The following is a 142806-nucleotide window of genomic DNA, read 5'->3' as shown; positions in this document are numbered from 1 at the left end:
GTCTTTACATTACATTACATTTCATTTAGCTGACGCTTTTATCCAAAGCGACTTACAATAAGTGCATTCAACCCAGAGGGCACAAACCCAGAACAACAAGAATCAAGAAAGTCCTCAGGAAGATGTTGATCAGCATCAACTGTGACTTCATGAAAATCAGTAAACCTGCAGCTGTAAAATCCGCTGTGTCTGGAAGCCGTGAAACCGCTGTTCAAGGTGACAGAACGGAAATGGACCAATAAGGCTGAAGAACACAAACAGCTGGAGGAGGAGCCACAGGTGGAAGTTCGACATAAAACATTAATTTCTGTTCTGTATTTGTACTTGATAGAAAGAAAGACATGTGACACTGTGGAGCTGCTGATCAGTCAGAAATGAGGGTGACATGTTGTCTCTGCTTTTTATCAGGATGGTCCACTGGTTGAGTTGATGGTTCTTCTCTGTCCTTGGTCGACCCTGAGTTCTTGGAGGTTCTGGATCCCATGATCCTCTCTGGCTCGTCCTGCTGTGGATCCTCTCAGGCTGAAGGCTTCAGACTACCTGCACATTAAGGCTGTGGAGAAACTTCCCTCCAAACCTGGGAACCCTCAAACATATCATATTACCCGACTTGTGTTTTAGGTCTCAAAGCTTCATACTAAATTAATTAATTATTGCTTCTACTGACAACTACAACCCTGTGTAATTCTTCTTTGATGAGTCTGTGACTTGTGAAGTAAACATTTCAAATTTCTGACAGCACGACAGACGGCTGCTATGGAAACGTGCTCAGCGTCACCAATGTTATATAGAAAATTCTGTTGGCAAAAGTGCAACACAAAGAATGTGTTGGAAGAGCTCAGAGCACGTTCATGATGTGTCACATGAGAAATATAAGGACTGACAATGATCGGAGAGATAAAACCTCAGTTTGACACCTTCAGGCTTCAGCTCAAGACAAGTATGTTGCCGTAGTAACAGACTCAGAGGTAAACTGAACTGAAGACCGAGTTTCCTTTAACTCTGAGTCAACTGACTTTGAGTCAGGGCGCAGCTCTACTTGCTGTTAAATGAAGTGTTTGCAGTTCTATAATCATCATGAAGAAAACATGGATTGAAGAGTTTCTGCAGCTTCCAGCAAGATACAATAGAATTCAGACTTTTTAAAAAGATAAAAGGATTAAAGAAGAAAGTCAGCGATACAGTTAAATAAACCTGGAAACAACAGGTTCTTTCTCAGACAACAGACCAGCTGAGTGTCTGTAGTTTTATTACAGAACATTGAACAACAAATACCAGACTAAACATTTCTCTTCAACAACAGAATATTTAATTGTAATTATTACAACAACATCAATAAAAATGATAATATTATAGTAAAATAAAATGCAGAAAAACATAATAATTATAATAATAATGATACAAATTAAAATACCTATAATGACACCAATGATAATAATAATAATGATTGTTATTATTCATAATCTAAATAACAACAACAATAATAATAATAATTATAATAATAAGTAAATTTGTTTTCTTCTAAATATTATTATTTATATCATTAGCCTTATCTTTATCATTCTTATTGTTATTGTTATCATTCTTATTATCATAATTTGTTGCATTATTATTATTATCATAATTATAATGTAGTTTTGCTGCAATTTATTTAGCCTGTACTTATTGTTTTGCTACACCTATAAAATGAAATAAATGAAACCTATATTCATCTGTGACTTTTCATAAGTGACAAGTACAGTCTATGTGTGGATCTATGCTTAACAACATACATCAAACAAGCTGAGGGCTTTAATGACTCCACTGGAGGGCAGTAACAATCGAAGAAGTAATGGAACCATTTACTTCTAACATGTCCATGTAACAGACCATCGGTTTGATTCAGCCCAGGTTTGTGTCCTCAGTTTGCCTGAAGACGGCTCAGCAGTGAAATACCAATAGAATATATAATACTGAGGACCTCTGGGAGAACATGAACATAAATACTTAAAAAATGCAAGCAAATAAACGTGCCTGGAATTGCTTGAATCTAAATTACGTCTTATTGTTTCAGTTTATTAGCAATTTAAATTTACTTTAACCCATGTCATGAGTTTCCGGCCCTCAGCATAAACAAGAATATGTCATGTCTTGTGTTTTTCTTATCACATTGTAAAAGTGCTTATTTCTAAACCGTCTGAAGAGCCACCAACAAACTATAATTGGTCCATTAATGTTTGAGAGCAGATGCATTTGAAAAGCCGTGATTCAGTTAGATTTTTCTCTTGACTCATTAAAACTGAATATGTTTCTTTTTTCAATTTAGCACAGTTGCATAACCAGGGATGCCTCTGCTTTTAGATTGCTCTAGTTTTACATACTTGTGGGGAGCCACATCAAATCATTTATTCATGGGGCTTTCTCTCCTCGCTTTCGTTAAGTTGGCGGGAAAGGGAACAGCTACAGTATGTAGGCCTTTCACAGCAGGGATTTTCTCTATGTGGGATTCAGAATACTGCGTCAGTTTGCAAAAAAACATAAACAAGTGATACTGACAAAAATAAGCTCTGGAAAAAAGGAATACGTTTGCAGGCTGTTAAAGTTCTTTAGGCATTTATTTACAATAAAACAACACCACAACATTCATTTCACTGTAAATCCTGCTGCCTCTTCACTATCTATACTTACACCACAGGTTCGTGGTGACAAGGCAACTTTAAATGATCAGCAGGATATACAGTGAGATTTTTCCCTTTTACAGAACAGTCTGAAAAGCTTTTAAAATAATTTGATTCTACAAAAAATTCTCAAAAGAATAATCAAATTTAAGTGTATTGTTAACTTGGCAGTTATTTTGAGGTGTTGGACAATCCCATCTGAAATCAATGATCTATACATTATACACTATGTACTCCAACTAAATATTTACAAAATCAGTAGTTGTCTTCTGAGTTATTTTCCCTCAAGCAAATAAATATTCACCATTTCGTTTGAATTGCATTGCAAATGTATCGCGCTGAAACAGATCTGACCCCTGAAATACACAGAACTTTACAGATGACAACATTATATTTTACTCCAGAGCAACACATACAGAATAAATCATATTTCAGGATGCTGCGTGTAGTCGCCATAGAGGTACAGAAGAACAGATGTACGCCACAAGTGCCACTTCAATAGGAACCAAATCAATAAATAAAAACATATTAGAGGAGAAAAAATAGAACGAAATGTAGAGACTGGACTCCACAGCAGCAAACACGACGGACAAAGCAGTTTAATCAGTCATTGATGGATACATCCATATATAAGCAGACTATACACACAGCACTGGTGCATTGCACCATCATTATTTATCTAAAGAAACCAGTGTGCTAAAAAATGACTCTGAACATATGTGTTTTCATCTTAATCGAATACTGCCGTCCCATTATGGCTGTACGGTAGAACGTGAGTCAGAGAAGGGAGGTTAAAATAAATTGAAGGGACACAGACATTGCATGTTGAAGTTTTAAGGCCATTTCATTTAATTCATGATACATTTCTTTCTTTACTGTGACTCGTGGTGTTAAGTTTTGGGGCAGGACAGGAAAGAGAATTTTTACTTTGCTCCAACGATCTGTGTGGATTTTATCTAGAAAATACTCACATTTGACAGCATCCATCAAAAAGATTCTACATCACATGGGATATTTTGTTATAAAACACTCATCTTTGATGCTGAATATTTGGTTTTTATTTATATATTAGAGGTCTTTACTGAGTCTCTGTTGCAGAAGAAGTCCTTTCCATCATGTCAACACAGAGATCAGTGGCACTGTCTTTACCCTGTTTAGCCAGCACATTGAGGCTTTAACAAGACGAACTAAACCCAAGTCATATCTTTTATAAATAAAACAATAACAGGTTAAAAAAAACATACAGCCAGGCAACAGTTGTGTGAACAGGCAAAGAAAAGAGTGGAAGGAAACAACACTGTGCAAAAGCTGGCCCCTCTTTGTGCGTCGTGCTCTCCCAGTGTCCTCCTCCAGGTTCCTGCGCCCTGTCACCCACTGAGAAGAGGGAAAGGCCAGAATCCACCTGCGTCCTCTCCTACGTCTCCTCTTCCTCATCTTCCTCCTTCTCATCTCTGCTCATGGCGAACGCCTGTCTCATCTCCCCGAGGGGCTGTGACTTATGGGAGGGCTTCGGGAAGAAGAGAAAAACATATGTTCATTAGAATAAAAAAATCTCCGGAGAATGTGATATATTCAGTCATCCTGATAAGTCTTATGATTACGACACTTAAATCACCTGCAGTTACAGTTTAAGTCAACAAGCAGCATTTGGTTTGGTATCATTTAACTGTATATCAAGCCTCTGGTCCCTTTGTCCCTTGTTTGACCCATGAGAAGGGTATTTGAGGAAGGTCTAACCTGAAGATGGAGATCCAGGACACAACCGGATGTGTGGAGCTAACAGTTCTGCACACAGAGATGCACAAACAGCGATAAAACACCAACGGAGCAGAGCTACACATTAGCACACTGAAGCATTACAGCACCACAGGGCAGTGAAGCAGAGATACAGAAACACAGCGTCAGTGCAGCTCCTTCACTGTGAGTGTAAAACTGAATTTGTCAGTTCAATCAATGAGTTTAAAACGTTTTATCGCCAGTTTGCATTGAGCATCAACAGAAACAACAAATAGCAAGAGCACCAGAGAGGATTTGGAGGTGAAGCGTGTTATGATTCTGTTTTCTGGAGGATGTGTAGTGACTGACCGATGAGGACTGATGATCGTGCGGTCGCTCCAGTTTGATTCGGATGTCTGTCCCCTTCCCTCGATCAGGTTTACCAGGCCCTGGAGGACAAGTCAAAACTGTGTGTTGTCCAACTCTGCTCCAGTAACTTAACACTATGCTTTAATCAACACAACAAACATTTTTAGTTGTCTTTTTATAATTGGATTTCGGTAAAAAGCACTTTGATGATTTGTATGGATTGTAGTCTATGGGTCAAATGACCGTATATAAGGACGGACACAGGAAACAGCCTCACACACATCCTGATAACATTTAAACACATCTGGTGAGCTGGAGAAGAGTTGTGTGATGTTTGTTTTTTAAATGATTTAAACCTTTTAAACCTTTTAACCTTGGATTGAAGCTCAGACTGATCTGCACCTCGCTGTGTGTGTATTCTAACCTCACAAATAAAGTGAAGCATGTCTTGTAGAGCCTGAATGTTTGGCAGTTGACCAATAGAATTGATCGATATGAGCCTTATCAGTATGGGCATTTATAACATGCGCTGATATGAAAACTTTCACTTTACAAAACAAACAAAGCAGGACAGATGTTAATTTATTTTGAGATATGAGGAAAAAAGTTGATTTTCTAAATCGTAGTTCTACTTATTTTGCTGTGTTTGTGTTTTTTGAAATAATGAATAAGGAATAATGTTGGTAGGAATCCAGTCATACTGATATAATTACATTTCATTTGATTTTTCTATAGAGCACCGAGACATTTTCACTTCTACCACTAATATATATATTACTACTAACTCTACTTACTCTCGTCTACAGCCTGACTAGTATCCTGTGATGGTTTGTGACAACTTGACGGACCTGCCTCTCCAGCTCTCTCACCTGGGGAGCTGGCTCGACTGTTGGCGCTGGTGCTGCTCATGCTGTCCTCCAGCCAGCTGGTGTAGGAGAAGGAGTCTCGCTTGTGCGGCGTCCCCGCAGACGACACACTCTCCTGTGGAGCGGAGAGAGAAACACACACGTGTTGGACTTGAAGACAAACAGCTCGAAAGACAAATGATTGTGTTGTCTCACAGGGGACACGTATCGATCGCTCACCAGGCCTGTGTCGTAGTCCTCCGTGGCCTCGTTCTCCTCCACCACACTGGCAAAGCTGCTAGCGTTGGAGGAGGAGCGGGAGAGGTCGTGACCCTCAGGGATGGATGGGGCCCTGCCACCGAGACAAGAACTACACCCTGGGTTAACCACACTCCGGATCAGCCCAACCTGATTCTATCTCATAAGACATCGTCATTCAACATGCTGATGCAGTGGAGGATAATCCAGCCGTTACACAAACACATGATGGATGTGTCCAACGGGATGTGGGCGTAACCTTTCTATCATACACACCTGTTCTTGGCGGTCGTGAGCGCTTCGGGGGAGCTCTGATCGGAGGAATTGTCCGATCTGGGGTCTTGAGAGACATGGCCGCTGTCGGGGGTCTTCTGGGTGTTTGGGGAGTTTTCTCTACTGAAACCAAAGACGTGTAAATAAGTTTAGAAAACATCAGAAAAGGCCAATAGGATGCAACAAGGAGAAAATCGAGAAAATGTGCAAAATTAAAAGACAATAAAACTATGAACTCTAGTTCCAAGGCTTTAATTATACAGGATATCAGAGGGAGTAATACAACGTGCAGATGACTTCTCTCACCTCTTCTCCTGGACTTCTTGGATGTTTTCAATACCGATGGCGCTGCTTCTCCTGGAGCTGAAAGGACCTGACTTCTTCCTGGTCGGGCTTTTCCCCGGGATTATCAACGACTGCCGAGGAGAGAAGAGAGGCTGTCAGAGTCAAAGATAAAATACAGCTAATACGTTAAACATCTTAGAGCAGCATTGAGCTAATCTCAGGAGTTTATCAATCTATTCCTCTACTAGTGAGTGACACTAATTGTTACTTTGACAGCACCCTTCGAAATGCATTAATGTATTTCTTTCCTTCAAAAACACATGTCAGTCTGATGTATGGAGCTGATCACTAACGCTGCAGCCTTCCAGTTGTTACTATGATGAAAAGAAATGTTAAAGTATGCACTTAGCAGCTTAATGTCAAGGCCTGGTGCCAGTCTTCCAGCCAGAGCCGAGCGCAGTAAAGTGGGAGATGAAAGATGGATTTAAAGGCTCCGGGGCCTACCACTAAATGAGCTTTCTCAGTGACTGCTTTGTTCATTCAATCTCGCTCTTTAAAGCTCTCAAAATAAGAACTTGAAAAAAAGCCTTTTATACGACCTGGCTTCAAAGAACAAGATGGAGGGGTCTCTTTTCTCATGATGTGTCTGTGTGTATTTTTTTTACAAATGCAGAACTAAGCATGGTGGATTAAAATGCAGAGAATAGGCAGAAAAGACAATAGAAGGTTGGCAAATACTGCACTAGGTACAGGAAAGAATAGAAAAAGGGGTGAAGCCTTCAGAAATTACTTTGTGCTCTTAATGATTTACTGCAGATGTTTTCTACACAGTAGTGTATGTAAAACTCTCCAATGTGAAAGTGTGGAGATTAATAATAATAATATATATTTGCTTTTCTTTTATTACAGATTTGCCTGTTACATATCCTATCTGCAGCACAAAATCCATATCATGTCGACCAGCATGATCGAAACATGTGGAGAAAAGTGTTTGACCGTGATGCAGGCAAAAAAAAAAGAAGCAAATAGGACGAGAGAGAGAGAGAGAGAAGTGAGAATTGGACATGAACCTCTTCTACTGTTCCTATCCCTATGGCACTGCCTCGACGTCCATATTTACTGGGACTTTTGCCTGGGACAAGCAACGACTGAGCCACACAGGGGAGATGAGAGAAGGAGAGAGAGAGAGGGAGAGAGATGATGATGATAGACAACAAAAGGGGGAGGGGGAGGGAGAGAAAACGTGAGATACAAATACATATGCAGTTTTATGCAGTTAAGTCATATCACGTTCAAAACCAAGTACAAAGGGCATGTTAATTGGAGAACACGAAGGAGGGAGACATTCTGGCTCCATAGGTAGAAACACAGGCAGCTGAACGGGAGAGAGACACGACGAGCCAGTTATAGCATGTGAGTCATACGCCCGTAAGAGAGAGGGAGGACGAAGAACAGACAAAAACTACAGCAGATGATATACAACATGTTATTCGTCAGGTTTCACATATAGACAGCCGGGTTATGAGCAGAAGCAGGCAACACTCGTATTCATTAAGCTGCTGGGTTAGTAGAAATTATTCGTTATTTTGGAAGGAAATAGACTGAAAATCCGGTTCGGTGCCTAAAAGAGAGAAATGGTATTTTTAATTGTGATTTAAAAATCATTACATATCAGAGAATATCCATAAAATACTGCACCCACAGTCCCTTAGATAAACATTCATATAAAACAAGCAGCCAGATGCTGTTGAGGGAAAACCTTCTAACTGTAAAGGTGAAAAGGTTTTCTGAACAAATTGAATAAAAATGTGGGTTTTCCCCTGATGTGAGAAATATTCATTTATTCATAATACCGATTAAAAACAGTGTGATCACACAGTGGGCTGGCATCACACTACACATGTTTACACACACACACTCACACAGACACACACACAGACACACACACACTTCCAAGATGCTGTCACTTTCCCAATATGTCCTCAATCTGTTTGTATATAAAGTCCTTACAAAGATAATGCAGATAAACACACACACACACACACACACACACACACACACACACACACGCATTTACGCACACTCAGCCTACATTCATTAGAATTCAAGAGCACACTTTAAAAAATGCAGATGCATGGGGAATTTAAATAATGAGAACACAAGTAAAAACAGTAAATATTAGATGCAGCTTCAACCCAGGGTAGAAATTCACCTTCTACTTCTACTAGAGTCACTCGACTCGTTGGTAGCAGAAAACGTTGCAGAGAATCAAGTTTAAGGCCCGAGTGTAATCGCTCCACTGGACCGAGTGTGCGACCTTTCTCTGTGAGACGTTAGTGCAGCAGGCAAGTGAGGCAAGAGAGGGGGGGATGAACTCTGGTAGAGTCGCTGGGGGGGGAAGTAGAGGAAGCGAGACTCGCCTCACTCCAGACCAGCAGGAGTGGGACTGTACTTACTATCCCTGGGAATTTGGGGCTCTCTGCGGGGTTGTGGGTTAAACTGCCGCTCAGGCTAGTGGAGAATGTGTGCGGCTTCTTGAGAGCAAGACCCATGGCGTCCATAGAGTGGCTCCTGCTGCGGATCACCCGCTACAGAGAGAGACGGGGAGGAGGAGATACATTCAGATGGCGCTGACCCCTGTGACCCCTCTGCATGGCGGTACCGAGGTACAGACCCAGACCAGCCCCGGGGTTGTCCCTGAACACTGACCACTGCAGGCAGAGAGCGCTGACCTGATGCTAATCCTGACAGACAAGGAAGCGACAGAGAACACTGCTAAGCTTTAGTGCCCGAGGGGGGGGGGGAATCAGATGAGTCATAATGTTTAGGTGGTAAGAGAAGAGAGCGGAGGCAGAAGGGCCAAGTGGCTCGCAGACGTCTGACCACACCGAGTTTAAACACAGCCAGGAGAGGTTTAGAAGCCCAGGTCACCTCTTTGCAGGCGTGCAGCACAGTGGAGAGTTAGAGGCGTCGGAAGGAGGAAGGAAAACAGCTCTCTTCGATGTGAGGACAGAATTATATTAAAAAATACCCAGTGACTGAACAGAGGAGCATGCACAGAAGCACCAAACGGCTAGAAAGATTGGAAAGCCCATAGAGGTGTGAGCCAGCAGGACAGAGCAGCAGAGCGCCTCTACAGTCTGATTAAAAGATGTTGAGGAGGTAAATCTCTGGGAGCCTGCAGCATAGAGACAAGAACAATCCTGAGAGACTAGCAGTTACATCCACAGAAGAAACATCTGGTTCAAAACATGATCACTTTAATTACTAAAGATGCCAGTTTTTTACTTTTTAACTATCTGTGCAGGTTTGACATTTCTTGGGAAATATACTTGTTTGCTTTCTTGCTGAGAGTTAGATGAGAAGATCGGGTGTGAACGGGTGAATCTGATTTGTAATGTTAAGGTTTTTAGGGCGAGAGGACGTGCTACAATTGTTAGGGGAAGCAGAAGCTTACGCCAGGGTGATGGAAAGGAGGCAATGTGGTGGAACAGTTGACCCTCTTAACTATGGGATTACAGGTGGGGGTCAGGTTTTGTGGATTTGTGAAAAGCATGAAGGAGACTCCATGGAAACCAAGATCATGCTGGAGATGTAATATATCTCATCTGGCCAGGATCTGACCGGGTAGAATGATATCTGTACCTGCTGCCACCGCACCCCATCTCCAGATGCAGTAAAGAATGGATGGATGGATGCTGCACTAAGCAAAGTGGCTGCAGGCTGTAGCTCCATATTTAATAGACAGACATTAAATCAATCTTCTCATGTAACGCTTGGCCCGAAAGGAAAAATTCCTAAATATTGAAGAAGACTGAGATTAACTGAAATGTATAAACAAAACATTGCTCCTGTCTTAGTGCTGAGGTAAATAAAGCTTTCAAATCTATACTGAGGACTATGTTCTACACATACTAGCTTCTCAAGCCTTTTCCATCGAAGCAGAAATCGAAGCCCCGGCCTCTGCTGCCGCGTCTCCAGTTACCTTGAAGGACTCGAAGAACCCCCCTCCTCCTCCACTCCCGTTTTCCAGTTTGTCGTCCTCTCCTCCGAGTCCCATCATGGCCTGGCTGTTCACATGAAGCTCCTCGTACAGCGTCTCTAACAAAGCCGACCGCGTCCGCTCCTTCCACAGAGAGGGACGGGGAACAAAGGGGAATCAAAGGATGCTTCTTGTGGCTCTGGCCTGATATGCAACATCACTGAATTCTTAACAGACATTCTCGACAACTCACCTCTAATTTGGCAAATTTCTCAGCTTTGTAACAGGCGTATTCTGCATTGATGAGCTTAGTAAAAAGGAATTCATGGAATTCAGGGCCCTGGGAGGAGAAGATCAGAGAGAACAGACATCAGGGTGACAACAGAACGATTTTAAAAAGTGCACTGTCGAGAGGATGCAGTGGTTCAGGTCTACAAAATATTCTTTCTCTTACTTTTTTAAAGACAGCAGGGTTTGGGAGGGCCGGACCAAAGAAAGGTACGTCATCCCGTGCTGTCACTGACACCTGGGAATACAGAGAGAGGGATGAAGTGGCATCATAATTTATATCATGAAGAAAAGTAGAGTAGAGGAAGCTGGGAAAACAGGCCACCTTGTAGAGAACATTGTCAGAACACGGGTTGACCACTTGGACCACGACGTAGCCATGGAGGAAGTTGGAGGCGATCATGTCTGGTACGAACGGAGTGTTCTCCTCCTGGAACACGATGGCCACGATATCGTTCCCTATGTGACGCTTTCTCTGTAACTGCAACACAACGGAGACAAAGCAGTTTAAAAGAATAATGACTTCTCTCGAAACAGTGATATTATAATGAAAGACTTTTGACATCAAACATTGGAAGACATGTTTGACTCTTTTTCGAATATATTAAATTCTTCGTGGAACTGAATCTTCTGTTGTGTTTCCTTCCAATTCTTGACAAAGCCATGTTTAATTCCAATAATACTTTTTACTTCTTTAATACCAATGATGTCACAGTCCTTACAAAATGGGTACACTTTCACAAAAGCTAAAAAATCTTGAGTCTGATTCTGAAAGCAGCTTTTGTGTCAGCGTAAGAAAAGATGGTGAGTTTATTTCTGTTTAAGAGGGAAGATGAACTGAAATTGATTATTATAATGTTAACAGATGACACAAATTATAAATATCACTGCTCATTCTTCCGTCACCCTGCCAACAGCTGAGAGCATGTGAAGTTGTGAAGAACCACCAGGGAGCGCTGTTTCCTCTAATGACAGCTTGATGGCCAGTGATCAAAGTCCCAATATAAACATTGCCTCATCTGTGTTTGTGCAAAGCAGGAGAGCAAATGGTGAGCAATCCTGAGCTAATCAATCAGTATTTGCATGAATTGGTGAGGAGGAGGAGGAGGAGGAGGAGGAGGAGGAGGAGGAGGAGGAGGAGGAGGAGGAGGAGGAGGAGTCTCCAGCTGCCTGAGCAGTGCAGTGCTGCAGCTCAGCTTTAAATCACCACGAGGGAGAACGGCTGTTCACATAAGCAGACAATAAGGCAAAACATTTAAAGTGATTAATGTTGGCTCCTGGAGGTTTTGTTTTTTTCTTTTTGCAAATGTGTGCTGCGGCCTGGGGAGGTGCATGCAAATCATGGAGCTATAATCCCCAGAGGGAACCAGTCTGACTGCTCGCTGTGAATCATGCAAGGTGTGTTGGTCTGGTTTTGTGTTACAGTACCTGCTGGGTGTCCCCCTCTGTGTACGGCAGCTTGGTGGACACATGGAACATGACCTCCTTGTTGCGGTAGTTGCAGTAGACAGACTCTGCGCCCGTCTGCCCATGAGTCACGTCCAAGCCTCCACGGAAGCTGCGAGCGCAAAGACACAAGTGTAAACAGGACGTTCCCCCCATCCTCACTGTAAAGCAGAGGTGTCAAGTAACGAAGTACAAATACTTTGTTACCTTACTTAAGTAGACATTTTGGGTATCTATACTTTACTGGAGTATTTATTTTTCAGACGACTTTTTACTTCTACTCCTTACATTTTCACGCAAATATCTGTACTTTCTACTCCTTACATTTTAAAAATAGCCTTGTTACTCCTATTTCATTTTGGCTTGTTTTCATTCCGGTTTGTCATCGTTCAAAAACACACACAATGTGGCGCACGCAGCGGATAAGGCGCACGCCACCGTCCTCGCAGCATCCCACATCTTTCAACATAACATTTTAATATAACATTATAGTCATAATGGCTTTTAGAAAAATGTTTTTTTTTGGAGAAGGTGGTGTAGTGCACTATAGGCCCCTGAGACGCGGCTTAAGAGTGTGTCCTTAATGGGAAAAAAAATTCCCCTTACATTACTTTAACTTTTATACTTTAAGTAGTTTTGAAACCTGTACTTTTACACTTTTACTTAAGTAAAAAGCTTGAGTTGATACTTCAACTTCTACAGAAGTCCTTTTAAACCCTAGTATCTATACTTCTACTTGAGTAATGAATGTGAATACTTTTGACACCTCTGCTGTAGAGGCACGAGCACCACTGCTGTACCCACACTCATGTAATGCAGAATGAAGTTGTTATTGAATGTATATGGTATAAAATATGAAATGCCTTCGAACCACAGCGAGGTCCTCACCCTTTGAAGTTGTGCAGTTCGATTTTTTCTCCTAAAAACGCCAGGAACTCGACGAAGGCCGGACTCTCGTCGCTGTTGCCGAACAGCTCCTCCTCTGAAGTCTGTAACCAGGGAGAAAGCTTCGTGAACATCAAAGCTAAGAGAAGCAAAGTATATTAGCAGTGACACATTGAAAAACACACATGGTTTGTACAGTACGTTCCAATTTCACAGCCACTTATATCTGCCTTCAGGACGATGATTGAGAATAAAAAATGACTGAAAGAGCAAATGTTTGCATGCTTCACCTGCAGCGATGGCACAGTGAGTATTTCGTATAAGGTGTGTTCTTGCTGCAGCAGATCATTAGGGTTAATAACAGGAAGCCGGTTGGTAAAGTGTGTCCCTTGTGTGTTCGACACTCTTGATCAAACACCCCATTTGCATCGGAGACGACGGAGGTGGCTTCGATCAATTTCAGCAGCAGATAACAGGAGCTTTAGAGATAGGCTTCGGGAAGTCTCGTGCAATAATGATCGTCTGTGATGGAGAGTTGATTATCTATTGTCATAATGTGGAGTAGCGATACGGACAACAAAAGCCCGCCTCGGAACACGCACACAGACAATGCCCAGGAACAAGTGGTTGCTTATCAAGTATTCCTGCTTTATTCCCGTCTCTCTCTCTCCTCGGCGTCCCTCCTGAGGTGAAAACGTCCTGCGGGATGAGCCGAGGCCCCTCACAGGCTTCAGGAGACAGCCCCTTGACTCATCCCCAACGTATTAAACAATACAATTAAACTTCTGCAGGCTCTAAGGCATCGCCAGTGCAGATCTCTACACACGGAGGTCTCTCCTTGAGGGTAAAGTGCCCTCAGCGAAGCATTCAACAGCTCTTCTGCCCCACACATTGTAAACAAGAGGGCCGTGATTGCTGCAGAAAATGATAGAATGAGAGAGGAGTGCTGAAGACCTCCACGGAGACTGGGCTCCTCTAAAAGCCATAATTAGGATTGAGGATGACTGAGAGTAATCAGTTTTCTTAGGAGAAAGCAGTAATTACAACATATAGTACACGCTGATCGTTCCTGGGCTGAATACAATGATTATGAAGGATTCGCAAGCTTCTGCAGAACCATCGAAAAACAACATATAATTCCTGTTGGCGTTGGAGCTTACCTGTCCGAACTTCTGATAGACGACACCAAATTTGAAATTGTTGTTTATCACATGTTCATCGAAGGTGACGATTAGTCGTGAAGCCTGTGAATAAATATAGATACAATGAGAACAATGATTTGAGAGTTTATCCAAAGCTAATATGATGCTTCTGTAGTTTGTTGGATAAATTATGACAATAACTTCCATATTTGAGTGTTTTTAATGTGGAATTCCCTTTTTTTCGTTTCCTAAACATTGTTTGTGGGGCTGGAAATTACACAAACCAAACCAGATCTTACTTTTGGATAAAGAGCTGGAAAAAAGCGATCCACGTTGACCTCTTCACAGACAAGCTGGGATTAAAAAACAGAAAACAGGTCAGATTGTTCTTCGACACAAACAGACACATCAGACAATTCTCTGCTTAACAAAAACCCGGGCCTGTGCTCACCTTGGCCATTTGGACCACGTTGGGAAACTCGGTCAGACAGGAAATGGGAATCACATCGTGGTAGGTTTTCAGTTTGGTCCTGTTGATGTCATAAAGCAATCAGAGTGAAATCCATATAATGCGAAGCGACATTTCTCCGAATTTATTGGAGAGAGATGATCCGATGTGGACCATCATCAAACTTCCCCGCCCTCTCCACCCACTCGCTGGCCTACTTAGTCCATCTGTTACTCTGCTGTTGATGACACTCTCTCACTTTATGACTCCTACGATTGCACCCAGTGCCGGGAGAAAGTGTTTATCCAGTCATTTTTAGGACTGCATCTATTTCTCAATGGGCGTGAAAGCCTGGACGTTAATTACCTCAGCTGCAGATGTTCAAATTTCAGGTTTAGAGATTTAGATTTCCATTTTTTTTACATCATACAGCAACTTAATGATCTACTAGTTCCAGAAATCTCTGTCCTTCTCTGTGAGGCTCACAAGCTGTGGCTCAGGGGTTAGAGCGGGTCGTCCTCTAGCCATGAGGGTCGACAGTTTGATCCCAGCCCTCCCCATTAAACATGCTGTAGTTTCCCCAGGGCGATAGACAAAGTGCTGCCTATAGATGTGCAGTCGCAGGGTTCTGCAGCCGCGGCTCAATTACTGCAGGTCACTTTCACAGTGTCAGCGAGAAACCAGGATCACCACAGAGCAGCAAGCAGCCCAAACAGGGAGGCCGAGAACGGGCACTGGGCTGCAGAGCGAGCGTTACCTGAGCATGAGCCGGAGATGTTCCTGGTCCCCGATCACATCGTACTTCAGGGAGAACACCAGATGTCCGAGGGCACCGTCCACTGAATAGTAATCAAAGTGTTCCTGAGGACACAGGGGACGGACACGGGACATTAGTATCTGTCACCAGCAGACACAGGACACATGTGCAAGCGCTCTGTTCATTACACGTTTCCAATCTCTGCTCCTCTTCTTCTGCTCCTGCTCCTCTACTACAGGCAGATCAAACTTGTGCATGTTGTATTTGTGTGTGTGTGTGTGTGTGTGTGAGAGAACAGGTGGCACAGCCTAATGTATCTTCATTAGCAGCAGTGTATGAGGTGCCAAACAGGGAGGCTGGTTCCTGTTCGAGGTTTTCTCTGCTGGGATTAGCTTATTGCTTATTCGTTTCATTACTGTAATGAGCAAGAAGTGAAATTGATTGTCAAATATGCTACGACAGTAATTAGGCTCATTTGAGGAGGAAGGGAGTTGTTGTACTGGGGATGTTCATTCAGTTTAACTGCAGTAAAATCACTTAGCAAGCACCTTACAAAACAGAGAGATGTGAATTTAAAAACAAATAAACATAATAATTTTATCGCATGAATTTATTAAGTGTCACGGTGTACATGGAAAAAACTATGGGATGTTGAAAATGCAAAAATGTAAAAAGGGAAGCTATGGTTGAAGATGGATGAAGATCTATAAAGAGGAAGCTTGTGGAACATCCAATTATTTTAACACAGCAATAAAACAAGTTGAATATACTTCAGCAGTGTTGTTTAAACAGTTAATTGTTTGCTCCTTCAAGTATTTAATCTACATTAGGGCCAAACTCTGCACAAAGTCTCTCACCTTTCCCAGGAAGTGTTTCCGGTAGAGCATGGCCATGGTGTTACATTCCAGCTTGGTGCGGGTGCTTGGGGACAGCGGCTGCGCCTGCACCACGTCCACTCGGTCACTCAGCTCATGGTTGTTCCCCTCGATCCAAAATCCCCCGAACTGAGGCAGGAGGATGAGGGGAAACGGGCTTCTTCTGCCCAACACCTGCGGCAAAATGCAAAAAAACAGTGAGTTCCACAGAGAACGATGTGATTGTGAAGGTAATGTGAGGACAGCGAGAGAGAAAGTGATTCATCTGATGATGAAAAGTGTTTCTATACCTCATGGACACTTGGATACGGAATGTAGTCCTCCTCAGTCTGGAAAGATATCAAGAAATAAAAAAGATTTGTTTGTTCTTCATCAAAGACTGAAAATAACCACATGGTCCAACTCTCTAATCCCCAAGGACAGAGTTCCAGAATAAATTTACTGTTATGCAATGCAAGTCAGTTTAGCAGCTAGTTATTGATGCATTATTGTCCATAGAAACACACAGTAAATCCATATTAACCATTAATAGTCAATTAATAGTTTTATATCCTGCACGAACATCATCCTGTCCTGTGCTTTTGAATCCTCTCTACCTCTGACTAACTGACTTGAGAGCATCTCACTGCATTATGAATAATGCTGCTCTTAAGTCCTCGGCCTGTCTGGTAGAGCGAGATACGGCGGAGCAGCGGTGACACGACACCTGCACGCTGTGAACGCTGCTCGGTCTCGGCGTGAAGAGTCGTACCTTGAGCGGGGGAGGGAAGCTGCATCTCTGCTCATCCATCCTGTTACCCTGTAAGAGAGGGAGAGGGAGGGGTCAGAGGCTGAAAAGGTGGCCGTGCATTCAACACACAAAAAAACATTAAGAAATATAAACATAAAACTACACACACAGCAGAGCGGTAATCATGTTCTGAGCGGACTGGCAGAAAATGATCAACCTTGTTATTTAACGACACAGTTTTCCTACGAGTTGTGCAGCAGGCAAAGTCGTAGAGGGACAGATGGAAAGATAAGGACGGAGATACACTACACACACACACACACACACACACACAGGCATCAGGGCCACTGACGGACCATTAGAGGATAATAAAGAGCAGGCATTTGGGAGTGACTGGAAAATCTGTTAGCTCACAGAGGATGTGTGGGAATAAAAAACCCCGGGGATTATAAAGATGCAGAGCTACCTGACACCTTCGCAATAAAACTACAGCGTTGGACCTGAGGTGTGAAAGAGGGTTAAGTGATGCAGAGAAGGAGCTGCGGTGATACGATGAAGTATCGCTGCATAAATAGAAGCCATAGTGATGGAGTCAAGGAAGACGACACATCATACGTGAGAGATTGTCTGACTGTGGGAACAACACCGTCCTGCATGTGTCACATCCTGTTCTGAGCACAGATATCAACTCTGTCTGGTTCTGTTTTCACTCCTGTCTGTGTGTATCCAGAGGTTTGTTGGTTAGTTTGGAAACAAGGTTACACAAAGAACAACTGAATGGATTCACACAACACTTGGTGGAAGGATGCGGTATGGGCAGGTAGAGAACCTAGTAAAAGTTGGTATGAATCCCAGGGAATAACCCATGTAACAGGCATATTTAAAATAACTGATGAAGGTGACATTTCTTGTAGCTGTTTGCCATTCTAGCTCTTCTCCCTTCCCAGTGATGCCAAAACAAACAGGTGACAGACACTGAGGCCGCTGAAAGCTATAATGAGTGTAAGTGAATTAATAATTTCTGTAAACAACGGCCGGTCTGTGCTGATGCATTAATTGCTGACACACACGGACAAAGCAATTAGGAGTTCTGATGTTTATCAGTAGCACATAATTAAAACAAACATCCTTCCAAGGCTCTGAGAAACCAGGAGGTGAGATTATGAGTTTATACAGAGGCAGTTACAACGTGAATATTAACAGAGACGTGTGAGTGACACACATGTAAACACTCTCTTCTAAACCCATTACACTCAGTGTCCTCCTCGCGTGCAGAGAGATAAGTGTGGAGGACGAGTGGAGGGTCGAAGAGCTGCAGAATTAGTCAGAGACACGTGGACTGGTTAGTTGCTTGGTGAGTAGAGTTCGAAGACCGGAGACGAAGGACAGAGATCAACGATGATCGTCTTCTTACCTGCAACTTTTCAATCATTTCAAATAAATCTGGGCTCTGGGGAGAGGAGAGTGAGATGAAATGGTTTGAGTTGGTATTTGTTGGTGCGACGGTTCATTTGTTTTCCAGTTTGAATCTGCTCAGCACTTAGTGTCCGGAGCATCAGCACGATACGTGTATTGACAGGAAAACACATTTGGAGTTATTGACACTGTCTTTACATTCTCATTGATCGGAGCCCAACACACCACACTGCTGTATGGATACAAATAATAAAAAGCTATAATGTTTTCTGCAAGATCAGAATATTTCTCCTTCATACGCTGGTTCTGTAGGGTTTCTCCGGACATGAATACATGAAGATTGGGGTTCGTTTAACTGGGAACTCTAAATTGATTGTTTTTGTGAAGGAGAGAGTGATTGGTTGTTTATTGGACAGTCCAGGTTGTTACTGGCCTCTCGCATCAGTGTCGGGATCTGCTGCAGCACAGGAAAGGCGGTTAACATAATGGATGTTGGCATTATTAAATGAAATATTTAGGAATATATCGAAGAGTCATCCTTTCCTTTTGCCATAAAACGCTTGAGCTTGTGATGACTAAGCAAGCAAATTAAGATAAAAGCCTTTTTATGCAATTCATGTGCAGAGAAATGTACATTTTGTTGAAATTACACTTACACAGAGTTCAACTACCACTAGAACATGTAAAATGTTTCATGAACAAGCTTATAAAACTTTTGGGTAATGGGGGTAAAGCTCTGAAAAAGGTACAGTCAGCAATAATCACACATTTAAATCACATGAACAGCTGGTACGGTCTGACATCCACAACAGAAGTTATGTGATATTATCTGTTGTCTCCTTGTGATATGTCAATTTTTGTTTATGAGAAAATTGAAAACTAACGACATATCATGTTGATAAAACAGCATTAACTGTGTTTTCAGAGCTGTCGGTCACCTGGAGATTTATGATTGATTGTTTAAAGTGTTGACCTGTTTCTCAGCTCTGTCCAGTAAACGTCTGTAAGTGGGTGAAGCACACCTCTTCTGTCATCTGTTCCCATTGAACACAGGCAAAGGTCAGACTTATCTGATTCAACATTTTATCAGATATCATCTCTTGCCTCTCCCTTGTTGCTCCTCAAGTCAAGCGGGACCGACCTGCGTCTCCATGTTAAACACTCACCTAATTCTCTCGGATCCCAAACCACAGCTGTTGTGTCCTTTGAATGTCCTCGTGCAAAACGTGGACGCATGACTGGGACTGTAAGTACTGCAAGAGTCTATGAATGACAGGAGTCCACAGGTGCATGCGTCTGAAGGGGGTCAGCCTGTGGAGCCTGAAATACTGTAATTCTGTCCTCACTTTGTGTACAGAGCAATTGTGCGAGTAAAGTCCTCCGCCATGTGCAAACAGCAGTCTGCCACAATCCCTGAAGGTAAACAGCCCCGGCTTCACCAACATCAACCAGAGATTACAACAAAAGGAGCTGTTGTTGAGCCTCGTATTATCTGTGGTCTTAAAACAATACGCACATTAGACATAGCACAGTGTGTCCGTGCCCAGAAGGAAAGGGAGTGTCTGATCAAATCTTGAAATGTTAAATGTTTCTTTACACTCCAGGCAAACACCTGATACTAGAACAAGAAATGTGTCCCCACTCAAACACACGTATTTCCTCATCTCATAAAGAACCACTATGCATGACCTTGCAGGTTTTTGCACCACCAGCATTCATTTCACTTTAAAGCACTTTGTCCAAGTGACAAAAATGCTGCCAAACTCTTGAGTTAATTTTGTCGTTAAGTGGAAGTTTTTCCCTTTCAGCATTTATATAAAATAGAGCTGCTTACGTGTTTGGGTCTCTTCCAGTGAAGCTTTGTCATCAGTGGAGAACTGAATTCGCTGTGAGCCATCGTGCACTGTCCCTACGCTGGCATCCTGCAGCATCAAACCAAGCTGCGTCGACTTCAACCACCAACAGGTCTGGATTCAACCCCCCCGCCGACTGCTGCCTCTCGGTTAAAAGATAGAAAGTTGACTGTGTCCCTCTGAGACACCTGAAGCAAAGCTGCATCCCAGCTAACTGGAAAAAGTGGATCAGGCAAAGTTGAGGACAAGATCCGCAGGCTCTCCCAGTGTGCGCTCTAAACACACACCATTATCAGCAAGTGATAATCGTATGTCTCAGGTTGCATTGCCAAGGCAGCTGTTATCACATAAAGTTTGGATAAATAATCCCTTTGTGTCTTCTGCTCATCCGTCCTCGTGACTCGCGCTCTCTTGAACGTTTTGTTGGAGCAAATCCAAACCAAAGATCATCCATATTTGTCTTTATCACTCACCCTAATCTTGACTTAGGCTGTCATGCAGCCCAGAGGTGGAGTCGGCTATACTCTTAAGAGACAAATCACTCAACAGCACCCTAATCACATATCGGAGCTGTGTGGGCAGTCCCAGATCCAGGATATGACTCCAAATTAAAAAAAAGACAGCTGTGAGCACACATAAGGAGATAGAGGAATGAAGACGAATGTTTCAAAGTACGCAAACTGCGGTGGCCACATAGAGACGACCAGAGAACCATCTTGCAGAGCTGGCTGTCGTGGAGGAGGTGTGAGAACCCGTATGGAGCCACGTCAGCACACAGTGTAGGTGTTGGAGCGGAGACCTTTCGTTAAGGGACCTCACGGGATCCTCATTATGACAAGATCCAAATTAAAGGCACAAGCTCAAACTGCAACTGTGTGCATCCTCACCGAGCTCATTAAGACCTCCGCCAACTCCATGAGAATGAGGAGGAATCCAGGGGCTCAGGTTGTTAATGTTCTTGGTTCTGAGTGCAGGATTCGGCCCCAGCTCATTTAAGGATTTCACTTACATCCTGAATTTATGGAGGGGCCATACGAATACTCCTGACTGGTGCAACTGCTGGGAAGAGCAGGCTGTAACTCATCTGCTGGCGTTTATGGTTTGATGGAACCGTGTCTGCATTAGCAGCCGTGCACGACTCCAGCGAGGAAACACTGTGCACGAGCACCGGGCCGTAAAATAACAAGGGTTTATGTGTTTGTCTGTGGATGCTGGCGCCGTTGATTTATGTGTGTTATCAAGATTAACAAGCTTCTATCTTTGTCTTGAAAAACACACATTTGGAAAAAAACTGTTTGTTTGCTTCTCTCAGAAACAATGTTGAATATATAGACATTATAGATATGAGAGTTTAGAGGCATTGTTTGGGGCAGTGAGAGTAAGTGGTGCAGGATTAATTGCAGATTGACCTGGTTTTCAAAGGGCTCTGGTTAAAGTGATACACTCCTCTGAGTCTTGCTCCATTAAGCCCTTATTAGACTATTGAACATCACATTAGCATGTTCTCCTTCGATATCCTCAGCAGATCTTTCCCTTCCTGGAACCCAAGTGTAAAAGGGGATTGAATTGGACTTTTGCAAGAGGCAGGTAGAATATTAGATCTCATTTTGACTGTAGCTATCAACTCATTCCAGGAATCTCTGTCTGTATGTGGCTCACATTACTCGGGAACTGTTCACCTTATCGACCTCACACTTGGCATATGTATAGTTGAGGTCCCAAGGAAGGATGGTGCTAAATTTGATTTGATTTGACGCAACATTTATAATAAACTTTGAATAAACAGGCGACCAGCGCGTTCAAGACGACAGATTCTCCAGTTTGTTTTGATTTGAGTCGAACTTCACAGAACTTTGAATCTTTGAGTCTTTCCTTGGGTACTTTTATAGTTTCAGAAAGTAAAGCTGCAACCGGCATCACCACAGGAAAATCTAAAAGCTCATTCCACACAGGCAGGTTTAGAACGGGCAACGCACAAGCTTGTGTAATTACAAATCCAATAATGGAAAAATTGTAATGTACTTTTCTGCCGCTTGTCCCTCCAGAATGTGCAGAAACATACTGTAAGCCGTGATTTCAGTGACGTCTTCACTGGCTATATTTGCCTCGAGTGTCATGGAAATCTGTGGGCACACACATGGACGTCTCAAGAATCTCCTCCTCATGTCTGACTCATTGTAACTCGTAAGTCTGAGGCACCTACAGATGGTGCGAGCTGCAGGGATCAGGAGCAACTATTAAACGGCCCATTCTCCAAATTCTCCTCTAATCCCTTTCTCTTCCCACCCCCCCCGCTCGACTCAGATCAGGTCCGATTGCGAGAAGTCTAAGCCCCGTCCCAAAATGTGGGGAGGGACCTTTTGAAACCAATCCGACATGAGATTGAATCGTCTTTTAATCACCACAGAGCTCAGCTTTTCTTCCTCCCCCGTCTCTAAAGTTCTTAAAATATCCCTGGGAGGTTTTTCAGGCCGGTCGCTCATTTATTAAGATGAGCCAAGCCGAGGATAGACGTGGCGATTCAGACCGCGAGATGGATTTGATGTGACGGCCTAAATACATTTATTGAGATTATTTCCTCCTTAATCATCTCCACTTCCTGTCATTTACATTCTGAGTCTTAAATTAAAGCAATTGAGTCTTTTCTCATATGATCTCCACTGAAGTGACAGATAACAGAGATTAAGCTGATTCATAAATACTCAGAATCTCAAAAATCATAATTTTTTGGCGAACAAATGACATCCTGATGAAACGAACCATATACAGTATATTAAAGAAAATTAAATTAATTGCAAACTAAAAAAAAATCCACTTTGCAAGAGACTAAATCAGCAAAATTGAGCTTATCCTTATTAACAGCCTGTGAAATGGCTGATTATATTTGACTGACTCATTATTTTGGAAGGCATAAAAACAGCTTGAACAATTGAACCTCTGCATATCCACTGATGTACCGTTTTCTCTAATTCGATGACACATCCTATTAATCGTGGGGGTGGAGAGGTTTGTCCTTTGATTTAACAATGACAGGCTGCGTTGTGTTTGCCTCGATGGAGTCAGACTTGTGAAGCTTTTGGAACTGTTGACATAAAAGCCGACAATTTCCCCCTTTAAAAATAGATTTCTCTTAATTGAATCAGGAAAACAATCAGCAGAGCTCTGAGCACTGTTAACTGTAAAAGTTAAAAGAAGACAAGAATAAAAACCACAGCGTACAGAACACGGAGTGAGAGCAGGTGGAGAGACGAGATGAGCAGAGACACCTCACAAAGATCACAGAAGGAAAGGTCACACAGAGGTTCATCAGATGAGGTCAGGGGTCAAGTTGTAAAGTCACCCCCCCCCCAGGCGTTGTTTGTTCCCCTCCTACCTTGGGGAATGGCGAGGTGCTGTATGGGAGTGTGGGCTGGAACAGCTGTGGCTCTAGTGCTGCAGAAATCCGCGGGTCACTCCCATCTTGTTTCCTGCAACGGGAGACAGATGCAAGAGAAACGATCAGTGAGACAGAGGGAGACGACAATAAATGTTGGTCGAATCTACCATTTAAAGAAGATAAGGCTTTTAATTTATAACAGTTTAAAAAGTAGAACAAAGCTACAGTTCAGATTACCGAGAGATAAGATAAGAACTGTCGTTATGTTTGATTTTCTCAGAGGGAATCATATGTTTTGTGCTCTACTGATAGAGGGTCAAACCTGGTTATAGCTTTTGAAACATTCAAAAATCTTGCATTGTAAAACAAAAATGATTTCCTATCATAACTGAGCAGGAAAAAAGAAGTTACATCTGATACTTATTCTGAGAACAGGTTTGGTCTCTTTACAGCATTTGCCAAAGAAACGATTTCCAGCTTCAACATCTATTCACAAAGACTTCAGGGATCTATAGGGATGCAGCACATATATATTTTCCCATTTACTCAAACAGAGCATCTCTCTAACTCCAGAGAGTAACACCAACGCATAGAGCTATACCACTGTCAGGCATCCTTTGCTCTAAACTCAATATCTCAACCTAGAATGGCTCGGTCCCCCACAGGATCACGGATCGATTCCCTCCTACAACGGGCCGGTTTGCACTGCAGGCTTTCAATTGGTTTTATTAATTCAGGCTGTTTCAGAAAGTGATTGATCTGTATGAAAGTGGACCTGGAACCGTCCTGCAGCATGTACACTGTGCTGTGAGCAGTGGTCACAGAAGGTTAGAGCCGCTACACTGAAATATGATTCATATCACGATGTGTACACTGTGCTGTGTGCTCCACAAACCAAACAGCAGCAAACTCCAAATATAGAGAAATATTATCCAGTGCGTTTAACAACTGTAAAAAAATACAGTGCCTGTTGACAGTGACACAGCGTTTACTCATGTGAGTGAACGTTTGCAGCTCCGTTGGTCGGATGATGAGGAAAATACAACAAAACAGCCGCTGAGGAGAAACTGCATGAGACGGAACTGTTTTCACATTCACTGTGTTACTCAGTGAATCAAGTGCGTCTGAGGAAAATAGAGCATGAATCATTAACGTGCTGCTATTACACAACAAGTGGATCTTCAATCACAGAGAAGTCCTGCGTCATCAAAGTGAAACCGGGAACAGTTTCTGAAGCTTCTCTCTCACTGGGCTCGATAAACGTGAACCAGGCCGGTGAGGTGAGATTAGGTCAGGTGCCCCAGTAGCCCCAGTAGCCCCAGTAGCCACAGTTGTCCCAGTAGCCCCAGTAGCCCCAGTAGTCCCAGCAGCAACAACCCCAGTAGCCCCAGTAGCCCCAGTAGTCCCAGCAGCAACAACCCCAGTAGCCCCAGTAGCCCCAGGAGCCACAGTAGTCCCAGCAGCAGACCCATCAAACCCAGCAGCAGCAGCAGCAGCAGCACCACTCCCATGGGAGAACAGGATACGATGAGGCGTCAGCTGCCATGAACTCTTAATTAGAAGTAATGCACAATAGATGGATGCAGGGCGCACACACACACACACACACACGTAGACACACACACACACACACACACACGTAGACACACACACACACACACACGCACACGCACGCCTATTTATTCATGTAAAGGGAAATGCTTCTTTTTCTTGGTGTTATATTGATAAAAGAGAATAGAATAGTAAGAAGTACAATACAATAGAATTCACTTGTGCGTCTTAATGTCTTTTGCAAACTCACAATACTGTAAAAGCACATAGTTAATAATAATTAGCATGGATTAGAGATAAGCCATATTCACACACACACACACACACACACACACACACACACACACACACACACACCTATTTATTCATGTGAAGGGAAATGCTTCCATTTCTTCCAGGGTTTAGATTGTCAGATGATATCCATGCATGTGTCCTAATCCGTTTTGCACATGACCAAAACATAAATAATACTTAGCATTAATTAGTAACAAGATCCATATCCACACAAGCACACACACACACACAAACACACACACACGCACACCTTTATCAATACATGTGAGGGGAAAGGCTTCCATTTGTGTTTGAACGATATTGTACTACACTAAAGAGAAGAAGAAACACTTCATGCATGTGTGTGTCCACACTCTAACACATGTTAATACTGTAAAAAAACACATATAAATATATAATATATCAAAACAAATAATAATTTGCAATATACACACATCCCTATGTGACACTGGCAAAGAATAAGAACACAAGAATGTCCTGTTCAGACCATAACAAACTCCTGCATCATCCCAAGCATGTGGTCCAGCACACACACACACTCTTACTGCACACACACACACACACACACACACACACACACACACTTCTTACTGCACAGTGCACACACACACACACACACACACACACACACACACACACACACACACACATACACACACACACACACACACACACACACCTGCCTCCTCTGTGTGTAGCTTCACCCTCCTCCAGATCAGTTTGCAGCACTGAGCCACACCGCTTCATCCCAACAACCACAACAAATTACATAACGCACACCCCAGCTGGTGGACGACGCACAACCACAGAACTCATCGGCGTGAAGAGAAGTGTCACAGCGCGTCATCCTGATGGGGGGGTGAGGTGGGGGGGTAACTTACTCACTCGCTCGGCTGGGCGCTCCCTGGGAAGTCCGGACAGTGACCAGCACCCGGGCAGATGACTCACTGTCTGTGCTGCTCCTCTAAGCAAAGCATCTCACTGTCCTCTCCTCCTCTCCTCCCCTCTCATCCCTCCCTCCCTCTGTTGTATCCTCTCCTCCTCTCTGTGTGTACTCTTCCCTCTCTCTCTCTCTCTCTCTCTCTCTCTCTCTCTCTGCAGCTCCAGCTCACTTGCTGCCTCCCATCAGTCGCTCACCTGCTGGTCCTCAGCTCTCAGCTCTTTGGAGTGTCCGCACCCTGAGTGAGCATCCTCTCTGCCGCTGATTCTCCTCCCACTCAGCCTCCCTCTCTCTCTCTCTCTCTCTCCCTCCCTCTCTCTTTCCCTCCCTCTCTTTTTCTCTCTTCCTCACGCACACATGCACTCTTTGGCTGTTACTTCATCCATCCCCACCCTCTTTGTCTGTTCTCAACCACACACACACACACACACACTCACACACACACACACACACACACACACACACATGATCTGGTACTTGACAAAATCCCAAAAACTCTAATCCACGCATCAACCCCCCCCTTCCACCATCATCGCCGTCAAAGCAGGAGACCCTCCCCCATCACTCATTCAGGGGGCAAGTGAAACCTACAGCCCAGAGAGAGAGAGGGATGACTCGGGTAACAGGGGCTGTTGCTGTGGCAACCACATCAGCCACATGTGGAAAAAAAACATAAAATAAACCACTCTCATACACATTCATGTTCACGATGATCTGACTTGAACGAGGGTGATTGTTCACCTCTCCAGTGTCCTCAGTGTGCAGGACGTGTGTGCAAAAGGGTTTTAATCACTGCAATGAGTCTTGTTCAGTCCCCAGTGCACATGTGCGTTTGCTGCACTAAGCTACTGTCGGCAGTTTCCCAGCTTGTGTCACCGCTGAGGCCTTTTTTTTCTTCTAAATCCCGGCTAAATAATGCTCTGATGCAGTGAGAGTGTCGACTCATCGCTCGTCTCCTTAGACAGCTCCTCAACGAGAGGGTGAGCACCTTAAGAGTAAAGTAGTGTGTGTGTTCGGTGTGTGTGTATGTGTGTGTGTGTGTGTGTGTGTGTGTGTGTGTTTACTCTTCTGTATGTGTCAGACCTGAGGAGATAACGAGGGGATTACAGCACAGTCCTCATCCTTTGCCACATTAAGAGCTGTGTGTATTGTTATAAACAAAACCAAATAATCTTCTCGTGTCCAGAGGTCACCGGTGGAAAAAACGATATAACGTGACTGAACAAAACAACAACAACTAGTCCATATTTTTTCTATTGAACCCCGACCATAAGGTCACGGTTTACATGGGGTCCAGTTTTGTTGGGATGATCCGATGGACCAGCGGGTCTGGGATTAAAAAAGACATGTTGCCTGTGACAGCTTTGTCAATAGATGGAAACACATTATCAGATAAGAGCGGGCAGATTTGGGCTGTTTGAAATCTGATTAGCACAGAGTGGACGTTTCAACACGGATCATTGCAGCTGGTTCCTATCGCCTCACTGGGACCCGCCCCCCCCTCCTGTGCACGTGCTGATGAAATAATAATGAATAATAGCAGGATAGGTCTAATTCCCTCTTCACGTAGGGAGCTGATCTCCTCCTGGGTGGAGGGCGATAGTTGGCTTGGAATTGATAGCGTCCTCCCGGCTCTAATGTCTTCTGCAGGATGCCTCACTAAATCCCTTCTGAGAAGCCCCTGGGGATTCCCATCCCATTAGCCTGGTGAAATGTCCTGTGGTTCCTCCTCTGCCCTGCCCTGCCCTGCCCCCCCACCCCCGGTCCCTGAGAACTGCTGCTGCTGTCCAGAAGTCTCCCACTTCCCTCTCCCTCTTTCCCAGCCAAGACATGTTAAATAATAATACTTTATCCCCCGAGACACAAGCTCAAATAATGGCTGAGGCGAAAGCGAGCTAAGGATCCTGAGAGGTGGAGGAGAACGAATCAGGAGTCGGCAACTGTGCGTCGGCAAAATCAAGTTTCATTCTTATATACGAATCTGAATTTATACAAATTTAATGGAAAGTTCCTGCGGCTTCAAACTCGTGTTGTTATGCAGAGCAGCAAGTAGTGTGCGTGTGAGTGTGTGTGTGAGTGTGTGTGAGTGTGTGTGTGATCCCACAGGCCACTTAATAAAGGCTCAGTTCTGCAATCACAGACACATTATCCACCTCCAACATGTCAGGGGTCTCCAGTGGGCAAGAAGGCTGCTGCTCTGAAATATGAATGAATGGTTATTAATGTATAACCTCCACTGAGCGACTCCCACGGAGGTTTAATTAGCGGAGGTCAACCTCAGGGGGGGAGCAGCAGTGCGATATAGTGGGAGAAATATATATATATATAAATATACACTCTGCAACAAAAGCATATATAGAACAGAGGTGCACAAATAGAGTGTGCACCCAAAAAAGAAAATTTTGTCTTTTTTTTATTTAATCCCAGAGTGGTAAATGTTCTTAGAGGAAAAACAAGTTTGATGACGCAGGTCTGAAGGTTCTTCTGCTGTTTCCTGATTCGTCAAAACCCTGACCCCCCCCCGCCCCCCCCCCCCCAGTCACTCCTAAAGAAATGGGCTGTGTGTAATCAAGCCAGTAGTGTGTTTGCAAGACAAAGTAGGAGTCAACTGCTTCCTAACTCTGGAAGGAACTTTACATCCCTCACCAGTATCTCTCTGCAGTGCACCTCAACCCCACTGGGACTGGGATTGTGACTCTTGCTTCTTATATTCTTATATATTTATATATTTATATATGTATATATTTTTGTTGTTTTTTATATATATATATATATTTTTATGTTTTTATTGTACTTTCCACTCCAGCAGCACAAGAACACTTCCCTACTGGACACTGACATAATCACATCATTGCATCCCATTCCTGTATCTGTATATATGTTCTCCGTATGTGATTTATGTATTTACGTCAGTGACGTGTTTTAAGTGTTAACTGTATAAGCTACTGGATGTTCTAAATTTCCCTTGGGATTAATAAAGTATCCATCTATCTATCTATCTATCTATCTATCTATCTATCTATCTATCTATCTATCTATCTATCTATCTATCTATCTATCTATCTATCTATCTATCTATCTATCTATCTATCTATCTATCTATCTATCTATCTATCTATCTATCTATCTATCTATCTATCTATCTATCTATCTATCTATCTATCTATCTATCTATCTATCTATCTATCTATCTATCTATCTATCTATCTATCTATCTATCTATCTATCTATCTATCTATCTATCTATCTATCTATCTATCTATCTATCTATCTATCTATCTATCTATCTATCTCTATCTACATGAACGTGAAGCATATTTTGTTTGAATGCCTTGTTCTGAGCCGGGTAATAATGGGGCGACATGGAGCGTAGGGAGGGGAAATATGAGCATGATGGTGTTAATATGATCTTTTCTCTCTCAGTAGATTATATCCTTGTATCCTGGTCGTGTTTGGCGATGAGCACAGCGACTGTTTGTACCAAAAGTTAAAAACTGTCAACTCAATAGTCCCACCAAACATTTCACTAAAGATCAATCTCAAAGTGACACGACAGACAATTCAGTCGTTAATGTATAAGCCCCGTGAACAGACCCAGATCTGATTTATTCATGCTGTGCGCTGTGTATGTAACATGTGGAAATTAACATCTGCAGTCACGCAGAGACACATTCAGCTCTTGACGCTCGGAGATCTCCCCCCCCCCGGTGTCATCATTTATTACACGATCACACCGGAGTGCTCAAACGTTTGGAGACGCTCCTCTGGTCCCATGTTTTCCAAATGTATCATGAAGAGGCAGCAGCTGCTTCCTTCGCCCGCCATCAGTTCTCCAGCAGCCAGAGATAGAAGGAACACATGTGCTGCGAATTATCACATAAATAGAACCAGCCGCTGCCTTGTCCCCCCCCTACCCCACCCCCCCAACCCTCAGACTGACCTGATGCATTCTAACAAATGGGAGTCAGATTGTCTGTGGCTGCACTTTGAGCCTCAGAGCAAATCTGTCCAGACCAGAACATCTGAAATGTCTTATTCAGGTGGAAGCTCATCTGTGTAGAGTTTATTTATATGATGTGAATCATTTATAAAGAGTCACCTCTATGTGGTTTAATCTGTTAATCTGGTAGGAAGTGACATTAAAAACCAGCTCTTTGTCCGATTTGCTCCTGAACATGTGAAAGCATCGGAGCCTTTTGTCCTTCAGCCATAAAAGTGACCGATGCCATAATCAGGCAAAAGCAAATACTGGACAAAATTTAGAAAGCAGATAAGTCTGAAAGGTAGTTTGTTCCCAAGGGAACTGCGCCTCTAAAAGTCCTCTTAAACAAACAGTTAGATAAGGAAATCATGTTTAGTATTCCTTATCACGACACTTAAACACACCAACTGTTTTTACTTTGAGGCACAATTTTCTGCTACAATGCTGCATTCAAGCTGAGAAACTAAAAAATACTTATTACACATTGGCCGCACAGTTAAATGCAACATGCTGGGAATTCTAAATAATAAAGAATCCGAGGGGATCTGATGCGTGAGGAGACTCCTGGATTGGTTGTCTTGAGCTCACACTTCTCCCCCCCCCCTGACTGGGGGTCATATTCAGTATGCATTAACAGCCGCGGTGCAGCAGGTGTTTTTGAATAACGCATGTTCGTCCAACCAAGCTGTTCCAGATTTTCCAGCTCGTCTTATCTCTCACAATATCCCTGTCCGGTTTTCCTTGGTGACACGGCCCCCGGGGGAAATCACAGGGATGCAGATGTGTCTTTCCAGCGAGCAGGGGTCAGTCTGTGTACCTCTGTCGTGTGATATCAGAGCTATGAGGGTGTTCAGTGATATTTATACCCTTCTATCTGTGAAGTGAAACACTCCTCCTGTCCATCAAGACCAGAACAAACAGCAGAATTACACAAGAATCTTATCAGGCGAGAATTTCTTATCCCACGGGACGGAGATAGCAGGAGGCAGCTCGCTATAAAAGCTCCTGGACGCAGCCTCCTCCTCCTCCTCACTCCGGCTCACTGCAGCATCCACAGCAGCATGAGAAGGGCCAATGAACAGGCTGCACAATGGACGTCCCCAGACATATGCTCAGGGACTCACCCATTCACCAACACTACAGCAATGAAGACCTTCGCCCCTGTTGTTCCAAACCAGAAGAAGCCTCAGCCTCGACAGACTGTCTCAGGGCGACGAGGTGAACTTCAGAAAAGCTGGAGGAAGAACTTTTCTAAAGAACAGCTCAGAGAATCAGATAAAGTCAAATGGAAAAGAGTCCTGTCAAAGTTCCCCGGCGCCCGTCTGCACCCTTCTGTCATCTGAGCTTTTTTTTTAAGACATCTTGTGCCTGTGCTCCATGATGGATGACATGTTAGGATTTGGATTATTCAGACGAGTAGAACCAGGGGCGAGCTTGTCACTTTGGTGCTATATTTAGTCCGACGGCAGGAGACTCGCAGAGAGACAGTGTAGCCTGATCGGCCCTGACAGTTTTGCTCTTGCACTACGTCCGCTTTTGCAGACAACTCGGCTTGACGTGCACAGACGAGCGTGCACAGGCAGACTGACACCGGGCCGGGCGGCTTCGTGGAACAGTGGCGAGCGCATGTGCAGGAGGAAGGAGACGGACGGGTGATGCAGAGTGACGTCTCCTGGGAAATCAGTGGACACAAACAGACGAGTGTTTACAGTGACCCCTCCTAAGTGATTTGGGGGCCGGACACAAAGGGTGAAATGGGCCTTGAATTTAGACAGCGTTATTAAAAATAGATTGTGGGATTGCATCACACAGATCGGTTATAAATAGCAACAGCAGCTTTAAAATAACCTGTTTTTTGGGATGCCAGTGCCTGCAGAGCACAAAGGCAGATATTTGATCAGTCTAAAAAAAGAAAACAGGCATAATTAGGTCCCGTGAGATTCTGAATTTGACAAGTATCCAACTTGAGGACTTGTTTTTGTTATAGTATTTATCTACTGTTACATAATAATAAAAACATATATAATAAAATACATATTACAATATCAAGATGCACGATTGCAAAAACTGCAACAGCAACTTAATTATCCTCAATCTAATTGTGTCTGTTTTACGATTTCCAAAAGAAATATACAAATTTGACAAAGAAGCAAAGATATATAATAAAAAAATTTAAATATAAGCAAAAGTTGAAAATAAAGTTCATCAATAGTATATGATATAGATTATATTCAATATAATATGAAATATATATCAAATTATATGTCATATGTTATTATAAATCTTAAATATGTAGTAGTAGTAGTAGTAATAGCAGTAGTAGTAGTCATAGTAGTAGTATTTGTAGTCTTAGTAGTAGTAGTGGTAGAAGGGTAGTATTAGTAGTAGTGGTCAGAGTAGTAGTAGTAGTGGTATTATTTCATTATAAGTGATCATCTATTGTTGTTTGCAACTGAATGATCCATCTTTTTGCCACTAGAGGGCAGATGATTTGATAACTACCACCTACTCAATCACCCTCTAATAAAGACTTATATATACAGTATATAAACTAGATAAGTACAATGAGTTCGAGGAAAACGTTCCCTGCTCCTTTATCCTGCATTTGAAAACACAAACTGACGTCTAACCTGGAAAAAGACAAACACCCGAGGGAGGTCAAGGACTGCAGACCTGAGCTGCATGAAGGGCGGGTGAGCTGAGGCGTGGATAAAACAGAGGGATCAGGGGCCAAGTTGTTTGAAAGAATAGACAGGAAGTTACACAATGGACAGCCTGCTTCAATAATCCAACAATAATCCATCATGCTCCAGAGACAGACAGAGACACACAGGCAGAGTGCACTTTGTGTCTGGATGTATGTTAGAGAGAGGGAGAGAGGGAGGGGGGGAGCGAGGACGAGAGAGAGAGAGAGAGAGAGAGAGAGATAGAGAGAGAGAGAGAGAGAGAGAGAGAGAGAGAGAGAGAGATAGAGAGAGAGAGAGAGAGAGAGAGAGAGAGAGAGAGAGAGAGAGAGAGAGCGAGAGGTGCCCCTATACAACATCTCAGTATAAACATTATCCACACCAGCAACACTCCCATTTCCTCCCATCATGGGAGCTTAGCAAGACAGGATTACAACCAATTACAGGCCTCCATGGGCGAGAGAGAGAGAGAGAAGAGGATCATCTGTTTATTGTGGATGACCCGAGATGACCAGATGGAAGATGATCATTCAACATTTAATCAGCGCCATGAGAGCAGAGGTCAGAACCCAACAACGGAATCACATTAAACATCCGCAACAGGTCGGGAGTCATCATCCACTGAGAGTCGAGAGAACGTATGTGATCAAGCAGAGCATCAACGGGGGGGGGGATAAGGCCATGATATAGATAAACTGCTCACACTGAATCTTACAGTGCACTCTTAAGAAGTAGTTCAAGGTAAAACCGTGTTGCTTTCCAATCTAATTAATGATATTTTATTGTAATTTCAAATTAAGTACAACTTGTTGCGCCTTATTAGCAAACTGTGATACGAAGTCCAACTGATAATCCTTAATATTTTGTTGTTTGTAATTGATAATTTCTTGAATATTGGCATCAGACAGGCACGCTATATTATTCTGTATCATCCAAACTTTCTTACAGCAGATTAAATAGAGACTCACCAGAATTTCCTTGGCCGTCCAATTCGAAAAGGCGAGCACGGCATTCTGTAGGATTTGTTCAGTCAAAGTTTCTCTATCGGAGATTTTATCCCACTGATTTCAAACTAAACTTCCTCTTCAACATGTATATTACACCTGCAGGGCGATTTTGACTTTGTCTCCGCGTTCTATTCCTGCAACATCGCTCTGCGACATCAGCAGTTTGTGAACAATCTGTCACAATCTGTCACTTTGCTTTCCACAAACTCGCCCATCTGAGAGAACCTCTGCTCAGGTTTCATTTCGCAGACATCCCACTTCACTGGTCTCCTCTTTCTCTTCCGGTCACATCACCTCATCCCCTGACTTCCACCTTATCCTTCTTCCTTCTCTTCACGTTTTTATCTCCAGGGCTCTTTTTAAATCCTCTTTCAGACGCTCCTCTTCATCCTCACTTTGCGGCTGTCTCCCTCCTCTTCTCCTCCACGGTGCAGGAGCAGTTTGTATCCCGACAGCCACACTGCAGTCTCAGAGAACGAGCCGTCACTGCTGAGAGACGCAGGCCTGCAGCAGGTGAGAGAGATCCTCCTGCATCTGTCGCTGAGGAGTGATGATACTGCGGCGACGCAGCGTTTAACCTCCTGCAGACGGAGGCGGTGGAGGGCCAGACATTCGTGCCACCACACCTCACGTCTTCAGAGTAGTTTATCCGCAGTGGCAGGAGTGTGTGCATGCTCAGCTCCCTGCCTGACACACACAGACACACAGACACACACACACACACCACTCAATCCTGCCAGCACTGCAGAGATGGAAGAAGGACCAGGTATCTGTTTCCCCACTGCTGCCCATCTGCTCTACCTTTTAACTCTCCATTCATCTTACTTACAGTCCACTCTGGGGACTGGTCCACACGCATGTGGTCGACCAGGCCGGTCTGAGTCTGTGACATCGAGAGTTTCGAATGAAAAGCTCTTCTCTGTTTTGTGCTGATTTGTCAGAATTCGAAACGTAAATGACAAAAAGGAAACAGAACAACTCACCATTTGCTTCTGGCCTTGGCGAAGGTCTTGTCCACCCTGGAAAAATAAAAGCACAAGTTGACGGACAGATTTAAAAGGGTCAAGGTTAGGCAACACAAATTAAAACCCAACTTTTGACATTGCGGTTGTCTATATTTGGGGTTAATGCGTCAAAAAATAGCTCAAGCTGTTAGTAACTCCACACAAAAAAACACAATAGTTAGCAGGAGAGATGTGAGAGAACATCAGCACCAGGTGGCACATGACTGAATCCTCCACTTACTGATAGTTTCCGTGTCTCGTGTCTGCCTGCATGACAGTTTGCTCAGACTGATTTAAGTGTGGACAGTGCACAGGGACGGTGGAGTGTCCTTCCCACTCAACAGCCACTGAACTGAGAGCTGGTAAATCAGTGGGCCGGGTTACCCTGAAATAACTCCTGCCATCTGTTGAAGTAGCATTTCCAGGGATGATTACTCGCCTGATGTCTCCTGAGACAAAATGAACCTCGTCCCGGGTTTGAATCTGTGCAATGAGGCTGATTACTCCCTGACAGCCCAGTGTAAACTATCATGTGTCCTCAGGTCACGCTGGATAAACAGATCTGAGCAGTAATCAGTGGAAACAACAGCCAGATGATGCAGCGTTGGGAAACCATTAAGAATGCAGGGTTGAGTTTCTCCCAATAGATGGCACTGTGTGTGCAGAGAACATATCAGCCTCTGGCAGGTGAGAGTCAAGTCAAACTTCTACAGCTAAACTCCACTGACCAGAATCAGGATATCTAGTGGAGGCAGGATCTCTCTTAAACAACCTGACAAACCACAAGAACCAAATACTTTAAACTTGATAATCAGAAAACCGCACAACAATGAAACCATGTAACGTCTCTACAGATGCAGCAGTTTACGTCCGATTTATGGCAACAAAGTTGATATACGACACTGACAACTGCCGTCCAGTGAGGGAGTCACGGCTGGAGGCCTCCCAGCTGGTGGTGGCGACACGGAACAAAGGGAATGTTTAGTATGTCTCTAAGGATTTGTTGCCTCCCCTTAGAAAGCAGAACTGAGATACATTATAAAAACTAGAATGATAGACGAGCGCACAGAGGCCAAGGCCCAGAAGTCCCCTTAAGAAACCACAATGCAAAACAATAGATCTGGATTTTTATATAGAAACTCATACATGTAGAGAAAAGAAGTTCACAACGTTGAAGAAATTAATTTTTTTAAATCCTGGAAATGCTCCTTTGTCCAAATCTTCAGTAAAATCAAAGCAGTTTTCCTGCTGTTACTATTCTCATGAAAACAAAACTGCTTAACAAAGGCATATAGCACTAATCACAAACTACAGCGGAGAGTGTCATCATTTTTTGTCTTTACATTTGGACTTGATGGTGGCACTAGATAATAATATCAGGAACAGCACTGAGATAAGATAAGATAAAATAAAATAATCCTTTATTAGTCCCACAATGGGGAAATTTGCAATATTACAGCATCAAGAGTAATAAGTTACACGTAATACTCAATTTAAAGATAATAATACTTAAGTGTAAACTGTAAAAACTAAAGAAAACTATGAATGGAATAAAAACTTATATTTACAGTGTAAAAACAAGAAAACTATGTACAGTGAATGGATTACACAGGAACCATTGTATTGCACAGAGAGTTTCATTCACATACTTGTTCATTCATGAATGTCAGAATCCGTCAGGCGACCAGATAACACCTGATATTTTGCTACAAGTCAAAAAGGCCAAACTTCTGGTCTTCAGGGGGAATCACCTTAACCAATCATCCTCTGGGGACCATGAATGTCAATGTCAATCTCAGTTGAGATATTTCAGTCTGGACCACAATGACAAAAAGAAGCCATGAGTCAGGCAGCAGAGGCAGCCTCTGTTTTCATTCATGCATGTGAATCAACACAAGTCTCTAAATGTCAATGATGCAGGAAATTCCCAAAGAGGTAACATGAGGACTCAGAATAATTCTACTTCTTCTTTTGTGCGGAGAGAATCTCAAAAGATAAATGAAAGCTTCTAAGACTTCCTTCTTCCTAGAAATCGGTCTAAGTGAGAGGAAACAGGCCCTTGGGTGGGGGCGGGGGGGTACAGGGGAGGGATTAATATGTGGGGTCACAAATTATCCGACTGGTGTTGTTGCAGTAGGTCGTCGCCTGATACTGAAACAGATTTGGTGGTGATGGTATTACTCAAATCTATATCACCAGTGTTGATTTCACCGAGCCTGACATGTATGTGCAGATAAATCAGATAAATCAGAACTCTGTCGTAAGTGGAGGTCGGGGAATCGGCCGAAATCCGTCCGTGCACTCGTCTCTGCTCTCGTGAAGCTGAAAAAGTTGTTTTCACACGAACTAAGCATCACTAAGCAAAACATTTTCTAAACCTCATCCTGTGCTGCTCACGCCATTCTCAGGTTTCATGGGATTCCCGTGAAATGAAATCAACAGGGGTGTGTCGAGATTATTGAATAAAAAGTGGGATACAACGGGAAATTTTACAACAATGCAAAACAGAATGTGATACCCCAGAGCTGAGAGCTCCTATCAAAACACTGTCACAGATAACAGATAGAACTGTTAAACATTTAATACGGTCAAAAATGTATTCAATTTGTTGTGTTAAGCTGCAAAAACATGTGTCCACACACTCATATATAATAAATATTGCATTCATGTTTTGCAACAAGCCAAAGAAGGGTCAGACAAATGTTGTTTTCCGATAAGAGAAAAGAATAAGAAAACAGAAGAAACACGAAAAGCTGCTGCGAGCTTTCATTTCTATCGTTTACTTTACTTTGTACAATTTATCTCAGGAAGATAAGAAATTCCTGAGTCAACTACTAATCCTTACAATGTTATTACTCTAAGTCGATCAAAGCAAATAAATAAATCCATTGCACGCTCAGCAATCAGTCAAATATTTGACTACTTCTCTCATTAGAAGTAAAAACCAAACTCATCCCCCAACGTAAGGAAGACATTTCAATTCTAAAGTAAAGTAAACCTGGACTGTGCAGGTGAGATAAGGACGATTCAGAACGTGGGACAAGAACGAGTCGTGAAAATCTCTCAGTAAGAAAAATAATTCACTAATGCATCTGTGGGCCGTGACTCTTTGAACACTGAAAACATCGTTTAATACGAACCAGTGTGTTTAGGAGCATGGAGACGACTTACAGCGCTGGGTGGTGGTCAGATACTGGCAAGTTGTTTTTCATTCTTCATCTACGCTCTCAGCTAGGTGTCAAGCACAAGCTGGTTACTATGGCAACAAGGGAGGGATGAGACAGCTCAAGGCGGGTCCCACAGACCCTACAGGCCCATCGCCGTGTCAGCAGCCGCAAACACATGACAACTAGCTCATTCGCCGTAATCTGACTTGAAGCGCCGCTCGTAATTCCTCCTTCCCGGCTGCAAACTTTTTCCCCCACTTCGGAAATCAGCTGAGGTCTGTGGTTTACATCCAGTCAGCGGCAACGCTCGTGGCAAGTAGGTCACCAGACACAAGTCAGCCTGGAAATCCAGCTTAAAGCAAACAGGTTGTCTGTTCAGCCTCCAATCTGCAGCAGAAACATGTTCATGCTGTGATAATTCTGTATCTGAAATATAAGAAGCACTGTAAACTCAAGATAATCCGGACGGAGGCCAGCATGCACAGCCCGGACCAAATCATCCTGAAAATGCTGCGGACTGGGTCGGAAAGATCAACACAGCCGTTCACTGTGTTGCCTTTTAAAAGGGTTTGATGTGTGTTTTTATTTAAAAAGCATTAAAGAACGTTAACACTGGGAAATTACCTTCTGACATTCAATTCATTAGGGCAAAGAAGAGTCACACGCAGGAATAAGGCCTTATATCATAAAACACATATTTTAAATGTGCAATAACTAATATCTTGAAGATAATAGTAATAAAAGGACTCAGAAATGATTCCTCTTATTATTCCTACAGCTACAGTAAATTCTGGTTGAGTCAGGGTCAGTGTTACTCACTCAAGAGTTGAGAACATGCTGACTTGGTTGTTTGTGTTTGTTGCAGTTTCGGCTTGATACTCTCCAACAGGTCATATAACCTACCTGGGGCCAATTAACTAGAAGAGTTTATAACTCCAAGCACCAAATATCACACACGCATAAATATCAGTCCCCTACATGGCTGCTTTTTCCATCAAGATCCATGAATTATTCTCAGAGAAATCAAGGAAAATGTCGACAAATGCTTTATCTCCTCTCCCTTCTTACATATTCCTACTCACAAACACGAACAAAACAACAGACGAGAACAATCACCTTAGCAGAGGCAATAAAGGAATGTGATTAGAAATTTGATACCCAGCTTATACGTAAGCTGGGTAAACAACAAGTATATTTTTCGTAAGCCTTAAGCGCCCAAAGTTCAGGGACTGGCAAACTAATTACAGTTCATCCAGTCGCAGACATAAATATGACAACAAAATGTCACAGCAATCCATCCGGTAGTTGTCAAGATATTTCACTAATAGCACAAATATGTCACCCAGCCTGTGGCGCTGGAGGAAAAGTCAGGAGATCACCGGTCACTGTAGGATTGAGTGTCTCTGCAAAATTTCACGGCAATCCATCAAATCAGAGAAGGTGTACAGCTCGGACAAATACAGTGTGTGAGTCTGTTCAGTGTTATCCTCACAACATTCAAAAACAACCACATCTGCAGTCAGAGAATTCAGAAGGGGCCGGGTGGTGTCAGGAATAGATCCACAGGGAGACAGAAGAGGCCTTGAGCCACGCCGAACAATCGCTATAAATAACGCTCAGGGAAGCAATAAGTCACATTGTCGAAGAAAACAGAACGAGACCAGATCCCAGACCGGGTCCTGGACTCGGACCCGGCGAGACCTGAATGAGCCTATTGATGGAGAAATGAGTGCAAAGAGGCTCAATGTTCTCATTGAGCTGCGGTACAGTGAGATACAGTGAACACACACACGCTCACACGCACACACACACAACATGTACATCAAAATAAAAAAATGTGATGAGTCATGTCATGATTATTGGTATTTGAATATAACTGTTGTGTTGTTTGTGGACATTATAGAATGTTTACAAACATTGGATGAACCTGAAAGTGAAGCCACATGCTGAGTCCCATTAAACCATCGGAGCTCAGAATATCCGACCCCTGAGTCAGAAGGTGAAACTAGAACCCCGACCCCCGACTGTGAAATCCAAGACCACCCCCCCACCCCTCCGTATATATCGACACTAGTGAACGCTGTGGTTTTGACTGTTTACTTGTCGTACATGTCCACTTACTGTCTGTGGACGTTTTACACGTTATGTGTTATTATGACCTGTTATAAACTTTGTTCCTGTGCAACTCGGGTTATTAAGGTGTGACGTCTTTCGAGACCTGTGATTGGTCGAGTGTATCAGCGTGACCTTGCTACAGTGAACACTACTACACAGGTCCTGGTTCATATCCCAGATATCCCATCTTTATATACACACTACACTGAAAGTTATAATCTGTATAATTCTGTATTGTAATGCAATGACAGTATTACAATGAAAGAGATATTAATAATTGTCTCCACCCTCGGCGTATCCGTGGCAACACCCCAGTTATCTTACAGTGTGATTTGTTGTCAGATCAGTGACTCACTCTCGACGAAACCTGGTCAAGATAAAGATGTTTTGGAAAATGGTCTCTCTCTCTCTCTCTCTCTCTCTCTCTCTCTCTCTCTCTCTCTCTCTCTCTCTCTCTCTCTCTCTGCAGAGGTTTGTATTAACATATAAAACATCTCTTCCTCACTTTTTGAGTTTCCATGTTATGAAGCATCAGACGTGACTGAGGCAACACACACCTGCTCTCACCGGGATGAGCTGGACACACGAGGCACGATTTTAAGGAAATAGAATCCCTGATGTTTTTATTCTTTTATCGGAGCAAAATTAAGTTAACGATCCCCGGCCCTCGGACATTAGATAATTAACTTGCAGCCGATCCGATCCCTGCCTATTCTTCTTCGTGGATGGCTTTTCCATTGTGAATATGAATGTGAATGTCAGAGTAAATATGCAAGGTGAACTGACTGAGTAGGAACTGGAGAGCCCTCTGCTTGCCCTACATCTCCTGTTTGTTTTGCCACTGCCCTTGGAAAGCACTTGAATGGCGTCCTGTTCTCAAGTATCTGCCTCCCGCTCTAATCATCTTTTTGTCATGCAAACGTTTGCTTTTCTCAGACAAAAGGGACAGTCTCCGCGTTGTCCTCCTCTTGTCCGTGCTACAATAATCAATACAATAAGCCTCGGACAAGAGATCATCACAAATCAAATAGACACCAAAGCCCTCTTTTCTTTTTGCAAACAAGAGCGAGGTGTGAAACAGCAGCTTTTCATTAATGAATCTGTCAATCTGCCTTTTTGCCGAAGCCACAAACTACACAAAATTAGATTAATATACTTATTATGGTCTAGTTGCTATACACACTGGGAAACACACCTTCTCCTTGTCTGCTTTTCAAATCAGCTGACCAGAGAGCCAAACAACAACAGTGTGGGTTTTTCCACTCTGAGCAGCACTAACACAAATTCTTCTTCCTATACATCACGGCCACATACACGAGCATTGTGTGTGTTGCCTGAAGGCCTCGTCACTGAGGTTACTGGAGAAGCATGCAGTACACAAGCCATAGCTCTGTGCTTATTTCAAGATGTAATGGTTAATGAGCTCCAGACAAACAGCAGCGCACTGTACACCAGCTACAGTTTGTCTCATGTGACAACAGGCATGTGTCGCCTGTTTCCTCAGGAGGAAAACATGGAGGAGAATAAAAGGAAATGAAAGATCAGTGTTACAACATCACGGCCGTGACCTTCCCAAAGTGAAAGGAAACGCGAGCTCTGATTAAGTGGGAGCCTCATTAATGGTTGATGTCCAAAATTATAAAGCTTGCTGAGTCCAGCAAAGAGCAATCTGACAGAGGGGGCCGGCTCTCTGTCGGTGAATAGCAATGGGATCGGGGGGGCAGAGTGTATTACAGATCACCCGCTGATGTGAGCAATCAGTCCGACCTATTGAAATGCCAAGTGCGACGGCGTTCGGGGCCGCTGCTGAACACAACAATGAAAAGCAGCTTGTTTGATTCATAAAGAAAACTAAAAATGATGTGCTTCCCCCCCCGGGCTTGTCACCTGCTGAGGATGAGGCAGCTTCAATAGAACTGATCATTTCCTAAGATGAGAGAAAGAGCAATTATATCTGGTCCTTATTACAGGGTCACTTATTTGAAAGAAAACCCTAAAAACCCCCCAAAAAGATGTATATTTTACTAGAACATTATATATCTTGAATTGTATGCTTTATGGTTAAATGATTTCACATTGTGAATATATAGAATATGTATAATTCAGTTGACCTACACAAGCAACTACCAGGCAAACCTCCGACAAAGCTAGCATCCCATCCCCTAGTGTTAAAGCAAGTGGGAAAACAAATCCTGCATCCCTCGAACATGTAATGGTTTCTTCCTCCGGCCCTCCACAAACTGTCAAGGAGATTGACCAAGTAGTTTTTGAGTGATCATGCAAACAGACGTCAGAAAACACTAGAATGACACAAAGTCGAGTGCATACCTCCGCCAAGGCCCCACAGTCCTCTCACATTCAATCGAGCTGCACCTTACTGCACAAACTCAAAGATAACAGTCGCTTCTATAAGCCAGATCTCTTCCATCAAGATCCATGAATTAATTATAAGTAAGCTAAACGATTTAAATTTGATGGGCTTTTACCTGTAGTTATAATCCTGACAAACCAAGCAAGACAACTGCTGGTTTATCAAGAATCACAGACCAACAGAAATCCAGCTGATCCCAGTGGCACCAGCTAAACACGAGGTCGTTCGATGGTTCCAACTCACTGGACACCGACAGACTGCAGGACTCATAAAGTCTAACAGTCAAATACTTTTTGGAAGGAGAAACTATGGGTCGATAATATAATGCATTACCAACGTTCTCCCACTTCTTAATGCACCGCCTGTCGTTAATGTGCATCACCACTTGGCCAACAACCAACATACACTTCAATTAAAACTGTGGCCGCTACACTATTACACTTAAACCTGCTCCAGAGCCCAGCCTCACTGCATCAAGTGCATGTGTGTGTGTGTAGTGCATGTCCAGGTTTTGTTGTTGGGCAGCACAACACAACACATCCTCTAGAGGAGGCTTCCAGGTGCGTAGATACGTTACACCACCTCTTCACCTCTCAAGGCTTCACAGACCGTTCGTCTACTGCTCAGATCTGTGAAGTCTCAAGTGGGTCACACTAAAAAAACACAGATTATCCCAGCAGGGAACTGGGCAGCAAAGGACGTTGATGACTGGCAGAATGCACATGAAATGCAAAACATATAAATAGAGTAAACACAAGCAAATAACGCAATGGAATCTGTGTGTAGACATGAGTGCAGGCATTTATAGTGTGTGCACATTTCCCTGCAAACCAATATCTCTGTCACTTGCCCGTCATATAACTTGGTCTATACAATCCGAAATGTCAACAAACACACTGTGCATTGACTTTACAAGTGCCACTCATAATGATTCATCAACAAACAGCAACTGCAGTGTGATAAAGGTCTGATTTATAATGGAAAGCCACAGAAATGTCAAACTGGCACATGGGATACAAAAGCTGCTCTGATAGATAGAGCTGCAGACATGCAGGCAGAAATACAGGCGCAGAATCTGCACAGTCATCAAATGGGGGAGACGGAGACATGCACACAGACAGACACACACACAGACACACACATAGACACACACACAGACACACACAGACAGACACACACACATCACCACCTTAGAAATATGAGCTAAAGAGATGCTCAGTTTTGACAGAATTATGAGGAATTTCATTTCTTACCCCCCATAGGCTCCAAAAGTGAAACTCCTCTTTCTCTGCGGCATTCCGGCTAATGGATATGAGTGAGTCAGTCAACTCAGTGCTGAATGGAGCCAGCGCTTGTGTCACTTACGCTGACTGAGCATGTGTGTGTGAGAGAGAGAGAGTGTGTGTGTGTCAATGTGTGTGTTTGTATGCTCTGCCTGCTGTGTGTGAGCTCCACTCCCCCAGCCTGCCTCTTCCTGACTCACACGCCTCCTTCACAAACACAGGGGTGGGTGGGTGGGTGGGGGGGAAACGACGAGAGGATGAGGGAGGAAAAGGGAAAGAGAGGGAGGGGGGGCTGCTGACCATGCCAGGGAACCAGGCGTGTGGTGGTCTCACGTATACAGGCTGGATCCTCGCTCTCATGCACCAAGTTCACAGGGAACATGTGTGTGTTTTTCTTTCATTTCCAATTTTTTAAAATGCAACCTTCTCAAATAATAATAATATCGAAGCACGTTGATTTAAAATCTTCTTGTTGATTTGAATCTCGATTTTGCCAAAGACATTTTGTTTTCTCTCTCAGATGTGTTTTTTTTAAGCACAAAGTCACACCAGCAAATTGTTGATGGTTTAAATATTTTATTCTAAATGGCTGAAGGCAAAAAAAACACAGAGAGAATTTTCTTTGGAATGAGTCTGGCAACACGAGTTCTCCCTCTCTGTGTCCCTGGAAGGCAGCTGGTCGAACAAGCTGCATCATCACACGTCGTCATTCTTCACAAACTGTCCTAATAGAAGAGCCTTGCCTGGGGGGGGGCAGCTTTTCTCCTGCACACTGTAGGTGTCGACCTCCTAACCCTAACCCGAGCAAGTTACTTATCTGTCGCTGATGATTCTTCCCCTCAGCTCCGGCATGCACATGACAAAAAGGGAAGATGAATATGGCACAAGAAGGTTTTTCCTTGCTGTTGGCTGCATTGTTTAAACTGAGTTAATGTCTGGACACTGAGATTCTCCTTCAGCAGCTTGTTGGTGTTCATGCGTCCACTGAATGAGACGTCTCGTGGTCCAGCTCCACTGAGACACATTCCAAAGCACTTGCACTATGTTGGATGAAATTCTTGTCACGGCCGGCGTTGGGCAGGACCACGTCTTCTCTCTTATTAGATTGGAACGGGTGTTTGACTTTTATAACGTTTCATCTCTTCTGGATGAATAAGACCTTTCCAAGCCAGGACCATAATTTCCCCCCCCCCCCCATGGGCCAACGATGTCCTCATCACATTAACGGCGACGGGCTCGCGCAAACCGAGCAGACAGCCACTTAATTAAAGAGCCCGACCAAAACAGGCACAATCATGCTGATAGACAATTACATCATCCCTCAACAATTACATCACCGCTCTCCTTGGAGACGGCAATCTCCTAAAAACAGCACCACAGGACTTGGCTGACTTTGATGGTAGTGGACCACAGTTTGTCTCTTGGCCGTGTGGGAACGTATCAGACCGGACACGTCTCTGCCTGATAGAGACTATTGATTATTGATCTGATGGACATTTTAGTTGATTTGTTCCAGGGGCCTTGATGGTGTCCAGGTCTCTGGGGATCGGAAAGTCTGTCTCTGACTCTGTCCAGACTGGACTAGAATTACTCCCCTGTGTTTGAATCCCTCCACCGACCACCAGAGATTCAGTCGACTACCCTTATGAGGTCAGCGTGACCTTTGACCCTTGACCACAGAAATCTGATCAGTTGATTTCAAGTGACAGCACGTCAAAATTTGAATATTCAATCGCATTCAAGAGGCTATGAACCTTTGCTAGGTCGTCACCTTGACCTATTTACCTCAGAATTCTAATCAGTTCATTCTTGAGTCAAACGGAATGTTCGCAGCTAAGAAATAAATTCCTGCGATGCATTCTTGAGATATCGTGTTCATAGTACCAGATGGACAGATGGAAGAAAGCATAAAGCTACGATAGGAACTCTGATTGTACGTCAGGATAACGCCACCATGAGGTCGACTCAACTGTCATAACATCAGAATTGTTGTTCATCTCATTTGTCCGTGGTGAACATAGTCAACATTACACATGTTAGCCCTGTGGAAGTAGGTCAACTGCCGAAAAACCCACGGACATGCTAAGAATGTGGCTTATAAACTACAATATACCATACCATACAAAATCATACAACACCATACTGTACCATAATGTACCATACAATACCAAATAATACCATAAAACAAGATAGTGGTCAGTTTTCTTAATTAAAATTGCCTGAAGAAAGAGTAACTTTGGCTACTTTGGCTACCGGCTAGTTGGTTTTGTGTGTATGACACATGATGTGATTATTTCTAAGGTTTATCAAGCAATTACTCATTAGTAAGAAATAATAATTTCCCATTTGACCCTCATCCATCCACCGTTCAACCCAAAGTTACGCCCCTTGATATCTGTCCATCATAAATCAATTCATATGAATTGGCTGGAATCAGAAACCACTGTCTTCATCTCAACAGCAACTCTTCAGCTCTTTGGCAAAAAGCCGCTGCCAGATTTGATTTAAGCAGCACTCCATTGATTCGTTGTATCAGTCGTGGTTCCACCTTCGGTCCTGTCTGCCTTCCTGACAATTCAATTAAGTAAAGCAGCCGTGGTGTGTGTGAGGCTTTAGAATGGGTCCAGTCCAGACAAGAAGCCTTTAATCATATCACCTCGGGGACGGCGCCCGCTCCTCTGAGGAACCGTGGCTCCTCTTTTGTCTTAAAGGAAGTGAACGGGCAGGAAGGGGACAAAAGAAATGGAGATCCCTCCTCGATATCCACGTCCTCAGACCCCCAGAAACCACTGATACAGCAACGTAAAGAAAACACGAGCTCAGACGAAGAAGAAAAAACAATACGAACAAAGTTTTACACAAAAACGCTTCTGTTTCCTCAAGGTAAATGTGTCTCATTCACACCTCCTGTTTAACATACAGCTAAAGGATAACAACAGCACAATTAGAGGTCGAAATCTTAAAAGTTTAATCGTCATAATTGAACCTGAATCTGTGAATGATTTCAGCCCCTTTAACTCAATATTTAGTTTTCCTTTCCATGCTGTGGAAAGGGAAGTGGAGGCCGAGTGGGCGTGAGGTTCCCGACGCTGCTGAGGGGAAATCATTCATTCGTCCTCAGCTCTGCTTTCACGAGGCAGGAAATTTGCCCCCCCGAAGAATAAATCAGCGTCGTTCCATCTGAAGCGAAGCGGACTTCAACGTGTGTGAAGGCCTTTGTTAAGAAGGTGTGGCACAATTTATCATTTCAGTGCTGGTGAAAAGAAATTGAATTTTGCGATAAGCAGGAGGGAGTTGAATGTGTTTGTAGCCGGACAAACATCGTAAATCAGCTTTGCCACGAAGCAACGTGAGGTTCTGGATAAAGAAGAAACTCGCTGCTGCAACAAAAGCTTCATTCAAACGGAAAACAATGAATAAATTCAGCTTTATTCTCTCTGTTTACTCTCATTGTTATTTCAGTAAATGAAGTGTGTGTGGCTTCAGGACTCATCACAGGACAGTTAGGATGAAAACTTTCCTGCCTTATTGAATTCTTCCACTAAAATTGTTTATTTTTTAATAAACAACCTGACAATAGCAGAATATTACCCAGACCTAAATCCTGTGTGTAAATTATCAACTTAGAGTCAACTTCAGTTTCTTGCTATAGCCAATCCAGTAAATAAACAATGTTCTGCCAGCGTCTGTCTTAAAGCTCTGGAATGTCGTCTTTCCAAGTTGAAATCTTCGTCTGAATCTTCTACGTGTACGGCTCCTGTTATACATCTTGAGTTTTCATATTCTGTTTGTTTATTTCAGTTCTGCGTCCGTCAGGCTTTGGAAACATCATCAACCAACAATTCGCTTGCAGTGACTCCTCAGGACATTAAGGAGTTCGGTGCATTTCTGAAAACGGCTCATTAGCGATGGGATTTTGTTTCAACACAGTTTTATTCATAAAGTTATAGTGATACTGTAAAATTGTACAAAATTTTTAAAGAAAGTTTAAACTTAAACAAATGGGAACAGACTAATGGATTAAGTTTGTTCAAATTAAAATCACCACGTTATATTTACGCAATCGATAACTTTATTTTGAAAAAACTGAATTAATTTGTGTATTACGAATTGGAATAGTCAGTGTATTTTCTGTTTAACTGAAGTAAAGCACACATTTTTCAGACACGCATTAAATATAAACCAAATAAATTAAATAGATTTATTAGTTATGTAATTTGGGGAGAACGAGCCAAGCACTGGATGTTTTTGTCCGGAGAGAGAAAGTCGAAATGGAGCGAGCGAGCAGCCCCTTAAAGAACGAGGTTAATCCGCCACAATATTTATACGGCACCGTCATGAACACTCTGCTTATGGACGCTGTATACATTGTAAATATTTGCCATGTACTCCGCTGAATAAGGGGTTCACATACGTCTGGAGGGGGGGGGGGAGTTTGCGCAGGAAGGGGTACCATACAAATATTTGAAGGGGGTGAATATTCAAAGGGCAATTGTGCTTTGAGGCAGGGGGGTTGGGGGTTGGGGGTTGGGGGGGTAAATAAGCTGAGGCTTATCTCTGAGAGCATTTCATTTTCATCAGACTTTTCAAACTCCAGCAGCCGACGGAGCGACAGGAATCACCAGCTCCTCTCAGGGAACAGAGAGATGCCTGTTACCTCACTTTGTTGTTTCTTCAAGAGAACTGAGGAGACCTTTAATATGATATTTGCTTTGCTCTCCACTCGTTCTTAGGTCTGTGCAGAATTTACAGGTTTCACCTCCTCTGCTGGAGCTTTTAGACGCACACATGGTGGAGTTCTCCGCAGCAGAGACTCACACACAGTCTGAAACCTGAAGAGAAGTTACAGTACGAGTTGTTGACTGTCTGACTGGGAGGAGTGGGTCCAATGAACCGTCCTCCTCCCAATGAGGTCACATGCCCCCTGGGCCCCTGGGAGCCGCTGCACACAGCCTCACACACACACACACTTACACACACTTACACACACACTAAACACACTGCCTTTCATAGCCTCTCGCCAGAGGGACAGGATATTATGTTGGGCGCAGCAGAAAAGGAGATTTGTTGTTGCAACGTCCTCAAATCAAATAATTTACAATCATACTTAACTCTCCACTTTGCTGGAGTGTGAGTAAATAACAGTTCTGCACATTGTGTCCTTTCTTTTTATTGGATCAGACATATATCAGCTTCTTTCTGCAAGAGACAGGAAAGTCAATATGCAAGTTTTCAGCAATCTTTTTTCACTTTCTTAAACACAGATACAACGTTTTTCAACATTTTCATTGATTTCTCAGAGAATAATTCATTGGTCTTGATGTAAAAAGAATCTGACATGGTTAGGGCTTTCAAATTTATGAGTATGTGCAATTTGGTGCAGATCCAAATGAAAAGTTCAATCTAGTGAATTAAAATGTGGTTTCAGAAGTGGACCTTGGTGGAGGCATGAGCTCATCCTGCATCATCTTGGATATTTCCGAGGCGTTACCGATAAAGCAACAGTGGAGGTGCTTCTTTAAATGATTGGCCCTGAGATCAATTAATCCTGAAAGTCTGTCTTCTTCAGACCAGTATGATCGGATCATGTGTAACAGCCTTTCAGGGACGTGTTGCTCATTGATCTCTGCTGCAGTGAAAGATCTTTTTCACGTATAATGGCTCCTGGGTGCGGTGCTATCTGTCCGCTGTGTCCCAGGCAGCCGGGTGATGGATGGTCCTCTGCGACTGAGAAGGACTTTGTCTTCCTGCCAGTTGATCAATACACGCCACGCCACGCCAGCACAGACAAACTCAGCCTGACACCTCTCAACTTTAAATCCCCCGGCGGGTGGAGAAATGCCAAAAAGCTAAAGGGCAGGTTTTAATCTCTTTGCTTTGATCTTTGTGGAGGAAGTGGTGCATTTGATGGCTTTTATTTCCACTAACCATCACAGCGGTAGGGACCAATTCAATTTGAGCTGTTTGTGAATTCAAGCAACGTTCGCACTGAAAAGGTCAATAAGAGAGCGCCGGTGGAGGAGGTGGACATTTTCATGTTGTGTGTATAAGAGTGAAGTCTATGAGGGGGGTGCACTTGTTACTGCCATGTGAGGACCCAGGAGGATGCTGGGGGACAGCGCCCTCTCCTGGACACTGTGGTGCAAACTTTACAGAACAAATCTTCCTTCCTGACAAATCACACATGAGCTGATCATCATTTACTTTGACAAGAGAAGGAAGGAACGAAGGAAGTTATTCTTCTTAACCTTTTGTTTAAGATATCTTATGTATTTGTTCTATTCACTTTATTATTAAAACAGTAAGATAGATCTTATTTATTACATTTTCACTTTAATATGCACTCATATACTTCTTATTGCCACACACTGCCATACACCCTCCTCCAACCACTGATCATTGGAACATTTGTACATTTGCACGAACTGTTACTTTTTTTTTTTTACTACTGTATAACCCCGCCTATAGTGTATTCATATTTATATATGTTTATATTTTTATCCTGCTCATAGTGTATTCATCGTCCTTATATCTTACAATTCCTGTTAATACTGTAATATTCCATATATATTTCTACTGTACAGATCTTATTTATTTACATTTTCACTTTAATATGCACAATACTCTGCACTTTTACTGCCTTTTTTTGCACTTCTGGTTAGACGCTAACTGCATTTCGTTGTATATGTACTTGTACTGTGTAATGACAATAAAGTTGAATCTAATCTAATGTAATCTAATAGAACTGGGGAAAGAGAGCAGCACCGTAACCGTATGTAAAGAATAACACAACTCACAATGTGCTACCAGGTGTTATTATTCTTCACATTATAACTCCACACTGAAAACTCCACAATGAAAGATCTCGGCCACACTGGGTTTGCAAAGCGAGACCCACTGGCTGTGTTTTTATTCTTTGTATAATCGACTGAGGGAAATCTTCAAAAAGACACTTAATTCCACTAAAACGTCTTGTTCACTCAAGCCTTAAATGGACTCAATTAAACCAAAATCAATGATTGTAAGTGTGGCGCCTGCTTCATGTCGTCAGCTCGATATAGACCTGATGGAGAGCGGGGGGGTCAGAGCCTGTGCAGAGGAGACAGACAGCAGGTGTTTCCACGAATAGAGACAAAGTTCTGCATGTGTCACCCGGACCCGAGGCGTCATGGAGGGCAGGAGCGTGGAGGAGTCAGGAAATGTGAGCTTAGTCCCCCGCAGAGAACGATCTGTGAGTCACGGCGAGCTAATCCATATCTGCAGGTTATTAAAAGTTACCTCCACAGTCATTTCTCCCTGCAGAAATACCCCCCGTCCCCACACACCTGTATCTATTCTCCATATGTGTCACCCAGCTCAGTGGTGCAGAGATGAAACGATATGAAGTCATTACAGAGAGAAGCAGCACATAATGCTCTTCCTTTACGTCGACTTCACGCTCACACGAGAATAACCTTCTCATGTTTATTCATGAATATTCAAAGGCCATTGGTTATGCATGATGAGCACATGCTAAATAGCAGTAAGTTGTAGAAAGCTATAGCTTAACACGCTTTATGTGCTACATGTGATTATGGAAATCCACTCTTACAACCCATGAATAATGTTTCTACATATTTAAAGAGAGTTTCTGGCATTTAGCAGTTTCACGATTATACCAACGCAATTTTTACAGCAGTGTTATGTGTCACAGAATCCAATGTGCATTTTGATTTATTTCACATTATTTAGAATCATAAAGCATTTAAACTTTGTAGATAGTTAATATTTGGTTAAGTCCTTTTCCCTATGTCTACATCTTCACTTTGTATTGTCGTACTGTGTTATTGTGTTTTTAAGTTTACTCATAGTTGAAAGCTATACAGTATCATTGGCTACTTCTGATGTGTTCTGTGTTTTATGGGAGAGAACAAACACACATCACCTCTTCTTTGCAACTGTCCATCAAATTAATCTTTGTCAATAGACTCCACATGAAAAGTTGAAATCAAATACGCTTCTAAATTCGGAATAAGTCAGTCCAGTCTCAGCATAAATGAATACTTTATTAATTTACATTATTATTCAGGTTTCTATGTTTAAGGATATCAAAGTTAAATTGTGCTCTTTTTGAAACAAGGGAGCAGATACAGAGACTCAACAGAGACGGGATTGAGAAAGAATCCATAGTCAGATATTGTTTCATTCCCCGGGTCACACAACCCTGAACTGCAGCTTCGACACAGAACTCCTGACTGCAGTGCTCTATACTGACACCCCTGCATTTTAAAACTTGGCTATTGAATATTACAGTCGACCGATTTCATCCAAAAGCTTTCACTGTTTCACGTCAAAAAATACAGTCACAATAATATTACAACTCAAAACTTATTGTGATTCATTGGACTGGGTTTATACCAGCTTCTCAGTAATGGTTCTTTTTCACCTCAGTCAGGAAAGAACACGGTGATGAGGTGATGTTTTTTTTCTCTTTATACCCCAGAGAGGTGAAAACACGTCTAAGCAGCAGAGGCTCGAATCCGAAGTTCTACAGATATGACGAGATGCTTCGGTGAATGTTAATGTACGGACATCAAAGAGGGAGTGTGGATGTAAACCAAACACAGGGGATGATGGTGGAGCCTCTGCACCGCGGCAGGTATTGAAACTAGCAGACCGGGGGAAACAGCACAAAGGCAACTTTTGATGAGAATCAAGAAATAAATATAGATACAGAGGCAGCAAGGGGGGGTGACTCATTCAAAGCACAGGGTACACTAAGCTGTTTGCAGTGGTCCGGCTGCAGAGGATGTACGTTAATACAGTCTGCAGATGAATAATTCAACAGGGGACGAGAATGATGCATCCAATAAAAGCTCTTTAAGTATCAACACCATGCTTTAATTGTTGTTTGTTTTATTTTGGTGTAACGGGACAAAAAGCACCGGGGACAGATCTGTAATTAAAGTTTCACATGAGAGAGAGAACAACACTTTTTTAAAACGAATGCACGATGAAAATAAAATAATAAGTACAATCTAGCTGCTGTAATGGGCCCTGCTGTCAAATCACATGAATTGTTCACTTCTCCATGTTCCCATCCTTTGCCCACTGACTATATGTTAATTGCAGCACAGGCTTGTGTCACAGACGTCACAGACAGGGCTGTAATTTGCAACAGGGTGCAATAACATATCAGACGTCAAACTATAGCATGATAGGGCAGGAGAGCACAGGGGGGGGGGGGGGAGCTGCATGTTTGACACCGGGCCAAAGAGGGATCCTATACGTGTATAATGATGAGAGAAGAAACGAAGCAGCCACCGGCCTCACACAAACCAGCAGCGTATAAATAATCCATGTGAAATCTGGCAGCGCTTGTGTGGAAACCGACTGAGTGAAATAAGGACGCTGAGGGAAAAGATGTGTGTGAATCAGAGATATAAGTGTCCCGGAAACAGGGAGGATCAGAATGAGCCTGCTCATGAATTATATATAGGATCATATAGCTCACTACACTGAGAAGCCCTGGAAACAATCCATCCATCTTTAAGATCCCTTCCAAAACTAAGAGGCAATTAGCAGAGTTAAACTTCAGGGTGAGTTATTCCTGGATGCAGAGCAGAGAGTAGCAAACCTTCACAATAAAAGCAGGTGTACAGCAGCAGTCAGTATAAGGACAGATGTGTATAGATCCAGTTTAGACACATGTAATTTACTCGGGCCTAAGTATTTCACTGTTGACTGTATTTATTTATATACTATGTCACATATTGAAATTATTTAATATGATCTCAAAATACTTTAATACCAATATACTATCATTAAATCATCTGATATTACTTTTATTGTACAATTCACACCATTTAGTGTATTTTACATATTTAGTTGAATTCCCTGCTACATAGACATAGACAATAGATAAACAGTTTGACAAATGCTGTCTGTGCTTCTCACAAAGATCATAACTGTGCATCTGCTGGTTTGTAGAAATGTATAATCACAGATGAATCCGGTCTCCTTCTGACATGTTATTCACTTGATATGAACCCCAAAGAAGAAACAGCCACAATAACTATTTGGGCTTCAGACTAATTGCTCTCATCATGTGAGGTCAGATTAATGATCTAATGAATTTGCCCCGGTCCAGGACAGTGGCTCGGCCAATTAGTCTCTGTCTCCCGGCCTCTCTCCACTGCTCACACTCCCTGTCTGTATGTTCGAAACATGGATTTCCAGTAAGCATCTGCTAATAGAAACCTGAATAATCAAATACGTTGAGGCTTTTTCACAATAACCATAATGATAATAAAGTCAAATAAACAATGTAGTGTTTTCTCTGTGGGGTTTCTTGTGTTTTTTTCAGTCGGATGAAGGAACCCTGTGTCAGCTGCAGCAGAGACATCGTCTCTCACCGAGCAGAGACCCTAACACTGCACAGCTGGAAGAGTAGAGGTCCCATTACACTTAATAATAGAAGAGGCTGCAGTGTGTGTCTGTGTGTGTGTGTGTGGGGGGGGGGGGTGTCTGCCACATGCAACACACCAACCTCTGAGTGCACGTAACAAACAGGGGCACTCAACTGGAAGCTAAGAAATGAAGGCAGGGTGGTGCACGGACAAGGAGTGGAGAGAGATTCAGAGGTGAGAAAATGAAGGAGTGAGGTACGGAGGGGGGGGGGAGCAGGAAGATAAAGGGAAGGGAGGAAGAAAGGAAACTGCAAATGGAAGGAGTGACGTAGCTGGGGAGAGATGCAGGGTGGAGGCAGTGGAGGATGGAAGTGTAGAGCGATAAGCTCAAAGGAGAAGATGAGACTGGATTTAGAAACTAAAAGAGGGGCAATCATTTCATTTTATGGACTGCCTCTTTAGATAAAAGCAATAATACAATCTGTGATAAACACAGGATTTACTAAATGTATTAGTAATTAGTAAATGGAGCATTAGAGGTCAGCAGATGAGTAAAATCTTTGTTCTGGATGCGTTTGATGCTCAGGTGCAAGTTTATACGCTGAAACCACAGAGGCATGAAATAAACTGAAACCACCAGCCAGTGCTGCAGAAACATGGACGCATCACTAAAGACCCCACGAGGCGTGAAGTAAACAAACACATGTTCAAACAGGCGAGACACGTCTCCCAGCACATGTTTCATAATGGGTTTGATTTTAAAAATCACGTGAAGGAGAAATCAATCCGCCCTCATACAGGCAACGGGAGTGACAGTTTAAAACAGATCACTGGTATTCAGGGAAATGCATCCAGCACCAAAATAGAACTCCGAGAAATATCCTGCAACAGCTGATACACCTTCTCATTGTGATGAGAAGAGGGAGATATCGAGGTAATGGAACCAGAATGAGCCTGATCAGTTCGTTCGGATCCTCTAACACAGCGAGGGAGAAAGTTATATATGAAAACACAGAAAAGATTGTGTTTCATCCCAAACCCGGAGAGAATTGAACACTGAAGGAGGAGATAGTGTGTAACTCATGATAGAGGATTGAAACACACAAAATCCTGCAAGTAAATGAAAGAAAAGTTGACTATGAACCGTAAAGGGATTTTGACAGAAAATGTCATTCTGTCCCCAGAGGTCACGTGATTCTGTAAACACTGCTGCACTGTGCAATGAATCACTGAACATCAAAATGTTTTAATGTGGGGAAGAAAAACTAAATCCATCCAGAACTGAAGTAAAAGCTGCAGGAGCTGCAGGAAAGGGAAACTCTCAAATAAGATGCCATTAGGAGAAAATGACAGCATGACTCTTATACAGGGACTTTAAAATAAGAAAAAAACTATTATGAGATAATTTTATTGTATTTTCAATTGCCTGGACTGTGTTATTTTTGTTATACTTTAGTATAACAAAGTGTCCTCTTGTCTACCTCATTCTGTTGACCAATTAAGTTTTTCTTATCGTATTTAGAGAAAAACAGGAGAGTGAGTAATCAGTCTGCTCTATATTGAGGTGACCCTGTGGTGCAGTTCAACATTTAGTTTAGATAAAATGTAAAATTACCACCTGACACATCTGAAGAAAAATCTGGAAAAGTGTTGTGATTTCAAGTCACACCAGTAATAACAACAACAACAGCAACAGCAATAATGATATCAGACACTTGATATTCCATAATGCTAAACAACACAAATTATCAAAGGACCCATATGTCATTTGTTAGTCACGTGTTCATCACGGATCGAAACTTTTGGATCCAGCAGTTGAGTACATGAGGAAGTAAAGATACTCCGAACAAAGACGGCTGCCTCACAACAACAAAGACGCATTATTTCAGTGACTTCCTGCAGTGAGGAGGCTGAATTTATCAATTAATAATCACCCGCATCAAAAATACACAACTGTGTAACGATGTGGTAAACGGGACACACATCCTAACTCAACGAGCTGCTTTATTCTCACTGCTCCGGTTATTTTAAATCGAGCTGAAGCTGTTTTACAACACTGCCTCACATGAACATCCCTCTACAACAACATCTGACTGAGCAGAGCTGGGTTAGAGCCGGGTTAGAGCATGCACAGAGTACTGTACCTCCGCTGATGTCTTCAGGCAGGCGGCTGCAAGTGAATGAGTTTGTGATGCTGAGGGAAGAGGGGATGAATGGATGCTGCGCTGCCTAGCAACCATCGACCAATTAAAAAAATTGGAGGAAACAAGCACAACTCCCAACATGAACTGAATTAATTAAAGGTCGGTCTCAGCGGTGGGATGCACCGACTCTAGTCATTAATCATCAATTATTGAATCAACTCGCTTCACTGTCACTTAAATATTTTCCATAAAAAAAACATGTGTACATTATAAGAAGAAATCAACACAAAGCAGAGTCAGATTTTACTTTTTTATTTGTTGTAGTTGTGCGACGGTAGCGTCATTATTGCTCAGCAGATCCATAATACTTAGAAAACCAGAGACTGTCAGTCTTGTGCCTCAACATGTAACATGACCTGCATTCCCTCTGGAGTTCAGTGAATCTACAGCACCCCCTAGTGCATTCCCTTTGTAAGTGGGTCACTGCTTCCCCCCTTTTCCACCAAGCATTATATATTTAAAACAGAGCTACGTGGGGCGGCTGTGCTTTAGAAACACGGCGGTTCGATCCCTGACTTCCCCTTTCCGCCTGCCAAAATTGCCTCTATTGGTTGGCAGTGTTTGATTGATGCATGCGTGCACACAGATACACTGTATGAATGTGTTTGTGAATGGGTGTATTGTAAAACTGTACCGTGAAGCCCAGTGAGTCCTCATCAAGACTCGAGCAGTGATTTATAAATACAGCCTTTAGTCTTTCTAGTATATTTTTGTTTTTTAAGTGTAGTCTGCCATACTTGAAGTTGGTGTCTACTGTACAGTGATGTAATGACGAGGCTCTATGGCGGCTCCAGCTCATGGAAAATAAAAATCATTCTTAAAAGGTTCTACTCGGTTTAAAGGGGTTTCAGTGGGAGGGGAATGCTGTGGAGGAAGTTGTGCGTCACCTTCTTGGCTTAAAAACGGAAAAACCCTGCTTTACGAAAATTAATCTCAAGAGTTCACCAGTCCTACAATGAGAAATCAGTCAGTATCTGAGGAGAGGGCGCTTCTCATCGAATTTGAGACATCTCCTCCAGGAACGGTGTCTTCAAGCAGCCGGTGCAGAGCTGGTCCATCCACAGAGGAGCCTCGTGCTGCAGGGGGGTGCGGCGCGGGTAGAAGGTGTACGAGAGGTCGTAGTTCAGGAGGCAGCTCACGGACGCCATGTAGATGTCGGAGAAACGGCACAGGCGCCTGGAGAAGTAGGTGGGGTTGTGACACGTCCTGAAGATGCTGCCGAACTGAGGGTTGAACAAGTTCTTCGTCATGATCCTGGAGAAATGGAGAAGATTCGGGTTCAACATGTGATTCTGATGTTTTAGAAGCAATGACACAGAGTTCAAATTACAAGTTCAGGCAGTGAAAAGTAAACAAGGCAGGGAGAACGGCCTCTGACTGCTTCATTATTTATTATTAAATTATTGTTACTGATCCATTAACAAGTTGGTGTGGACTTATTTATAACTATTTTTACATATTGTTGGGTAGTTAAATGAAATGTAAAACATGTCTATATACTCATTATAGGCTTTAAGGCTAAAATCCCAGGCTATAAAGTAACAAGTAATTATAGCTGTCCAACAAATACAGTAGAGTGTGTAGTATCAAAGTACTTAGTAAGAAATACCAAGTGCTCAAGTGAAGTACAAGAACTGAAGACCTGAATCGAACCCGGGTGCATCAAGGTTCGTACTGTACGTGACAAATGGATTCAGGGTCACTGGGTTCATTGGGAGGTAGTACTCACCTGAGTTCCTCTCGTTCATTCTGCCATTCCTGAAAAACCTGTTTCGACTCAAGGTCCCGATGAGTCTGCGATAATGAAGAAAACAACACGATAACACAAATCAAAGTTGATCACAAAAAGATGGAAAAACTACAATTTAACCACCAACCAACTAATTTGTAGTGTTCAGTCTGAACAAGAGTAAAAACATGTTTTTGTGCTTCGTTGATAATCAGTTTGACACTTTTACACAGCAGCAGATGTTTGTTAACAGATGTTACCCTGAATACATTTGGATTGGACTTGGTTTTTGTCTTAAGATAAAAAATAGTCCTATTTTAGTCCCACAAAGAGGAAATTTGATGTGTTACAACAGCAAAGGGGAAAAGAAAAAACAATATGTACATACACCTGCAATATAAACATCAAGAAATAGAGATATAGACAAGAGAAATATGAAAATAGCCATAATAAGTACAACGTAAACAGCACTGCACATGGAAAAGTACTGAAATTGTACAAATGCAGTATGTGAGTCATACTGCATCCAGTCCTGGTGTGAGCTGCTCACCTGCAGACGCTCCATCAGGCCGGTCAGGGCCTGCAGCCACGTGAGGCTCAGGGCGTAGCGGTGGGTGCTCACCACTCTGGTTTCCTGCTCCAGCTCCGGTACGATGGCGGCCGTACGCCAGCCGTGCCGCAGCATCAGGTCCTGCAGCAAAGTGTGAAATTGCTTTGGTCCAACCAGCCTGTATAATCAGCGTGTTTACATGTGCTCATAGGAAACTGAGCTCTGCAGTGAGATGATTTCTAGAGAGGAAACCGGATTTCCTAAGGCAGATGAGTAACCTGGTTTCTAATCGGCTTTTTTTACAAGTTTGCAAGTGCTTGAGAAGATATTGCATAACAGGAAATATAGTAAAGCGTCTTCTGTCAACACTGACGAGTATATTTGGTTCACAGGAGGGATGTTCAGTGTCAGTTCCCTTTTGATAAGAGGGAACTTATCTTGTTAAAACTACATATTGACTCATCTTTATTGTGTCTGTGTTTGCAGTGAGTTATAAAAGAAAGGTGCGTTGCTGCAGGTTAATGAATCACTTAACAATCTGGAGACAGAAATCTGCTAGAAGAATTCAAACCCAGTAGATGTTTAGAAAGCAGTCGTCTCAGTCGCAGAACTTTAAGTAACCTGGCTCCACACATCTTTAGATCGAATTTAAAAACACTGCTGCTCTCTGTTGTTCTTTTAATATATTTCTTTTAGATTTGAGGCAGGAATTCTTATTATTGCAAACTGACTGTAATTCTGGTCTATCGTCAGTTTATTGTCCATTTGTACAAATTGCATTAGAAGATTTATATGTATTCAAATCATGTATTTTAACTGCTTCTATTGTGTTACATGTTTTACTGACAGTTTTCTTCATCTTGTGGAAAGCAACTTGTCTCTTTGCTATGACAATAAAGTATCCTTGCTCATTAGACACACAACAGAGAACTTAAAGAATATATTGCATTATAAAATATTCCATTCTACATGTTTGCAAGAATATGTGCTTCCATCTGGTGTTTGAAGTGTTCACTCTGCAGTGTCAGTGAGCATCTGGAAGTGTGTGCGTCTGTGTTTCCAAAATGTATGATGGCACATTATGATTTTATTTACTAACATTTAAAATTATAGTTGCAGTTATGTCATGTTAGCGAGAGTGATGCTCGTGCTTTGACACTTACAGCCAGGTCACTGTACAGATGGTCTCCAAAGTAAAGCACTTTTGATCCTCTCCAACCCGTCAGCCGCAGAAAGTCAAACAAGTTTCCCTGCAGCGAAAAACCACAAACCACCCGATGTTCTCTCCAGCTCCACCAAACAACAAGTACAGACGTGTGTCACAGTCCCAACAGGTAAGAACAAAGCTTTACTGGCAGGGCGAGAAACAGGGAGGGAGCGGAGGGAATTAACACTCACCTGTTTGTAGATCTGTCCTTTTTCCAAACTTGTGATCTTATCCCAGCGCTGGTCTCCTTTATCATCCAGGCGTCGGAAAGGTCTGGAAGAGCAACAAGTGTGAAGGATGTTAGAAAAGATCAACCTCCAAATCTAAAAGATGTCATCTTTACCAGCATTGGTGATGAAAATCGACCTGTTTTACGCCAACGAATAATCAACATCCATCATGAGTGGAAGGAAAAAAACAACGCAATTAAAATGCAATTGAATAAAATTGGGGATTCCTCTGGGTTTGAACATTGTTTGAAACATTCTGGATAATGTAAGTACACAAGTCAACAATACATGGAACATATGTCTAACATTTTAATGACATAATATGTCTTTCATGGAACAGTTTCATATTCATGGAAGGTTTGCTGAGAGTAAGATGAGGAGATAAAATCTCACATCTGTAGCTTAAAGCAGCCAGTTAGCTTAGCATGAAGTCTGGAAACATGAAACACAGCTTTGACCAAACAGCCCAAACACAACCTGTCATCACTTACTTTAATATTTCAATGAAGTATTTAATGAACTATTATATATTATATATTTAGGTTTGATTTAATCTGAGCTCCTCTAAGTTTTGAACGAGATTTCTGATCCAGGCGATCTCTGTTCCTTCACTCACTTGATGCAGTCGGTGAAGAAGTGCGGTTTGTCCGCCTGCACGATGACAACGTCGAAGAACTCTCTCCAGCTCTTCCCCACCATGTAAGTCATTCCTTTATCCCTGTTTAACCGAGAGAAACAAACACAGGTGGAACAGAGGGCCGCTGTTTACTCTCATTAAAGTCAGAGTTGACTCGGGGACACTCTGGCGTCTCTGCAGGTGAATCCCACTCACACGAAGCTGAAGGGACTGTTGGTGATGAGGAACAGTTTCTTTCCCTCTTTCACAAGTTGGTGCAGAACGGCGTCCGTCTCCTCTCCTCGCAGGATGAACTTATCTGGGGGGGGGAGACAAAGGGAATCTTAGAGGCACCAAACAGAAAAGTCATGTCGCTGTGAGTGGGAGAAATTCTGACTCGATCCTGTGATAAGAAACTCACCCAGATCTTGCATGACCCATTTGTACATGTAGCCTTTTAGGTGAACCATGCCGATTGCTTCCTGTGGGTTGAAGCAGGGAACAGATCTGGTTTATTCAACATTATCATGATTCACTGCCAAAATCCAACTGGAGTGTTTACTGCAGAGAGCTAACGCTGCCCAGAAATAAATGATTCCTCATGTTAAAGTGCTTGAAAGCCTGAGATCCTTCTTGTTTTTAAAACTGAGATCTTATATATTTCAGCTTATTGTTCTTTGCTCCACCCCTGAGAGTTCACTTCAAACTATTAAGCTCAGCAGATTCCTAAGCCTCCAGTTGAAGAAGATTCCCAGTGCGTGAAAACCTTTGAAATAAACCAGCGCTGTGTGTTTCTCAGTATGAGTCAGAAACTAAATACTGTGAGAGCCACAGGGCGAACTCACGGAGACGTCCTTGAAGAGGTGAACTGGATCATAGTCTATGTCGTTGGTGATGAAGAAATCGTTTGCCACGGCCAACAGATTCATCTCGGGGATGGAGAAGATGTCCATGAACTGCTTCACCTTCGGTCCCTGGGAAAGGAAACGTACTTTAATGTTTGATAATTACTCAGTGAACGTTTGTGAACTTGTAAAATTGACATTCACCGTGACTCTGTGCTCTTTGAAACGACTTCTTAATCACATTCAAACCCATTTTCATTTCAACCTCTGCTGCTGAGAGGCTGAAAACAAGCCAAGTCTTCAAATGAGATTAAGTTTTGGATGTGACAGCTTCGGGGGGATTAGAGGAAGTAGAAGTCAACTTCCTGCTCCAGGAAAACACTTAAAAAAACCTGATGAACCAAAAACGATTTATTCCAAACATCTGATTCTGAACTGAAAATCCTCCAAACAAGGGAATTAATAAGATTAACTGTCAGATTTAATACAGATTTCTGCTTCTCTTGGCTGAACTCGTACAAAATTGTAAATCTGCACTAAAAGGTTTTTGGGACCAAAGTTTCTGTGGTCATCGGGGGTTTTCAGGGGCTGTGACGCCGGCTTCCATCTGATTCATGTTGACCAGGGAACAAATGAGATTACAAAATGTACCATCAGGTACTTACGTAATAGTTAAGTCACATGAACCAGGACATTTAAAAATCTCTGTGGAAGGTTACAGATGTAATCCTGGACTAAGATCCTGGTTTGAGAGCGACACGATGAGATTCATACAGATGTTCTGAGTCCACAGTGATAAGACGGGTTTTCTCATCTGTGCCCAAACCAAGAAGGTTTCACTGAGAAGAAACGTTCGGAAAGTAGAGTGCAAACCCAACAGTCTTCTTAAAACCAATCAAACCTTGAGGCTAAGCAAAGCAGATCATTAAAACATTGTTGTGAATGTCAAAAATGGGCGATTTCGCTATGTTAAAGAAAGTAGAGAGAACTTAAATCCTGGCTTTGCCCCAAAATGTAGTTTTAAGTAAAATTTTTCAGACACAAATCAAGCAAACAAACCATGAAAACACAACCTGCTTGGTGAAGTTAATTATCTGCAAAGAGATAAAACTACAATCCCCACATGAAACCACATTTCAATTCACTGGATCCGTATTCTTATTGATTTCTGCACCAAATTTCACACATTCAAATATCAGTCCCATAAGCATGCAGGTTTTTTCATCTAGATCCATGAATTATTCTCTGAGAAATCAGGGGAAATGTTGAAGAAATCTGGATCTTCTTTTATTTTAAGAAAAGTGAGAATAAAATCTGGATCTGAAACAAAGTTGAGTAGATAGAGTTCCTCAATGACCCAAATAACTTCCTTCCATCAAGTTTTTGCATAATCCTGCAAATTAACAGACAAACATAACTGAAAAACATCATCTGCTCTCTTCACCCAACTTTTTTACAAATCCCCAGCCAGTCAAACTGTCTGACACAGCTGTATTGATATTACTCTACACTATATAATAACTGTGTAAACAAATCATCATCCTCCTCACCTTCCCGTAGAAGCCACTGTCCTGCTGCAGAGGGACGTGGTAGGTTCCTCCATAGAGCTGAAGGACCTCTTCGTCTGGCACCGGGCTCAGGCCGCTGAGAACATTAAACATGGATGTAAACAGTGATGTTCCATTCAGCAGCCGGGATGTAATTAAAGAGGATGAATAAATATTAATGTGGCTGAAAACAATTAAGTCAGTGAAGCACGTAGCTCCGCCAAGGACCAATAGTCTCCTTTTATTCAATCAAGCTGCACAGTCTCAGATTTCAGTCCCATGAATGTGCCTGTGTTTTTCCATCAAGATCCATGAATTATTCTCTGGGTAAATCAATGGAAATGTAAAAAAAACTACCAAAATTGAATGTGTTCCTCTGCCTGACTAACAACACGACCTCCTACCAGGTTTCATGATAATCCCTCCAGTAGGTTTTGTGTAATCCTGCTTTCAAACACACCCTGCTTGTAATTATGTACTTTCGCATGAAAGGATGTTGGCAGTTGTTTCCTGTGTCCTGACTCAGCTTCTTACCGATAAACCGTTCCAGGCTGAATGTAGTGGAAGGCGTCGATCTTCATCAGGAGACCCTGTGCAGGATGAATAAATAAAAAAGTTTCACTCTTGAATAAATATTAGAAAAAGTGAGTAAATAAGAAGTAAATGGTGAGTAAATGTAAATATATATATTTTTTTTTGTTTATCTTATGTGTGATGTATTTATTGTGTTTTTATGTTTCTATGTTCATTGTATGCACCAATAACCAAAGCAAATTCCAGGTAGGTGTAAACCTACTTGGCAATAAATACCTTCTGATTCTGATTTACCTTCTGGATGTCGTAGTGAAGACCCCGAGCAGCAAAGTTGGGAATGTAGTCGTACTTGCGGAGGCCCTCAGGGTACTGTCAAACACACGAGCACATCTGAATGTGAAATCAACCGGGACGCCGGTGAATCTGATGCAACAACCACACACCTTGAAGTGTTCGATGAGGAAGCTCCGTGCTGTGTTGTAGATCATGGTGTTCAGAGCGTTGGAGTACAGGGCCAGGGTGTAGTCGTAGTCGAAGCCGTAGATGTCCACCTCGGCCAGGCTGACCTCGTTGTTGGCGTAGATGGTGGAGGAGTTGAGGAGGTTGCACGCACCGGGGGGGATCAGGTCTAGTTCCAGGGAGAGGAGATGAAAACACAGATCAAACGATGACGAAGCAAAACAGGGGAACACGAAATTGAATTTAAGGGGAAGTAGGATTAGGCCATCCATATTGTGTGACTCCTACATCAGTAATATTCTCTGTTGTTATGAAACCCGGTGACAATGTTTTCGTTCCAGTGAAGCTGGCCTTGCTCACCATAATGTTGCGTAATGTGCTGCTGCTGAGATCTCATCTGACACTTTACAGAGCTGTGTTGATCGAAAACGAACACATTGTACGTACAGTATCAAATCCACAGCGTGCTATTGAACGCCCCGCAGAGTGAGATCCGACTATCTCCAGCATACAAGGTCCTTTCCATGATCGAGTTTGTCAGTTGTCCAAGCCGCTGTTGTGATAAGCACAAAGTCATGCGGCGAACGCATGGGCACAGATTAAACAAACAAACCGTTTTTTTGCCATCTGGGGCTGAAACAGAGTCCCATTCTGTGGCTGGATCGGGACCACAGGGAATATCACTAGGTAGGAGAACAGGGAACACAGCCTTTCTGTTACAGGTGTAACAGGCCAAATTAACCCCCGCCCAAGTTAAACCCGGGTATACTTTGGCCCGGGCCAGAGTATACCCCGGGGGACAAACTGGCCTAGGCCAAAGTATACCCCGGGGTGTAAAACAGCCTAGGCCATACTATACCCCTCCAGGCCAGAGTATACCCCAGGGGATACACTGTTCAAGGTAAAACTATACATGGTGGATATGTGGTTGATTTAGCTCTAAGGTCAGGTAGGCACAGTAGTTGTATTGTGCAATCAAAGCATTTGAATCTTCAAAATCTAGGCTTGATATCCTCTTATATTTTAATGATAATTTACACTGCATTAATTGGAATTCAGCTGTAGGCATATACTAGGAGATCTGTATATAGCTCAGAGACTAATTGTATCCACAATTTATGTACTGCAAGCTAGACTATTATGCAGTTGTAGACACAACACAAAGCTGAATCCCCCAAAAAATGTTGAAAAATTAAGTAATTCTTGTGTATATCATTCAACCGGGACAAGTTCAAGTTCAGTGAGAGGCAGCAGACACGAGTGAAGCGACCCTGCAGCTGCACGGTTTCCCTGCAGCCACTCTGCAGCTGGGAGTGCTTCTGGTTTTCCACACTGAGTCACACTGAGTAACTCAGATCTATGACGTGGGTGGAACGTGCAGGACCGGCTGTAAAACTAAACTATCGAGGTGGAGGATTCATGCTCTGCACTGAGAGAGAAACAACTTTTATATGAATATTTAAGAAAACAAGCACTTATTGAGTAGTTTTATATTCCACTGTTCTACTCAGCATGTATTAGACAGATATCCTAAACTTACTAGAAGCTTCACAGATTTAGTGTTTTTTAAAATCACAGTTTATAAGTTATAATGCATATCAAAAAATAAAACAATCTAACTGCAAACACAGAAGCTACATGAGCTCCACCTGAAACATTACAACATGTTGTTTGCATGATACTGCATCAGTTATATAATAATACAAATATAATAAGTATTTTTATTTTGTATATTTCGCTCGTGCACTTATACCTCAGAGAGATTTTTCTTCACAGTGGGTATCTATCTATTCATGTCTGTCTATCTATCTATCTATCTATCTATCTATTCAATCTATTAATGTATATTTATTTTGTAAATACACATCCTAATATATATTCTGTGTATTTATCTTATCATAATTGTTATTGTTGTTGTTCTTTTGTTACTTTATTTTGCTTCTCTCCAGAAACTGTTCACATGTCCGTCCTTGTATAATCTGTGTGACAGTGAACTTAGTAAGAACTTTGTATTCGCTAGATTTTATTCAGTCTATTTGTTTTTATCCTGTTTCAAAACTTTTTTTAAAGTCTGTAACTTTGTAAACTAGTTTTGAAAGTACTACAAAAATAAAGGTATTATAATAATTATAGTTTTATCTATATTTGTCATGCTTTGTTTAGCTGCATTTCATTTCTATTTATTGATCAGGTTAATAACAGCAGAATCAGCTGTGGTGTGTTTTGGTTATCTGGGGTCAGGGATGTTTTTAGATGAAGCAGAGAAACTTCAGGAGAACACATGAAGCCACAGACGTGACTTCTGTTACTGACTTTTATCTTAACAAATACAAACCATCATTTCATATTAGACCATAAGTGTGTTTGGCTCAAATAAAGCAACTGCAGCACTGATCCATCTGTCTGATCTGCCTGTTTGGAAAGAGCAACAACAATAATGGTATTGAACCAAAATGTGTCAATACAAACACACTCAGGCACACAAAGACACACAGACAGGCAGACACACCAACACAAACATAGATAGACAGAGAGACAGACAGAGAGACAAACAGGCAGGCAGCCAACACACACACACACACACACACACACACAGACAAACAATCACAGCCTGCAGGAACAAAATGTCCACACTTGATCACAAAGGGCAGAACTTGGTGTATGTGGGGAACATGGAGCCCTGCTGACGTGGTCACATTCCCTGGGGACAGACCCTGGGACAGACCCGGGGACAGACCACCCGGGGGTCTCTGGGTCTCTTACCGTGAACCAGCCGCCTCAGCTCATGGTACCGGGCCCACAGATAAGACCTCTTGTCCACCGGAGCTGCTGTGGAGGTGAACGACCTCCTCCTCCCGGCCCCGGCACCAGGCTTCGTGGAGGAGGAGGAGGACACGTCTGCACCGGGCCTGTCCGGGTCGGAGCTGCAGCTTCCTCCTGCTCCTCCTGCACCTCCTGCTGCTGCTCCTGCACCTCCTGCTGCTCCTCCTGCACCTCCTGCACCTCCTGACTGCCTGCGGACTGAGGAGCAGCTCCTCCTGCTCCACAGCGAGCGGCTCACTCGGGTCAGAGACATTTTCACTTGTCCATGTGGACACGTGGAGAACAAGGAGCTGATCAGAGCTGCGAGTTTTTATATGAGCGGATCAAAACACGTCCTGAGCCACGCCCCCGCCATGCCAACTGTAGCCAGGGGGAGGGGCTACAGTCCCCGCAGCCAATCACAACCCCGGAGCTGACTGTCACAGCCTCATGTGACCTTTTCTAAAAATAAAAATAATCTGTTGTTTATCATATTTGGATAATTTGTTTGTTTCACTTGAGTGTTATCTTTGTATTGTATATGTAAAGGAGAATATTTTATCATTGGTTATAGTTTTGTTTAAAACTTAATCTGTCACGTAAAGTTTTCTTTTGTTTAATTTATTTATATTCTCATTTAAATTCCGTTATAAATCCTACTGCTCACCTGAAGGCTGAAATCTGTTATGCAGAATTCTGTATCATTAGTATTTCATTCACTCAATTTGATACACTATAAAAAGAACATTAAACTATTTTCACTGAAATCACCTACTAATCCTCTTTGTTTATACTTATGTACCACTTCCTTTCCAAATATCTCAGGTTTACTATCATTATAATTTTTTTCTTCAGTGCATTCTGTATATTATTTAAATTACAAAACATGTGGCAGGAGTGCTTTATTTATTTTATGCAAGTTTCAAAATAAATTCAGGACCATCTCTTCAAAGGTCATCAACGATTATTTTAACAGATTTCTTTTTTAAACTTTAGTTTATTTGTAAACAAATTGCATCTTTTTAGCTGTATCTCAGGGGTAAAGTCATTTAAATTGTGTTATTAGTTAAACTGCTCACTGATATTTATTCCTCCAGACTTTATTGATATGGCAACTGGAATATTTCCTCAAATTTTCCTACCAATTAGGAAAAGAATCCACCAACATTTTAGAATGAGCACTTTCCATCACATGCCACAGAAAAAACGTTACCACAAAACAATAGTAGTTTGTTGGATGATGTCATGTGGTGAAGTGAAAGCACATCAGGATTCTGTTGCACTATTTCATCACAAAACATCACAGTCCATTTACAGCATTGGCTCGTTTTTATTCCTCATGACGAAAGCGGTTAACAGGTCAATGAAAGGTCCACTTTGCATACACATAAAAAGTTGAGGACCACCGGATGTGTTATGCGGAGTGAGCAAATTTACACAGAACGCAGACCACATAAATACAGTTAAAATATTATACAACAACGGTACTTAAATTATACAGCCATGTGCACAGAGTGAATTAAATAGATCAAAAGAATCATTTTACAACCTTCAAAGTAATATGACGTTTTTGTAAAAGCATTTTCACTTTTTAGCACAAGTTCATAAACAGTTCAGTACAAGAACTGGTTAATAACACTTTCAAAACCATATTGTTATATTGTATATATGTGTTTGATGTTATGTGCTTCATTTTCAGCTTTGTATACAGTAACTCGTCTCACAGAAGTACGTCTCTATTATAAATAGTGGCGACTATTAATTCAAGGTAAATCTGATGTCAAATTATTCATTAGTCAACACTAATGACTTCATACAAGGCATGCAAGCTAAAAAGTGAAAATATTTTACCAAAAAGACATAATTGTATTCAGTGCTAAAACTGCTCCCCGAGTTTCCTCAGATGCAGAGAAATCATAACTTCAAACTACAGTGTGGAATTGTACCTTCTTTTTTAAGAAAATGTCATGTAGTCTAAAAAAAACATCAGACAAGTTCAAAAACCAAGGCACTAAAAATAATATTTTTTAAAAAAAGATCAGCAGGATGTGGGCTCCTTTTTCTTTGAACCACAGGAAAGATGAAGTTGAAAAATTGATGCCAAACTTTCTCCTCATCTGTTAAACATCCATTTCTGAACGTGGTCATGATTGTTCACATCTAAATCAATTCAATTTGAATATAATAAACTGAACTCAATCAGACAGGTGGTGTCATGGTGCCAATGTTGACGTATGAAATGTCGCCAGCAAACTACAGTATAAGCAGTACATATGATTACGAGTATAGTTCCATGTTAAGGTTTTTTTAATTTGCTTTCTCATCTTGCTTTGAAATATTTTAGTTTCTATTATTTATTTATTGTTGTGAAATATATCGGGCTGCTCGATTTAAAATACTGTATTAATGCAATTATGTGACATTATTGGTTCAGTTCTCTACAAGCAGCCGGCTTACATGATTAGTATTAATAAGGGAAACCGATGGATGGCGTAGCCCCAGGAGGAGAAACTTAGCTTGCTGTGGGTAACAGTGTTTCTTTAAAACATGCTTACTTTGGTAGCACACATGAGCGTTGGGATGTTAAGTGATGAAACACAAAACATGGCAATCGCTGCTTAGCTGGAGTGACAAAAAGCAGAAGCAGAATGGGAAACTGTTGTGACTTTTGCAATTGAGAGAAATGAACGTGGCCCAAGAGACCAGCAGAATTTAACCGGTCTTTTTAAACACCCCGAGAAGAGGACATCACCAGCCAATAGGATGCTTGCATTTGGGCCACTATGCACTCCCAGATGGATTCACAAAGCTGATTGTAATGAGAGATGCTATATGGCTGTTGTAAAGGGCTGCGGTCAGCCACTATTAACTCAAAGTGAGGGTAAGTTCCAAAGACCACCCTGATCCTCAAGAACAGCAGGAGCATACAGGCACTGTCCTGACTTGGTCTGCATAGTTTGCAAAGTAAAATGCAAGTTAAAGATCTCCCAAATCAAGTGTCTGATCACTGTTTGACCTGAGGGTGGTGAGCGTATGGCTGACCCATTCCAAATCAATGAAATGTATGTTTACTGACCTTTAGTTAAAGGGTGTGGCTGAAGCCGGATTCAAAATAACGGCATGTAACTGTACCACCAGCAAGAGGGAGAAATCTCAAGACTATGTCAAACTCTCTACTTTTAGGATAGAACTCATTTTAGTAAGGCTAAGCTGCTCTAATAAAACCACTACCTGGGAGACCTTTCACAGATGATCTAAGGCTTACACACACTAACAGACGCCAGACAGACCTGACCAGGATGCCAGACTAAAGGCAAGAAGGGTAAGGACATAAAACAGATCATAGCCTTGATTCAAAGGCTGAGGACAGTAATACTGATTGTGAATAGTCTCATTCTGGAATAAATAGTGGTCAGTGGTTGACCACGACACACAGCCTTGAACAAGACCAGATGGAAGTTAGAACTTCGGACAAGACACAGTCAATGACTTCACAGAGCAATGAGCAGCACATTTGTCTCTTCATCCTTCTCCGGGCTGCATGCAGGTTTCTCCTCTCCCAAGCAGAGAAGACCAGGAGGGCCGGATGAGAGATCTTATTTTTTTTACTTTTGTTTTTAGCTTTTTTTTTTTATTTAATCCATGGTTCTGGAGGGTAGAGTGGGGAATGTAGCATCGTATCTGGGATGAACAGGATGTCTCGAGTCAGGAAAGGAGGAAGGAGCCGGGGAGTCAACATGAAGACAGGTCCTTATGGAGAAGAGGGGGGTTGGAGTAATGGAAGGAGTGTTTCAGCGCTACAGAGACAGGGTGGGACAGAGACAAAAGAAAACATTTAGTTCAAGCAAAAAAAATAAAATAATGAATGTAAAAAAGGTGAGGATAATTTATAAGGATGAACAGGTCAATACACGTATTAAGGATCAGCAAGTAAAAGGCAGTTTGGTTTAAAGAGATGTAAAAATTTGTGCAAAAGCAAATGTTCCAAATCTTAGTGATAGCTTATTTGGTATTTTATAACAAAAGGAAACAACGTAGTTAATATTGATGGTATAATCATAGATAATGTAGCTTAGTTTAGATCATAAATCTGATTTCCTTCTCTCACCGCCTGCGGGATGATTTGGAGTGAGAGCTCCGGGCCCGGCCAGACGCAGCCTGAGCTTTGTTACCAGAGCCCTTACTAACGTTAGTGTGTGATTCCTCTATGGTTCTACACATGGAAGTGGAGGCTCTTTGTCTGGACTCTCTACAGATCCCTGTCATCCTGGCCTTACCAGGTGGGTTGTGAGCAGAGAGAGATGTGGGGGTCATGGCCCCTGAAGACTTAGCACTCATCTGAGAGGAAGCCAGGTCTGACTGAACGGTGTTACGGCATGCAGCGGCTGCTTGTGCAGAGTTAGACCCTCGAGCCGGAGGTTGCTTTCTTCTCACCGATGGGTCAGAGTTTGGTATTAGATCAGGCTTTTGTTTATTTTCACTCCATGCTTCATATTTGTTAGGATACACACACAAAGCTTTGGAAGAGGTTAGATCACTGGATGAGGTATAAGCAGACTTTAGCCTGGTGGCAGAGGCCTGAATAACGCGGGTTGTGATGAAGGTGTCCTGGCGACCCGGGGCTGAAGCCCTGCGGCCTAACGCAGCCTTCTTTGAATCACTGACTTTTGTTCTGACCATGACCTCACTGTTCACAGAGCTAGTGGAACGTTTACGTGTGAGGGAATAGCCAGTTTTTGACTCGGCATTAAAGAAATCATTGACACTACGACTTCTAATGAAAGTGGCGTCTCGCGGGAGACCCTTGCCTCGGCTGCTTGCTGGGACAGGACTGTCAGGACAAACAGAGAGAGGGGTTCTTACAGGGCTTGTGTGGAGGCTTCGGGTTAGAGCTCGCAGGTGGTGTGTGGCCATGGCAGGAACGCCGAGAACCGGGCTTGCCCGCGGACTGCTCCTCAGCTGCGGCCGTGCAGGACTGCTCCGGGGACTCCTCGAGGCCCGGCCTGACTTGGTGGCCAGTTCTTTGGCTCGGGAGCGGCGAGGGCTGCTGTTCAAGCTGTGGGGAGACAGAGGCGTCTCCAGATCCTCCAGTCGCTGGGTGAGAGCCAGCTTCTGCTGGATGGCCATGCGCAGGAGAGAATTCAGTGTCTTCTTCTCATCCTCAGCCGCTACCAGCTGCCTCTGCATCTCATCCAGCTGAGTGACATACTGGTCACACCTGAGAGATGCACACACAAGGTAAAGATGCAACATGCACAAGCAGGGAGGAGCACATTAAAGCACAAAGCCACACAAAACACATGCTTACATTACTTTAAGTGGGTTAGGCACACATTGAAACACCAGCTGTGACCAAACACTAGTATGGCAACTAAAGATTATTTTTATTATTGATTCATCTAGTTAAATATATCTAAAAAATATTAAAAACACATTTATAAGATGTCAAGGACAAAGAGCTATTCCGACATTTCATAAAATTGTCAACGTTTGAGGATCTGGTGCCAAACTTGATAATTAAATTTAGAAGCAATTAATTAATTTATGTTGATTGATTCAAATAATACTTTTAAGAGCTAGAACAAAAGGGAGGACAACAATAAGAACATACTATGACTGGATAAAGAGTTAAAAAATACTCCCTTGTAGAAATGCACTTACTGCAGCTATCCACATGATGGCACCAGTAATCTTAATTAAGAGCAGGGGATCTTAAAATGCTTTAGTCTTTAGCCTGTTGCAGCTGTAGTCCTTGACGTCTGTCTGTTCTCCAATCCGTCTTAAGGATAATCAAATGCCAGCTCATAACTGTCTGGAGAGGACCTACCCAGGCTAACGCAGGATTCTCACTCAGATAACAAACAGGAAAACCAACATTCCTACTGCTTGTCTCACAACACAAAACCCTTTAATTTAAAGACTTTGAAAAATCTTCTCTCCAAACATGTTGACTGCTGCTCAGAAGAGGTTAGTGATTAGTGACCGTGAGTGAGGTATTAACGCTCAAAAGCACCTTCTCACTCAATCTCATGTCTCCCCCCCCCCCCCCATCTCCCACCAACATTTGGATCCTCCGTCCCTGAGGTGACCTGGCTTGATGCGACAAATCTGTCCTTGCCTCCTCCCCCATCGGCACAGGGCAGAGCATGTGGCTCGTAATCTTCATGTGAACCAGTGGATTGTCCACAGGCGTAATAAGCGTGGTAAGCTTATTACATGCGTGGCAGCAAAAGCTGCACCACAACAACAGCACCATTACTAAGCATGAAGAGCACTGGCAGAGTGGCAAGGACCAGACAATCGGAGCTAGTCAACATACTGTATTTCACTCAAAAGAGACTTAAATCAATCAAAAAGTTCCAGTGTCACACCACACGAAAACAGAAATGCAAGTCCCTTCCTCCTTTATAACACTGCTGAATAGAACAGAGATAAAAAAGGAAGACTTACCGACTGGCGAACATGACTCGGAGGGAAGAGAAGGTGGCGGCGTCCTCCTTCAGGGCTTTCAGCTCATTCCGCAGCTTCATCATGGTCTCGGACACCATGCTCTTCTCTGTCTCATACTTAGTTTTCAGATTGGACAGGGCCAACTCTGCAGTCTGCATGGACAGAACATACCAGTGTAATTTAACCACAAGATAATAAACCACCATCATTATATGACTCCATCAAGATCGAGAGCATATTATCATGAAGGATTTGTGTAGATTAGACAAAATATTTTCATAATACCCATATTTTACTATGACAACACTATCCTACACAGGAATTACCTTAGTTACCCGACCGGATAACTTAGTATTAAAACAAGCTGTGAGCGTCATCATTACTGTCCCTACTTTCCAGTTCCCAGTGACCCCAACATGTCAAAGAGTAATCTTTAACAGACTTTGGAAGATCAATTACCAGTACAACAATAGTACTGTGAGTTGGACAGTCTGTCCCTCCCAATTTTCCTCTTTACATACCTGTGACTTTATGGGAAAGTCTCTTAAGAACATAAGTACCTCCCAGACACACAGGGAGGCCTAACATAGTCCCTAGAAACCAGACTTGAGAAGGTAAACTGCGCTGTATGGGGCATAGTCCCGCCAAGCAGATTACCTTGTTTGTGTTTGTGTGTATGCATGTGCGTAAAAGAGAGAGTGACAGCTCAGGAAATTAAGCCGGTCATGCGGTGTACTAGCTCTCTACTCAAGGTGCAGAGCCATGTGAGCCCGAGGGACTGTCTAGACCAGACACCGAAGAGACAGGTCAGCCATACTGTTCGTGTGAATATTATGCATAAATAATGCTGAAGAAAGACTCTCACGTTATAAAATAATAATTATTCTGGCCGATTTCGTTCAGCAGGCATCAGAAGGAAGGCTACATTTCACAATAAACTATTTACCTAATGACCAAGGCCTCTCAGTAAAAATAGAGATGTGTGAAGCTTGTTTTGGAAAGTTAGAGGACAGTGTTTCAGGGATAAGTCCTTGACAGGTCAGGTTGGCTTACAGCAGTACGCTCAAATGGAAAACTAGACAAATATATTCACCCAGACAAAATGGGCAGATCTTATCCAAGCCAGTGTCTTTACTGTGACCTACCTGTTTGTTAGCCTTGAGCACCGTCCTTAGAGTAGCTATCTGTTCCCTCTTGGTGCTGAGAAGGGACTTGAGTTTAAGAACTTCCTCCAAGAGGCTCTCGGCATCCCGCTCCGACTCCCCACTGATGCTGAGCCCCGAGTAAGGCATCGCACCCCTCTGACGACAGAGGTCAACCGCCACCTGGGGAAACAGAATTCAGGAAACATAATTACAGAGTATTCTTTTGCTTCAATTTAAAAAGGAGGCTTTTATTGTAATTTCAGCAAAGGAAACATTTAGTTAATGGCTGCAACCACAACAATTAAAGTCTCTGATTTGTCTGCAACATTAAACTGAGGGTACAAGGGCATCGATATGCGTTTCAGGATGGGCTTCACAACAGGGAACAAGGAATTTTCTGAAAGGATTTTCCGCAGTGAAGGCACAACTTTGACCCCAGATAATCCAATCCATTCAAACCCACACACACGTGTCAGCAAGTCCTGCAGCAGGCAATGGATTTGTACAGACATGGCAGCTTCTGAGCTAGTTAACAGTCTGAGCTGAGAATTAAGTTCAGTGAGAAATTTGTACAGGACGAAAAGCACACAGAAGAAAATAGGCTTTCAGGATAAAAAATAAATAAAATGTTCACAAACATTCAAGTACTATTTGAGATAAAAGACTGTGACAAGCAGTACTGTCTTACCCGGAGGTGTTTGATCTGACAACGTATGACAGCTACCAAGTTGCGAACGTTCGAAGGGTCCCTGAAATCCAGGGTGGGCGACCCAGGGCAGTTAGGAGAGTCTCCACTGGTTCCTGCACTGTCCACCTCTCCCATGAACTGCAGTGCTGCAGCTTTGGAGACGAACATCTCATTGGGCCGAGTCTTCTTCTGGGCATTCTGCTGCAAGTATAATTGGTGTGCTCTTCTTGCATTACTCGCTGAGCCACTCGCCCTGGCACCGTCACGGTAATAGTCCAGGGTGACTCGCTTGGGTGTCAGGTTGTTGCAGACACAGATGTGGTGATAGAGGTTGGACAGCTCCTCAGAGAACGCCAGCAGCTCTTCCTGGGCAACGGTTAAATGCCCTTCGGAATCGATCGCCACTTTCCGCGTGGCTCCGATCTCCTTCTCCAGCTCACTGATGCGATCCTGGTCCTGTTTACTGGACTTGATGCATTGACGGATCTTGTCGGCCAGCTCCTGGGCCTCTCCCCGCCAGCGATCCTTCTCATGCTTGTATCGGTGCTCTAGCGTGTTATAACGAGTTCCTGCCTGAGTCAGTTCATCTCGCACCTTCAGGAGCTCTTCGCTGGCTGAACGCATGCGGGCCTCCAGCACCTCCTTGCTCTTGGTGTCTACCTCATAGTCAAAGACACCATTGCCACCTTCATCAATCTCCGCGTCGCCATCATCCCCCCCGTCTTCTGCCTCCTGGTGGTTCTGCTGGCTGCTCTGCACGGCCTCCAGCTGCTGGGTGAGGGAGCCAACCTTGTCCACTTGCTGACTCAGCGCCTGCCGGGACATTACCAGCTGCATCTGCAGCTCCTCCACTTTGCTGGACAGGCCGGACTTCTCTCGTTCAGCCTGAGTGAACACAAGGGGACATTCTTGAGGTGAGGAATGAACATGCAGTATGAATCTGACTATTAATTTCATTTGTGAATGAATTGAGTAATGATCTATTTCAATCAACAGAATAGAACAGATCATTTTTCATTACACAAAAGGACATTCTCTATAACATAAATGTCTCCCCCAACCACCTCCACTCAATGCATTTTTAATGGATGACCCCATTCCACACCACACTCTCAACATCTGGTGCATAGGGCTGCCCAACCCCCTGTTTAAGTGCATCATGAATTATATATTTCCTTTATACAGGAGCATTGACAGTTCAAGACATCCTTCATTATTCTAAGTACCCTAAACTTGAAAAGCACAACTGCATCAGGTGTGAGGTGACTTAGTTATTTGGTGAAGCACTGTAGATGGTAGTAGGTGTTTGTTGATATTATAGACACTGAAACCCCGTCACGGATGTGGTCGAGAGCAGGAAGCAGTTGACATTTGAGTCTCGACAAGCTGTGGCAGTTTAGTCACATGAACTAACCTGTAGGAAACTCACTGTTCTGTGCCACTTGAAAAAGTGGCAGACATTTTAAATATATAATGTTCATCTAAACGTGAAGACAATTCTGTAAAATAAGCAAAAAATATGTAATCAAAAATGTGTTGCTTGTTAATGACTACATTGTGCACAGGCTCTATACATAGCAGAAGCAGAAGCCATTTTGTGCCTGTTCATCACTGCCTAAAGCTCTTGGTGCATTTATAAATTTGGGTTCTATAATTTGATTCTATAACTACTGCATTAATATTATTGTCATGATATTAATATATATATGTTTGTAAACAGCTAATAGAATAAGTTTATTACAAAACTATCACAAGCGAATACTGTAACTACATTTCATTTTACTGGAGGTTTGCTGAGATTGGAAGTTGACTTCTCTAAACCGGATTATAAAATTATGTGACTGTTCATGAACTTAAAACCATTCCTGAAGGTTCCATAGTAAACCCGACTATCACCTCTGCAAAAAAGGCATCCCATGAAATAACAGGCGGGTTGCCATGAAAAACTCAGACTAAAACGGAAATAAAACCATTTTATTTTGCTCTCTAAATCACATGTAAGCTTCACTATTTACATAATTGAATCCTATTAATAAACCGGTCATGTGACCTACCTGTAGGAGCTGCTGTTTCAATTTCTGACTGTCTGAGAAGTGCAGCTCACTCAGTAGGTCGGACACCAGCCCGGAAGCTGGAGCACGCAGGAACACATCACTGGTTCGCGGAGTAGAGCAGTGGATGAGGCCGTTACTTTTGGAGCCCCCCAAGTGAGGAGGGTGAGCAGAATTGGGAGCAGAGCCAGGACCATTGTTATAGCCGCTGTCCTGGTCCTCTCCCGCTCCCTCTCCCCCCTGGCCCCGCTCCTGGCTGTCATCCAGCTGGTCCAAGTGGAGCTCCAGGTTCCCCACAGTATCGAAGGGGTGAAGGGTCAGGGAGGAGAGCTCCCGCCGCAGACTGTTCTTCTGCTCCCTCTCCTCCTTCAGGGCTTCCAGAGCCTCATCCAGCTGCATCTCTGCGATCTCCCTCAGCCTCCCTGCCTCCTCCAGCTGAGCTCGCAACTCATCCTGCTCCTCGTTCTTCTGGGTCAGCTCCAGCTTCATTGATTCAAACTCGACCTGAAAAGTGATAAAAGCAACAACCACGTGAAAGTGTTTCTGTTTTTTTAACAGATACAGATGCAAATTCTAGCTCCAACATGTAAATATATCCGTATAAGAGTGTTACAGTCAAATACCTAGAGGCTTGGACAATTTGTAACAAGGGAAATTATAATTGGAGTGATAATTAAATGATCAGCACCAATTATGATTTTCATTGTTAATTACATCCACATTTTACATGCGTGGTAATTATATAAAAATGAAAGTATATATTTTAAAATTAGATCAAGATGTAACATTAGTATATGACTGACAGTACTCAAGGTCATTTTGGATTTTCATCTAAACTAAAACCTTTTATTCTTTTTCACACCAGAGACAAGACTTTATGTAAATATATAAATCATGTAACAGGCCGAGCACATATAAACAAGCATCTGTTATATCTTGATCTCGTCACGGACAATTTGAGTTGGCAGAGCTTCAATATACACAGAAGGTCCTTCTGCCCTTGGCAGCGTTCGTCTCACACCCTCAAGATTCCAACCAATGACAAAACAAAGACAGCCTCACGTCAGTACCAACATGTAACTACACAAATACTTAACGTCCTTTATCCTGCAGGACACAACATTTTTGAGGAGAATTTTCAACAGGCCGAGTTGTTTATAATTCCCAGACTATATAAATGAAACGTCTATATAGTTTAAGGATTACTTCAAATTTGTTTAAATGTCTCATGCCATCTTGTTTTCTAAGATTCCTCTCCCCTCATTTTGATTTAAGTACAAAGAAAATTGACGATAACTGCACATGAACATTATAGAATTGTAATGGAGTCAGGTTTAAAACAGATAAAAACACCTACACAACAAAAAATAATCAAATAGTTCAGTGTTGCTTTGCTGAATGGGCGAACCAGCATGAGATGCATTAAATCAGTAGCTCACAACCATGTGCTATGTCCAGAGCAGCATTGAACATAACTTGACGGTGCCTGTTTAAAATAATATAACCCATTAAAAGTAATTTGAAACTTATCTGATCCCCATCAGTTGATGACTATTTCACAATTTCTCATGACAGACTGCTATCAGGATATAAAACTTTATTTGCACAAAACAATTTCCTTAAGCAATCGCAATGTCCTGCAATCATCTGTGATTCATGAAATTACTGGTGGTGAGTCACAGTGCTACTTCCAACTATAAATATTTATTTTCAGTGGCATACTGCCCGAGAACTGTTTTTCTTGAGCATGGCAACTGGTTCTCAAGGGAAGCAACCATACTGGGAATTCACTGAGAAATGGAAAAGGCATCCTGTTTAAACAAAGGCCTTCCAGTCTCACATTTGTAACCTGGTTGTTAAGTTTCATCAACAAGCATATTAGAGATTCAAATTTTGAAGAGAATGCACGGCAGTCGCAGGAAAAGTCGTGACTCTATCAGTGACAAATGTTGTTGTCGTCTACAACAAGGGCCTGATAGAGTCTCAACAACTGAATGTGCTTCACTAGCACACAAGCATATTAGCTCAAAAACATTTCTTTTTTTTTATATTCAACCCCACTTCCAGTTAGTTAGCAGGTAGAGCTTAAACCTAATAAGTAATGCAACTCTAATCACTGACCTGGTTTTCTTTCAACACAGACACCTGTTTTTGCAGCGATGTGTTTTCTTCTTCAAGCTCGCCATTGTCCTGCAACTGGCGTAGCTCACGTACTTTGTATTCCTTCATCTCGTCCCTCAGATGGCCCTTCTCCGCCTCCAGACACTCACACTCCTGTCAAACACAATCCAATGTCAAATAAGTGCAAAACACCAGACTTTACCCACATTCTTACAACATTCATGTCATGCACTGTTCATTATACAGTGGGAATGAGGGGCTCAGTCTGAAGTTGAATGAAATGAATGAAACATTATAGAATAAAGTACATCACCAACATACAGGGGAACAGAGAACACCATACCTTCTTTAACTGGGTGGAGACTACCCCCAATCTATCGATCTCTGCATGTGCATTGCCCAGAGCAAGGCGTGACTGCTTGAGCTCGGCCTGCACTTCCTCTATGCGGGTTGCCAAGGCAGCCTCCTTAGTGGCAGTCTCCTGCAGAAGATTTTCCTCCCGGCACTCTCCATCAGCCGCTGCACGCTTCTGGCTGCTAACAGAATCTAAAAATGCCTTCACAAAAACAAAAAAGGGCTTAGGAAAGGGCAAAGTGTGTAGAATACGGCAGACTACAGCATGTAACACATACTGGAACATTTGTGGTGCTTAAAGACAAATGCAGATGTGCTACTCTTATCAAAAAACCATGATAGAAGACACCTTTAACAAAGGAGAGGAAAGATTTTTCCCCGACAACCATTGACTGTAATCCAACCAGCGAGGGAATAGCTGTGATGTTTCGGTAACAAGACACCGTAACACCAGCATTGTACTTTGTGCATTGTTCTTGGCATCGTAGTAACATGCATTTCCTCCCAGCTTCCCATAATTAGCCACCTTGACACATTATGCATCAATGACTACTTAAGAAAGAAAAAAAACTATCAAATCGGGTGTTAATTGAAATGAACGTGCTACTAAACACGCTCAGCTGAACATCAAGGTTCAGTTATATAATGATATAATTTACAACACACGAGTTTGCTTTGTTAAACCCCAGACAAGAAATTAGCTTCATGCAGATTATCTAAATAACTGAAATTCTGTACCACTGTGTCCCGTCAGACCTAAAGAGCTTCGCTTGATATGCAGTTATAAAACATTTTGATGCACCAATTTTAGTGTTATTCTATATGTGCAACAATAAGCAGGGTATAAACATTATAGGTCTCCTAATTTAGATGAAACACTTGCAAAATGGAATTTAAATTTATGGGATTACCTTCTTACATAAACCAGTTTTTTAAAACCCTGTCTGTTCCAGCAACACCAACACATTCGAGGCTCTTTGACATTTACACCAAGGGCACGAAGATTTAATACACACATGTCCATAAAATCTGTTGTCAGCTTTACTGCACAATGGGTAATTATTAAAACAAGAGAAGGGGCAATTTTAAAAAAGGGAAGCACATTGTTTGTTTAAAAGATTAAGGAAATGAGATGCATATGCCATAATTCATAATACATCTGTGGGAGGCATGTACTACATGATAATCTGAGATTTGACATATTGGTCTAATCTTTTCATCTTGGCGATCCGGTGCTAACCTCATTCAATCCTTAATGCTATGCAGTTAAGGATCAAAATCGGTTTAAGGCAAACAGTGAAAATGCAGCATGTTAAAAGTTTTAAAAGATATGCTGTGGTAGGAAGACCTCCTCACCTAAATAGTGTTTACAACAGTTTATGACATCAGAACTGTAAAACAGCTGTTAGGGTAGCAGCAGATGGACAGCTACCAAATAAGGAACTGAGGGGATGGGCAAACAAATGTATGTCATGACTCACTGGTAGATATATCAAATTAAATACCATTTATCCTGATACCGATCTCAATAACTGGACTTTGCATTGGTGCCTACACCGAGTACATCGATGTTGTACTTTTGGAACTTTCCAGTGTGAAATATTGCTGACATTTTAGCCTGCTTTGGCTAACACTACTCTAACGAATATCTGCCGCCCTATGAACAGTACTTGTAAGCACGGGATTTTGCATACTAACAGATGCATGACCCAGCATTTCCGCAGGCATTTCCCATGCTGGTATCAGTACAGCTCTAATTATAATATACAAATACATGTCTCGTTAGAGGCTGTGTCTTAAGGGAACTTGTTAGATCTTCAATTACAATGAGCAGCATGAGCAGAAATAGTGTATATTCATAAAATATCAACCATTTAAATGTTGACAGTATTTACATTATGAAGTCATGAAAAGACACAAGGTTCCATTGTGTCTTGTTCATTGTGTCTGGCAATGATGCAACAGTTAATCAGATTTGCCCAGTTCTACCAGTATAAAAAGACTGCCACCATTGTTGTGTTCAATAATCCTGTAGTATTCTTTCAACATGGAGGAAAACTGTAACATGAGAATAAAAATACAATAAACTACATATGAATTTGGAATATATTAGAAAATATCACTTGAAATCTTCACAATCTTAGATGAAATGATTCTGAATTTGTTGTCTTGGTTTATAAATATAACCCTGAGGCGCCCTGGGGTGCTCCTACCTCTTTGAGCTGCTGCAGCTCCCCTTTGAGGGCTTCATGCTCCTCCTCCAGTTGCCTGTGTTTGGTCTTGAGAGCAGCACTCTCCTCCAGCACCTCCAGGCCGTAGCGGGCGGCCTGGAGCTTCTCCTCCGTGGCCTCCTCCAGCTCCAGAGACAGCCGCACCACCTCCGTCTTCAAGTCTCCGCTCCCCATCTCTGCCTCCCCTTCTAACTCCACGGCTGCTCCTGCTGGGTCTGCGTCTGCCTCCAGCATCCTGGCCCGGCCTCCCACTTAACTGCCAATGTTCTACTGGGACACTTGCCTCCTTCACTCGAACGCTCTCATTACTCCCAACTAGAAAAACAAAAACACAAAGATGGTGGTTATGTAAAGTACTCAGAACAATGGCCAGGATGGCAAAGAGGTTTTGTATGAGTCTTATTGTGAGACCAGCTAAGCAAACTGCCTGGGGGTAGATTAATTCTGGGATTGGTTGTGTGGGAAAGTACTGAAAAGACAGAATAACCACGATGCAAATCCAAGCAATTATATATTACCTGTAAACACCTGCTAGCCATGTTGGTTTTTAAGATGTTATAAGTTATTACTGCTATTTGATATATTTAGTCACTGATGACTTTATAGCTGTATAGCATCTGTTGGGGCGGCAGCATCAGAGCCAGTAAATCTAAAAAACTGAACAAACTGACCTTCTGGGAATCAATAAAGTATCTATCTATCTATCTATCTATATATCACTCTTCCTCTCTATCTATCTTTGTATCTATCTATCTATCCGTCTTTGTATCTCTCTCTATATCAATATGACGACAACAATGATATTTCATACGATTTCTATTTTATTTTTTGGGGTTGTAATTACTTGAGCATTGCTAGAAGAGAGCCTGTGACTCAAGCATTTCATTGCCAGCGACTGCTTAATGTTATTGTTGTGCATTTGATAATAAAACTCTTGAATCTTCTCTTGAATCTATTATGAACAAAGAGACTCAGATACAGCTTCACCGGCCACCCAGCAGTATATGAAGTACCAACACTTAGATCCATCTGTATGTGTTGCAACATTAAAGTAATATACAAACAGGAATTCATATACATATTTATAATCCAATAATCTGATGCATATTGTCCAGGAATGGGGTTATTCTGCATAAAGAAGTCGTTCACTAATGGTACTTTTACCTTAAATACAGTCTGATGATCCTACTTTTACTACAACAGGGTTTTATGCTCTATTAATCTTCTACTTTAACTGGATTAAACATCTGAATGCTTGTCTCACAGCTGGTGACAAACACTGTGGTTTATAACAAGCTTATAACTGATGATTCCTCGCCTCACCGCAGCAGTGACCACGCTGTCACTATTCATTACGTTTCTATTCCACATCAGCACCGGAACATCCCTCACTAAAGCCAGCTAGTCCCTAAAAGCAGCTGAATAATAGAGGTATGTTAGTGTCTGGTATATAATCCTGATGAATGTTGGACTAGGTGGGGCAGAGGGAGCCACATTCCCCCCCTCGTCCTCTCCTCTCTGACCGAAGATGGAAGCAGCAGCCGCCGGTTGTCCCGGTGCCAAGCAGCCGAGCATCTGTCCCTCTTCCCCCGCTGACAACTCATCCATGAGGGTTAATAAAGAGCAGTAATCACACCTTAAAACCCAGCTATGTGTTCACCATGTCCCCCGGGAGCAGGTTGCTACACCCCCGCGGAGGTGACGCACATCAGGACGGGGATAAACCGGGAGTGGGACCGGGGCTGGGACATGGCCCGACCGGCTAGCTCGCCTAGCTTTAGCATCACGACAACCGCGATGCTACCAAGCAACGTCACCCTGAGTAATGTGGACAACCGGTGAGTTGGCTTTGGAATTAGCTCAATTTCACCAGGCCTTAGCGGGGGAAGACGACATCCTCTACCCGGGCACACGGGGGGAGGTTCCCCGGTCGGATCCTGTCAGAGAAGCTAATTAGCTAGCAGCTACATGGCCGGCGACTCACCGTGCGGTCGTGTTTCAAAGACCCGGCTCGGGCGGCTGCCATCAGGCGGTGGCGCCGAACATCCTCCGGGAGCTGTCACTGAACACAACTGCTGGTCGAGCTGCTAGTCCGGGTTAGTGTCTGCTGAACAGCCGCTGTCTCTGCTCCCTCCCCCCGGTTCCTCTGCTCCCACCCCCCGGTTCGTCTCGCGTTTCTCTCCCGGAGGTCGAGTGTCAAAATCCCGCCGAAACCCTATCGGTGCTCCTGCGCCCCCTAGCTCGGCAGCGGGGAACTGCAGCCACACCAAATGTGATTATATTCCGTGATTCTCTGGGTAAAATTATCTACTGTTTATTCGCATATATACATTTAACAATTATTGAATTAATAAAAAAGATATATTATACCAACAAACACTAAATAGGAAATAAAAACCGTAATAAATGAGTGAAAGACGTGACTTCCGGTACAAAAAATTAACAAATAAAAAACATTTATTATATCAACAAACACTAAATATGAAATCAAACCCCGAAATAAAATTTGTGAAAAATGTGACTTCCGCTCGTACGTTCCCCTGACTTCCGGTTCAAAAAATAAACAAATAAAAAACATATATTATATCAACAAACACTAATAGGAAACAAAAAACCCGAAATAAAATGAGTGAAAAATGTGACTTCCGCTCGTACGTTGCCCTGACTTCCGGTTCAAAAAATAAACAAAAAAAAAACATATATTATATCAACAAACACTAAAAATGAAATAAAACCCCGAAATAAATTGAGTGATAAATGTGACTTCCACTCGTACGTTCCCATGACTTCCAGTTCAAAAAATTAACAAAAAAAAACAACATATATTATATCAACAAACACTAAATATGAAATCAAACCCCGAAATAAAATGAGTGAAAAATGTGACTTCCGCTCGTCGTACGTTCCAGAGACTTCCGGTTCACTTCCGCGGTTGCCCAGCTGTGGGTTAGTTTTCCAAGATGAAGATTGTCACCTGGAATATAAACGGGATCCGGACTTTCAGAGGAGGAATCAAACAGGCTCTGGATTCTCTGGACGCGGACATCATCTGTGTGCAGGAGACTAAAGTCACAAGTAGGTGGTTAACACGAGGGGAGAGGAGGCAGCCGCCATGTAACGGACTCGTGTGCATGTGAGGAAAGTTGTGATAATAATAACACAGACCCCCCCCCTCCCTTCACTCCCCAGGGGACCTGCTGGATGAGAGAAGCGCCATCGTGGACGGATACAACTCGTATTTCAGCTACAGCCGAGGACGCAGCGGATATTCAGGTTAATTACACAGTCATAACAACTCATAACAAGTCATTAAAGTCATCGAGTCCCTCACAGTAATGTTAAAATGCTCCTTATGTTGTAATGTGTTATGGCAACTGACACAGACGTCAGTGAATAAAGAGAAGACAAGGCTTAAAACAGAAAGAGCATAGTCTAACTCCCCAAATATGTATTATAACATAACCCTAACCCTTAATGACAAAGAAAGGGAACTAATCTGCAGATAAAAGTCTGGAAGTATTTTGCTTTTTTCACCTTTGAAACTATTAAATACTCCAAACAAGATGAGAGAACCCTAAATATCAACACAAGATGGGATTGCATAGGTAGTTGCTGTTATGAAAATGAAACAAAAACTGATAAATAGCCAATACAATATTTTTTTAAACAAACGCAGACTCCTCACAGAAACCTCCAAAATTTGCAGTATTGGCACAATTCTTGTTACAAATCGACATGAAAATGTTCCATTAATTTACCTAGTAATCTCTAAATTAAGATAAAATACTCTTTTAATAGTCCCACAATGGAGAAATTGGCAATATTGCAGCAGCAAGAGTCAAAAATAGGCCCCAGCAAGTTATAATATGTAAGTGTCAAGTTATAATACTTGAGTGTAAGGAAAATATAATATATACAGTGTAAAAACAAGAATAATATGTTCAGTTTGAGAATATACACAGTGAATGGTTTGCACGTGAATTATTGTATTGCACAGACACAATGAATATTGGAAAATTAAGAAGGTTACACCAGAGTTAGTCCATAATGGGTGCTTGTAGTTCTACTCGGAGCAGAACTGGTTGTTCAGTCTTGCTGCTGCAGGAAGGAACAACAGCGATCCCTCTCCTTCAGACATTGGATTAGTCTCAGTCACTGAAGGAGCTGCCCAGTACTGGGATGGTGTCCTGCAGGGGTTGGAACTGGTTTTTCACCAGAGAAGACAGCCAGCCATCATCCTCCACTGGGTCAAGGGGATATCCCAGGACCAAGCTGGCCCTCCTGCTTCCGCGTTATTAAAAAAATATCAAAATAACATCAGAGTTTTCATTAAAGGTCAAATTGTAGTTGGAATTTTTCCAACTATATTCATTGTTCACTAAAAGATTATTATAATGTTAGACACTTATTTATTAGTCAGGTAGATTCTCCCTGTAACCACTGCTCTACAGTTGCTCTGTAACATTACTGCACCATCCAAACTAACTCACTTCCCATTCCTGACGTGAACAGGCGTAGCCACTTACTGTAAGGACAGTGCCACTCCCTTCGCTGCTGAGGAGGGTCTCACTGGTCTGCTCACCAGCCACCAGGGGGCCGTGGGATGCTACGGGGACCATGCTGAGTTCTCAACCGAGAAGCTGCAGCTGTTGGACAATGAAGGACGAGCCATCATCACACAGCACCGAATCATGTAAGAGAGAATCAGTGTACTTTGAGGTTTCTGTGAGGAGTCTGTGTTTTTTCATAAAAGCAATTACCTATGCAATCCCATCTTGTGTTTATATTTAGGGTTCTCTCATCTTATTTGGAGTATTTAATAGTTTCAAAGTGACAAAGCCACATACTTCCAGACTTGTATCTGCAGATTAGTTCCCTTCTTTGTCATTAATCATGTTATAATAAATATTTGGGGAGTTATAGAGTTTTGGTAAAAAAAAAAAATACATTTGACGAGGTCACTTTCAGCCAAGCAAATTTTGAAATGGGAGATTCTACGGTGATTCTACATTTTTCTGTCAGAGTATATTAGCTGTAGTTGGCTACGCTCTTACTGTTTTAAGCCTTGTTCCCCCCCCCCCCCGCAGGTGTCAGGAAAAGGTGCAAACTGTTACCGTCATCAACGTGTACTGTCCGAGGGCTGATCCTGAAAAGCCGGAGCGAAAACTGTTCAAACTGCAGTTCTACAAGCTGCTCCAGTGTCGGGCTGAAGCTGTACTGAAAGATGGCAGGTGAGTGCTGAGACCAAATTGTATGTTTATCCTGCTTCTAACACTTTAGGACTGTTGATAATTTATGATCAATGACAAATGAGATGTTAACCGCATTTTTGGACGAGTGGAAATGTTACATTAACTTACTCTTAACTAAACTAAAGTTTTTTCACTGCTGTTTTTTTTCAGCCATGTGATTGTTTTAGGAGATGTAAATACATCTCACCGGCCGATAGACCACTGTGATCCCAGCGATAATGTAAGTAAAAGTTAGAACGTTTTTTTTAACGTAAAAATAGTTCGACATTTTGGGCGAAACACTTTCAGTATCTTATAAAGTTTGATGAGAACATTAACAACTCTCTTGTGACTGTTAATTGATTATCAAACTATATCCAGCAGCTGATTAGCTCAGAATAAATACAGGAAATAGGTGGAGACAGTTGAGAAACTGACACGAGAGCGATATCAGTCTCAGCAAGGAACCTAATTAAAGTGTTTCCCAAAATGTCAAACGATTCCTGTAATATAATAAAATGTAATTGTGTGTTTGCATATTCATCATAATAAAACTAAATGTATTTTGTCCTTACTTAGGAGGATTTTGGTGAACATCCTGGCAGGAAATGGCTGAATGGTTTCCTGCACGGTGCCAAACAAGAGGAAGACCGGAACAAGAAGGAACTCGATGAAGAATCTGAGGAAACTCCGACAGATCCCGTCCACGGAGGAAAATTTGTGGATACGTTTCGCTATTTCCACCCAACTCGAGCAAACGCCTTCACGTGCTGGTCCACACTCACTGGAGCGCGGCAGACCAACTACGGCACCCGCATCGATTATATATTCGCTGATTACCAGCTCGCCAAGGAGCAGTTTGTGACGGCGGACATCATGCCCGAGGTGGAGGGGTCCGACCACTGCCCTGTGTGGGGGCAACTGAGCTGCCCTCTCGTGCCCAACTCCAAGCCTCCTCCCCTTTGTACTCGCTACCTGCCAGAGTTTGTTGGAAAGCAGCAGAAACTCTCACGCTTCCTTGTGAAGGTCGATCCAAAGTCAGCTCCGTCTGAGCAGAGGGACGTTTTACCTGGATCTCAGGAGGAGGGAGAAAAGATGGAGAATTTAAACCCGCTGGGAGCTGGAAATGTCTTTGGTAAAAAACGGGGATTAACATCAGATTCTGTTGTCCCAAGAGGGAAAAAGACAAAGACAGTAAAGACTAATTCAAAGCCACAAGGCAGCCTCCTTTCCTTTTTCAAACCTAAACCCACAAGTGTTGTTCCCCCTGCTGAAGCCCCTCTGAGACCGTCTGAAACACCTCTCAGCCTGGATAACCCCTCAACACAAAACTCACAAACAGAGTCCACAGCGAGAGAACATGTTTCCTCAGTCACAGACAGAGTTCCTGAAGATACAGAGACATTGATTAATCATTTCCCACCGACGTGCACCAGCAGCACCGCAGAGAAGTGTAACAATCAGGCAAAGACAAAACATTCAACCACACAACTCACTGTGGGACACTCGGGTGCCAGCACAGGAGCATCATCTATGTTTTGGAAGTCAGTTCTTCACGGACCGCCTCCTCCGCCCTCCTGCAAGGTCCACAGGGAACCCTGTGTGCTGCGTACTGTGAAGAAGGAGGGGCCTACCATGGGTAAACAGTTCTTTGTGTGTGCACGTCCTCAGGGCCATGCCTCCAATCGGGAGGCTCGATGTAATTTCTTTGCCTGGGTCGACAAGGGAAAGTAACGTGTTTACTGCAGGGACCACAGATCATGTTTTTCTGCCGTAAAACCTCTACCACAAGTAATTATTGAAAGATGAACCCACAGATGTCTCGTCCTTTCATAGATTTTAATCGTTGACAGTGTTTTTTTTATGAGCTAAATAATAAAAGACATTAGTTTTCTAGTATTTTGAGTTTGTATTTATTTATTCTCAGAGCTGAAACTATTCAATTATCTCTGGCAAGCAGGTTATACATTTTCACCCGTGCTTGGTTTATATCTGAGCAAGAATATAAAAAAAACTACTAAAGCGCTTGGGGCTTGAATGGAACTGATTGCATTGAGTTGGGGATCCAGGGATTCTTTTTTGCACTTTCTTTAAGATTTACCTAAAGATGAAAACTCAAAAATCAAGGTAGTTTTAATTTCCATCTTGTTAAGATGACGGAGATACAATGAGGTCAAAGCAAAGCTGAAGGCTGTTTTGACGGCTTGAACAAACACGAAAACTCACCAAATCAGGCCTGGGGAAACTTTACGGATTCTGGACTAATTGGAAATTATTAGTGTTATATATGTATGCGTTATTTCATGCATGGCTGGGTGTTTCTTTGCTATATTCATTAACAACTTATTCTTCCTTCTCCATTTAGGAGAAGGCTCCTTTCATGATGAGTCTCCTATGTCATTAAAGGAGCCTTCTTCATTTAGGAGAGCTGGACTCAAGAGACACACCCACAACGCTTGATCCAGTAGAACATAGTCTAGGTTCCTCAGCATCAGATATTTCCGACTCAGTATCAAGACCAAGCATTGCCTCCTCCTTTTCCTCATCCTGGTCTTCACACAGCATCTTCATGACCATTTCAACTGTAAGTCTGAAATTAAACTAAGACTCTGGATACATTTACGTTCGTTCATAAAGTAAGAAAGGAAAAGCCAAAATGATTTGTGGTAATCAAAAACAAGATATTTAATGAATACTTAGAATATTAAATGATAAAAATACATTCACCTCATGCATGTTATAACACAGGAAATGAATACGGGTCATTATTAACCCATGTTGTGCATTTGATTGGCAGTGATGCAAAAAAGATGTTTACTCAAAAAAAGTAAAGACAATTTTTTAATAAGAATTTGGATTATCAAAAACAAGTTAAATGTAGGTTACCTGACATACTGAATGATGAAATCGATTCACCGCAGAGACATAGAAAATAAAAAACTGAGCTGGGTCCCTTTTGACCCATTTTGTGTATCAAAGGGTTAAAGCTGGAAGAATTACACTTGGTTGTGACTTACTATTTAACTCCACCCGGGAATTATATAAAAGAACACTTCAAATGTTTCCTTAAGAAAATACTTTTGCTTTAATGTCACAGTGTCAGTGGCCACAGTTTCCTTTGATGTATCAGAATGTTGCAGTGATAGTTCTAGCACCACCCACGTTCAAAAGGAGGTTAGGCTCGTTTCACTACATTCATCCGATTAATATTCACTTTTCACCGTGTGTTCTACACTTGATGGCGTGGACGGTAATGCGCTGGTTTATAGTGAAGCTTCTCGATTGCGATAGTTTGCCATCCTTCACTGTTTTATATTATAAATTGCTTGTCTTGGAGTTTGAGGATGTTGGTTATTGAAACAAGCAATTTGAGGATGTCACGTTGGGCCCTAAGAACTTGTAAGGGACTTTTTACACTTTTTCCCCCGACTTCAAATGTCACATGATACTAGACAAATCAGTTGAGTTTCAGACAAGTGATTTGAATGTGCGGCCCTACTTCTGCTCATTGCATGAAACCGCCCCACATCACATACCGTAGCTTGTGCTTGTCCCAGATGATCAGCAGTGAGGATTGTGAATATTGCCCACTAGATGGAGTTGAAAGTGAGCTGATGACACAAAGCTGAAGCACAGACAAGTAACTTTCCACAGCATCACATTTTATTGACACAACCAGCTGCTCAGCCACAGAATAACCACTGTCACGTAGGCCACTTGGCAGAGTATTCAAATCTGGAGCAAGTTTTTATTTCTTTGGGTTTGTATTACATTTGAAAGACTGTTCGACTATCACCCCCCCCTCACAAAAGTACTGGCAGTGTCCAGTTGCAGTATTTTATAAAGTAACAGAGCCCCACACGTGGCCTAACCACACTGAAGGAAAAGGGAGGAGCTGGGTGTCTGACATGGCAGGAAATATCTTTTTTAACGCGCGCAAATGACGACCTCCTCCCTTCCCTCATTTTTCTCAGTCCTTTCACGGTTGCAAAAAACCCCCATGACTCTTTAAAAGACGTGTTTTGGACATGAATCAGCTAACAAGCTTTTAAGTTAACCCTGCTAACTCTGTCAAGACTGAGGACATCCATCTTTCAGACTATCAGAGGGGTGAGTACAAGAAGAAACCCTATTTGTGCCACAATACAATTCCCCACTCACACAGAAACTGTCTTAAATTTGTGTTTTACCTCTAATAATGTACTATACACTCACAGCTCATTGTTTACACTTAATATGTGTTCTCATTTGTAGTATGTGCTGCTACTGGCAGGTTGAAAAGCACAGAAATGGGATTTTATAAAAGACTCACTGAAAAGGGATATCATCTTGGCTGGAATTTGCTGGCATACCGTTTGGTATTTGCTGGCATATGGTTTGGTATAATATAAAGTTTTTTATTCAAGCGTTTCTCTGGATCCAAAATGTCTCCTTGTCAGCTGTATTTCCACGCACGTGGATGACATGTGTTATGTTATACATAAGTTTGTTTAATAGTCCTAGACTTTCATTCAAATCACTGAAGTAATTTCGAGCAACAGCAGCAGCCAAATCTCTTTATTCTCTTTATTCATCCCGATTTGCAAATACCTCAAATTGTGATATTTTTGCTAGAAACCTTCCAAACAGCCTGTGGATGTGATCCTTTGTTTTCCTTTTGTTACAATTAATAAATCATAGAGTAAAAAAGATCTGCCACCAGCGTGTACAATCCATTGTGTGAGATCGTGGAAACACAGCCACATTTCCAGTAATCGATTGTGTCGGGGGGGAGATAAGGAACATGTGGGTGTTTCTCATGTGCGTTAGCAAAGCCCTTATCTCCGTTACGTAGAACTTCATCAACCAACTGAAATGTCACTGAGAAGCGGATGGCACTTGAGGTTTGACGTAGGATGTTTTTTGGTGTACGCAGGAAGTATGATATACCGCACAGCACCTCCTTATATCATGTTTGAATATGGAGATGTCTGCTGTTACAAACAATATTTAAACACCCTCCAGGACTTCAAGGATCTTTTTTATGGGTCACATGAGTTGCATGACATGTCCACTTCTGCTGTTACACGTCAGCTCGGCTTTGTTTTGGATCAAGCACATGACAACTTGTGAGCACGCACCATGTTTCCACTCCTGAGCACAATCACATGTTGGCAATCTTAAAAAAGCACTTATCTCCTAAGCTAATTACCATCACTGTGACTTCCAGCAGGATGCAAACTGTCAGTGAGTATCCGCCCATGGTGAGACAAAAGCCCACCTTGCAGGAGACCCATTCTGGCCCTTCATTCTACTCCCATAGTCTGCAGTGACATGGAAATCGGTCTCCAGCATGATAAGAGTCCATGTAAATGTGCAGAGCTCCTGGGTTTACCTGTAGCCTCGGACTGCCAACTGTCGGGAAACTAGAAAGAATTGATTCCCATTGTTTGGTCTCCAGTGTTGACACCTTCACAGTGCAGACACCTGGTGAGCGGATCCCTGCAGCGTCTCTGTCACTGAAACTACCTGTAACTGGTTAAACAAAGGGTTAAGTATGGGTGTTCCCACTTCCCTCTTACTCCCTCCCAGCCTCTAATCTCTCTCACTCTCTCCACTCTTCACTACCAAGGAGCTTTGAAGAGACTCCCTAAGAGCTAAGCTGCACAAGAACACTGGAGACTGAGCCAAATTTACACCAGGAATTATTGTTTTGATATCCAGAAAAGGCAGCTGGGCTAAGGGTGAGTTGTTTAGATTTGTGTGTGTGTGAGAGTCTTTGAGTTTCATATGCTGAAGAAGGAAAGGGAAGGGCTAACTGTCAATAGTAAGCTGGTCTTGCATCAGACAAGAAACCATGTGGCGTTCAGGGCTGGATAGTAAGGCTGCATTAATCTCCTATTGTTGTTTATTGACAAGATTAGTCTACTGATTTTTTCAGGATAATAAGATGTTATAACTACAATACATTGATCACATTGGAAGCTGCATCAGGGAAGGTTGTTGGGGTAAAAAAAAAAAAGGCTGTATAAACTGATGGAAAACACAAGAGTGCTTTTGGGGTTTTATTCCTTCTTTGTTTCCACTGAGCGATACCCTGTGGCCAATGAGTTGTCTAACGTGGAACAAGTTTTCAGTTTACTTGGTTTGTCAAGTTTCTCCGGCTTCACCCTCCCCATTTAAATTGCATAGCAGCAGGCCCTGTTGTAAAACATCTGCCCCCTCCAATGTGAGCGAGTGGTTTTGAGAAACTTAAAGTGGAACACGTTGCTGACATTTAGTCTAAATTCTTTGTGGCTTGAGTGTGTTGGCCACGAGCCCTGGGAAAGTCATTGCGTTAGTAGCTGAAGAAAGTTAGTCTAACCAAACTTGACCTGAGGCCAGTGTGCAGGCAAAGGACGACTCTGTATTTCGACTAAATAGCCCCATATACATAGGAAGCCTTTGTTTGTCTCTGTGGGCCACTGCAATCAAGCACTAAGTTGTAGGGGTTGTTCAGCGACAAGCGTAGGAAAGGGGGGGAAATTCCAGTTTTGTGTAAAACTTTTTTAGGAATGTCACAACGACTGTGTCTTTAGGGGTCAGATGTGAAAATCCTGAGGACACTCGGAGAAGAGAGACTCCCATGACCCCTGTGGCAGCAGCGCAGACCTACGCTCATTCCCAGAGCTCGTCCATGCCAGCTTTGTGTGGCCCACAGTAGATTAGAGCAACATAAATCCTCTGACAACATTTGTTACTTTAAGCCCTTAATATCACACAAGCTTTAAACTGACACAGCTAACGTGTCAAATTTCCTCTCGGATTTCTCTTTCTAATCCAGAAGCTCTTTTTTTTTTATCCTCACATCGGAGTTAGGGAGGAGAAGTCCAACTTGAACCCGTGGCAAAGGAGTTCGCCAAAGAAGAAAACATCATAAGTCCAAGATTCATGTTGTCTTTGGCGAGTTGGAGAAATTACAGTGGTTTGTCTCCAGACTTTATAGGCCTGACATTTTGAAGCTATGAGGACTTTCTGTATTGTAGGCTACTCGTCGTATTCAAAGTTTCTTGAGTGCTGTGGCTTTCCTCAAATAGGCTTTGTTTACCTTAGAATGGCTGAGGAGTTATAAATACCTTTGCCTGTCACTTAAATAAATCCATATTTATCGTGCCGGGGACCAGAGCCTGTCCTGAGTGAGATCTTTAGTAAAGAATCCAGAAAAGGTTTATTTTTTCCCACAAATAATGGAAAGTTTGTCAGATCTCTGCTTTCTGGGTGTGCAGTAGATTTTGATAAGCCAATATTCTGCAAATTCAAATGTGGTTTTCTCTTTTCTTCCAGAAAAAGAAAAATCTTGAGTCAAGCAAACCTGAATCTTTAAAGTCCCTCAAGAAACAACCTCAGTAGCAACTAAGACAATGGAACTTCAGAAGATGAATGGACACAGCAAGGAAGAAGGGTAAGACCCATAAACAAACCGGATAGATCATATCAGAGTTATTGTGTCATGACCTAATAATGAATATACATATATGTTGTTTTTCCCTATTGTATAGGTTTGATGGGCTGGACGTCATGGCTGAACACGAGGAGTTTCTCCCGCATAAAACTGGTGCTAAGAAAGAAACACACTTTACAGATGTGAGGGATTTTTCTCAGTTTGTTGTGTGTGTGTGTGTGTGTGTGTGTGTGTGTGTGTGTGTGTGTGTGTGTGTGTGTGTGTGTGTGTGTGTGTGTGTGTGTGTGTGTGTGTGTGTGTGTGTGTGTGTGTGTGTGTGTGTGTGTGTGTGTGTGTGTGTGTGTGTGTGTGTGTGTGTGTGTGTGTGTGTGTGTGAGTGTGTGTGAGTGCGTGTGCGTGTGCTGTATGAAAAACGACTCTACCTTGTTTAAAAGGTAAACAGCCACTTATTGACCCAAATGCAAATACTCATGAAAGATGCAACTACTCAGGTGTCCCCATATTCATTAGTATTGAGTTTAAAATGTTGATTACCTGAACTGTGTATGTTGTGTGTAGTAGTCCTTAAATAATAACCGCAACACGTTCTTTCAAGCCTCAGAAGGTCTTGAAATTGCAGAGAAAGTTTGAAACTATCTCAAATTAAATTTGGGAAGAGCCAGTTAAAATAGGCCGATTGCAGATGCTCAAAATGTAATTATATTCTCGTCTATATATATGCACACAGTTCATGCTCTATGTTTAGGTTTGTCCGTGAAGAAGATAGCAGCCAACACGAGCGTATTTTATGTTCAGTTATCTTGAGATTCCATGGAAAATATCTGACCCTTACTAGGTTTTGTTTGTTCGTAGCTCGTTGTGATCCGTGTTCTTTGACCCGCATATGGAACAAGCTAATGTAAAGGAGGGAGAATTGTGGTGGGGGGTACTGGGGGGAGGGGGGGTCAGGTATGAGTTAATGGTTTACGAGGCTCACAGGTCAGTTAGAGGTAGAGTCACTCCCAACTTTGCAGAATTCTGCTTACGGCCACGAGGACTTCAGGACAAATCCCAGTGGGCTGGTGTACCGTCATAAATATATCCATAAAGTTTTAACCAGCCATGTCTGTCTCTTTACTGGCCCTCTGTTACAAGGCTGTGTTAACTGGCCAACTACAGTTAACTTACTTCATGTTAAGTAACTTAAAGTTAATCACGGTCACACCTCATGTCTATCAGACGATGTTTCTTTGCTGTGATCCTTGTGCTATTGTGTGATTTTGTTTCAGAATTTTGATTTTCCTCTTCTGTTGTCTTCTCGCTGCAGTTCGAGGGAAAGACTTCATTTGGCATGTCCGTCTTCAATCTCAGTAACTCCATAATGGGCAGTGGAATTCTTGGATTGGCTTTTGCAATGTCCAACACTGGAATCATTCTTTTTATGTGAGTATGAAGCCAAACACACAAACTGTATGTCTGACTGTTTATACGTGTGTTTATGTATTTGTCTATCCAGGTAGATGCATGAATTTGCCCACTGCATCCTTAAAATACTCTTGTCCAAAGAGAATATTGTAGTAAACTATATTCAGCTTCTTCCTTTGACTTATATTTAGTATTTGGGTTAAGCTAAATGTGTTCGCTCCTTGAGGTTGCAAGAATAAAGCACGGCTGATAGATGAGATGACTTGCACAGAGTGAAGATTTGCCATTTCCTATTGGCTCTGTATAAGTTTTATTTCAAGATGTGATTATTTTGCATTACATTTTTTGCATAGTTAATTATTTGTTTTGTATATTTTATTTATTGTATTGTTACTGGTGTTTCACTCTCAGTTAGATATTTGATTTCAGGTTATAATTAGGATTAGGTCACAGTTAGTGTTGTTGGATGCAGTGCGGATGCAGTCAGTGGGGGGGGTCCTTATAAGGCTACAAGCAGGGCCACAGGGGTGTGTGAGTCATCTGTGTGTTTGTGTTAGGACAGGTATGAGTGGTGGCAGGGGCCTGAGCTCCCTGCAGGAATACGTGTGTGTGTGTGTGTGTGTGTCTGTGAGGCCTGTGTGTGTAGATGTGCAACTGCTACTGCGCAAAGCCTGATCTGTCACATTGTACATTAGAGCTCATGCACACGCAGCTTCTCTAAATCAGATTTGAGCTGTTAAATATAGACCTTAGTGAACAGATCCAAGTCCCGCCTGCTTGGATCAGACCTGTGCTATGTGGCGAGCGGGGGGGGGGTGGAGGCTCTTAAAGCCAAACTCTCTTGTGAGGATGGAAAAGAACAGCGACTAAAGATGATTTCCCACTGATTGAATATTAACAGAATTATCTTTAACTATTGTCTTTGTATATAAACATTAAATCCCCTCTCTGGTGTCTTCACAGAGTCCTGTTGCTGTCCATTGCCATTCTGTCTGCGTATTCCATCCATCTCCTGCTGAAATGTGCTGGAGTCGTCGGTGAGCCAGAGCCACGCCCACTCAGCATACGAGGCCACAGAGGAAATTCTGTATTCAAAACTTATCACACACATTTATTATGTTCATGTGCTTCCAGGGATCCGGGCGTATGAACAGCTGGGGAATCGGGCGTTTGGCTCCATGGGTAAAATAGTGGCTGCGTGTGTTATTACAATACACAACATTGGAGGTACAATGTCTTTTTATTAAATCTTTTTTTTGTTGTTATTTATTTAAACCTGATACCATCACCATAGTAAATGACCAAAATAAACTTGTTTCAATTTCCTTTTAGCAATGTCCAGCTATCTCTTCATCATCAAGTCTGAGCTCCCTCTGGTTATTCAAGCTTTTCTTGGATCTGATGCAAACAGCGAGTGAGTGGAGACGGATTAATCTGATTTATGAATATACCTCAGTAGATTCACGTTTTAGTTTTTCTGCAGAACTGATTTTCGTTTGTGTTTGTCTGACTGTTTCTTAGAGAGTGGTTCTTGAATGGAAACTACCTGATCATCATTGTTAGCATTTCCATCATTCTTCCTCTAGCACTCATGAAACAACTTGGTATGTTTATCATCCTGTCATCACATTTTCTTTTGTTGATTACCTATATTTTCTCATATATTTCACGTATCTACGACCTGTTTTTAATGATGTATTTACTCTCGTATCCAGTGTTTCTCCTCAGTTTGTAACTGAATCTTTTTCTAATCCAGGTTACCTGGGCTACACCAGTGGCCTCTCCCTCACTTGCATGGTGTTTTTCCTCATTTCGGTGAGTCGGCAAAGAGACAAATAAAAATTCATACAATACCTTCAGCTGTTCCTCTGTTTAACGCTCTATCTCGGATTGCTGTCAATCCCCAGGTTATCTACAAGAAATTCAATATTGATTGTCCGCTGGATCATCCTAATATGACTGTTATTGCTGACGACCACGTTGCCACGAATAAGACGAGCGACTTCTGTGAAGCCAAGATGTTTACCGTCAACTCACAGGTTTGAGGAATATTTGAGGAACATTTACACATCGCCAAGTGTCGGCTGTATAACCATTTCCTGGCGAGCGCAGTGAAGCGTGTTATGTCAACGGCATCAGGGCGTGTTATGTCAACAGCTGTATTGATTATAGGTAAACTATTGGCTGTATATCACTCACCAACATTTCTCTGCTTCTAGACCGCGTACACAATCCCAATTCTGGCCTTCGCTTTTGTCTGTCACCCCGAGGTGTTACCGATCTACACCGAACTGCGAGAGTGAGTCAGAAAGCATCGTCCTTCCTTTAAATGAGTTGGAGAAGAAATCCGAGCTTAAAGGTTTAATTGAAATTTTTTAATGTTCTTTGCAGTGCCACCAAGAAACGTATGCAGGGTGTCGCCAACATTTCCATCCTGGCCATGTTTGTCATGTACCTGCTGACGGCTCTTTTTGGTTACCTCACCTTTTATGGTAAGACACTCCAAGGTCACTCTGTTCTGATGTGGTGATTGGCAAGATTTCAAATGAATGGCCCACTTGTGCCTAGTGCTCATTCGCATTTTCCGATGTTGTGAATGAGGGTCTATATCAGGAGAGATACTGACTATCAAGCCGTGTGTGCTTCTCTGTGTGTGCACAGGTGATGTGGAGTCCGAGCTGCTCCACACCTACAGTCGCTTGGGCTTGAAGGACATCCTGATCCTCTGCGTGCGCTTCGCCGTGCTCGTGGCCGTCACGCTCACTGTCCCCGTGGTTCTGTTTCCGGTGAGACATTCATCATATTAGAAAAGAAAGAAGTAATGTTTACTTTACACATTTCATAAAAAGAAAGGGTTGACCTCAATACAAATATTTTAAGTGTAAAGTATCCTTTCTATAATTGTATTTACTTAGAATAGATGAATGCAGTTTGAAAACCATTATGGAGGCTTATAAAAATCATTATTGTGAAAGTGATGACCCCTAGTGGTTAAAGAATTGTGAATTCATTCGAATAAGCCACATCTTTTATTGGCAGATAGGCCTGAGACCAGTTTATGACTTGAGGCTTTTCTTACCAAGGTTGTCCAAGAACATCCTGAACTCACAGCTGGAACATTACGAGTTCATGAGGCTTCTTATATCGACTCTTTACCACATTAGTGGCGCTGCAGAAGGGATCCATGCAAATACACACAGTCAGAGAGAGTAAGAATAGAGTTATTGTTAAGGTACTGAAAATAACTCAGTTTCAGAGCAAAACTTCTCAAAGCAGCTGTTTCTGTTTCAGCACTGTGGTGAGTGAATGAAGCCTTTTCAGACGTCAGAGTCAACTACAGATGCTTAAAGGGAACAGTCTTTAAAATGGCTGGAAAGCGTCCAGAATAAAAGAGATTATTAAAAATGCAGCGTCAGCAAACATGCTGTAGTTTGCTCTAACATTACATCCTACTAATGCGTCATCAAGCTGTTGGCAACTTTCTTATGTCAATGTTGCAATAGGGTGTGAAGACTCCACTAGGAGGTCGGAATACTCCTCCCGACATAATTCCATTATTGCTTATACCGACTCTGACCTTACTCCTGTTAAGGTTATCAGAACATGCTGTTTGCATGGCAGTGCCTTATCCAGATTATTGTCTTAATCGATCAATATCAGTTATATCAGAATATCAGTGTCTTTCCACCAAAAGTCAAACTATTCCTTTAATACTGTATTTCTGTTTAGGGTGTGGACAGCTGCTGTTGCTCTGTAGACTGAAACTGTCGAGTATGTCGCACTTCTGGTCTTGTACGTCATGTAAAAACAAATATTTATGCCCTCAAGGGGCGATGGAAAATGCTAAAATGTCAGCTAGCTGGAAGACGGAGTTACTGTATACGCATAGCGCCAAATGAACAGTGGCATAACTCTGTTACTTGTGCCGATAAAACCAGATGACCTTTATTTTAAATCCTTATAATCAGTCTTAGTACTTGTTATCTTATTTGTAAAGTGAAAACTGTTTTCCTTCCTTCCTTCTGCAGATCCGCAGGGCTTTGCTCCAGATCTTGTTCCCTGACAAACCGTTCCACTGGGCCAGACACGCAGCCATCGCATTCTGTCTCATCTTCCTGGTCAACCTGCTGGTTATCTTCGTGCCCTCTATCCGCGACATCTTTGGCATCATCGGTATGTTTACACAGGAAGAAATAGTGTTTAGTCTGGGCTTCAGTGCAAATTCTTTGTATTGACTGCATCATCTGGAAGGCTGTGTAATGACTTTCTGTTCTCCACCTTCATCTACAGGAGCCACATCTGCCCCCACCCTCATCTTCATCCTACCTGGAATCTTCTATGTCCGGATTGTTCCTGACGACCAGGAGCCTTTACTGTCCAGACCTAAGATTCAGGTACAAGTCAATTTCTTCAGCTGTATATATGCAATTAAATAAATCTTCTCTCGTGTGGTGCTTCCTTGGCCTCAATCACCACGAGATCCTAAGCACTGGGTTCTTTTGTTTCTAAACCAATTCCTGGAATACACCTCGTTTATCATATGTACTGTTTTCAACCTGCTTGAAAATAACTTCTAACTGAGTAAATAGCGGTGTTAACTCTTGTGATCCTAGGAAATAATACCTCAGCATTAAATCTTATTCATTAAACAAAACATTTATTAAATTATTAAATCACCTTCAGGATAACCTCTCTATGGCAAACCCCTAAACAAATCAAACTGAAGGGGTTGTCCTTTAAATATAGATAAGAGAAAATGTACGGCACTTTGCCAAAAGATATGTATGTCTAAGATCAGACTTTAACCGGACATATAATAAATGTGCTCGGGTACAAAGTAGAATTAAGCAACAGCAGTTAATTCAAACACAGTCGGAATGAAACCACAGACACCCTCTTCCTCTTGTCCAATCAAAAACCTTGATGTCTCTCCACATTGGCCAATCAGAGGCAGATAATACAGGAAGACACCTGAAATGATCCAGATGGTTTAACCCCACATGTTAGGAGATGAACCTCTAAAACAAACCCCAGGGAGGTTACAAATCTTAAAGGGACAAACACTGCATTGCTTTATTATTTGACATGTTGTTGACACAGATGTTGTTGTGTTTCCTTCCTTCCTCTGCAGGCTGCAGGCTTCGCTGCCCTGGGATTCATCTTCATGATCATGAGTTTGTCGTTCATCATCACCGACTGGGTGACTGGGGCGTCCAGAAGCGCAGGTGGACACTAGCTGCCACGGCCGAACAGCGACACCATGAAAACAATGCAACCAAAGCTCCCTGCCATTAAATTAACCCCTAATCTGCCGAGCTGGACGGTTCGGCTGGAAAGATATGTGAAAGGCCTTCCACCACCACAACAACCCCCCCCAAAAAAAGAAAAGAGAAATTCAAAAGTGATGATGGGCAAAAGGTCAAAAGGACAAAAAGTCCTGCAACGGAGGAGAGAACAAAGATGCATGAGAATATTAAGAGATATGTTCTGACTTATTGGAACCTGGGTCACAGGCTGCAGCCAGGAGGTGGTTTGGAGGCATGTGTAGAAATTAATAAGCCGGGAACAGAGTAACAGCATCGAGGATAAATGGGAACAGCGTGACTCAAATGGAAATCCCATTTTAGAGGATGGTTGTGTAGAGTGTCCTGGAATAACTCAGTCACTGCCAAGCTCCTGCCGATCTCCCAGTGTACACAACAGAAATGTGATGAGCGTTTACTTTTTATAAAAGAAAATTACGGTCAGTTGCGATTTTGTAATATATTAAAGACGTGGGTCAAAATCTAAAATTTCTGTCAACGTGACGGATTCAGCTCCACAGGACGAGCTAGGGTTAGTCTGCAGATCACTAACCGTCCCAATCTGTCAAACTCCTGGTACATGGAAATTAATTAATGTGTTTTAATATGATCATTTGTTAATATAATTCTGACACTTAGACACGAGGTTATCATGGTCACAGATGAGGCTGGCGTGACCTTTCATACGGTGCAGTTTCTGGGGTCTTTGCTGCTATAATCATGAAGGTCAAACGTACAGTTGCTGACAATCACACACGAAGTAAGGCAAAAAGGAGGAGGATTGCACAATATCAAGTTTATATATGGCGCTGAAGACGTCATAGCTGCAAACCAAAGACTTTATTTATTGTGTCATATTGAGATGGGTTTCACACTATTTTTAAAAACAAAATCATGTTTTCGGTAAAGTCCAGTTATTGAATAAATGTATAAAAATCCGGGTTTAGAAACGTTTGTTTTTTTCTTTCAGCACGGTGAATAGTGACCTCTGGATATAAGTTAAAAAGAAAATAACTTTTTTCAAAAAAATTGCCATTCAGCCTGTACATTTTTAAATAAATTTGAATGTCATCTGTCAATAAAATATGTCTCTCATTTGTACATGCACGGAGTTGAAGTCATCTTTTGTGTGTGTGTGTGTGTGTGTGTGTGCGTGTGTGTGTCTTTAAAATGAATGCAGTCGCTTCAGTCATATTGAGATGGGTTTCACACTATTTTTAAAAAACAAAATCATGTTTTCGGTAAAGTCCAGTTATTGAATAAAATGTAAAAAAAAATCCGGGTTTAGAAACGTTTGTTTTTTTCTTTCAGCACGGTGAATAGTGACCTCTGGATTTAAGTTCAAAAGAAAATAACTTTTTTCAAAAAATTGCCATTCAGCCTTTACATTTTTAAATAAATTTGAATGTTATCTGTCAATAAAATATGTCTCTCATTTGTACATGCACGGAGTTGAAGTCATCTTTTGTGTGTGTGTGTGTGTGCGTGTGTCTTTAAAATGAATGCAGTCACTGCAGGACAAGTGTGCAGCACTCAACTCCTTCACCCTGGAAATGGAAGTAACACGTTCATTTGTGTAGTGCGTCTGAGAGAAAGAAGAAAAGTGGGGGTTATAGAGAAGTGCGGTCGCCCGTTTCCTGCTTTGAAATGATGTGAGCTCAGAACAGAGAAGAGAAACTTCCTTTGCCTGTAGAGGACTCTGACAGCGCGGAGAGGACGTCTTTCTTTCTCTTTGTACAAATGCTGTGCACATTCGATCGGTAACCCACTGGCAGATCTCTCACAGGAACCATGAGCCGAGGATCTAAATCGAAGATGGACATCGCCCACAGCTCCCTGCTGAGCCTGCAGGAGCATGAGAAGCTGGAGGACCTGCTGGGCAGAAGGTGTGCTGTAAGTCATCCTGAGACTGTTACCTGAGCTTGTTGACTTTCTGAGGTTTATTGTGAAAGAGGGTGGAAAAAATATATAAGGTGTACTGGTTATTCTGGTTGTTAGGACCATAAACTGCTTCAGCCCCGAGGACTTCTTCTTCTCTCCTGCCTGTGGGTGTTTAACATCCTGTCCTGAATTTGAATGAGCTCAGTTGATGATTGAATCGTCAGCTGAGAAATAAGTTAGTGATATAGTCAAATTTTAAGATTATGTCGTTTCTGCTTTTTATTTGCTTTTGTACTTTTGATCTCACCTGCTGTTGATTTACTTACTTATACCTTTTTGTTTTTTGCATATTTTTTTAAGGCCCTTTTTTGGGTCAAATATACTTAAATATTCATATTTCTCCCCCAGAAATCCCCCTTGTGTTGATGCAAATGCAGTTTAAAAAAGAGTCGCTGACATTAGGTCATCAAAAGGGACCGAGCAGTAACAGGAAATGGTGGTTGGAGCATTTCTTCCTCTGTGTCAGAATTAGACGCGATCATCGGGTTTGGTGTCACTGGAGCAGAAGTTGCTTTGTTCCTGTGTCGGTAGAAACTGCTCCTGTCGCTCAACACACAAATAAACATTCTAATAAGAGCTGTACAATTTTAGCAACCCTTGCATTAGCAGAGGCAAATCAAAATTAGGCCACAAAACACCAAATCTACAAGTGAGCTGTAATAAAATGTCTCCTGGGTACAGGATTGTTTCAATGTTTGTGTTGTTGTGTCTGTGTGTGTTTGTGTGTGTTTAGTCCATGGCCACTGCAGTCGCCCAGCTGTTCATGGCCCTGCCTCACAGTCCGACCTCGTGGAGTTTGCAGCACACAGGAGTTGTGTGCTTCATCAAAGACAACCTTCAGCGCTCCTACTTCATCCGGATGTTTGACTTGAAGGTAAACTCTCACTCGACCAAGAGCTCAAACAAAAGGCTGCATGAGAACACTGAGGCCTTCTCCAGACTGATAACATGATCTCTGTGTCGTACTTTGTCCTGACACAAGTTAACACAACTCTTATTGACTCACTGTAATCTCTCTAATCTGTCGTGAGTCATAGAGAGATTTAAATATTAAACTAAATAAAAAGTTGTGTCCCCTCAGGCAGGGAGGCAGGTGTGGGAGCAGGAGCTCTACAACCAGATAGTTTACTCCTCGCCACGGGCCTACTTTCACACCTTCGAAGCAGACGTAAGCACACACTCATATAAAACCTCTAACAGTTGTTGTTGTTTAAATCATCTTTGTGTTGTGAAACAGTGTGAGTCTGTGCTGACTTGTAATCTAATGGCAGGACTGTCAAGTGGGACTGAACTTTGCAAAGGAACAGGAAGCAGACGAGTTCCAAACTGCTGTGGAGGGGAAGATCTGCCAAAGAAACAGCCGTCATGGTCAGAGAGGTCATATGTTTACTTTTTAGAATTATAGAATATTAATAACCTTATTTCCCATCACAACGTTTTTAATATATACTCTTGATTTACTTAAATACTTACACAAAATATTTGAAATTCTGGGAAGTGAGTTTTTTGCCAAACTCTGAAAAGTGACAATGCTAAAAAGAAACATGACAATTGATAATGAAATATGCATTTTGATTTAAACAATGTTGTCTTCAAGGGGTTTTTACTTGATTAATATTACACAGTGAAGTAAAGTGATGCAACATGGTTTCTCTCACCTCCTTGTTTGTGACAGATAAGAAACAGCGTCCCCATCCACCAAGTGGTAAGGCTGCACTTGACTTCATAAATGCAATATGTTGTTTAAAAGTGCAGCTACTTTACTTTCCTCTACTTTCTGTTTCCTTATAGACCGAGGGTCTCTACCTCCACTGCCCCCTGAAAAAGGTCCGTGGCTCCTTCACCTCAGCATTTCTCCATGTGTAACTTTTACCACCACCAGGCGGTGACTTCTGGAATCTAGAACCAACTTTGATTTTCTTTCTATCTCGTCCAAAAGCATCATCCGGTAGCCCTGGATCTCATCGCATGGCCATGGTGGACATTCAGAACCCGGACATCCAGTCTTCACGGTACCGCTCGATGCCGACGCCGGCCGCTTCCTCAACCCTGAGCAGCAAAGACAAGAAGAAAAACAAGAAGAGCAAGAAAAAAGACAAACCCAAATTCTCCAAAGCAGACATAGGAGCTCCTAGTGGATTCAAGTGAGCGTGTTAGCTGATGAACGTGATGAAGGTTGATGGATATTTTCGAGAGGATGTTTGTCTAACTGTGTCGCTCTGTCCTCCTCCTTCATCTCAGGCATGTCTCTCACGTCGGGTGGGATCCCAACAACCTGGACCCGGACCTGTCCAAGCTGCTGTCTGAGGCCGGGATCAGCGAGGCGGAGATGAGGGACGAGAAGACGTCTCAGCTCATCTACAACGTGATCGAGCAGTCCGGAGGCCTGGAGGCCGTCAAGAGGGAGGTGAACCAAAGAGGTCAGACTTTTTTCTCTACCTTCTTATCAGTCTCACTTAGGGTTGCAAAATTCCGGGAATATTCAAAGTTGGAAACTTTCCATGGGAATTAACGGGAATATACGGGAATAAACGGGAATGTACGGGAATTAACGGGAATAAACTGGAAATGTTGTAGGTAATTTATACTAACTGTATTTACCTTGTCATATACAGACATAAATATAAACATTTTGTTTTGTCATAGGCTGATTTGAGCCCTGAGGAAACTTTGGGCACTTGACTATATGCTTCTGCATCGTTGTGTCATTCTTAACATAGGTCTTTGCACAGTATTTGCAAATGTACACAGCCTTTCCTTCTACATTGGATGGGGTGAAATGTCTCCACACATGAGATAGTGCACGTGGCATTGTTCTGTAGAATAAGATGAGAAAAAAGTTTGTAAAAAAAACACTAATGCAATGCCAGAGATATAAATAGTTAGCCAAACAATTGGAAACTTCGTAAACATATTTTAAAATTGATTTAAAACAATCCTCAACCAGCATGCTAATATATTTTCCCAGTAATGTCATGGAAACTTACCTGACTAGTCCTGCTCTCTACAGCAGGCCTCAGTAGCCCTGCTGTAGAGTGAAGGATGCTGGGAGTTATCTGTGCATGTGATGGAAGAATGCACAGTGGAGGGTTGAAACTCAATGTGCTGCATTCCATACATCTATAAAATAGAGTTTTGAATGATGTTTTTATTGCTCAGTGTTTAATTTGCATAGTTGTTTTTTTTTTCAAAATTCCCAAAATTCCCCAGCTAAACTTCCCATGGAAACTTTCCACCCCTTTGCAACCCTAGTCTCTCTGCTCCCTGCTGGGTAATGCAACCTTCTTCTGTGTATTATTAATATCTTCCACTCGATCACAGGGTCCGGACCTCCACCACCTCCTCCACCCAACAGAGGGTCCCTGCCTCCTGTGCCGGGCTTCGCTACCTCTCCCCCGGCCCCTCCACCTCACCGAGGCCGCTCTGGCCCCCTGCCCCCCCTCCCTGGCCAGCCACAGCGCGGACCCCCATCTGCTCACCCGGGTCCAGAACGTGGAGGCATGCCCCCCCCGCCCCCTCAGTCAGGCAGAGGAGGCCCTCCACCTCCGCCGCCTTCACACTCTCGGTTCCCTGCTCCACCCGCCTCCGATTCCTATCACGGCTCGATGTCTTCCCACAACCCGCCTCCTCCGCCGCCGTCGTCTGGCCAGCGCTCCTCAGGGTTACCACCTCCTCCTGTCCCATCTGCACCCGGCAGAGGAGGAGGAGGAGGAGGAGGGCCTCCACCTCCTCCTCCGCCTCCTCCACCTCCACCGGCCTCTGTTCCTGGAGATTTCGCTCCACCTTCTCCTGTCTCCGGTGGCCCACCTCCACCTCCGCCTGCATCGGCTAAAGGAGGAGGAGACGGCCGAGGAAATCTGCTGGATCAGATCCGACTGGGGAAGAAGCTCAAAAATGTAAAAGCAACTTTCATTCCCTTCAAAACATTTTATATATGCTCATAATAAAACTGTGCTCACAGGAGTAAACTCTGTCCTGGTGTGTGACAGGTGACGGAGAACCCTGATCCTGTGGGAGCTTCATCTCCTGAATCCAGTGAGGGCATCGTGGGCGCTCTCATGATGGTCATGCAGAAGAGGAGTAAAGTCATCCACTCCTCGGGTAAATATCGGAAACAATAATCACATCTTTGCACAAACAGCAGGAACAATGCACGTGTTGAAGCGAGAGGTCAAACATTCTAATATCCGTCCTCTCTTTCAGATGAGAGTGAAGACGAGGGCGGAGATGAAGACGACGATGACGACGAGTGGGACGAGTGACGCAGACGTGTGTTTTTTCCCGCTTGTGCGGATTTTGAAATCCCGTGGATGTGCAACGTGTTTTTTGTTCTTTGAGACAAACTGTGTCGGTGGTTAAATAAAAACACGTAATTCGAACAGGAAGTACAGCGAAGGACACGTTGAAGAGAGAAATGTTTATATATTCGTTCAAACATTTCCAGTGTAGGATTGATCACAGCACACAGCACTGTGTTACTCACTATGATGGTGAATGGTGGCTCTGGCTGAAAAAAAAAAAAATGTCTCGTTCCTTGTGCTTCCATTTTTTTTTAAATAAGTAAATACAGCTTATGACAGAACACCATCAATCGATTACTAAATCTGAGCCTGTTTCATTCCCATTCTTTTGTTTTGTTTGTAATAACATACTGTACATGAAAACTATGTTCCTGTATCATTTTTCTCTCATACATCTGTGCAAAAGATCCCAGATTTCCCTCTAAAAAACCGCCACCGACAAAGTGCATAACTGGAAGAACACTGTATGCTAAATCTTAAACACTCACATACTGCAGGTCACTAGAGCACGGGACAGTCAGGGAGTCATTACATGACAAACATCCAATGGAATTAGCTCAACAGAACACGTTACACCGTACAAACATCGCAACACGTCAAAGGTCGGAAACAGTCCAATGTACAACTTGCAACAAACAACAACACGTATAAGCATGCAACATATTATCTTCATACAATACAAGAGTAATCCAATGACCATATATATTATATTCACAATCAATATATTACATTTTTTGTTTCAAGATACTTAAAAGGACCGTAGCTGTGGTTTTGCGTGTTGTGGTCGTTCGACTACATGTTGCGTTTACTTTACATCAAAGTCAAACACTTTCTAAAGCAAACTTGCTTCAAATATATACGATCCATCACGATGACTTTTATTGTGCTTTTGTCACAGAACGATTCAAGATGTGTGGTGAGTAGGGTTGCAAAGGGGCGGAAAGTGTCCGGTAAATTTCCGGAAACTTTCCACGGGAAGTTAAGCTCTGGAATTTTGGGAATTTTGGAAAAAAACTACACAAATTAAACGCTGAGCAATAAAAACATCATTCAAAACTCTAATTAAAGATGTATGGAATGCAGCACACACTGCACGTTGGATTTCAACCCTCCACTGTGCATTCTTCCATCATATGCACAGATAACTCCCAGCATCCTTCACTCTACAGCAGAGCTATTGAGGCCTGCTGTAGTGTGGCTAACTATTTATATCTCTGGCATTGCATTAATGTTTTTTTACAAACTTTTTTCTCATCTTATTCTACAGAACAATGCCAAGTGCACTCTCTCATGTGTGGAGTCATTTCACCCCATCCAATGTAGAATGAAAGGCTGTGTACATTTGCAAATACTGTGCAAAGACCTATGTTAAGAATGACACAACGATGCAGAAGCATATAGTCAAGTGCCCAAAGTGTCCTCAGGGCTCAAATCAGCCTATGACAAAACAAAATGTTTATATTTATGTCTGTATATGACGAAGTAAAAACAGTTAGTATAAATTACCCACAACATTTCCACTTTATTCCCGTTAATTCCTGTTAATTCCCATGGAAAGTTTCCATTTTTGAATATTCCCGGAATTTTGCAACCCTAGTGGTGATCCAGTTGTGTTTTTGAAATCTGACCTTAGTGGTGCGTTAAAGAATCCTGGGATCAACCTGTGAGACAAAATAATGAGCAAACATTAACAGGATATATTTCGTTTCTTGAACTTGATTTTCGACGTCAAACTAACGGCTCAAGAACTGAGCGAAACAAAACTGTGCTCTTTGAAAAGTGGTCATCGGCAACGTAAAATATACACAACCTGTTCAGGCTAACACCGGCAAAACCACCGGTACAGTTCTTTAACGACAGCATGAACGCATCACCTGCCTAATGAATGGAGGTGACGACCAAACATGCACGTCATAATAACATAAAAGTCCAACGCAGAGTCCAGACAGTGATGGACGGCCTCTGCCCCCCCCGGTCTAGCCGAGGCCTTGGTCCTGGCTCTCCGTGTGCCGGCGGCTGGTGCGCTTGCGCTGCTGCTGCTGTTTGGGACTCAGCTGTTCCCAGTAGGACTTGCAGTACTGGTTGATCAGTCTGATCTCCGGGGGGAAGGGGGTGGAGACGAAGGAGGTCTGCGGGTGGGGTCCCGCCTGCCGGGTCTTGGGCTCCTCGTCCTCGTCCTGCGCGGTGAGAGCCAGCACGATGTCCCGGTCCAGGATGCGAAGCGCCACCCGGGCCAGGGTGTGTTTGAAGTTGTTCTCGGTGGCCAGGCAGTGGTAGAGGCCGGCGTCTGATTGGTTGAGGGACTTCAGGAGGATGCCGTGGTTGGTCTTCACAACACCCCCCACTCGGCTGAGCTGTAGAAGAGAGAATTAAAGAGAGAAAAAGATTACAAACAGACGAGAGGTTGAGCCCCTTAGAGCCCAATAAACAATCTGATGATAATCATACAGTATATATATATACATTTCAAAAATGGGCAAATTCCTACGATGTTAGATAGATAGATAGATAGATAGATAGATAGATAGATAGATAGATAGATAGATAGATAGATAGATAGATAGATAGATAGATAGATAGATAGATAGATAGATAGATAGATAGATAGATAGATAGATAGATAGATAGATAGATAGATAGATAGATAGATAGATTACTTTATTCATCCCCGAAGGGAAATTAAGTCGTCATAGCAGCCGGTATATTTGAATACAATAAAATACAATACAATAGAATAAAATAAAAAATATTGAGGTAGAAAGAATAAAAACAGAAACACAAGATAAATAGGTAGATAAGGTGCAGTGGCAAGATGATGGTAATAGTACTGATGATATGACGGTAAGGTTATTGTTAGACAGTATATAAAAATAGTACAGTATATATAGTATATAATATAATATAATATATATTTATATATGATAGTTATCAAACTAATTGAGTAATTGAAGCCTGATATTTTACAGTTTAACCATAAGCGTTATTATGAATAATAGTAAATAAAAACAAAACAAAATACAACAAAGTACACAATTTTTTTTGCATTGGTTATACTAAGGTAAGTAAGAGTTTTCACATTGCTAAACATAAACGCTGACACTGAAAGGCTCATATCGGCCAATCAGACTCTGACTGATCTCAGGTCTGTCTGGTGAAGATGTAGCTGGTTATCGTAGCTTAGCACAAAGACTGTAACCGTCTGAAGTAACAACAATCACCCAACAGCACGTGTAAAATTCTTGCTAAAGCACCATGTTAACACCACAGTGTAAAAACAGGAAGCTGTGGGTTTATGGGTTTCGTGTGCTGGACTGTTTACTGCCGACAAGACTTTTATTACAACCGCCAAGGATGTTATGCTTTCGTCTGTTGCAGCATTTGTTTGTTTGTGGACGTGTGAGGCAGAAACCAATAAATGTCGTTGCTGATTCATATTTTCCACATTTTCTTTAACATTGGGTGATTTTTAAACGTCTTCCTTTCTTTCTCAAGGAGTCATTCATGGATCTTGACGACAGAATCCAGGAGTATTTAGGGAATTGATTAAGATTAAGATACATTTATTTTTCCCAAACACATGCACAGACATGCAATTGTAGGGAAATTTAACCTCTGCTTTTAACCCATCTGGTGCAGGACACACAGAGCAGTGGGCAGCCATGTACGGCGCCCGGGGAGCAGATGTTGGGGGAGTAAGGTGCCTTGCTCAGGGGCACTAGACAGGGTAGGGAGAATCCACTTGGATTTTTGGACAGATCAATCCAGGTTCGTCTTTTTGTTGTTTCTCCGTGGAGTCGAACCAGAGACGAACCAGAGACCTTTTCTGCCCATAGTCCAAGTTTCTGCCACTAGTCCACAAGTGTGTCAAATGGGTTGCTTGACTGAATTCAAGTGGCCTCTCAGGCCCTGGGACGAGGTGTGCACCATTCTACTTTAAAAAACGTGAGAGCTCTTCCTCACCACTTTCCTCCTTCCTTCCCTCTGGAAGAGCCACTTGACGGTGGCCTGAGGAGTTCGAGGCTGACACTCCAGGAACGTGCTGCTGCCCTCCACCCCGAACTGCACCGTTTCTCTGAGACGTTTCTCCACTGAAAGCACAGAGAAATATATAAATAGTTATTATCAAATCCAATTTATACGTGGTCTTTAAACACGTAAAAACATTGACCGCACCTTTTGCATTGAAGCCTCTGCACTGCCTCAGAGGGTCCCCATGTTTCACGTCCTGTCTCCTGCTCCTCCTGAGACAAAGGGGACAATCAAGAATGAGTTTGACTCGACACATCCTGGCTGTACGGTGCAGAGACAGTGAGTTCTGACTATGGTTGCAAAATTCCGGGAATATTCAAAGTTGGAAACTTTCCATGGGAATTAACGGGAATTAACGAGAATATACGGGAATTAACGGGAATAAACTGAAAATGTTGTGGGTAATTTATACTAACTGTATTTACCTTGTCATATAAAGACATAAATATAAACATTTTGTTTTGTCATAAGCTGATTTGAGCCCTGAGGAAACTTTGGGCACTTAACTTAACTTTCCCACTTCATATGGGACTATATGCTTCTGCATCGTTGTGTCATTCTTAACATAGGTCTTTGCACAGTATTTGCTAATGTACACAGCCTTTCCTTCTACATTGGATGGGGTGAAATGTCTCCACACATGAGATAGTGCACGTGGCATTGTTCTGTAGAATAAGATGAGAAAAAAGTTTGTAAAAAAACACTAATGCAATGCCAGAGATATAAATAGTCAGCCAAACATTTGGACTCGTCTGTAAACATATTTTACAATTGATGGATAAATGAATGGAAATAGGCTAGATGAACAGATGAACAATCCTCAATCAGCATGCTAATATATTTTCCCCAGTAATATCATCGTAACCTACCTGACTAGTCCTGCACACTACAGCAGGCCTCAATAATGCTGTAGAGTGAAGGATGCTGGGAGTTATCTGTGCATGTGATGGAAGAATGCACAGTGGAGGGTTGAAACTCAACATGCAGCGTGTGCTGCATTCCATACATCTTTAAAATAGAGTTTTGAATGATGTTTTTATTGCTCAGCATTTAATTTGCCCATTCCCCAAATTCCCGAGCTAAACTTCCCATGGAAAGTTTCCGGAAAGTTTCCGCCCCTTTGCAACCCTAGTTTTGATGCTGTGAGACGACCCCTGACCTCTTGGTGGACGGGGTGAAGGCGGAGCAGCTCTCTCCATCCCAGGAGCAGTAGGGGTCCCGGGCCAGGCAGCAGTCGGAGCAGGCCCGGCCGTAGACCCCACAGCGGTGCAGCGACACCTGGGTCAGCCCGGCGTCCGAGGACACGTAGAGCTGTTGCTGCGGAGACACAAGCAACACAACTCAGTGAGGAAACTGTTCCTACACTGGGGAAAGTTTAGACTTCAGGAGGGATGTGCTTACTCTTTTAGAAGATATCTTCATGGTTTTGACAGGAGCCCGGGTCTGGAAATTCAATTCAACAGCGGAAGAGAGAGAAATCAACACAACTTTATCATCACATATTATTATGATAACAACATTTTTAGTGATTTCAGCTCCAAATATTCAAACATACCCTAAAAACCTCCACTTCCTCCAGCGTGAGTTCCTCCATGCTGATGGGGTCCTTCGGCAAAACGATGACTTTCTGCACGGTTCCTCGATCTGGAAGTGAGAGACATTTAATTTAACTCCTATAATTTGAGACCAGAATGAATCTCAGGTTGGACACGAGTCCTCAGCAGTCGCAGCTGTCTCACCTGTCCCCAGGAACAGCACCTCGTAGCGTCCGTCCACAGCATCCACCTGATCCACCACCAGGGCCGTGAAGCGGTAGTCCACGCCGGTTCTCACCACCAGGGGGCGGCGGTGGATAGGATAGACTGGGTGGAACATGAGGGGATGAGCTCGGATGAAATCCACAGCCTCATCCGAGAAGTTCTTGGAGGAGCGGATGTCTGGAGTGAAGGTTCCTCCTGGACACTGGAAGGGAAGAAGGAAAAGGTGGAGTTTGTTTATGTTGCGTGTTTGTGAAAACATGTTTGAGGTGAATCTGAATCTGAAGTTTACTGCTGAGTCACTTTCACATACAAGGGATTTAGAAGAATGATGGGAAAGGTAAAGTGTATAAAGAGAAAGTATTGTGAGCGTGAGGAGAAAGAAAAGATTAAGATTGTATGAATCCAAAGAAATTCTTGTGCCAGCTTGCCCCAGGATTTCAGTGACACAATATATGTACTGAGAGTATTAAGTCTAAGGTATTAGTGAAAATAAAAATATAAGGTCTATACAGAGTAACAAGTACTTAAGTACATGAACAAATCTAGTAAATTCTATGCAATAACAGAATTTCTGCAACAAACGTCACACACTCTCCCTTAGATCCATAAATTATATTCTGTTTTTGTATTGTGACGATATTGAGAGTAAAACAACTTCAGTCATACAATAAGATCCATGAATTATCCCCTGGGAAATCTGAGAAAATGTCAAAAAAACACCTCACAATTTCCCAAGAAACTGGGGGAAAAAAAACTAATCCTGGATTTGCCCACTGATCCGGATCCGCACCAAAGATTTAATTGGGTTCTTCTCACACAAAATCCTTCTTCCAAGTTTTGTGGAAAAATACATTCAGTTGTTTTTGTGTAATCTTGCTCACAAACAAACAGCACAGGGGAGAAAACACAACCCTCTAGGTGCAGGCTCAAATTAAAGATATGAAGATTTGTGTAATTTGAAAAGGAGTGAATGTGATGAGAATAAACACTTATAATACATGTGCTTAGATGATGCATGTGTAAGTATAATGCATAGTGATTCATTTAATGAGATGTACAAGATAACATGGGTGAAACGTACTGTTCCAGGTCGTGGGTAGGGAATCTTGCCCGTGTACTCTGTCCACTGGTAGTTATGTCCGTGTTTGTGGGCGAACGGTCCGTTGAACACGTTGCGTATGTCAGCCATGGCGTACACGCAGACGGCTGAGCCCTTGAACACGGAGCTTAAGCACAAACAGATCATTACGGTAAGAGGGCGGCATTAAGAGACACGTTGCACCCGCACACTGAAAGGAGTTTCTAAGGTAGACGAGGTGGGGTGAGGTGAAGAGGGGAACTCACCCGGCCGTGGTGAAGAGGGCGTACACCATCGGGCTGCGTTCATCCTGCGCCGGTTGAATAAACACGTCCCCTGGAGAAGGAGAGAGACGCACAGATCAATACCAACTGGATAAAAGCCGCCGCAATTACAATGCAATCAGGTTGAGCTCGGTGCTGATGCTGCCGTGGCCTCACGTAGTTCATCGAAGCGCGTCTCCACTCCATCTTCTCCGATCACGGAGCAGATAAGACGAGCCTTCAGGAAGGTCGTCCAGCGGTTCACCAGAGACTTCTGTCCTCCTTCATCATTCTGGACAGGAGGGAAACGAGGCCATGATTCAATACCTACGTTTCCTTTCATATATCACAAGGAAAGCTTGTGTTAAATTATTATAAATGAACCCTATTTATTGTGAATTTCACTACCTGCACACCTTTTTCATTCATATTTCATTTGTTTACTAATGTGAATTTATATTTATTCACAAAATGATGTCCATCTATTTGTAGTTTATGTAATATATACTGCCAATTAGTATACTTTTGTGAATTTATTTTTTATTTATACACAGCATTTTATACTCATATTCTTTTCTGTACACCATACCTGCCTATATATGTATAAACAGTCTACATATGCACATTTATATGGATGGTGCAATACTCAAGAACATTTCTATACAAAACTATATTTCCATAGTGGAAGGTAGATATTATATTCTGCCTACATTGTGTATTTATATTTTCTATTTCCTTTGTTATTCTCTTGTCTACCTCATTCTGACTTGTCTGCTTCTGTAACAGTGAATCTCCCTGGTGTGGGATCAATAATGTTTTATCTTAATCCCATCTTCTCTTCTAAGTTTATATCTTATTAATTCTTTAATACGCTGTGGTTTCCTCACCAGACACACTCTTCCCACCCTGGCCAGAACACTGGGGCTCGCCCCCCCGCTGGAGTCTAGACTCTTCTCTCGGAAAAAGAAGTAAAGTTTGTCGTCGTTCTTTTGTGCGCTGTCAGGGATCTGCTGGATCTGAACAAACACCGGCTCTGAGGGATAAAAACAGATCAACCGGGAGAGGATTGAGGCAAGTGGTTGTCAGATAAAATGAGAGGAGCTGTAACATGTAATCACCAACATTTACCTCCTCACACCCACACTTACTCACCATTCAGCCACCTGGAGTCGTACTGCTCCGTCCTGATTGCCGTTCTGCCGCCCATGGTCCTAAACAGAGCAGCATCCGTGCTCATGAAGTCAATATGGACGCCTGCGTATAGGTTCCCATCTGCAGAGGTGGAACAATAACAGAATCAAGCGGTAAGACTTTGGGATTCTGCAGAATTTAAAAGATTTAGTGGTTTTATAGCAGATAAAAGAAGAATGCCTCACTGATGAGAACTGCTATGTTCTCCTGTGTTGGATCATAGGAGCATTTTCCCTTCCCTGAATCCACGTACCCAGGGACCAGCCTGAACAGGTAGTCCTGCAGAGATGAGACGGAGAGAACATGCATAAAAATAGATCCGCTAAAACGTCACATGGGAGCACGGGTGGGGAAAAAAAAATCATAAACAAATCAGTGTCCCAGTTTGTAGCCATGAAATATTTAACAGGACGACGCTTTCCAGGCCTGCTGCAGAGGGACTGTTGCTGTAAATCCCACTCGGGGGGAAACTGTAAGTGTCTCTGGGTTCACCTCCGCCCTCCAGCCTCGGTTGATGAATGTGCAGATGGGCTGGTACGCCCCCGTTCCACAGGTGTAGAGGTGGGTGCGGTTCCACGGCTCGATCAACCTCACGAAATTGGCACATTCGCCCTGGACAAAGACGAGTAAGACAAATGGAATTCAGAACATCGTCATGAAAGCGGAGGCCTGTAATTTCTTTTTTTTTGAAAGAGCAGGATGTAAACACATGATCCCACCTGTCTCCCCTTTCCCGTCATCTGACATTCTCCCTTTCTCTTGGCGGATGCCGGCCAGTGGATCTGGGTTCAAGCACACAAACACACAAACAAAACACCGGATTAATGAGGATCAATGCATTCACAGACTTAAAGCCACATTTCCAAACAGCAGACTGGATTTGAGTCAGAGTCGGTTACGCACTATGAGTGGCTCCTTGTTGACGTTCTGCATGTCCAGGGCCACCAGGTACTCCCGGCTGCCCAGGTAGAGGCGGCCCTGGTCCTGGTCCATCAGGAGGATGCGGTAGTCGCTGGTGTTGAAGGAGAAACTAAAAGGTCGAGCTGCACGTGTGTCCATCAGTTCTGCGTGGGGGGGGAAACAAGAGAAAAGTCTCAACTGTGTTAAAAACATCTCCATCCTGCGTAAAGCCAGGTCGTCCCTGAACAACTATTCACTTTATTCCCCTTTATGCCTTTGACGTGTTTCATTACTGACGCAGATGAACTCGTGGTGCCTTCAAGTTCTCCGTCCTTTGCTGGAAAATGTGTGTCACTGATTAAATATAACTCAACTAACAGCATTTTAGGAAACATATTGGCTTTTAAGATCTCAATATTTCATGCGTCCTGACTCCCTGATTGAGTTGGAGGCACCGCACGCCTCCTGGAGTTAGACGAGAAGGCGAGTCCCCGAGGAAACACGGTCAGTGGAACTAACAGCTAATTCTCGAGATCGGGATTGTGTTCAGCAGAGCAGAACCTGTTAGGACACGACGCGCTGGAAAAAATGTTTCGCCTTTTTTTTTTTGTTCTCCTGAAAGCTTTGATTAAACAATTTTCATCTGCTGCGGAGAAAAATGGACTCAGCACAGCACTAACGCTGCGTGTGGATTTTTCTACTTCCATTATTCCGTCCAACAATACATTGCAACACTTTAAAATGCATGAAAAACACAGACACACACATAAACACGCAGACACACACATAGAAACACACACACCCTTGTACTTATATCTTAGTAAGGACACTCATTGCCATAATGCATTCTCTAGTCTAGCCCTTTACCCTTACCTTAACCATTACAGCTAAATGCCTTACCCTAAAGGGATAAGCCCGATGTTCTTAATTTTCAAATTGTCTCCTTTCTCTTAATTTGAATTAATATGACTCATATTATTTATTTTGACACTCAAGACCATTTAAATGTGGAGAACTCGGAGTTCAAGGGCTAGGATTTTGAACCCATTAGTGATGATTGTCATAAGCTAGGTCAGAAGTGTTTTTTAACATTCACGGCCCCCCCCCGTGCCCTATGCACCACGAACTATGCCTAATTCTAGCCCTAACTCTAACCTAAACCTATTTCTAACCTGAACCTAATACAAACCCTGATTTTAATTCTAACCCTGACCATAAACCTAAACGTAACCCTAATTCTAACGCTAATCCTAACCTAACCTATGCCTAATACTAACCTTTACCTAAACCTAATCCTATCCCTAACCTTAACCTTGTTTTAACCCAAACTGAACCCTACCAGTGCCTGGAGGACCAGTTCTTTTATCCCTCTAACCTAACCCTAACCTAACCCTAACCTGTGTACTTATATCTTAGTGAGGACACTCATTGCCATAATGCATTCTCTAGTGTAGCCCTTTACCCTTACCTTAACATTACAGCTAAATGCCTTACCCTAAAGGGATAAGCCCGATGTTCTTAATTTTCAAATTGTCTCCTTTCTCTTAATTTTAATTAATATGACTCATATTATTTATTTTGACACTCAAGACCATTTAAATGTGGGGAACATTTATATTGTGTCTTTTAGGATTTGAACACATCAGTGATGATTGTAATAAGGTAGGTTAGAAGTGTTTTTTAACATTCACGGCCCCCCCGTGCCCTATGCACCACGAAGCACTCATTTAGAGTGCTGCGTTTTGATCCCAGCCTTATAATAACCATAACCTATCCCTAATTCTAACCCTGACCTAAACCTGTGCTTAATTCTAGCCCTAACCCTAATCTAAACCTATTTTTAACCTGAACCTAATACTAAACCTGATTTTAATTCCAAACGTGACCTAAATCTAAACCTAATTCTAACGCTAAACCTGACTCTATGCCTAATTCTAACCCTAACCCTAACCCTAACCCTAACCTAAACCTAACCCTAATGCTATCTCTAACCTTAATGCTAACCCTAGCCCAAAACTGGAGGACCAGTTCATTCATCCCTCTAACCTAACCCCAGCCTAACCCTAACCCTAAGAGCAAGTGTTAACCCTCAAACAGCTCATTGAAAGTGGGTCAGAAAGTGAGGACTGGTCAAAATGTCCTCCCTTTCTAAAACTGTCTTCACAGTTAAGGTCTAGGATCAAAATGGTCCCCACAGAGATATCTGTACCAGTGCAAACACCCACATCAGTGACATGTGCTGGGTGCTGACAGCCAAATGTGCACACTGGGACATGACGCAGGCATGTTAAAGACAGCAGGCTTATATCATGACAAATGTTCCCGGAGACCCTCAGAAGCCGGCTTACAGGGATTGGAGAGGAAGCGCAATCTTTATTTACATCAAAGTGGCGGCCATCGTGCGTCTGAGGTCAATGTTAACAGGATGCAGTCAAGGTGCCACTAAAATAAGCGATGCAATCGGATCTCCGGAGGACACGGGATGGAGCCGCGGAGGTGGGCCGCGCTCCGGCTCTGTTCCTGAGAGGTAAACACAGGATAACAAGCCTCGGGGCCGAGCTCCACCGGGCCGGAGTGGACTCAGCCAGGGGGCTAAATGTGGAAACACCACACCCCTACACATGTCTCCATCCTCCAGAAATAGCAAACAATGTACTGCCATCATCTGGTAAACATCCAGCAAACACTTCTGACAACATTCTGACACCGACAGGGAAACACTGGGAAGGACACTGGGATTGGAGCACGAAGCCCCGGCGCTATGGGAGCTCGTGTTACAACTTAACAACATATTGTCACTGAGGCACTAATGAGCGCTGCCATTTAGTCGCAGCCTTATCTCAAGCATGAACCAACTGGTGACAGCACGGCGAAGGCATGGGATCCTGAAGCCCGGCTCCGGTTACACAGCACGTTCTGCTCTCTAGCAACGCTGACTAACTCCGTCCAATGACACCCGGCCCACTCCCTTTGTAGTGTGTGTGAGTGACAGGACTTCCCAGCCACAGAGGAAACAATACAAGATATCTCTCCTCGGCAAGGGCCTCCCGTGCCCCAGGGTGTCACTCATTCGCTCTCAGGAGTCACATGACCCCCGGCCGCCCCAAGACCTCCTCCGCAGGCGCCGTGGAGAACAAAGAAACTGGCTGTCACAAACAATGAACAATAAATCCTCCGAGTGGCAGAAAACAGTTGGGCAGTAAATCTAACTTCTTTCCTTCTTGTTTGGTATTAGGGGGAAGGGTGGGTGGGGTGTGTGTGTGTGTGTGTGTGTGTGTGTGTGTGTGTGTGTGTGTGTGTGTGTGTGTGTGTGTGTGTGTGTGTGTGTGTGTGTGTGTGTGTGTGTGTGTGTGTGTGTGTGTGTGTGCTTTACTGGTCGGTTCGACACATCTCAGCTGTTATTAAACCGCCTGTGTCTGAGCTGATGTGAACGTCTGGATCTCTCACGAGTAGGAAGACGATCAAGCTCAAGACCAAACTTGTGTAATTGGTTCTAATACTAATACTTTGTACACGCTGTGCTGTGAAAACACACCAGTGTGTGTAAGCTGTTTACCAAAAGTGCGGATTAGTGTTAAAGGTCGTATAAAAAAGCACTGCAATTACCCTCTCATGCTTCAGATTCATACGCAACAGCCACAAACATGTGGCGTGTACAGCTGTTGTAAATCTCATAAAATCAAAGTCAAAACTAGATTCCAGCTGCGTGTGAACCACAGGTGTCACGTGTTCATCTCACCTCATTCATTCATGGTCTTTCCTTTGGTTTGTTTTAACCAACATATTCAACTTCCATGAAAAACTATAAATCAATGGGTAACATATGTAAATCAAAAAGGTGTCGGCTGAATGAACAGCTTCACATCTACTCTTTAAACACAGAGTTTATTTAATTGGCTGCACTAAAACGCCCGAAGCTTATTTTCACATAATTGTTTTAACTTGCAAAGCGAGCAACACCTTTTTGATCCTCATTATATTTACAAGTACAGCACAGGAGCTACTTCAGAATTATTCCTAATAATTAATGAGTCCTCCTCAAGCAGTTATAAACGGCCCAGGTTGCAGAGTGAAGTTAGAAAACCTTGTGTTCATCCCACCTGGTTTATCTGCACTAAAGATTTTAAAGTCAATGTTTTGAATAAAATGAAACTGAATTAGCTTTATTCCTGTTCAGCTGTGGGGTTCATAAATAAGTCTGAATGATTAACTTAACTGCTCATTTTCCCGTCTCTTTCTGAGCTCCGTTAAGCAGAAGACAGAGGTCCAAAGTTCACAAGTTTGCAAAATTCCAGCGCGCCGGTCGTCTGTTTATTCAATTGAAGCAGATTAGATGAACCGAAAGACAGATATATATGAAATTAGTGGGTAAATTCCTAAAATGTGTGCCTTTAAGAGATACACATCTATTTCTTTTACATTCTTAACATCTTTGCTTTTGTTTTCTTGTTTCCCCTGAGTTCACGTCGAGGCTCTAGATTCAAATCAAACCTCTGATCTGCTTCACATCGTCTCTTGTTTAGAAAATCCAACATGTTTCTCTTTGGATCGACAACAAAGCAGCAGACATTCAGACCCAGGCCGGGACCTGACAGCTCTCCGCCACATCAAACCACCGAAGAACGCCATAAATCTGATTCACGCTTCCTCTAATTCCCACTCCCAGGTCTACACTCAGGTGTGAGCGTGCACGTCCACATGTGCAGGTGCACTTGAAGACACAACATGACAGAGGACAGAGACGCAGGAATAACTGTAATCATGCAGCATTGTTTTGGATCAAAGGTGTCATCCACATATTTGTAACATGAACCTCCGCCACTAGTCTGCAGATTGTGTGGGAAAATCCCAAAAGCCGACAGAGAAGACTGGGAAAAAAACCCACAATCCACTCCCATCGTGAATATTCTCCTCACGGCCCCAAAACTTGGCGGCTCTGACGTTTAATTTTGCTCCTCTGATCAGATTTCAGCTGCTTCCTTCCTGTGTCATCATGTCGTGACTTCAAAACCAGAGAGGAGCCGACAGGTCAGGCCGGAGCGTGTGTGGGGTTCCAGGGTGTGGAGGAGGAGGAGGAGGAGGAGGAACTCTGTGGAAGGGCACTGCCAGTATCCAGCCTCACGTAATATCCACCTTTTGTTTTCAGTGTTGCTCTGTTTGACATGTGGCAGGAAGTAGGTTCTTTAACATATGTATAAAGAGGAAGCAAAACCCCTGCCGGTGTGGATGCGTGCGTGAGGGCGGGGGTGCGTGAGTGTGCGTGAGTGAAACTTGTACCAGAAAAGAGCCAGGGACAATCCCTGCTGTCAGAGGAGCTGGAGTTTAATCTGTATGAGCTCACCTTTGAAGGAGAGGCGAACCCGAGGAGCAGACTGCTGCAGGCCTGAGCCTCTGTAAACACATAAGGCCAACAGGAGGAGTTGGGCTCCAGATGCTGTCATGGTAACCGTCATGCAGGTAACCCGCAGAGATCTAAATCTGGAAGAAAAGAGAAAGAGGAATGAACTAATATTACAGAGTGCCCCCTGAGAAATATGAGACAGAAAAGAGAAGGAAGGACCGACTCCCTCTCGCTGGCTTTCCTCCTCTGATCTCTGTGATCAGGAGTTTGGCCCGAAGCCTTCGACAGCGAGAGGTAGAGTTTGGCAGGAGAGAACAACGTCCAGATCTTCACACCTGCTCTGGAAAATATGACAGGCCTATTATTTATTTAAAATGTAGTGAGGCGTGTGTGTGTGTGTGTGTGTGTGTGTGTGTGTGGAGACTGTAAAATGTTGTTTTTGAGCACATTCAGGGGGAAAAAGTTTGGAAAAAGGGTGATGAGGAAGGTATCTTCATCTTCTTCGACGTTCATCATCTCTCAAAACGTGTATTTCATCCCCATTTTCATCTAAAACTGTCTATAGAAGATCCTCATGCCCATCAGTGATTCCCTCGGCCTCTCCTTCTCTCCTTCTGTCTTTCAACAAAGCAACGTCTGCGCACTTTGAAAAGCTGACGAGTGAAAAACATGACAGTTCAAAAGGAACAGGTAGCCCTGGCTGAAACTCTGCCTGACAGTTTAGGGGTGTCGGAACGCAGCCTAACTGTTAGACCTTAACTCCGCATTCATTATGCATCTGCACTTTGCCGGAGAGGATCCCATATAAATAATGAATACTAAAAGCTGAGTCCATAACATCCATTAAATTGTCTCCCTGTAGGTGTGCTTTACTCGGCCTTTAAGCCATCCCAGGGGGGTTTATTTTTCTCATGACATCCATGTAGCCCAGGCCTCTGGTGGCCCAGGGTACAAGCCTCGGAGCAGAAAGAAGGAAGCTTTTAGGACGAGAGGTATTCATGAGGAAAACTGGCGAGTTCTCACAAATTGCTCATCACAGTTCCCCAGCAGGGCGTGACACATTTGGTAAACATGTATTTTCCCATGAAAGCATCAAATCTGAGCATTTTCATGAAACATTTGGGGAACTGGAAGCAGAAGTCTCGCCTCACACACTTTCTGGCTTCATCACACAGATGCTATATATCTCCTCACCGGGGGGGCTCGATCTTTACATTCCTCTGATCATAGTGAATGGTAATAAAGCACCATGAGATTTGTAATCAACGTGATTTTGTGTCATTAAGTTTCACAAGGTAGTAATCACCCTATAAGATGATCCATCATTTAAACAGCACTGACTCACTTGCACTTCATATAAAAGAAGAAACTAGAGAATAAATAGAGTAGAGATAATAAATAAAAGGAGCTTAATTGGAAATTATTGACACTTTTAAGTCTCTATATAGACAAAAGGAAAATGACCAAGGCTTGGTGATAAATTATGGTTAAAATTAATGTGCAGTGTATTCATCTACTGTCATTTTAATTAAAAAAACAATGTATTCCTAGTAAAATACCTTTAAAATATCTAAAATAATCAATCAGAAAACATGACTCCAGCCTTGTATTGTGCCGGAGGGTCTCCATGTCGGATGGCCTGGTTCTACTTTGTGGTATTTCCCTGCTGGTTCTCTCTGCTGGGTGGGAACGTCCCCACAGATTAAAGTCCTGCTGTAATAATATATGATTTCCACCAAAAATAAAATAATTACAGGATTTCAATAACCTACTTCTTTCTTTTTCCACTGAGTGGCTTGCGCGCACTTACCTGAGAACTCCACATCCAGAAATAGGAAAAAACCCGGAGAGCAAATGTGAGCCTGCTTGAGCCATCCGCTGCGATACAGACTAACTAAAGTTAAAAGTTAAACCACAGAGAAGAGACACATGTTCCTACCTTTGATTCCTCAGCGACGATCCAAAAGTTGCGCCTTGTCACCGCCGCATTCCCCGCGTCGTGCGCCCTCGGATCCGGATTTGGAATAAACCTCTCAGCGGCGCAGCGCAGGCATGGAAAACAATCCGAGAGGGGTTTCCAGGAGAAAGGAGAAATCAGCCCAACCAGCCTGTAGTCACTCGACCGTATTCCCCTCCATGTAGTCACCACAGGACAAAAGAGAAGCGGATCCCCGGGTCTTCTTGTGCCGGATTTATCCAAAAGTTTACCCCTGGAGCGCAGCAGCCATCACCGGGATGTGGACGAGATGTTGCTCCATCGGTCGCTTCCAGGCTGAGTGAGAGTGAACGTGGTGACCAGGTGCAGGTGTTGGGAGAGAGTGAGTCCTGCTGTCCTCTCCCAGTCCCTTCTGCTCTGCCCCCACCCAGCCTTCCCACTCCTGCTGGCCCACAGCAGCATTGGACCAAACCTCTCCGTGCGCCATATGGGAAGGATTAACCCCTCAGCTGCTGCTCACTCCAGCTCCACTCCGTTATACTGGGTTGGTTATTTCAATCAATCAATCAATCAATCAATCAATCAATCAATCAATCAATCAATCAATCAAATTTACTTTGATTTGTATAGCCCAATTCTGTGTCGCCTCAATTATGTGTTACATTAACACACATAACAGTATATTCCATATTGCACATCCACATTTCTCTCCTGTTTTGCATTTTACTTTTTGTTCAACTTTTTATATCTTGTATATATCTGTTTTTGCATTTTACTCTTTATTTAACTTTTTATATCTTGTATATATCTGTTTTTGCATTTTACTCTTTATTTAACTTTTTATATCTTGTATATATTTTTGTTTTGTTTTATATACAGTTATTTCTTTCTTATGTGAAGTAATTATTGTGTTTTTATGCTTTATGTTCAATGTATGCACCTATTTGTCAAAGAAAATTCCAGGTAGCTGTAAACCTACTTGGCAATAAATCCTTTCTGATTCTGATTCTGATCTGATATTCACAAATTTAAAAAAAACACATGATGTGACATCCTCTGTCTTTAACCCTCAGAAAGAGTAAGGACAAACTACTAAACACTCTTTGAACAGGTACAAATACGTAGAAACCTCAGAGAGACACATGTGAGGGACAGAAGTGCAATATATGTCAAGTGTAGGAAAACATCAAGATAAAGGTTTTAGCAGCAATGATGAAGGTAAACATTTTGAAGGATAACTTCAATATATGTCAAGTAGTCCTGCTGCAATCATAGTATATGGTCAGCAGCCAGCAAGATCATGATCCACCATCACCATTTTGCATGTTGCATTTCACTTTTTACTTCACTTTTTATATCGTTTATCTTTTATATATTTTTATATAGATATGTTTATGTCTAAACAAATGTTACTTTGTATCAATATTAGAAAAAGTGAGTAAATAAGAAGTAAATAGTGAACAAATATATATTGTTTTTTTATTGTTTTTCTTTTGTGTGGTGTATTTATTGTGTTTTTATGTTTCTATGTTCATTGTATGCACCAATAACCAGAGCAAATTCCAGGTAGGTGTAAACCTACTTGGCAATAAATATCTTCTGATTCTGATTCTGATTCTGAAAAAAAAGATCGGATGCCACCATAGTCCACAGTCATTGTCCACTGCCGCCAGTTAGGATCCACCATCAGCTGCCACCTCGGTCGTGGTCCACCACCGTTATCTGATGCCAACGCCATAAGGATCCGCCATTATTATTACGATCAGCCCGTACGATAATATGTTCTGTATAATCCTCTCCCCCTGGTTTGAGTCTATTTAACCTGAATAATGAAATCACATGGTGAAGCACAGGCCACAGTCTAATGTTGTTCTCATGCACTTGGTCTCTTCTTCTTCTGCATGATGCAGGAGGCTGAGGTTCACTTTGACGTGGGGCCTGCTCCCTGGACCATGTCACCATTACTTTCCAGCTCCTTACAAGAGGCAGGTCAGGCGAGGAGGATTCCTGGGATTCCTGTGTGCCCGGCTCCGACTGCTCATGACAACGGTGACAAAAGCAAGCAGGGTGGCGGGCGGGGGGGGGCCACACGTAAAAGGACATCCATCCAGTGAACTGAGCCTTGAGCTGGAAAAGAAAGCGGCTTATAGAGAGCGGCCTCTCGTCATTACTGGGTTTTGCGGTGAACTCTGACGCTGGCCGGTGCAGCGAGGACACAAAAGCAGAGGGTGAGTGTATTCTGAGCAGAGACACAGTGAAAGTAAAATAAACACACCAGGCAACCAGGAGGAGACGTCTTTACTCCCAACTTTTTTAGAACTTATCTTCAATTCACATTCTTGGGTTTTGGATTCACCGGGTTTACAGATAGAGTCAGCAGTGACCTTATCTCTTGTTGGGTGTGGGCCAGGCCGTGATGTCACCAGGAGGGACTCTTTGTTTCCCGCCCCACAGGAGGCTTCTCTCCTGCTGCCAGCTGAGGAAATGAGTCACGAGTGTACGTGAAGTTCAGGCTTCCGTTCCGTGTGCTCTCAACTTTGACCATGGACACCGGTGCAGCGACCGGATCCCACCGCTTCGTGAGCCACCCATTAACGTCATATCTCTGCCTGAGCCATCCTCCATCCTTTTGGCCTTATCTGACCAGCATGCACCCAGCGCTGCCTCAACTTGCAGGAGATAGCAGCGGCTCTTCACTCAGTTTCTTTTCTGTGAATGTAAATACAAGGAGTGAGAAATAGTCGGTTTCCTCAAGCGTGATGGATGGATTTTGATCACAGAGACGGACAAGTGTGGATTAGAAAACAAACACAGAGTCTGTTCTCTCTCAGGAGGATCCCCTGGTCTAATGGATAGGTAACGTGAAATAGGAGGGAGACATTTATCCCTGTAGGCCTTCCACAGACTCCAGATAAATCCTCCAGCTCTCAGACACATCAATCATGACAGTTCCAGGGGATGAGCGCTGTCCCCTCGAGGGCAGAACAACCCATTATGTGACCCCCATTGATGGTCTTTCCTCAGAGTATATTGATGAATTGGAGAGTGTCTGAACACGCCCGCTGCAGAGCGTCCAGGGCGTCTCCCTCACACACAACTACCGTGACCTTGAGAGGAAATTACAGGGTTGTGAAAATACATGTAGGTACAATATTCCACCGGGGATTATTTGCTCAACTTCTCTCACACGACTCTACAAGCTTCCTAATTATTATCCTACAGGTCAGGGAAAAATGTAAACATAGAAATGCGAGACAAGGGAGCAGGTGCCGCGTGACGTCCATGAACTTCACACTCTGGTGACTTTCAAAAGGAGAAAGCAAGTCTGGAAAACATCTTTGACGCGAAGGCCGCATACGTGGCGTGCATTCCAGTCGCAGCCTGCTCACCTCGCACCGGAGTGGAAGTGAGGTGATGGAGTTGGGGTTTTTTTTTTAGATGGAGAAGAATGTACAGAGATACTGTATCTGCAGCTTCTCAGAGACGAAGCATCTCCTGCAGTGGGCCAACATGCCACGTGTCCACCGGGCCAGCCAGCCAGCCAGCCAGCCAGCCACCATCTGCCTCCAAGACCAGACTGGCACTCTTCCTCACTATAAAATGCAGCTGGGAGTATCAACAGCTGCCGAAGAGGAGCTCTCTCCATACAGCAAGTGGGGGGTGGGTGTGTTGGGAGGGGAGGGTAACTCAACTGTACATGAAAAAGGAGGAGGATGGTGGAGGATGTGAGGTGGATGAGTGAAAGTACAGCCCTTGTGTCTTTAGAGGTAAACCTGTCAGCACCAGCCTGTGGTAACAGCAGGTTAATGATTAAGTGTCCCAGTGCAGAATGTGGTGAGTATGTGTGACTTCAGGCTCCTTCACCTCCCGGAGACAGACTTTGTGCTCAGAGGATCAGTGGGAGAGCAAAACATGTGACATGCAGAATAAAGTGAGAAAACACAGAGTACGTGTTTCCCCTCTCCTCCTCCTGCAGACATGTCCACAGCGTGTGCATGCAGACACGGATGCACAAACACGCGTGTGCACTTGCTCTGCAGCTTGAATTAAAATTGATTTCCTCTTATCTCTCTCCCTCTCTCTCTCCCTCTCTCTCTAGGCACCCATCCTCTCCCTCACAGCCCCGAGACGCTGGACTCCAGGTGAATTTCAATGTCAAAGGCACGAAGGTAACAGGAGCTGTGCAATCTGCTCGTTCTGTCAAGTGGTTGTGTGTGTGTGTGAGTGTGTGTGTGTGTGTGTGCGTGTGCCCTCCTGTGCGTGTGCCTACAGTATGTGAGTGATTGGTGGGGGGGGTGGTGCACCCATTCATCTGTCTGGTGTGATCGTGGCTCTCTGGAACCGGGGCCTAGGCGTGAGTATGCACTGTGATCTCCCAGATAAGAGTCATCCATCTGCTGTGTGGATCTGTCAGGACCCCGGCAGCTCTGCTTATCACTGCACTCATCCATTTCCCTCCATCATGATCACTCCTTTTCCTCCCTCCTCTCCTCTCCATCTCCACCCCCCACCCACCCCCACCTGCACACTTCAAATGCTGTGCTTCATCTTGATTAGCCGACAAGTATACGTGCTGGAAAACTTGCAAATACGCATCTGTACACACACGCATGCAGGAACGGAGGAGCATGGAAGAATGCAATCTTCCGAAAGGCGCCTACAAGCGTGCACACATGTGCAGAAACACACACAGGTAGTTGTTATTCAGCAGCAACACCACAACAGCCTCTCACATTACCCACAATACAAAGCAGCACCAGCCCTTTTTCGTTTTACGCACACCCAACATCAATCACACAGGAGAAGAATGAGCCGCTCTGTTATCTTTTCAGCTTTTCAGTCCTCAGAGAATCCGTCTGAGATTCCTGCAGAACCACTCTGGGAAATGTGAGAGCTTTGACGTGATGATTTGTGTACAGTAGCAACACCGGCTCAACCCCGGGGGAGTGTAGTTTACAGAGGGGAATCCGTTTAAACTGTTGCAACCCTTATGCATACAGAGGCCTTCACAGACAAGACACACCACCCCCCCCCCCCACACACACACCCCCCACCCGAGGACAGCTTGGTTGTCCCTGGCAATCTGTACTTAGTTTGTCACGATCAATATTGTAGGAACCGAGTCCCATTATTAATTCATAGTTATAAAAACATTGTGCGCTGAGGTGGGCTGAGCAAAGCTGCTTCAAAGGAGGAGAGCAACTCTTGTTTTTCACATGGGATCACTTCATGGAGTAGAATGTGTTACCATCATCAGTATTAATAGTATATGCCCATCCTGGATTGCATACCCGGGGCGCTGCTGGAGCCCGCAGCAGGACAGGTTTTTGCTCGTGGAATATTTATAGCTGTGCATTAAAAGTGGAATCAAGGGTTTAAGTGTACCATTGCAACACCGCTGCCGTGCCTTTGTCTGGGCCTGTCCAAAAATGTGTTGCCCGGGGCTACATGCAGGGCTCCATTCAAAACGTCATCGATATCTAACACGCTGCTGTCATATCAAAGGTGGAATATATTAAAAAAAACAGCTGTACGTCAGCAGGGGTTTTGTTTGATTCTTCCCGTGTTGCAGCCAAGAATATCAGAGGTGACTTGTATGTCAATATGCCACGTTTGTTATTGCTTCTGAACATCAGAGACTGCAGAGTGAAGGCAAGATTAAACTTAATCTAATTAATACCCACATGAATGTTTGAATAACATGATCAAAGTACTTTATAACCAACTGTTTCCACTCAAAACAAAAATTAACACTTGAAGTCTGACAAGAGAGGAGAGGATGAGTGGAACTACGTCGCCACCTTGTGGTTCTCCTGCAAAAATCCCACAGAGTTAATTAAAGCATCAAGAGACAGCAAAGTGAAACAACTGCCTACTTTATTAAGTCTGAGTCAAAAGGTGGACATTTATCTCCAAGCAAAACAAAATCAACCAAAGCAACAAACGAGTAGGTATCTTTAAACTACAGTGTTCTATAAAACACGGCACACAAAATATAACTTTCTGATCATGTTCATGAAAAAACTCCAGATTATCTGATAAATGTATCCATTCATTAAACATGTGTACAGTCTTATCCAAAAGACAACGCTGAAATATTATTTACAAGTTCATTGCTAAGAAAAGTAAGCAAATTCTAGTTCTGTTAAGAGTGCACCTCATTGTGTTGCTGTGAGTTAAACTACATTTACCGACACTGTGCTTTTCCTCCACGCAGCCTCATAGGTCAAAATCCTCCTGTCTTATATTTCATGCTCACAGGCATGCCATGATGTGGACATGTAGAAAAAAACAAAACATCAACATAATAAATACCATCTTGGTCAAAAGACAGCGAAAAAATTCCTATGACATACAACATGGAAATAAACCTTAAATGTTTCAGAAAGCAAATTCGAATAAATTTACAACCTAACGAAATGTCAAAAGATAATACAAAACACAATATTACTACTTATTATAAGGTTGAGTTACAAAAAAAAATCCACAGAAACATTGATCAAACTATGCAATGACATCAGAGATGGCTAACAAGGGTGGGTGGGGGGGTGCAGGCTGATGTGGGACAAGACTGAACATACAGGAGAGGAGGGAGAAACACAGGTATTATATTTGCTCCTATTTACTACAGTAGAGAACACGTTACCTTATACACAGCCAACAATAACCAGAGTGTGTGCATGTCTGAGAAGCAGTAAAGTTCTGTTCGGTAAATCTACCACCATGATCATCCCTGAGAACAAATTTTGGTTCAGTACTGGGTGCGTCGGAAAGGTACTGTCATGATATCAAATTCCATTGGTGACACTTTTGTCGGTGCCACACGTCACGTCTAAAAACCGCCAGAACTTTCTTCAAATATCTAATAATCACGATGCCTTGGATTTTTATTTAATTACGGCAATTAAAGTCTAACCCACGCGAGTGAGCGAAGTACGATGTGATCTTCAATAAATAGAAGAACACTTGCATGGAGCGCTTGTAGAAAAACACATGTTTGCACACAGGAGAGTCAAAGTACATCAGAATACACAGTACCAACTGTATAAAATAGAGGGGACACATGCAGCCTTGGCTTCATTATTACAGGGAACCCTGATTTAAAATGCTTCTATTAATTTTAGGTATAAAAAAACACAAGTTCTGATATTCTGTGCATAATAACTAACACCAGGAAGAAGGATTCTGGTATGTTTTTAAATCGATTCAGTATCCTGTTTGTCTTCTTGGTCTCTGGTCCCTCACAGACTTCTGGAGGAGAAAATCTTCTTCTTCTTCTTAGGCTTCATCCTCTTCCTCCTCCTGGTCACTGTCATCAGAGGCTAAGGGACAAAAGTAGAGAGTGGAATTATAACGTTTAACACTTTTCAGTTAGATTATAAAATGTAACAGAAAATAAAAGAGCTTCATCAAAAAGAAGAAAATAGGAAAACCAAGATGATCGGTTACTTCTAAAGCCTCGTGCACACAACACGATTTTCAGATGGATTTGCCAAACCCAATATAGATAGATAGATAGATAGATTACTTTATTCATCCCCGAAGGGAAATTAAGTCGTCATAGCAGCCGGTATATTTGAATACGATAAAATACAATACAATAGAATAAAAAATATTGAGGTAGAAAGAATAAAAACAGAAACACAAGATAAATAGGTAGATAAGGTGCAGTTGCAAGATGATGGTAATAGTACTGATGATATGATGGTAATGTTATTGATAGACAGTACATAGAAATAGTACAGTATATATAGTATATAATATAACATAATATATATTTATATATGATAGTAATTATACCAATATAATAGCAGTATATAGTAATAATGGCAGCAACAGTATATATAATAATAACAGTAAATATAATAGTAATAATAACATGTACACATGTATAAATATGTGTATATAGACTTATGTATACAAAGAATATACAGAGAGTATGGTATAATATGATATATAGTAGAGGTATAAATATAAGTATTTGACTATACAATAGATAATATAATATACTATGAGTGTAAGAATATGTAGACAGTGTGCAAAAGACAATATTATTGTATAAAATGATATATAATATCAATATGGTTTATGTTAACACATATCACATATGATGTGAAGTAAGTGTATATGGAGCGGAGTGTTGTACATATGTGAACTCTTCGAATACTCGCAGACGTGTAATAGACTCTGATCAATTTCCAGCAAATCAGAGCACAGAAGAGGTGGAGGTGTGGAGAGTTTTGACTATTGACAGATCATGTAGTGTGTGTCACACGGCTTTCGGTTTTCCCGGTTCCCCAGTGAACTGCTTGTGATATTGGTGAATTAGCAACACTTCTTACCGTCAATCACTATTTCTCCTGCATCAGCATCACCATCCTCCTCCTCCTCTGGACTCTCATCTGAGGAGGTGACGTTTCCTGTCTGATCTGTTTTCCCTGCATCGTTCAAACATTTATATTTCAGCTACAACACAAACCCAGGCAACGTAATCCTAACAAGCCCCTGGCCTCTGAATTCACATCTGTATAAAATTAACAAACATAATAGGAGAGATAACAATTGGTGCTTTAAGCCGTGTCTTTCAGTTCTTCAGATGCACTGACCTGCAGTTGGCCCCCGGTCTTCCCCCTCCTCCTCCTCTTCTTCTTCTTCGTCTTCATCTTCTTCGTCTTCCTCCTCTGGATCCTCCTCTTCTCGTCTCTTACTGTGGCCTTGTTCAGCTTCACCAGTGTCCTCGCCGGGATCATCGTCCGAGTCGGAGATTACCACACAATCATCTCCATTCCCGTTATCAGCTGCTCTGGGTCCGCTCCCACTACTGGAGAAAAACTTTATTTAAAATAACCAGTAGAAAACATATACAGGAAACACATAGTTTGGGTTTCATTCCCCCGTGGTTTACCCTCAGAGGGGAAAACAGGAAACATAACATTTACACACAAAAGTAAAACACCTGGGTTGAAGAAAATGTCCAGAATCTCTTTCTTAATAAGTTGTTATTCCACTTTCTGAACCCTACACAGATACTGAATGAGAATGTGCTGGTTTTACCTGCCGTTCTCCCTTGGTTCCCACAGTGGAGTGAGGTAGTATCTCAGTGGGTCTCGGTACAGGTCGTCTTTAAGTATCTAGACATCAGAACAAAGATAATTTAGGTACATTTCAATTCAATGTTTGGAAAATATGCTATCTACTCCTTTCACTATCCTGCTAATCTGAGCACACATACACAGCTTGTATTCCTCTATATATTTCTTATTATTTACTTTGTCACAAACAAGCAGGAGCAGGGGAATAAATGAAGAAATAATTACACTTAGTTAAAATGGAGTAAAATGACCTCCATTCAGACAAACATATATATTTTCTTGGACCGATGGAGGGGGTGGAACTGTTACTGACAGAGTGTGTTAAAATCTCTACACATTCACAGCTAGTAGACGAGTGGGGACTGTTAAGACCCAATCAGGAAGCAAATGTTGGTTGGCTGCCTCGTCCTTTCCAAATGTTCTCTGTTCCTGCCAATCCAGATTAAGAGTCCCGGAGTATTCAAACTAAAACGGAGTCAGCAGTGTTTCCGATGCCTTAACTTCTAGGGGCTCGAAAAGGCAGAACTGTAGCAAAGGTGATGCATTTACAAACTAAGACATTATAGCCATAGCTTCCTCCAGCACATGTCTGGCAAATAACGAGAGGAAATAAAAGGACCCAAACATCAAAACCCCTGTTAGAATGAGGGTGCAGTCATCTGTACCTGTGCTACATCATCCTGCCCGGGGTTGCTATGGTCACTGAACCAGCTGAAGAACGTCTGGTAGACGCCAACTGACGACTTCCGGGCTTCGCTCTGCGCCGTCAGGTTTTGCCCACGATGCCAAACGATGGGGTTGGAGAAGGACATGGGAGATCCTGAAAACATGAGCACTCAGGATGAGAGGGTCAGACAGATAAGAACGGATCTGTTGATATTACCAAGCATGAAAACGCAATAAAAACTTGTCTTTAACGATAAGTTCTATGAGGGCTTGAGTGTATTCTCAGTATCTTAATGACAGAAACCATGAGGAAATGAAAAGATGCATGAATGAAACACAAATATTCCAATTACAGAGAACTGCTCTGAGAACAGGGAACACCAGTGAGACCCGTATCATCTTTACTGCAAAGCAAAAGCCTTGTTACAACAAATTTGTGAAATATAATAAATATTATGACCAGTTTGTGGTGTTTTTTCTGGAATTGCATTGTATTCAAACAGTCTTAGGAATATTCTCTCCATCCAAGTTTATAAAAACAATTAGTCTAAAGACTGTGGAAGTGAAGTTATAAAGTTTGCTTTACTTTTTCACTATTTTAGGAAATAAACTCTCAGCGCCTTTCGGTAGATCTTCTGCACAATGTGTTGCTTTTTAACCAAAACTAAGCCTGAACATCCTCTGTTTAGACTTTAATGTGAAAGATGTGTTTGCTGCTTTCCTACACAAAATTAAAAAACAGCCTGTACATAACAAATTACACTATTATCCTCTGTATAAACATCATTTATAATTCCAAAGATGCAAAGTTTGACTCTTTCAACACTACACATTCTTTAAGAAGGTATTGTAAAGGTATTAACTTCATCACCATCTTTTATACCTCCCATCCCGAGGTGCAGCTCCTTCATGATGATGTTGTTCTGGAAATACGGGTTCCGTCTGAAGTGGAATCGCATCCTGTAGCCAAGCTTATTATTCTTGAAAGACTCGATCTGAGAAAGACACGAGGAAACAAATGATTTGTTTTCTTCCGGTCGTATCCAAACAGGTAAACTTTGCAAGAATAAATCCTGCACATTCCCTACCTCCAGATCCGTCATGTAACTAAGAGCATCTTCATCCGTCTCATCGATGTGGGCCGAGAGGTGTGGATGGTTCAACAGCTGGCAACATGAAGTTAAGCATAAAACCCAAATAGAAGTTACAAACACAAACCAGGGGGGGGAGGGAAGGGGGACATTCTCATTTGAAGGATACAGCTGTGACCCAGAAGCCGGGGATGGTTTTGGTGATGGAGCTGCGCTGATCCAGATGTGGCCTCCGCAGACGGCTGATCTTCAGCTCCACTCGCTGGTGGAACCGGGCACTCTTCTTCTCCAGGGCTTCCAGTCTCATCTGCACCTGAGCCAGCAGGGCCACGGACTGCCTCATCTCAGGGGCCATCTTCACCGACACGATGGCACACTCCCCGTCCTCGTTGTCCTCGTTGTCCGACGGGAAAGAGGAGCTCGGTGTGGACGAGGACCCGGAGATGGAGTCGTCCCCTTCGTCTGCTTCCGCCGCCTCATCAGCATCTTCCCGGTCGGTGCTGTGCACGGATGTGGAGCTGTCCGCCGCGGCCGCCTGGGTCCTGGAGCCGGCCCTGGGGGACTGCTGGTGCGACCCTCGCTGTTTGAACTTGCTCGCCGGTTTCGGGTGTTTGACCTTTTCAGAGGAGCAGGGGGTCTCCCGGCTGACCTCCGCGTCCCGGCCGGTGAGGCTGGCCAGTGCCTCGGCGGCTGCTATGGCGGCTGCTATGGCCGCGGAGTCGGACTGGTCGGACTGGTCCACAGGAGCCGCGGGACGCTGCTCGGCTCCCGGCGTCTTGTTGGCGGATTCCCTCGCCTCAGCGGGGGGTCGAGCACCGGAGGACCGGGCACCAGGGGACAGGGCACCGGAGGGCTGCGGCTCCTCGGTGCTCTTGACACCCTGGTCATCAGGCTTGTTGACAGCCTGGGATCCACTCGTGTTGTGGTCACTGTGGTCGGTCTCCCCGGCTGCAGCTACCTGCTCCACGCTGCCTTCACACCCAGCATCTGGCTCCTTACTCTCCGCTTCACTGTTTCTACAACTTTCCGAAGTGACTCCGGTTCCATCTGATGCATCGCTAACTTTAGTGGTTTTGCTGGGAACCGCAGCCGCTTCCTCCCGGTCCGGGGACGGACACCGCTTCCTCGACGCAGAGTCAGCGGAGGACTGCCTGGACTCCGTCACTTCACTCATGCTAGCGAGCTAGCCACAGAGCTAACAAGCTAGCTAGCCCCAAAGCTCTATTAAAACAGATGTAGTTGAGTACCTGAGCGGAACCAGTTGTGTTAGATCTCAGTTGTGGGTTTGTTCCTCGTCTGGTGACGTTCACCTACATCCTCGGTGCAGCTGGAGCCGGAAGCAGCTGTCCTCCTGGTTCTCCCCCTGGTTCTCCTCCTGGTTCTCCCGCGGCCTTGTGCTTAACGGTAAGAACTAGCAGGCTAATGCTAACGTCAGCTAGCTCCCGTCACCCAGTGGCTGTGTTCTTTGCTGGTGGCGTCACATCCTCACTGGGAGCAGTCCCAGTAGAACCAGTGGCTGCAGACACTCGGATCAACACGCTGCTGTTTCCGTGTGAACACACAACCCGCGCTGTTTGTGTTGGTTTGTGTGTTTGTATTGCCTCCGTTAGCTTTACTATCCGTGCATCGACGTGACAGGAAAACAATCCCCCGATTGGCTACGGCACGCCGCGCTAAAACCTCCCAGCCAATCAGCGACGAGGGGTGCGTTCTCACCGTGATCCGGCTGCAGAGGCGGTTTAACTGCGCAGAGAGAAATGAGAACAAACATCCTTCATGTGTTCAGTTAAATATCATCAGAAACATCCGGATCATTCATGTGTTTCCTGCTGGATTCACTCAACTTTCAGATGCATCGATCCGCTGACTTTCACATATCAGACATTAGTAATTGATTAACGGTTCAGATGAAACGATATGAAAACACACACTTGTCTGGTTGAGTATGAATTCAGTTGAGGGTGTTTACTTGAGATAAGAATGTGTTATTCCCCCAATAGATGTGCACGTCCACACGTCTATAAATAGCTTCTCAATCAAGCTTGTGTAAGTTTTTTGTTTTTTGCTAGGTCAAATTGTATTTTTTCTAACATTATATTTGATAAGTAAGAAAGATAAGAAATAATTAGAGTCCCTGAACAGGCACTTGATGAATTATAAGCTTCGAAATATAAACAAGGAAAATTGGGTGTGACGTGTGTATCAATTAATTATTAAGTGAATGTTCTAGTAAGTGATCAGATAGATAAGCAAATATAGATAGATAGATAGATAGATAGATAGATAGATAGATAGATAGATAGATAGACAGACAGACAGACAGACAGACAGACAGACAGACAGACAGACAGACAGACAGACAGACAGATAGATAGATAGATAGATAGATAGATAGATAGATAGATAGATAGATAGATAGATAGATAGATAGATAGATAGATAGATAGATAGATAAATAGATAAATAGATAGATAGATAGATAGATAGATAGATATAAAGATAGATAGATAGATAGGTGGATAGATATAAAGATAGATAGATCTTATTTGTTTAGTGTTTATCCTTTGCATAACTTAGGTTTGCAGCAGTTTGTGTCAACAAAAATAACAATAAAATAAAAAAACCTTTATTTTAACCCTATAACTGTCCCTTTGAGACTTTTTATTCATGGCGCCCTCATGGTGATACAATAGACCCCATCTGCAGAAATAATAACTTCCCTCTGATTGTTTCTGCAGATCTTTCTAATGCACCCTGACGATGACCTCTATAGGTGAATGATTACATGTGTGTTAATGCGTCAGTGTGATATTACTTTAATATGGTCATGTCCCACTATTGGGCGGTTTATCCAGCCCGAACCAAACCCAGCCAGGGGGTGGGGGGAGAAGCAGGATTATACCAAGTCAAGAAGACACATTTGGGGACAGAACATGTTCTCGTCCATGGACGCACACACACACGCACGGCCACAACCATAGCTGTGGATCCCGGTAGGTCAGAGCTAAAATTAGAAGCGGCTCCTTCCTGCAGCCAGAGAGCGGTGCTTTGAGTCATGTGAACCAGGGGATACACTATCACAAGGGGCTGGCAGCACAGAGACACTTCCCATGGCTGACATTTAGTGTCAGACTCTGACTGACATGAGGAGGCTGTGTGCGTAACGCAGGAACCAGCGCTGGATCAGCACCGACCCCCCGCTGCGCAGACCTCCACTCTCCGGCTGTGGTTCGGGCTTTTTGCATGGAGACGCCATACGTAGTGTTCTGAGTGCACACAGGGTCCACATCTGCAGACATGTCCTTCCTCACCATCCCGAACCAAGAGGGGCTCTTCACCACGATCAGAACCGGCAAGTCCGCCGCCGAGGGGGTGCACGGTGCCTCCTCCGTGCACGACGAGGATAACAACCACAATGATGAGGAGGAGGAGGATGAAGATGATGAGGAGGACCTCGAGGGGGTCCGCTTCATCCCCAGGTGCTCCCCGGTGCCCAGGAAGCGAGGAGCCTCCATCCACGACGAGACAGCCGAGTACATGCGCATCCACTTCGCTCTCTCCTCCGCCAACAAGAAGGTGTGCTTCGCCGACACCACGGGTGGAGACCTGGTGGACGTGAAGGAGTTCGTGGCCTTTGACTCGGAGGAGGATGAGGAGGACAGTGCACGGTGGGAGGAAGAGGAGGCGAAGTACCGCAGACCCCAGCGGGAGCCCACGTATCGGGTGCAGCCGGAGTTCCTGGCCCCAGCGGGGGGTGCGCTGCTGCAGGCGGTGCGCAGCAGCAAGGTGGAGGTGGAGCAGGTGTCTCCACTGGAGGACGACCCTCTCGCCTTCTGTGGAGTCATACGAGTCCTGAACGTGTCCTTCCACAAGGCGGTGTACATCCGCTCCACCATGGACAACTGGGTGACTTACTTCGACCACCCGGCAGAGTACGTGCAGGGATCCAACGATGGAGAAACGGATCGGTTCTCCTTCAAGCTGTCGTTTGCACCTCCGTACGTCACACACGGCTCCCGCATCGAGTTCGTGGTCCGCTATGAAACAGCCGACGGGGATTTCTGGGCCAACAACTCCCATATGAATTATGTGCTGACTCTGCTCCTGTCCTATGAAGACGAGGAGGCTCCGAGGGACATCGACGTGCAAGATATCCGAGGCATCCTGAAGCCTCCGAGGTATTACAGGTAAGTCTGCCCCTCACACTTGCTTTCACTCGTCAGCCACAGATCAAATGATGCAGGAAAGAGCTGAGAGAGGAGATTACTTTGACCTCTGACCTCCAGAGGTTGGGGTTGAACCACAATCTCCTTGAAGGCCTTGAAAGATAAGATAAAACTTAATTGATCGCACACAAGGGAGCTGCACTTGTTATAGAAGCAGACAAGTCAGAATTAGGTAAGTCAAGAGAATGAGAAAAGGGCAATATAATAATAACATGAAAAGTTCTAAAAAAAAAACCTGAATATGTAAATTCCTGGCACTACAGAAAAATTGTTCTGTAAAGAAATGTACTTGAGTAAAGTGCTTTGGCAGAGGATGATGCAAGAGCATGTGAAATATAATATTTATATATGTGTGAATATGAGCATAAGATCCTATATACACGTATACAAATGTACACAAGTGGGTATAAATTGTGCTTAACTAATAACAAAATATATTTTATATAGTACAACATTAAAAACATGTATACCAATGTAAATTCAAAATGATATACAATACATTATGAATGTAGAAAGGTATGCTGGTATATATTTATATCTATACTGATATACTGTATGTATGTATATAAATATATATGTGTATATATAAACACAATAATCATATGATATATATACGTTATACATATACTTAAGTGCAAAAAATACATTTAGTTAAACATAGTGCAAGTCATAGTAAGTAGCTATGATATAAGAACAGTGCAGTATTTAAAGATCTGCTCCGTCCTATAAGAGCTGAGAGGTGTTGTCCATGATGCATTTCCATTTTGGAATCCGCTCCGATGCAGGCAGCCTTCAAACAGCCTGATTTCAGCATATGGGTGCACATTAATAATCAAATCATTGAGAGATTGATCCAGACAAAGCCTGTAGAGTGCTGTGAAACACTGGGTGTTGTGCAGCAGCTGCCGAGCTCCAGTTGCTTAGTAATTCCCTGTGAGGTCTCCTGGTTGAAATGAGCATTCGGCTTTATTCAGAAGTTCTGCCTGGAGACGGTTTTCAGCAGAACAAGAAGTCAAGTCTGAATCAAAGCAGGATGTTAAGAAACACTGCTACACATTGCACAATGAGACAGAGTCAGTCATCTGATCCAAACTAGCTAGGTGTTCATTTCGCCTGATTTACAGTTCACCGTCTTTATCAAAGGTGGAAAGAGTTTCCTCACAGGCGACACGCCCCCTTCAGAATGCCAATCATCCACGGGACTGCAAGGACGATCAAAATAGGCAGAGGGCAGGTGTGGTTTTCAGCTCTGGCGTTTCCCTGCCCGGATATTTACCTCTGACCTTTTCCATCGGAGTCATCGGGGACCGGAGACATTTCAGTGCAGCAGATTGACCTATTTTCCCTTGTGTAGTTTGAGGCTGACAGACAAACGACTTCTCGCCTTCCTCGCCCCCTCGGAGCCAAGTAGTCCCACGATGTGTCCTCGCCGACGCAGGACAGCGGCAAAGGTCCCCCCCCGAACGCTTATGAGGAGCCCGATGAGGGGGAGCAAACTGATGTAGCTGTCATGTAGTTCCTCATTAGTGGAGCCGGGGTATAGGAAGGGGCCAGATGGCTTGTTAGGGATGCATGAGTCACTAACTGGAAAGGAGGAAATTGGGGAACAGGAACTCCAGCAGCAGCACCCACCACCACCACCTCCGCCACCATAGCAACCATCACAGTCATTAGGTGCTTTGAAGTTAGCTGATAATTGGATTTTAACACATTAACAAGGCCGCCAGTGGGATGAAAGGTTACTGTGGGGTGAGGCAAGTCTAGACTCTATGATGTATTACTCACTGTTTGTTCATTTGAAGTACACACACTAGATTATGTCTGTGCTTTGAAGTATCCGGGCTCTGCTCTAGTTTATTTTCAACTGAACCGTATCCACCTCGGGCTACTATAGATTTAAAATGTGCCGGTGGTGATCACTGAGGCCAGAGCAGGAATGATGCCTCCGTTTCATCTGCCTTGATCACTTAGTGATGAGGCTGCTGAGTTTTGCCTCAGTCTTAATCTGTTTGGCATCAACTTGCTGCTGAGTCAGTCCAGAGTTTGGCAGCGAGACGGGAGCCGAGCGGAGCTACTTCTCCAGATCAACTGGGTCTCAAGCCGTCTTGAGATGTTTTAGGTCTGGGTAATAAACCAATATCATACATTTTAATTCATTATTATCAATAGCAATACAACACAAGTTAATTTGATTTCCATATATTGAATTGTGTAAGCATATAACTTAGGTGGAACTGAACTACCTCAGATTTGTGAAATAGTTTTGGTGGGGGTTGGATCCAATCCCAGCTGACATTTGGCGAGAGGTGGGGTGAACCCTGGACAGGATCGCCAGTCTGTCACTGGGCCAACACACAGAGAGGAACAACCACTCACACTGACAATTCAATTTAGAGTCTTCAATCAACCTTATCCCAATCTTTGAGCTGTGGGAGGAGGCCGGAGAACCTGGAGAACATACAAATTGCACACAGAAGGAACCTTCTTACTTGGATTCAAGAGTACAAACCACTACACCTAGATACTGTATAATATTAGATGGAATACAGATTTGCCCACATACCAAATTCAGATTTTTCTCCAATACCGATATCCTGAGTCCATTCCTCTACCTTCTCTTGATTTTGTAACTATTGCTGCAGATACTGTGCTCAACACATACTTGAGAACTTGCTTCAAGAAAGCAAACAGTGTAGCACAGAGCTCAGCAGATAAACACTTTATATCAGCAGACATGTATAATGCAAAGATCTTTGTCAGTTCTCTATGGCTTTAAATCACAACCTCTGATATGAAACTGGAGGAACATTAAGCACAGGGCCAGTTTCTCCTCACTCTATTTGTGAAGCTGCTGTCACATGCTCGTCACACTTCTTGACCTTTATTTCATTTGGCTTCTTTTAGCGATGTTGACTAAGTCTTCTCTTAACACACGTGCCCTCATACAGAGAACATCCCTGTGCTATTTTTTGATTCACTGAGGATTTAAATGATCAACACAACCATTAGTTCATAACAGCTCAAATAGGATCTGATGTAAGTAACACCCACTTTATCCTGGGTAGACAGAGTTTAATATATCCAAAGATATTTTTCTGAATATGTTTCCACAATTACATTTGATGCATTTAACTTTGATACATAAATACAGCTTCTACCATCTTAAAATGTGTTTGCACAAAACGGATATGGCCAATCTCGTCTGCCACATATTCTTTTTCAATCTTTTGACCAAAAATCTATTTTTTATCTTCAGCTGTTTCAGATGTTGCACAGAATGCGATTCAAATGCAAAACTTTCTGCCTTTACAACTCAGCCTCAAAGCACTTTTCTCCAACAGGTCTCACTTTGTGCGTCTCCCCGTGGTTCAGTCAGATCGACATTATACAAAGACTACACTTTAAACTCTGTATTTTCATTGTGTGTTATTAGGCCTCAGGTTTTGCAGTATTATCACAACGTTTGTATCCAAAACAAAAGTC

The 142806-nt window shown here is 42.9% G+C and overlaps 8 protein-coding genes across 20 annotated transcripts; 3 read left to right on the top strand and 5 right to left on the bottom strand.

Moving 5' to 3' along the window:
- Nucleotides 1–2575: 2575 nt before the first annotated feature.
- Nucleotides 2576–19604, bottom strand: LOC133005787 (rap1 GTPase-activating protein 1-like). Of its 10 annotated transcripts, none has more exons than XM_061075571.1 (24): nucleotides 19539–19604; nucleotides 18371–18406; nucleotides 16978–17025; nucleotides 16517–16555; nucleotides 16209–16400; nucleotides 15352–15455; nucleotides 14598–14676; nucleotides 14446–14499; nucleotides 14165–14248; nucleotides 13008–13108; nucleotides 12102–12231; nucleotides 10999–11154; nucleotides 10840–10911; nucleotides 10639–10725; nucleotides 10389–10529; nucleotides 8860–8991; nucleotides 7474–7551; nucleotides 6425–6534; nucleotides 6122–6241; nucleotides 5828–5957; nucleotides 5612–5723; nucleotides 4743–4822; nucleotides 4395–4442; nucleotides 2576–4164 (listed from the first exon to the last, which is right to left on the bottom strand). In XM_061075571.1, exons 2-23 carry the CDS (start codon nucleotides 18386–18388, stop codon nucleotides 4434–4436), a joined length of 2076 nt encoding a protein of 691 aa, XP_060931554.1. In that variant the 5' UTR covers nucleotides 18389–18406; nucleotides 19539–19604; the 3' UTR covers nucleotides 2576–4164; nucleotides 4395–4433. The 10 variants fall into 10 exon arrangements, with proteins under 10 accessions (XP_060931554.1, XP_060931557.1, XP_060931559.1 ...); XM_061075574.1 differs by having other exon boundaries at nucleotides 6122–6238; XM_061075576.1 differs by lacking the exon at nucleotides 7474–7551.
- A 37223-nt stretch (nucleotides 19605–56827) lies between these two features.
- nt5dc2 (5'-nucleotidase domain containing 2) lies at nucleotides 56828–67426 on the bottom strand. Of its 2 annotated transcripts, XM_061074425.1 has the most exons (15): nucleotides 67282–67426; nucleotides 67072–67242; nucleotides 64293–64477; nucleotides 64144–64218; nucleotides 63850–63905; nucleotides 63319–63412; nucleotides 61769–61897; nucleotides 61345–61405; nucleotides 61140–61242; nucleotides 60924–61025; nucleotides 60269–60350; nucleotides 60034–60120; nucleotides 58871–59011; nucleotides 58321–58385; nucleotides 56828–57845 (listed from the first exon to the last, which is right to left on the bottom strand). In XM_061074425.1, the coding sequence occupies exons 1-15, from the start codon at nucleotides 67382–67384 to the stop codon at nucleotides 57584–57586; spliced, it is 1716 nt and encodes a 571-aa protein (XP_060930408.1). In that variant the 5' UTR covers nucleotides 67385–67426; the 3' UTR covers nucleotides 56828–57583. The 2 variants fall into 2 exon arrangements, with proteins under 2 accessions (XP_060930408.1, XP_060930407.1); XM_061074424.1 differs by having other exon boundaries at nucleotides 67072–67426.
- Nucleotides 67427–68420: 994 nt separating this feature from the next.
- On the bottom strand, nucleotides 68421–84291 carry zgc:162200 (uncharacterized protein LOC558638 homolog). The gene is made up of 10 exons (XM_061075366.1): nucleotides 84135–84291; nucleotides 82133–82465; nucleotides 79909–80121; nucleotides 79566–79718; nucleotides 77448–77948; nucleotides 75394–76278; nucleotides 74706–74885; nucleotides 73561–73712; nucleotides 71974–72328; nucleotides 68421–70907 (listed from the first exon to the last, which is right to left on the bottom strand). Exons 2-10 carry the CDS (start codon nucleotides 82382–82384, stop codon nucleotides 70902–70904), a joined length of 2697 nt encoding a protein of 898 aa, XP_060931349.1. The 5' UTR covers nucleotides 82385–82465; nucleotides 84135–84291; the 3' UTR covers nucleotides 68421–70901.
- An 802-nt stretch (nucleotides 84292–85093) lies between these two features.
- apex2 (APEX nuclease (apurinic/apyrimidinic endonuclease) 2) lies at nucleotides 85094–89256 on the top strand. Its single transcript, XM_061075075.1, has 6 exons — nucleotides 85094–85225; nucleotides 85340–85423; nucleotides 86663–86843; nucleotides 87238–87381; nucleotides 87553–87622; nucleotides 87961–89256. The coding sequence occupies exons 1-6, from the start codon at nucleotides 85111–85113 to the stop codon at nucleotides 89113–89115; spliced, it is 1749 nt and encodes a 582-aa protein (XP_060931058.1). The 5' UTR covers nucleotides 85094–85110; the 3' UTR covers nucleotides 89116–89256.
- Nucleotides 89257–91379: 2123 nt separating this feature from the next.
- Nucleotides 91380–102574, top strand: LOC133004978 (sodium-coupled neutral amino acid transporter 3-like). Of its 2 annotated transcripts, none has more exons than XM_061074561.1 (16): nucleotides 91380–91491; nucleotides 94684–94801; nucleotides 94899–94983; nucleotides 96108–96223; nucleotides 97169–97242; nucleotides 97340–97432; nucleotides 97538–97619; nucleotides 97727–97809; nucleotides 97962–98020; nucleotides 98113–98244; nucleotides 98425–98504; nucleotides 98597–98697; nucleotides 98867–98991; nucleotides 100234–100378; nucleotides 100496–100599; nucleotides 101337–102574. In XM_061074561.1, exons 2-16 carry the CDS (start codon nucleotides 94761–94763, stop codon nucleotides 101439–101441), a joined length of 1425 nt encoding a protein of 474 aa, XP_060930544.1. In that variant the 5' UTR covers nucleotides 91380–91491; nucleotides 94684–94760; the 3' UTR covers nucleotides 101442–102574. The 2 variants fall into 2 exon arrangements, with proteins under 2 accessions (XP_060930544.1, XP_060930545.1); XM_061074562.1 differs by lacking the exon at nucleotides 91380–91491 and adding an exon at nucleotides 92998–93104.
- Nucleotides 102575–103064: 490 nt separating this feature from the next.
- wasb (WASP actin nucleation promoting factor b) lies at nucleotides 103065–108040 on the top strand. The gene is made up of 11 exons (XM_061075003.1): nucleotides 103065–103401; nucleotides 104183–104323; nucleotides 104531–104617; nucleotides 104721–104817; nucleotides 105125–105154; nucleotides 105241–105276; nucleotides 105389–105593; nucleotides 105691–105869; nucleotides 106771–107345; nucleotides 107439–107550; nucleotides 107653–108040. Exons 1-11 carry the CDS (start codon nucleotides 103300–103302, stop codon nucleotides 107709–107711), a joined length of 1623 nt encoding a protein of 540 aa, XP_060930986.1. The 5' UTR covers nucleotides 103065–103299; the 3' UTR covers nucleotides 107712–108040.
- Nucleotides 108041–109726: 1686 nt separating this feature from the next.
- LOC133005345 (semaphorin-3F-like) lies at nucleotides 109727–124303 on the bottom strand. The gene is made up of 18 exons (XM_061075002.1): nucleotides 124252–124303; nucleotides 122313–122449; nucleotides 116975–117135; nucleotides 116791–116853; nucleotides 116564–116683; nucleotides 116257–116350; nucleotides 116033–116152; nucleotides 115768–115913; nucleotides 115058–115172; nucleotides 114884–114953; nucleotides 114621–114765; nucleotides 113519–113741; nucleotides 113335–113423; nucleotides 113181–113222; nucleotides 112939–113096; nucleotides 111924–111991; nucleotides 111711–111838; nucleotides 109727–110104 (listed from the first exon to the last, which is right to left on the bottom strand). The coding sequence occupies exons 2-18, from the start codon at nucleotides 122422–122424 to the stop codon at nucleotides 109727–109729; spliced, it is 2232 nt and encodes a 743-aa protein (XP_060930985.1). The 5' UTR covers nucleotides 122425–122449; nucleotides 124252–124303.
- Nucleotides 124304–130108: 5805 nt separating this feature from the next.
- On the bottom strand, nucleotides 130109–136722 carry tspy (testis specific protein Y-linked). 2 transcript variants are annotated; one of them, XM_061074426.1, is made up of 8 exons: nucleotides 135267–136722; nucleotides 135095–135172; nucleotides 134878–135001; nucleotides 134006–134160; nucleotides 133303–133379; nucleotides 132855–133069; nucleotides 132591–132686; nucleotides 130109–131570 (listed from the first exon to the last, which is right to left on the bottom strand). In XM_061074426.1, the coding sequence occupies exons 1-8, from the start codon at nucleotides 136269–136271 to the stop codon at nucleotides 131527–131529; spliced, it is 1794 nt and encodes a 597-aa protein (XP_060930409.1). In that variant the 5' UTR covers nucleotides 136272–136722; the 3' UTR covers nucleotides 130109–131526. The 2 variants fall into 2 exon arrangements, with proteins under 2 accessions (XP_060930409.1, XP_060930410.1); XM_061074427.1 differs by having other exon boundaries at nucleotides 134890–135001.
- Between the last annotated feature and the right edge of the window lie 6084 nt (nucleotides 136723–142806).

Source organism: Limanda limanda, chromosome 7 (genome assembly GCF_963576545.1).
Source record: "Limanda limanda chromosome 7, fLimLim1.1, whole genome shotgun sequence".
NCBI classification, from domain to species: domain Eukaryota; kingdom Metazoa; phylum Chordata; class Actinopteri; order Pleuronectiformes; family Pleuronectidae; genus Limanda; species Limanda limanda.
The sequence above is the reverse complement of the archived record's forward strand: the minus strand, read 5'-3'. Positions and strand labels throughout refer to the sequence as shown.

Excerpts from the sequence above, each read along its gene's own strand:
- nt5dc2 (XM_061074424.1), bottom strand. The coding sequence starts at position 67,384 with ATGTCTCTGACCCGAGTGAGCCGCTCGCTGTGGAGCAGGAGGAGCTGC. Across the intron at positions 61,026-61,139 it reads AACAGTCCCTTCAGCTTCGT|GGATAAAGGAATGACTTACA; the intron begins GTGAGTGGGATT and ends TCGGTTAAACAG. Across the intron at positions 60,121-60,268 it reads AAGGACAGATCTACAAACAG|GGAAACTTGTTTGACTTTCT; the intron begins GTGAGTGTTAAT and ends TTTTCGCTGCAG.
- wasb (XM_061075003.1), top strand. The coding sequence starts at position 103,300 with ATGAGCCGAGGATCTAAATCGAAGATGGACATCGCCCACAGCTCCCTG. Across the intron at positions 103,402-104,182 it reads TGCTGGGCAGAAGGTGTGCT|TCCATGGCCACTGCAGTCGC; the intron begins GTAAGTCATCCT and ends GTGTGTGTTTAG. Across the intron at positions 104,618-104,720 it reads TTCACACCTTCGAAGCAGAC|GACTGTCAAGTGGGACTGAA; the intron begins GTAAGCACACAC and ends ATCTAATGGCAG.
- tspy (XM_061074426.1), bottom strand. The coding sequence starts at position 136,271 with ATGAGTGAAGTGACGGAGTCCAGGCAGTCCTCCGCTGACTCTGCGTCG. Across the intron at positions 134,161-134,877 it reads GATGGGAGGTATAAAAGATG|GATCTCCCATGTCCTTCTCC; the intron begins GTGATGAAGTTA and ends TCATGTTTTCAG. Across the intron at positions 133,070-133,302 it reads GAACCAAGGGAGAACGGCAG|TAGTGGGAGCGGACCCAGAG; the intron begins GTAAAACCAGCA and ends GTTTTTCTCCAG.
- apex2 (XM_061075075.1), top strand. The coding sequence starts at position 85,111 with ATGAAGATTGTCACCTGGAATATAAACGGGATCCGGACTTTCAGAGGA. Across the intron at positions 85,226-85,339 it reads GCAGGAGACTAAAGTCACAA|GGGACCTGCTGGATGAGAGA; the intron begins GTAGGTGGTTAA and ends TTCACTCCCCAG. Across the intron at positions 87,382-87,552 it reads GCTGTACTGAAAGATGGCAG|CCATGTGATTGTTTTAGGAG; the intron begins GTGAGTGCTGAG and ends GTTTTTTTTCAG.
- LOC133005345 (XM_061075002.1), bottom strand. The coding sequence starts at position 122,424 with ATGACGGTTACCATGACAGCATCTGGAGCCCAACTCCTCCTGTTGGCC. Across the intron at positions 116,351-116,563 it reads ACCGAGGCTGGAGGGCGGAG|GACTACCTGTTCAGGCTGGT; the intron begins GTGAACCCAGAG and ends TCATCTCTGCAG. Across the intron at positions 113,097-113,180 it reads TGAAGATATCTTCTAAAAGA|CAACAGCTCTACGTGTCCTC; the intron begins GTAAGCACATCC and ends GTGTCTCCGCAG.
- zgc:162200 (XM_061075366.1), bottom strand. The coding sequence starts at position 82,384 with ATGCTGGAGGCAGACGCAGACCCAGCAGGAGCAGCCGTGGAGTTAGAA. Across the intron at positions 79,719-79,908 it reads TCTCCACCCAGTTAAAGAAG|GAGTGTGAGTGTCTGGAGGC; the intron begins GTATGGTGTTCT and ends TGTGTTTGACAG. Across the intron at positions 72,329-73,560 it reads CGAGTCATGTTCGCCAGTCG|GTGTGACCAGTATGTCACTC; the intron begins GTAAGTCTTCCT and ends TGCATCTCTCAG.
- LOC133004978 (XM_061074561.1), top strand. The coding sequence starts at position 94,761 with ATGGAACTTCAGAAGATGAATGGACACAGCAAGGAAGAAGG. Across the intron at positions 98,505-98,596 it reads ATCTACACCGAACTGCGAGA|TGCCACCAAGAAACGTATGC; the intron begins GTGAGTCAGAAA and ends TGTTCTTTGCAG. Across the intron at positions 100,600-101,336 it reads TGTCCAGACCTAAGATTCAG|GCTGCAGGCTTCGCTGCCCT; the intron begins GTACAAGTCAAT and ends CTTCCTCTGCAG.
- LOC133005787 (XM_061075571.1), bottom strand. Across the intron at positions 16,401-16,516 it reads CGTATCCAAGTGTCCATGAG|GTGTTGGGCAGAAGAAGCCC; the intron begins GTATAGAAACAC and ends ATTTTGCCGCAG. Across the intron at positions 6,535-7,473 it reads GGATAGGAACAGTAGAAGAG|TCGTTGATAATCCCGGGGAA; the intron begins GTTCATGTCCAA and ends TCTCCTCGGCAG.